This window comes from Carassius carassius, chromosome 26 (genome assembly GCF_963082965.1).
Source record: "Carassius carassius chromosome 26, fCarCar2.1, whole genome shotgun sequence".
NCBI lineage: Eukaryota > Metazoa > Chordata > Actinopteri > Cypriniformes > Cyprinidae > Carassius > Carassius carassius.
In genome coordinates, this window is record NC_081780.1 from 2,013,195 (window position 1) to 2,115,880 (window position 102,686).

Below are 102,686 nucleotides of genomic sequence, written 5' to 3' on the forward strand. Positions count from 1 at the left end.
CACGGCGTATGTATTGTGTATATATATCAAATCACCTGGTAAAACAACGATTGGGCTAAAAGGCCATTGGCGTTTTGAAGAAGTTACAGCTTTAAAAACAACAAAAAAAGATTCCCTTTATCCACAAATCAAGATCCAAAAGATTAGAAAGCTGCAATAAAGTCTGTAAAAACCTATGACTCATTGTACAGTTATCTGAAAACAGTCTGATCCTGAGAAACGCAAAATCTCAGCTCGTGGAATGCCGAGGGAAAAAGGTGAGGGAAGGGAATGACAAGCATTCGGCTCGACGCCTTCGGAAATGAGACAGTGGAGCAAGCGTTTGCTGTAGTGATGAAAGGAAAAAAGAAAGAGCAATGGCAAAACAGACACGCAAACACACAAAGTGTATCTTTTCCCAAACGCATGCAGTCTCTGGAGTGTTTGCTTTCGTCAGCTGCCAACGATGGGATACGCCAACCGGCGAGAGTCATGGTGGATTGGTTTCTCGTTTCCCCGACTTGGACACTGAGCTCCTCTGAAATGCTTGTTGAGCCTCCAAAACTTCAGGTCACTGGGACCCCTGTCGTAGTTTTGGGGGTTAAGGTGCAGCTGGAGAAGGACTTACAAAACCGACCAACGTAAGTCTAGAAAATATAGGAAACCCCCTGCAGAACTCCTTGTCCTGGTCAATTTTAGCATCAAACCTCAAAAGTTCACCGCCTGCTCATTGTTAGTCAAACCCTTCCTCCCGAACCACCCCGTCCCACCCTGTTTCCTTTAGGCACATGTTCCCCAAGCATCTACAGTGTTGTGTCTAAGTGATGTGCTGGCAACCATTTCTTAGAAGTCTCCCTTGCTGACAAAACATTTTAAGACGACGTCATTCATTCCGGATCCTCTTTCTCGTCTTCCTCTCGTTTTCCAATAAAATCTGCGTCGTCTTCTACAGTCTCGTCCGCTTCCTCTAAAGTCTCGCCATCTGTTTCCTCTGTTTCATGTGTCTCGTCAGGTACAGGACTCTCCTCCTCCTCCTCCTGGTCGTCTGCAGGCTCCTCTTTGCTCCCTGGCTCCTCCTCCTCCTCATCGATGGCTAGGATTGGCTCAGGGGTGCTAGTGAGACATGTGGACTCCTCCCCTTCTGTCTGGCTTTGGGACTCTTCAGCGATGACCTTCTTCCACATTTCGTGGTTCTCCAGCAGGTGCTGGGTGATCTGGCAGAACACTTTCCGTCGTTTCTTGGGTGCTGGTTTCTCTACAGTAAACACATTAAGCAAAGAGAGTGTTAACGGCTTCTTCACATTAGCAGCAATAATGAGGACTTTTTTGTTTTGTAGTGAAATGCTGCATATAAAAACAAAAACATCAGACATGCAGTGCACCTTCAATTCTTAAATACACATCGATCCACATATATAATATTTAATATTCATAAAATAAATATTTGACCACTTTAAGTGATGAATTTAAATTTGGTTTTTGTAGAGAAATGTTGCATATTAAAGTAAACAAGTAATGTTTTTATTTCTTAAATACACATTTAAAGACATGCACATAATATTTGATATATATAAAATCATTTTAAACAAATCATTGAATTAAATGAATCCAAAGACATATTTTATCTTATATCTTCACTGCTTAAATACACACTGATCCACATAAAAAGTAATTGATATCTATAAAATAAATCAAATTAATGCAAAAACACAATTTTATATATTTATTTTAAATATAGAAGTCAACGTTTGATCGAAAAAATTAATCAAACCTGTCCTAAGACAAGAACGCATTTTGGTTTTAGGTTTTAGGAAACGATGATGAAAGGTTTTGATCCACTTCAAATGTTAACTGTATATTATTTAGTATTGCAAATATAGTTTGTTTTAGCAGTGATTACTTTTTTGAAGAGATATGTTGCATATAAAAGTAAAAAACAGACATGGCAATGTGTTTCTACTGATTAAATATCTCTGATCCACATAGATAACATTTAATATTCAAAAAGTAATTACAAATTAAAGTAATTAGATTAAATGCAAAGTAAGCAATCATATACATTTATTTTTTTTGTATCGCAAATATAGTTTGTCTTATTCGACTAGCAGCTTTAAGTGATGTCATCAGTTTTAGTTTTTGCAGAGAATTACTGCACAAGAAAGTGAAAAAAAAATAATTGAAAAAGAAAATCAGACATACAACGTCTTCTCAAATACATACTGATCCACATAAATAATATTTAATATTCAAAAAAAGAAAAAGTCTGCGATCAATTTACGTCAAATAAGTGTGTCCTACTAAATCAAAAGGGATATTTTAACTCCCCATATGTCAGTTTGTGTTCATTTTCAGCTTCAATTCAGTTCAGTCTAAAACTGAACTGTCCACGCTCCTACATCAATGCAATTTGGACCAGATTTTGTACTTGATATAATGTTTGAGGAGAAAAACGTGAACTGACGGGAAAGTTCGGAGCTGGTGGAGGTGTCTTCCTCCGGTGTGTCTTCCTCCTCCTCTTCATCCGTCTCTTCCTCAGCATCCTCGTCCTCTTTGGGCAGAGGGTCGACCCAGTGGCCGGGCATGAGGGCGGCTGAATCGTATGAGCTGCAGAGAGGCCCCACGATGTGAGTGATGAAGGACTCCTGCAGTTTGGCCAGCTGCGGTGCTGAGCGGTCCATGAAGGGGCTGATGGGAAGGCCCAAACTGGACTCTTCATCTCCCTGAAACACCAGAATGAAATTTGGTTCAAAATAAGTCAAAATAATAAGCCTGGCTTATTTGGTAACCAGGGGTTGGAGCTAAACTCTTCAGGGCTGTGGTCCTCCAGGAATTGAGTTTGACACCTCTGTTTTAATTGCTCAAGCTCTTTAAAGCAGGATGGATTCTGATTGGTTGTAAATGTTTTTATCATTCAGCAGATGGAAGAAATCATTCTGGAAGTGATTCCAACGATATTGTTTCTCTTTGTCATTATGGTTATGGTGTGGACTTACCTATTCTTTAAGAATCAGAATGATTATTTACTTTTATGATTGACTTTTAGGCTGCAAACTCTGCAACAGAACATTCATTTTTATGATTCAATCAATTCGGATTGGACCATTTCTAATAGATAAATCATGGTCTGCCCACATTATAGAAGTAAAACGGTTTACAAATCTTGTTTCATATTGACTTAGTGATTGCCAGGGAAAATGCCTCACATTTTTAACTCACATTTTTGACTGTTTCAGAATTCAGAATTGCGAGGTATAAACTCAGAATTGTGAGATTTAAATGCAGAATTGCAGGACATAAACAGAAGTGCGAGATATAAACTCAGAATTACGTGAAACAAAGTCTGAATTATGAGATAAAAAGTAAAAATTTCAGATTTCACAGATTTCCAAAAAAAGTCAGATTTTGATTTGGCACTAATAAAAGACTGTCATTATAATTTACGTGTAATAAGTGTGTCCTGATCTACAGATTGTGATGGAAATCAAAATGGAAAATGTTAACCTCACACGGAAATGTGAAATTGTGATACTTTTTTTTTTTTTGCAATTCTGATTTTTTACATAATTGCCAGTTTATATCTCTTTGTTTATGCTTTACTATTACAACAAAGTCTGAATTGTGAGATAAAAGTTGCAATCACTGTAGCTTTTTAATATTTTTGGTCCCCTGGCGGAAACAACCTTCCATTGGACTATAAATAAAATCATCTGGAACCAAATTAAATTAACTGAAACTAAAATGGTCCTTTATCTGCACTTTTTGCAGCATTTTGGAAGAAGAGCATCATGGGAACTGATGTCACCAGACAGCATTCCTTATATTAGCAAGCAGATGAAATCAGTATCACATCATTTCACATCTTCATGCATTTAGCAGCCGCTTTTATCCAAAGTGACTTACATTAGCCTATACACTATTTTAATCAGTATGAAAAAATTCTTTAGAATTCATCCTGAGAATTCTAAAGAGATTCATAAATGCTCCAGATACTGACTGATACCTGATTTGAAGCATTTGAATCACATTTTTAAAGAAAACTATTTATGCGGCAGCTATTTTATACTCATCTATCACATTAAACAAATGACGATATAACCAGGCAGGGAACAGTATGCTCAGTATATTCAAGCGCAGCTGAAGAGTCACACACTTGATTGGATTTTTCCAGTTCAGGAGAGAAACATACTTCACAGACATGAAACTAGGTCATGGTCGCATGGACGGGGGGATGCATCCAGCCACGCGAGGTCTGGCCTTTTCATTATTTATTTCAGAAAATAATGAATCAGAGATCGGAAGAAGCTCATATAGTAGGTGTGAAAACATATACTCCGCAGTACCTGGAAATAAACAATGAGAGCGGCATAACAACGGGTAGGTCTCATGTTGCCGTGGCAACCGCGCGGTGATGTCATCAGAGGGCAGTGATGTATGTGCGCTGTGTTCTGTCAGGTGCTGCTCAGAAGTGCAGGAGAGATGAATCATTCAAGAAACGAAACAGGCAGGGGAGAAAACAGGCTCCTTTGAAGCATATAATTCCTGGTCCCTTTTGAAATGCTCTGAATATGGCCAGGGGTGGTCATATGACGCTTCTGTAGCTCTGTGACGGGGTCCTGACACAACTGGGTCATCCTCACTCTGTGTTCCTCACAATAATAGACGCAGTGTTTTATTACTCATCGCCGGCATCCAAACAAGCCCTCAGCTCTTTGAGAAACGCTAACTCTAAATCATGACGCGCACGATGTACCGCAGCGGTCAGTCTACTGGTCTGGCCAATATTATGCTAATAATCAATGCACTTTAATTAGGGTAAGTATAAACCTTTGTAAAACAAACATGCACACAACATTTAGCCTTTGAAAATAGTAAAAGTGGTATTTGATCATTGACGAGAGCAAGTGTCTTTCTTTATATTTTTGTCTTGTTTTCCATTATATATATATATTTCTGAAACCACTGAAAGATGCTTTTTGTTTTGTTTTAAACAAACTAAATTACAAATTGTGAGATATGTAAAGTGATATATATATAGTATATACATAATCATCTCTCTCTCTCTCTCTCTCTCTCTCTATATATATATAAAATGCATGATTATTTTATATTTACTTATTTAATAACTTTTCTGAAGTTTATGTTTATGCTTTAAATATGAAAACATATCCACCAATAGGGTCAGAAAACTGATTCCCTGAATATGAATTAAGTTTATTTGTAAGACCCTACTGATTTATTTTATATATATATATAGACTTATATATATAAGTCTCACTACATTTTTACAGAGAACAAGACTTAAAATGTCATATGTCATCTTGCTCCTCAAGTAATTGTATCTTATAATAAAAATGTTGAGATATTTGTACTGGAAAACAAGACTAAAATATTCGATTTCTTGTAGTGCAGTGTTTACTCTTCTAATTTGACATATTTCTGGTTGATAAAGGATTTTAAATGGACAAAATGCAGCGCAGGATTCAGTTTTATCCAACAGTAAAAGATGAGTGGCGTAAAAGAGAAAAGACAAAGGTTGATGACGTTAGCTAAACGAAAGAATAATGTTTTGATGAATGACTCCAAACATTTTATTCTTTAGAACAAAGTGTATAGAATCAAGAGGTGTCATGACAACTTTAATTGGCCAAACATCAGCATTTACTGTCACTGAATGGCTAGTTTTGCCAGCAAATGCTCTCCATCATTTCCAGCAGACCGGACCGCTGTTAAACTTTGCTTACTTTCTGCCCTACATTCATCATTACGGCTGTGAAGGTGTTCCTTGAGGAGGATGTGGACGGTTGCCAGGCAACAGCGTATCCCTGCCATCCTCTCCATCCCCTTGATGGGAATGACAGCGAGATGTCGCTTAGCCTCTGTGAGGTTACACTTACTATGAGCGCGAGGTGTGGTCCCCAGGCACTTAGTCATTGTGAGAGCTTCCTGTTTGTCTCTCCTGTGACCGAACAGCTCAAAAACGACTTCAGACGTAAACATGCATGCAGGAGCAACACTGACCTGTTCATAAAACTCATTGACGATGCCTTCGGTCCACTGCAAATGAAGCTCCTTGCTTTTCAGCGGACCGTTTATGTCCGCTAACTTAATACACATCTGACAGACCAGCAGACGATCATTCTCGTTCGTCCAATCAATGCCCGAGCATCCATCATCTCCCACCTGCAAACACAAAATACATACAGAAATAAACTTCACAGCATTTGTTGCTCTATATATGCGTATCTGATATCAGAGGTGCTCACCTTGGCGTTGAATTCAGCCAGAAAGTCGAAGTGTTTCTTGAGGTCGGTGGCCAGGATGGCCTCGATGACCAGGAAGCGAAAGCGTTTGAAGTCCATGTGGTCCAGACTGGCCAGAAAGTTGTACTCGGGCCGTGACATGAACAGATTCCAGGCGGACGCTGCGTGATGGTTCTCCAGCACCGAGCGGTCATTATAAAGAACAGCCTTCGGAGACAAAAACCGAAGCTTGAAAACAACAGTTGTGTATAGTAATATCATAATAAATATCACACTTCCTCCAGTACATATATATATTATATTCATACATGCATTCATATATACATGAATTATTTTATTTTGCATCATTAACACACCATTTTCCTATTTAATACTGTAAAGCTGCTTTGACACAATCTGTATTGTTAAAAGTGCTATGTAAATAATGGTGACTTGATTTGATTACTCCAGTCTTCAGTGTCACATGATCTTCAGAAATCAGTCTAATATGCTGATTGGCTGTTAAAGAAACATTTCCGATTATTATCAATTTTAAAAACACTTTATTATATTTAAACAGAAACAATGAAATATAACTATTTAAATGTTTGTGTGTGTGTGTTTAAATATAAATTAATGCTTTTATTCAGCAAGGACACATTAAATTAACCAAAAGTGAAAGTAAAATCATTTATTATGTTACAGAGGATTCTATTTCAAATAAATGCTGTCTTTGAGAATGTTCTATTCATTAAAGTTCTTACTTAAAATTAAAAAACAAATTCCACAAAATATTAAGCAGCAAAAACTATTACTAATAACTGATGACCAATAACAACTGAAACTGATTTCTGAAGATCATGTGGCACTGAAGACTGAAGTAATGATGCTGGAAATACAGCGCTGCATCACAGAAATAAATTACATTTTATCATTTTTTATTTTTAATTGAAAATAGTTATTTTAAATTGTAATAATACTTCACAGTTTGACTGTTTCTAAATGTATTTTTGATCAAATAAATGCAGCATGTGTACATACATACAGCATACATATAAATATTGAATTATATATCCTGTCAAACTTCTGTAAAAGCTTCTATGCTTCACAGTATTTTTAAGTAGAAGTCAAACATCAGTCTCCTTCGTTCTTGATTTGATTAAATCACATACATTATTCTTAATTATTAGATGGTACTTTAGTAATTTATTCTTCCTCTGAATTAGTATAAGTACCTCTATGATTCCTAAGAAAGCATGAGGTGTGCTTAATATTACAATAGGAGGGAATCAGTGGTTGGAGGGGAAACAGCAGGACGGCTGTGATGATGGTGTGGAGTGTCACCTGAGGAGCGCTGGTGGCCACCAGGAACGCGTTGGTCCTGCCGGGATGGTCGTAGTCATGCATGGCGGCTGCTACGTAGAGCGCCATCAGCTCCAGAGCGGGGATGAGGCCGGACAGGGAGCCGTAACCCTCGTCCTCTGCAGGATACGTCCTGGACATCAGGTAGCTTGTGCGGCCGAGAGCGAGTCCACCGTCAGAGTCTAGACACACACAGAGCCTTCAAACACTGCTGCAGCATTATATCTTGGTTTTTTTTACCTATACTGTAAGAACCGATTTCAAATTGTAAATAAAGGAGTATGTTTCACAATAACATGCTGTTTCAGTTCACATTTAATTGAATGTCACTTGCCAATTCTTTGTAATTGTTTGTAAAATCGACTAGTAATTTCTGAGTGAAAGTTGTTTCTATTCCAATTTTTTAATTTTATTTTATGTAAAACACTCTCTTACAATTAAATACTGAAATAAATTTGCCATTGGATCTACTTTACTAAATAATGAAAAAAGTAACATATTGAATTTAATGACTGAAATGGTATTTCTTTTTAATTGTATTCCAATAATTTTTATTTACTTCAAAAATCCCTTCAATAAAAAAGCACTGTTAAATGCATATGAAAACTGCAGATTAGTTCACACTGTATAACAGGTATTCAGCATAAGTAGTTATATAATTGTTATTCATTTAAAATTGTTTTAGTAATTTGACAAAAACTACAAACAAATTACAATAACAAATATAATAAGCTTTTCATTTCATTGTTGGCAAGGCAGCACTTCTCAACTTATAGTAAAATATCTTAAACTGGAATACACACACACAGACGCACACACACACACGCACGCACACGCACGCACGCACACACACACACACACACACACACACACACACACACACACACACACACACACACACACACACACACACACACACACACACACACACACACACACATATATATAAACCAAAGCCACACAACAAAATATCTAAAACTAACTAAAATTTAAATGAAAAAGACAAATATAAAAATAAAAGCTCAAAATAAAAAGTAAGCTTTTATTTCAGCTAGTTGGCATTGCAATATTAATTTAGTATAACTTGATGTACTAAAACATATATGTATAAATAAATATGACTAGATATATAGATTATAAAAATTAAAAAAGAGACTAAAACACAAAATGACATAAACCTTTTAAGTAAATTTAAATGGCAACAGAAATATGCAAACTGATTTAAATAGAAATAAAAACTATAATAGCATCTCAATGATCCTGAAATAACACTGATGCCTCACAAGAGCATAGTGTTACATATAAACATATAAAAACACACTTATCAAGTCTATATTAAGAGTAGTAACCAAACGAAATATGTACTTGGGAATTACAGGCATGAAAGGATTTCTGTTGTAAGGTATCCAAACAGTGATGAAGTGTGATTGTTACCCGAGTCACTCAGGGATGTGAGTGAAGGTAAACCAGGCACAGGCTGACTCGTGAGGTACCACACCGCATGCAGGACGTCTGTGGCATGAATCCTGTTGTGATCTGTGGAGAAAGATGAGCTTTCATACTGTCAACTATCACTAGAGGGAGATACAACACTGCAAAAAGAGGCTGAAGTGATTTATTCCTCTGGAGGTGAAGCGGTCTGCGCACAGCATCTGTTATACATCATCAGTTATTTCACTGTTAACATGATATTTCTGCTCACATGGGATGTCCCTGTATCCGTTCTCCAGAGCGTGGAAGTAGTTCATGAACTCCCTCACCGGAATCTTGAACGTCTCGAAGAGTCCCGTATCCACAAACAACCGGTAAGACACCTAACCCACAGAGAGAGAGAAGGGTTAAACCTCTCAACCGTGTCTGAAATGAATCAGAACTCAAATGGACATAGTGGACGATTTTATACACATGCAAATACTTATTCTTATATTCAAACATTCATTGTGTGTGTCATGTTTAACGATCAATATTTTTCTTATGTTACACAACATTTTTAACTATTGAGAATACATACTAGCCAATGAAACTTTTTATTATTTAATCAAATAAAATATATTAAAAATAGAATACGAAATAGAATATATGCACTAATGAACAACTAGTTTACACTTGTGTATTCAATAATATTAACTAAAAATTGAATAAAAATATAATAAAAAATTATAATAAAATGTATAATTTATAAAATTTATAAATTATAATAAAAATATAATTTCAAAACAGAACATGTGCTCTAGCACTTTAATCAAATTTGTTGTTTAAACACTATCATTCAGTTTTGCGGAGCTTAACATTTAGACATAAAAACAATGCACAAAATATAATTGTAATTTTAAGTTTTAATAAATTTAATAAACATGTCCTATCTAATGACACTAATTTCTTTCTATGTAATAAAACATACAAACATTTAATGCATAAAAAAACATTACGTTTATTCAATAATATTTACAAAAAAGTTTATATGACAAATACCTATCATAGTAAAAATAGAAAAAGCACGGACACTGTGTTACTGTTTAATAAAATGTGTTATTTAATCATTATCATCTTGGCCTCAAGTAAAAAAAAAAAAAACTCATTTTTATTATTTAAAACAATCGTAATGGTCAGGTTTAATCATCCTGACCTCACTGGAGTCAGTTTGTCAGGTGTCAGTTTGATTTGTTTGACTGTGGTCAGGATCTGTGTGTGTGTGTGTGTGTACTCTTGATCTCCACTAGATGTCAGTGTGTCACCTGGCTGAGGATGCAGCCGCATCTGCCGTTGGTTTTCTCCACCAGACTGAAGATGGGGAAGTTCCAGTTGTTGATCTGACTCATGAGGGGCTCCAGGCCCTCCATCACCAGCGGCTCCGGGGCCCAGATGGGCTTATCCTGCAGAGGAAATGATTTCAGATCACAGACGGTGCCACCTTACAACAAACAAACCCACTAGACATGACTGGAATAACTACACAATCAAGTGGCACATGTGAAACTACTACAGAGAGCAGGTAAAACAGCATAGAACACAAGAAGAGTCTGTCATCAAACCACAGTGAAAACTAATCAAATGCTCAGTGATTGGTTCTGATGACTATTTGATGACTGTCTAGTTAAACTGAAATAAACAACTCTGCACTTAACAAAGCTGTTGCTGTATTTCAGTGCATTTTATTTTCTGCAGATTGCATGCATGCTGCATATTTTATGCAAAACTTTATACTGTATATTGTGTTGCTGCTTGTAGGCCCTCTAACACTGACCAGAAAAAAATTAAGAAAAATCATTTTTATTATTTAATTTTTTTAATTATTTAATCATAATGGTCAAATTTCAGCCATTTAATTTCCAGGCTTCAACAGTTAGACATACAAATGCATAAAAAGTAAAAAAAAAACAACAACAGCAACATAATAATACAAAACATAACAATATCTAATAATATCTAATAGTGTGGCTGATATAATAACATTAGCAAATAAAAAGTACACAAAGTTGCTAAATTTAAATAATAATCTTGTTACACTTGTTTATTCAATAAAATGTACAAATAAATGTTATAATATAATATAAAAATATATAAAATATAATTAAAATTAAATATATAACAAATATAATAAAAAAGAAAAAAGAAAATGTGATCTCTGTACTTTTATTGTTTATTAAAATACATTATTTAATCATTAACATTTTATAATCCTGGCCTCAAAATTACATACAAACTATGCATAAAAAGTATTTAAGTGTAAAAAGATAAATAAAATAAATAAAAATTCACTATCTACTGATACTCATTTTTATAATTTAATAAAATGTATTATTTGATCATTATCATTTTATCTTGCCATTTAGAAATGAATGGAAAAAAGAATCTGTTGACAGCAATTTCTAGCAGAGAGGCAAATATACTAAAGTGTATTAAAAAAATAAATACAAAAATAAATAAATAAATGAATGAAAGAGAGTTGCACAAGTTTAGAAGAAAATATTTTATATTATTTTAGTGTTTAGTTTTGATTACAATTTGATGACAGTTTATTTAACTGGATCAAATATACCTAAGAATTGCACATTAACTCTTATTTATTTACTATGCTATTGCAGTATTTTTGTGCATTATGCATATTATATGCATACTGCATATTTTATGAAACTCTTCATACTGTGTATTTTACTGCTTCTAGCCATGTAACACTGAACAGAAAAAAAATCTACCTGCCAGAACTAAATTGCAGTGATAAAAAATCAATTTGTGGAGTTAACTGTACCTCCGGTGGGATGAGAGAGGTCATCCTGTGACCCTCTCTGTCCTCCTCGTTCTGTGCAAAGTTGTTGCTGTCACTGTGGTTGGTCTCATAGTCTGACGACATTATCAGCGGCTCGTCTGTAAGGTTATTAAAAAAACCTGATCACGCCTCATATTTCACGTTGGAGCAGACCGACAGCTCTGAAAGACTCATAAAGACATCAATTACATATGAATTCGGATTCAATCCAGGATCCAGCTGTAAAATCTCAGATCACAACAGCAAAATGGATGGTAAGTGAAATGCATCTAAATGCAAATTCAGCGGCGGTACCTGACTGTTGTGTTCGGTATCCTGCGTCTATGGATCCGTCCCCGTGTCTCAGTTTACTGTACGGTCTTCCACAGCTACAACACACACAATAATCATACACAATCATACACAGGAAAAAAACATTACAAAAAATCTCAGCACGTCATCAAGTCCAAAAGGATAAAATCATGTCACTTTCTTTCTTTCTTGTTTTGTTTATTTTATTTCATTTTTTGCATTTATTTACTTTTGTATTGCAGAAACTGATTTATAAAAATTAATAAATGTATAAAACAGTAAATTAAAATATATACAGTACAATATATCCATTTGAATATATTTATTTAATTATATTGCATAATCCATTTTTTAGACGTTTTTTATGTTATTTTGCTTTTGTGTTGCATTTTAATAACAACAACACCAATTAATAATATAATATAATATAATATAATATAATATAATATAATATAATATAATATAATATAATATAATATAATATAATATAATATAATATAATATAATATAACAATATTTAATGTTTTATTCAAGTTTTTTTTAATTGAATTGAATTGAATTAATTACCAATGATTAAAATTAACTCACACTCTAATATAATATAATATAATATAATGTAATATAACAATATTTAATGTTTTATTCAAGTTTTTTTTAATTGAATTGAATTGAATCAATTACCAATGATTAAAATTAACTCACACTCTAATATAATATAATATAATATAATATAATATAATATAATATAATATAATATAATATAATATAATATAATATAATATAATATAATGTTTTATTAAAGCTTTTTTTAATTGAATTGAATTGAATCAATTCCCAATGATTAAAATCAACTCATATTCTACTCTATTCCTCACAGAATATCCTGCTTCACTCAGAAATAAACTACATTATGATAGAAAAATGTGTTTGCAAATGCCATTTCATGTTAATTTCAGCAACACTCCTTAAAGAACAAGAAAAAGCCACTATCCATCATCGCAGGCTCTGGAATCCGTTCATTACACATCATGTTTTTATGCTTCATGTTTCATACATACTGTATGCATTACATGATTGCCTATTTCAATATTTTGCATTGAAATTGAGAGGCGTCCTCTCTGGGTGACTAACCCCTGATGATATGTGCTGTGTGTGTGTGTGTGTGTCGCTGTTGTTTAGTTGAGCTCTCTGAATTAGCGAGCCAGACAGAACCCAATCAAGCTGTTCCTCTGTGCCCAGCATTCATTACGGGCCAAGGGGAAGGTGACCTTGTCCCATCGCCAGGACATTAGTGATCACTATGAGCAAAACTGATCTGACCGTGTACGTCCATCTGTTAATATTTAGACACAATGTTGGGTATTTTTCACAGTTAATGATCAGTGGTTGTTCAGTAACCACATAATGGCCTGAAGCTGCAGTCCGCTCTTGTACTACATGCAACAGTGACCAGAGTGATAAATTAGGCACAAAATTAATATTAACTCGCTGTCCGCTCTTAAAATGACTCATTAGTAGTCCGGCATGGAATCCAAACAAGCTAAATTCCTCAAAAAGACTTGTTAAGTGAAAAAAATGCACACATTTGGTGGTACATTAAGGATGACTTGTGCAACAGCGGTCGATTATATTGTTTGGGTAACTCTTTAATCAAAGGCTGGGCTTTACGACTGCTGTGGTGTGTTCTCTGCTGTAAAACAACAGGACATGACACTTGCACATATTTAAAGGGAAATGAAGTAAATATATAATAACTAGACGAGTATAATAGCAGTTCTGAATTAAATTAAAGCAGGAATTGTTATTAAAAACATATGATATCAAGTATGCGAAGATATTAGAAAGATATTAATATGCAAATGATTAAGATGTAAATATGAAATTATAGTTCTGTGGATGCTACTACACCTGCATGTTTGTGTATTAAATAACATTTTAAAACAAACTCATTTGAAATAAGCCGCAGCAGGAGTTTAAAAACGAAATATTAAAACATTGAAATGTTTATATGAAAATGTATATTTCAAGTATGACAGTTAAAACTATTTATCTGCAAATATGACATTATAGATGTGAGTTCTGTGGGCGCTACAACGGAAAGTTTCATCGTCAAATATTTTGGATAATATAATAAAATTTAATTTAAAAAAATAGATATGAAAATGAATATCTAAAATATGTGAATTACATTAAGAAAATTAGAGATTTGAGTTTTGTGAGTGTTACACCTGCATATTTATCAAATATTTTGGATAGTATAAAATTTAAAGTTTTTTATTTTTATTTTAAGAAACAAATGCAGGAGTTTTTTTGATAGATATATCTAATAGATATTACTATTTCAATTATGATAATTAAAATATTTATATGCAAATATAATTTTTTTTTTTGGTTGCTACACCATATTTGTTTATGAAATATTTTTTGTAATTTAATAAAAATAGAATAAAAAAAAACATTGCAGCAAGATTTTTTTTATTTTTATAAATAGGTATGAAAATTAATATTTCATGTATTAGAATTAAATTATTTATATGCAAAGGTTAAATTACAGTTTTGTAGGTGCTACATCTACATCTTTGTTTATTAAATATTTTGAGTAATGTAATAAACAAAATATCTTTGGAAAATCACAAGATAAAAAAAATAAACAGAGATATGAAAATTTATGTTTCAAGTATGAGCATTTAATAATTTATATGAAAATATGAAATTATAATTTTGTGGGTGCTGCACCTGCAGGTCTACTAAATATCTTACATTATACAACAAAACTTCATTTATAATACACTGCCAAAAGAGTTTCTAACAAAAACTGAAATTTATATTTCTAGCATGAGAATTAACTTCTTACTACTATAAAAATATGAAATTACAAATTTAAGTTCTGTGGACGCTACACATGCATGTTTAATAAAAAATATATATATAAGAAAATTGATATTTATAAAGTATGAGAATTTAATTAATGTGCAAATATGAAATCATAGAGTTCTGTGGATGCTACACCTGCATGTTTGCTTATTAAATATTTTGGAAGATATAATAAAAAGAAAAACATAATAAATTATAGCAAGAATGGATATGAAATAACCATTTAAATCATAAGAATCAGATGATTAATATGCAAGCATAAAATTACAGAATAAACATTTTGTGTACATGATATTCTTGTATATATTTAAGAAAAATATGTTGTGTTTATATATTAAATATATTTTTATATATAAATTCTAAAATATATACTGTATGTGTGTGTGTCTCTCTCTTTCTTTATATATATATATATATATATATATATATATAATGTACATTATTATGAACGTATATTATGTACACAAAAACCTTTATTTTGAATGTGATTAATCACAATCAATTGTCGCCCTGCACTATTAAATATTTTGGGATAATTTAAAAGTGCTTTCAGATGCCAATACAGCTGCAGGACCCTCAAGCTCTGCTTTAAACTGAACGAATTTCCCTCAAAAATCATTGCACAAATGTGTGAAGCCGAGCAGAATGGTGCGGTTTACCTGCTACAAAGTGAAGGCGGCACCCATTGTGAGGTGCTGGAGCTGGGGGCGCTCTGACTGTGGGTTAAGGCTTTGTGTGGGCTCCGTGGCAGAGGAAGCTCAGGGTCCGGCAGCTCCACCGAAGGGCTTTTGTTGGTGGGGCTGGTGAGCGGAGTGCCCTGGACTGGAGGAGAGTGGCAGGGTGAAGCCAGAGGTGAGATGTTGGAAGAAGGGCAACCTGCTGAAGAGCAGAGGAATCACACTGGCACTGCCAGAGCACATTTATCTCCTTTCCCTCCACACACACACACACACACACACACACTCACAGCGCTGTACCTCTTCGGCTCTTGCTATAGATGTGGTTGGTGGTGGAGGAGGCAGCGTATGAAGCGGACACAGATCTGCTCTTTGAAAGGGAGTTGTTCCATGAATCACTGTTCACCAAACTGCAGGAGAGGAGCAAACACATGATTGAGATATTAATGTTGATTTATTTTTTTTTTTGCCAAAGAGATGTTAGTTTTGTTGTTTAGCCTTCAGTATTTTAGCATATTTATATTGTTATATCTGTGCGTTTCCATGCTGAGTTAATATATATAAAGGTATTTATAGTGTATTGGAATTAGATGTATCGTTAATATTTTGCACTAGATTTCATTTTGTATTTAAATTTTTCTTTTTAGTAATTTGGCTCGGCTCTGTGTTCATCTTCAGTTCTCTCTTCACAGCAGTTCAGTCAGTGTACTGTTTGAGTGCATGAATTACTCCGGGATATTGGTTTGTTTGAACTCAGAGGGAGTGTCAGCCACATTAAAAAAGTTAACAGCTTAAGTCATTTGTGGATTAATGCGTATTAGAGATGCGAACCATTTAAATCGATTCAGTTCGATTTGGTGAACTGAGTGATTCGTTCGTGAACCGGATATCCAGACTGCTTTTATTTGAACTCTCTCTCAACAGACACGGAAGAGAAGACAATGCTGAATAAAGTCGTCGTTTTTGCTATTTTTGGACCAAAATGTATTTTCGATGCTTCATAAAATTCTAACTGACCCTCTGATGTCACATGGACTACTTTGATGATGTTTTTCTTACCTTTCTGGACATGGACAGTATACCGTACACACAGCTTCAATGGAGGGACTGAGAGCTCTCGGACTAAATCTAAAATATCTTAAACTGTGTTCTGAAGATAAACGGAGGTCTCACGGGTTTGGAACAACATGAGGGTAAGTTATTAATTACATAATTTTGCTATCTGGGTGAACTAACCCTTTAATTTTGATGATTAGAGCTTCCAGCTCATGAAAGTCAAAAATCCAGTGTCTCAAAATATTAGAATATTTCCTAAGATCACTCTAAAAAAGAATTAGCAAAACAGAAAAGGTCAAGTTATTTAAAGTAAGTTAATTTATGCTCTCAATACTTGGCCAGGGCTCCTTTAGCACAAACTCCAGCGTCAGTGAGGAGTGGCATGGAAGCGATCAGTCTGTGGCTCTGCTGAGGCTGTTTCTCCTCTTTCTCTTGAAAATATCCCATAGGTTCCACATGGGGTTCATGTAAGTTATGTTGGCTGGCCAATCAAGCACAGTCATATCATGGTCAGCAAATCACTTGGAAATTTTTTGGTTTTGGCACTGTGAGCAGGTGCTAAAGTCCTGCTGGAAAATGAAATCAGCATCTCCATAAAGCATGTCAGCAGATGGAAGCATAAAGCACTCTAAAATCTCCTGGAAGATGGCTGCATTGACTTTGGACTTGATAAAACACAATGGACTAACACCAGCAGACGTCACGGCACCCAAATCATCTCTGACTTCAGAAACTTCACACTAGACTTCAAGCAGCTGGGATTCTGTGCCTCTCCAGTCTTCCTCCAGACTCCAGACCTTGATTTCCAAATTAAATGCAACATTGACTTTTATCTGAAAGGAGGACTTTCGAGCACCGAGCAACAGTCCAGTTCTTTTCCTCCTTAGCTCAGGTCAGATGCTTCTGATGTTGTTCCTGTTTCAGAAGTGGCTTGGTAGCTCTTTACCTGAAGACGTCTGAGTATGTGACTCTTGATGCACTGACTCCAGCTTCAGTCCACTCCTTGTGAAGCTCTCCAAGTGTTTGAATCAGCTCAGAACAAGAGATACCTGGAATTTATAGTGTAGGGACGGTCATTTAATGAAACTGAAATCTAAATATTCCAATATTTTGAGATACTTGATTTTTTACTTTCCTGAGCTGTAAGCTCTAATCATCAAAATGAAAAAAAATATATATATATAAAATTATATATATATACATTTAATGTTTTACTTTATATATAATGAATCTAGAATATATGAAAGTTTAACTTTTTGAAATAAGTAAAAAAAAATGTTTTCACAATTTTCAGATATCCATTTAGATGCACCTGAATGTGTGTGTGTATTCTTTTTCAAACTTTTACATTTTTCTTTTCATTTTAATGCATTATTTTATTTGTTATAATTTTGTGGTGTGTTTGTCTTTTTTATTTATAGTTATTGTAGTACTTCAAGAGAAGAATGCATATACAGTATAAACATATACAGTATATATATATATATATATATATATATATATATATATATTTAGTTATTTTTAGTAATTTTGTTTTGTTTGTTTTTCTTATTTTACTATTATTCTTATTTTTAATTTCTATATAGTTTTAACCAAGTTTTAGTGTTACGTTTTACTTTTAGTACTTCAACTTGTATTTTCAGTTTTATTTCAGTTTAAGTAATATTTTTTATTATTATAAATTTTTATTATTATTTATTTTCAGTTAGCAATAACAGCCCTGCTCCAGTGTTTATGTATCCCACTAGTATTGTGTCCTCGATGAAGACACTTCACTTTAACCAAACACGGCATAAGCTCTTTCCTCTCAAGAGGCGAACTTGTAAATGAGAAAGTACACAATGCACTTTTTCTGGGGTTAAAACAGTCCAAGTGGCTTTTTCTGGAGAGGGATTTAAACTTGAACTTTCCTGCCAACTTTAAAAAAGAAAGGGAGTGAACAGGCCTCCTGCTGTGGGAACACTTTTCAGATATTCATAAAGCCACTTTAAAACCAGCCTCAACATGGTCATGCAGGCACTAGTGTGACCCTCCATTTTTCACCAGGGCTTTTATTTCGACAAGGCTCAAATCTGAACACAAGCCGTGCTCTCGAGTCCCCAGGAAGCCTCTTTAAACTCTCTGTCTACACAGTGCAGATGGCTATCTGGATATCAGTATCAATGAGCTGAACATTAGCTGGTCTGTATAACTCGAGCTGAAATAAGAGATATAAAGGTGGAGAAATGCCCAAAGATGGACATTATAAAATTTGAATCATACATTGGGACGGAGTGAGTAGACGGCGTGGAGGAGCTCTGGAAAGTTCAAGCGCTTGACAGTGATCCACAACAGCTGTGTGAAACACCAACGTACGAGACAATGATGACAAACAAAACTAAATGAGGGCAAAAGGATAAAAGTGCTGTCAGATAAATCCTGAGAACCTCTCCGTGGACTCATATTTTCAGAAAGTATGTACTGTTGCTTCAAAACACTTCATGCGTCACATACGGCAAGCCGGAAAGTATTTGGACAAACGTGCAAATGTCATTGAATGATATGACCAAATATCAAATCAATTTAGACTGCACAAGCGTGCAACAAAACATTTCATGAAAAAGGCTGTTTGTTAAGCTTAACATAATACAATAATACATAAAATGCTTCCCAATGAAGCAAACAGGGAGACTTTTGTGTTAGGACACCTGTCTTCATAAACATATAAAAAACTAAAACACCAAAAACACTGAACAAAAATGAAGGAAGATGGTGAAAAGATTCTGGGCTGGTCATTAAAAGTATGAAGAAACACTTAAAGCTGGATGATATCACCATATCAAACCTCTTCAGTGAATGGGTGCCGTCAGAATCAGAGTCTAAACAGCTGATAAAAACATCACAATAATCCACACCACTCCAGTACAGCAATTAACATCTTGAAAAGCAAAAAGCTGTGTGTTTGTAAAAAACAAATCCATCGTTAAGACGTTTTTAACTTCAAACTGTTACTTCTGGCCAAAATATGCATCCATAATCCATAATACCACTTCCTCCATAATACTGTTAGATGTCCATGGATTATGGACTCATATTTTAGTCAGAAGCAACAGTTTGAAGTCAAAAACATCTTAATGATGGATTTGTTTCTTACAAACACACAGCTTTTGGCTTCATAAGACATTAACTGATGGACTGGAGTAATGTGGATTACTTGTGGATTATTGTGATGTCTTTATCAGCTGTTTGGACTCTCATTCTGACGGCACCCATTCACTGCAGAGCATCCACTGGTGAACAAGTGATGGAATGCTACATTTCTCCAAATCTGATGAAGAAACAAACTTATCTTCATCTTAACATGATGGCCAGAGGGTGAGTGCATTTCAGCAAATTTGCATTTTTTGGGCGAACTATTCCTTTAAGTCATGTTCATGTAAGATATTTTGATGACTACAGGTAAACACAGCTTGTTCTGGATAAGAACAGGGTGTTTATTACCTGCTGGAAGGGCCATCTTGAGGTGCTTTGATGCTGGCACTGCGGTCCCGTCTGACCGGCCCGGGTTCGAGGGTGGGCAGACCCGTGGCTGAGGTGGTGGTGGTCCACGTGGAAGAAATGCGTCTCAAAAGCCCCGGAGGCAAACTCCGCCTCAAACGCTGTTATTTCAAGAGAACACACATCAAGTTTAGACCAAAACTATGCTGACAGTGGAGCAAAACACTTCCAGTCACAAATTCTCCGTTAAGGTCAGTTTTGAAGCTTGTCACCAATTACAATCAATGAACACTGACCCAGACAGAATAAAAACACATGTGTATGACAAGGCAGAGAGCCACATTAACACTTTTTGGCAGTGCGGCTACTAAACGAAGCACTTGTTTAGATTAAACTGGATCACATTTTACGTAAATGATGTAAATCTTAGCGAGTGTGCGTATTTTGAGAGCGAGTCTGTGCGTTAAGCCAAACAACTGAGGGACGGCAGATGACAGCGGTCCGTCAGGGAATACTGAACCTTTCTCCCATCTGGGAAAATGGGAAGAGAACAGATGGAAGACTCCAGAGAAATGCATCACTGCATTTGCTCTTGACATCACAAACTTTAAACCAATCAAAAACAAGCTGACTGATGTGGCACACCTGTGCAGTATGAAATAGACTACATAAATGCACTTAAAGGGACAGAAGCCTCAAAAAGAAATAAATTATATATATATATATATATATATATATATATATATATATATATATATATATATATATATATATATATATATATATATATATATATATATTATTGGTGTCATTTACTGGTGTCATTTACTCAGACAAAGGAAATGCACAGAGGTTTGAAACTTACATAAAAATTTATAAAACCTACAGGCATATATTAAAAAATAAACACTATAACAGAAACTTTGAATAAAATTTAAAATAAAATATAAATATTTTAAAATAACATAAATAAATAGAATCAAAATTTAGAAATAAAACATTCAAAATATGAATTTAAATATATATATATATATATATATATATATATATATATATATATATATATATATATATATAAAATAAAAAAATATATAAATACAACTAAAATATAAAGATAAAAACAAGTAAACTATTTATAAATCCATAAAAAAGTATCTCAATCATACTAAAAAAGCTAAGAGTTAAGTAAATGAGGACAATTTGAATTTTATTATCCCTTTCAATGCAATGTAAAATAAACTGAAATTCAATATACAGTATGAAAATTCAAATAAGTACTTAGTTTAACTAAAGATGCACTAAATAACTAAACTTTACATAAAAATAATACAACTATTAAAACATATTCCACTTTAAAAGAAAAAACACATATTGACAAAAATAAATATTAAATATTACAAATTGTCAAAGAAAATGAAAATCTACATTATTTAAACTGTAAAGATGATATCAGTAATAGTAGTAGTAATAATAATAATAGTATCCCAATTATGCTAAAATAGCAGTGAATGATAAATATTTTAATTAATATTTATATTATATTAATTTTGTATATTAATATAATATAAATATAATTTTTTTATATTTATATTATATTAATTAAGAATTATATTAATTTTGAGTGGATTATCCCTTTGAATTCAAAGTAACGGAATGCAGATTAGAGTAGAACAGAAACTAAAGCAACTGTCAGTCAGTTTTCTCTTGCAGGTCAACTAGCGTCATGGAGAAACAATACTTTGGAAAGAATTTTGCTGAGAAAGTTTCATTATGTTTGTCATCTGAATAACACATCTGGTTTAATGGCACATTTAATACATTTCAAAGAAACTTCTAAATGGTAAAGCATTTATGCATCAAAGTTAAGTATATTTTTGACTATATAAAATTGCACAATGGTGCACAAAAAGTTTGAGAACTGCATTACCATGAGTCAGGGCAGGGAAGAAACTCCTGACAGGAGCATGAATATTTCAGATGCAGAGCAGGGCTCTGGCTCATGTAGAGAAGCAGAGGGCACATCCGCGCGCCCCCGACCCTAATCTCCCAACCGCATGGGTGCATGCCCTGGGCATTCTGGGAGACCAGTGCCATCCCATTACAGGGGTCAGAAGTCACAAATCACAAATTCTCTGCAATGCAACAATCTAAAGCCACAAACAAGAAAACATCTGCGTCTGATATTAATTCAGCCGGAGCAGCTGTCAGCTGGAGTTGGGAGGAACATGTTTGAGTGGATGTAGCAGGCCTCATGTCTGGGAAGGTGCTCAGGACGTGCGTCTCCTCTTCCGCCGTGGCATCTCTCTCACGCAGACAGACTGTCAGGGCTGCAGACGTTCAGTGCTCAGGCATCTGTGAGCCGAGTCTTGTCCGATCAGGGTTCTGCGATGTCTGATTGAACCAGCTTCTGCAGCCGGTGTGACAGCTAGGAGCTTTGTTCCCTATCACAGACTCAACTAACCTATATGAGGGAATCTAACAATTAAAAAATAAAAATTAAGCTATTTTAGGATTATTAAGGTGCATTATGCTATCATTTTCTAAGCCCCAAATTCTCTACTACAGTATATACTGTAGCAAACTGATCACAATTTAAAAACTGTATGGTCTCAAGTGGTGTTAAAAAAATAAAAATAATTTAAAATGATATTTAAATGATAAAGCAATTATACATATTGGTAGTATTTTTGTGCTATTTTAAGTATTTTTTATTATTATTTAGTGTTAGGATTATTATTATATTTAAAAACATTAATTACATTTGCTGCATTAATGTGCTTAATTGTCCATCAACATTCAAATAAATAGTTGTCAAGAACGATCAAGAACATTTCTATGTATTATATTATATTCAGTTAAATAACTACGCTATTTTAGGATCAAAAAATTAAGGACATTTACCCCTCTGAATTTTTTAGCATATTGCAAAACTTATCACAATTTAAAAACTGTGTTGTCTTGACTAGAATGCAAAAAAAAAAAAAAAAAAAAAAAAAAAAAAATATATATATATATATATATTTATTTATTTATATATATATTCAGCAATAAAGCAATTTAATATCTTGGCAGTATTTTTGTGATGTATTTATACTGATTTAAATGTTGATTTATTTACTATTATTATTATTATTATTATTATTAAAATGTATAATAAAATGAATAACGTATAAATATTAGTATTAATATAAATAAATAAATGCTCCAAAAAAGGCCTTGTTTTCTTTATGCAAAACATAATTCCTTAATTTTTACCTTTAAATTTGGAATGTTACGTGACCCTTGATAGGTTTCACATGATTCACCCAAATATCTGCATCAACACTGTTTACATGCATGTCACAAACATACGTAGTTTAAATTGATGATCTAATACCAGTAGCTGGGGTTTGAGGGGCCCTGGCGCAGGTTAAAATTGTTTAATTTGTATGTTCGTTCTATTTGTTTATATGCTATATACACAATATTGAAGTTTTTCAAGTTTGAAGGTGTCCAGGTACAGAAACTGAAAAATCTAATGTAAAATAGCACTGCATAGTCTTCACTGTAAAAACTGAATATACAATTGAACTAAAATCTATTCAGACACCTTCAACATTTCTCACATTATCACAGGTTATTTAGAAAATGGTAATACAATATGACAAGTTCAGTCTGTGGTGTAAAAAGCTTGCATTAGCAATTAAAGAGTGTCTGAATAATTTTGGTCCCATTTTTTTTTTTACTGGTAGTCAACTGTATGAATAATTCTTGGGTTTAATGTCACAGTTCACTTTATTTTGCTATACTAACTTGCATAAATGAACTATAGTGTCCTGCACCCACTAGTGAAAAAAATATACAACATTATATCTGGTGTCTGATTCAATTTTAGTTTGCCTGTGGATTAATTCTTGTTAAAACTACAAAGTAATTCAGTCAAGAGCAGTGTGTGATTTTCTTTCATTTTACTGGAATAAAATTATAGCAAGCTAGTAAATTAGGCGCGGTTACTTTAAGAGACAATGCATCCATTATTATGATACACATCCAAATACTTTCTCCACTGTTTACTTTCACTTTAGACATAGCCAAACGTTTTTTCGAGGATACTCTCCAAGACTGGTATTTTGACATCATTTTGTATGCATTTGTTGGTTCAAATTCGGTGTTGAAGCCCTTTGTGATGCACAGAGAACACAGAGCTGAAGTGGGCTCTTCACACCTTTTTCTGTTCGCATGTTTAAACTGCGGTTTGAATTTGTTCGTGCATCTTGTGTTTGAATACTTTAAACTCTTTTGAATGTTTAAATTGGCAAGGCTTAAAAACACGTGCAAATGATAAGCTTTTGTGACAATGCGCAGCAATGAACTGTCAACTGTCCTGAGCATCTTATTAGGCTGGATTCAGCCACTCGGTGGTCCTCAGCCGTGGGCCCTTATAATCATCACCACCTTTCACCCCACTAGCGACAGCCCTGCCACAGAACCTCACAACCTTTCATTAAAACGGTATGTGCAAATTTTCCAGCAACCACTTAAGCATTTTTGCACAAAATCTCAACGATAATCATTTGTCATTTTGCAGAAAATTCCAGTGATTACAGGTACAAACCCTCAAAAGATGTGAAATTGCTCCTTAAATATATTTAGCAAATAAGTTGAATACTTTATTAAAAGAAAAAAATATATATAGTGACAGTTACAGTTACACTTTTTTTGTATGCTTTACTCTTATGTACTGTAAGTAAATATGTTTATCTTATTAATTTCTTATTTGTTTTTTATTGATCTATTTACTTATTTTTTATACATATTTTACAATATGCTATGCGCTTGTTTATTTAGCTTTAATTAGATTTATACTTTATTTTTCTTCTTATCAAAACATTTATAAAATGCATAAACATTTATAAAATGTATCAATATTTTAAAATATTAAAAATATATTATGAAGACAATAAAAATATTTTTTATTCAATTTAATATTTAAAAATATTTTAAAGTATTTTAACATTTATATGACATACAATTTCTTTAAAAAGCCTGAAAAACATCAAGGTACACAATTATTTTTAATGACAATGCCCTAGTAAAAACTAACAAAATCTACAGGGAATAGTCCAGGGCCTGAGAGTGCAGTGAACCGGTCAGTTCAACAACTTTCTTTTCCTATTAGCTCTCAAATAGATTAGCATTTTAAACGTCTGCGACAGAGGTATGCGCTCGCTTCGAAATCCTATAGTAGGAAAATACTGGAGGAATCGGCCTTTAAATCTTAATAGTACTTTCTAAGGCAGGGAGCTCATGCATGTATAATGCGTTAAAGGTTTCTGACCTACGGTAACCGTGTTGCATGTTTACCGGCTCTAGAAATGAATGTCCGATCAGCAGCGCTGCAGAAATCTGACACCTTAGGAAAAGTGTTTTTCTTTTGCTCCTAAAATATACAGGAAAAGTGATTTGGGATTTATGTGAAAAAGCCCCGGTTCCTGAGCCGCAGCCAAACTGGACACCCAGACATGCCACAACTATTTGAACTTCTACGAAAATCGTGTCACCATCAGTTGTATTTCGTGCCGTTTTTTTCCGATATTGACACAGCTGTAGCTCTGACAGATAAAATGCTGCTTAAAGAACCAGACTCGCTCGTGTTTTTCTTCACACTGCCAAAATATCTCATTATATACAGTACGCTGTGGAAAAAATAATAAGGCCGGCGCTCTGAATTCTGTTCAGTATCAGAGCGTAGTGCGGTGTGACCTACATATGGACCAGGTGTAATGAACGGGCTCTAATAAACATCTCTTAGTGTTGTTTGCTGAGCACTGCAGCATGGGAAAAGCTCTGGAGAGACGGATAGTGAGTTTGCCTCACCTACTCTTTAAGTGCCGGCATGCATTTTTAACTGCAGTGCTGGTGAAACATTAAAAGGCTTCTGTGAGAATGTGCGTCATTGTCCGCAACATTAGAGACCTGCCATGCTGGCGTGAATGAGGAAGGAACGTGTGTGTGTGATGAAAAATACAGAGCATTGGCTGTGGCAGTAAACCATTAAAAAGAATGGAGTCTTTTTCTTTTGTCTCAAAGTCTTCGCTGGTTCCACAAAGATAATGCGAGCCATTCATGAACTGCTGCAGCAATGCTAAGAAATAATAACACCATAACCAGTGAAAAACCATTTATTTTCACAAACGAAAGCCTAATTGACCCGTCGCTAAGCTTCGCTCCCTGCAGGACAAGCTTTACAGAACGTCCCATAGGTATGAACGGCATGACTTTCAATGACATGGACTCATAAATAGACTGGATATTATTCATACATGGGCTGGAGTTGATACATGGTGGCATGTTCAAGCACTTTATATATGATTTATCTTTACAGAAATGATTACTGTTCTACTGTATAAAATGTTTTATTGTACTTTTGAATCATTTATCAATGGTATTCTACATAAAACGATCCAAACACAGACTTCCATGCAACTCCATTATATAAGTGCGAAAGCCTGTCTGATAATATACTGCAAAAATTATGTTCAAAGTTGTGAATAAAGATTATTGGAGTATGTTTTGCAAGAAAACAGTATTTCGGTTTTTCTACTTCAGAATTTCATGATTTATTCGAAGTGGTATTTACTACTTGTTATTAGTATTTGTAATAATACTAGTATTATTACAAATACGACTAGTATTATATTATGTAAAAATGCATGTTATAGATCTTTTATTGAGAACACAACATCTGTGTAAATGTTTAATAAAAAATAAAAAAAACATTTTTGACCTTATATCCTTTTATTCTAAATGTCATAACCAGAACTTTTGGCGAAAACGAATCATTACACACATACGTAGGCTTTTCAAATAGTTAAGTCCACTTTAACTCCACCCATGCAAGCTCAAGGTAATGTCACACCCACATCTCAACATCCTATCAACAACAGATGCATAGAACCAATTCCCGCCCAAATTTGCTGCTTTAAAAATTTTTGGAAATGCAGGGCCATGACTGCTGCTAAGGTCAGCTGTAATTAGAAGGCGGAGCTTGGAAAAGGACCAGCTACCAATCAAAGCAAAAAGCAAGTCTCTTCTACATTTTTCTTTGTCAATCAAAACTGGTATATCATATTTTTAAGGTGGAGCTTAGCAAAGGCCCAATTACCAATCAAATCCTGGAACCTGAGTAGATGTAGCCTTACTCTTCTCTGGCACTTCCTCTGACACCTCAACATCCAATCAACATCCAACCAGGGCTGCGTTTCCTAAAAGCATTGTAAGCCTAAGTTTATTCATAGTTAAATTTGTTTCAATGGGTCTACGATGTACTTTAGCTTATGATGCTTTTGGGAAACGAAGCACAGAACCAAGTCAAGCCCACATTCTTCTACGTTGTTAATTCATTAAACTCATATGTATATCATAATATGGGAGACAGAATCTGTCACTTCTTAAAAAAAATAAAAAATGACTGGAAAATGGTGAAAAAAATGAGTGAGACCACAAAAGCTGCAAAGATCAGATTTGTATTTTAAGGCGTGGCTTAGCAACATCAAGTTAACAACTGATGCATGGAACTAAGTTTCACCTTCAACTTTTTTTTTTACATTAAACTTATGTATATCACAATATGGATCTGTTGCTTCTTAAAATGTCTCTATGAACACAATGAATGGAAATGGGAAAAGTGAGCGGCGCTGCAACAAGCTGCAATGTTCAGTCATACAGTATTTTTAAGGCGGGGCATAGCAAACGGTCAAATACCAATCAAATCCCTGTACTCCTTTCTCTGGTGCCTTCTCTCAAGTCCCAAGTCCCGCCCACATTTATTTGACATCATTATTTTATTAAACTCATATGTACATCATGAACTGTCCCTACTTAAAAAGTGGCCAAAATGAAAAGAAATGGGTGAGGACACAACAGCTGAATAGATCAGATAAGTCAGTCATATTTTAAGGTGGGCCTTAGCAACGTCCAAATTAAAAACCGATGCATAGAACTAAGTCCCTCCTTTATCTTTTTTTCTTTTAATTTAAACTCGGATGTACGTCACAATATGGATCCGTGGTGATACTTAAAAAAAAAATCTCTATGAAAGAAATGAATGGAAAAGGAAAAAGTGGGCGTGGCTGCAACAGCTACAAAAGTCAGACATATTTTAAGGCGGGGCTTAGTGTGGCGCCAATTACCAATCAAATCCTGCTACCTGAGAGGGTGTGGCCTTACCTTCGGGATGGCCAGCCTCTCTCCTTTCTCCGGCACCTCCTCCGAGTCGGAGCAGGCGTGTCCGTCGCTGAAGGCCAGCAGGGGGCTCAGGCGCGGCCGGTGGTGCAGCGGCTGGAAGGTGAACTGGGTGCTGAGCAGGTTACTGACGGCCCGCAGGGTGCTGCAGGTGTTCGGCGGGAGGGAGGGGTCAGCCAGCAGATCTGAGATCAGTCCGTGGGCCTCGCCCATCACCGCGATGTCCACCGTCACGCTGGTGCCCGAAGACTGGATGAGAGAGACAGGAAGTGGGCGTAAGGCAGAGGCAGAGTTAAACGCACAGGTAGCGGGAGAGGAAGAGACAAAGGGGGGAGAGAGAAAAAGCAACGTTAGCTCATCTGCAACTCAGTGGTGACGCGATGCAGGGCTGACGTAATGGCACACTGACGCAGAGAGTGACGCCGCATTGCTACACACGGGGGAACGAGAGACACAGAGAACAAGAGAGACAGAGAGCGAGAGCGAGAGCGAGAGCGAGAGAGAGATTTCGAGGGCAAGAGAGAAGGAGGTCATGAGAAGTACAGAAAGAGGACACATTTATCACACTCAGTCTTTCCTCGCTAGCCCTCAAAAACGGCCATGGGATACAGTATTCACACACATGCAGACATCAAAAGCAGATGACGGACTGACACATACAGAGAATAACTAATGGAGGAAGGAGAGACTGACTTGCATTAGGCCAGATGGCTGTTCGTATTGGGCCGTGCAGATGTTCATTGTTCGAGAAAGAGAGAAAGAGAGACAGAGAGACAGAGAGAGAGAGATCTTCAACATTCAGAGAGATCTTCTCGACAGGCAGCATCTGCTGGGGCGTATGTTCAGATGCCAACAGAATGTGCTTCATTTTCATAGATCGCAAAAAGCCCTCAACTGCAAAGTGTCTCATTTTTGCATTCCAAAAGTCATCAAATGGAATTGCAAAAATAATTTATTTTCAAGAGTTTGGGGTTCATTTCTCTTGGCCAAAGTAGCAAGACACAAAAGACAAAGCCTCTGCATTTAAGCCAATTAGTCAGGACTACCGAGTGAACAGTGTTGGGGAGTAAATAGTTACATGTAACGGCGTTACGTAATTTAATTACAAAATTATTGTAACTGTAATTAGTTACAGTTACTACGAAAAAATGAGTAATTAAATTACAGTTACTTATGAAATTTTTAACGATTACAAAGGGGATTACATTTGAATATTTACACACATCCACATACAGATTTAACTGATTTCTTTCCCAAATTGCACTGACTTTTCTGAGACATACCACCCTAATAATTTCCGGGATGCGGAAATACAGTCTGGTTCGTAGAATCCAGTCATAAAAACGAAATGCCTAACGCGGACGGAATATGCCACATTTTGGATGACTAAATCAAAAGTAGGTCAGTACACTTGAATCAAAACATGACATGGACTAGTGTCTGTGAATATGGAGCCCCAAAAATGCAATATATATGACTTGCACATTCTGCGTGTCTGTGGAAATCAGGCGCGGACTGGACACCGGGAGAACCGGGACAATTCCCGGTGGCCTGGCAGCCGATTTTGCCCCACTATTTAATATCATTATTGTATAATTGCCTGCCGAATGTACTAAAGCGATCATTTGCGAATTGGCCATTTGATAATTAAATCTCTAATAAGTCATGAATTGTTAGTCATGACTCGCGCGCTCTCCGCGCCTCCGCCAAACGGTTTGGATCAGACTCCGAGTAATCAATGCGAGAGAGAGAGAGGGAGGGAAAGAGAGAGAGAGAGAGAGAAAGAGAGAGAAAAAAGTGGACTGTGGAAGCGCACAGCTGGAGCAGAGAAGCAGAACTCCTGTTCATGGTTTCAGGTCAGTTTCATCTGTAAAGATGCTTTTTTGTCTTTGTTTTTTTATTTAATTAATCAAGCAGCAGCACGTTGCTCACCAGTCATCACTCAAAATACTATATAAAGGACATCATTATTATCTGTTGTAATGTTACAGTAGGAATTTAGCTGAAAAAAAATTCAGATTTTTTTTTATAGGTTTAGGGGGAGCTATGACAGACAACACCACAACCAAATGGTTACTATTGTTTAACTGTGGTAACCAAAAATGTAAAATTATTTTACAAATGTATTTATTTAAAAATAAATACAAATCCATTTTCAAAAAAAAAACAAAAACAAAACAAGGTTATTTTACTTTTATATAGGCTAATAAAAGCATGGTAATTTTTTGTTAGGGAAAAACATGACTCGTGTACAGTATTAGGATTTTTCTATAAAGATATTGTAGTATTGTAGAGTATTGTATTGTAAAGTATAGTTTTGTTCAATTTTGAGTATTAAAGTCATGAGAGAGATGGATAACAGGGCAAAATAAAGAGACTGAAGAGAAAAATGGAAGTGAAGGTGCAGTTCAGAAGAGAACTTTTAATTATTTTGCATGTCCCCAAATTAAAGATTTAAACCTTTTTTATGTCAGGTCCATACAAAAAAATTGTTTTGTCCATGAATTTGTTTGTATGAGTTTGAATTTTCCAGTCTGAATTTTTTTCCCAGTCTGCCCCTGCTGTAAATTAATGGCAAAGACATGGTTTCATTTACTACACATAGGACTACTGAAGCTCGCAGTGTTTTCAATCTCTGCTGCCTCAATATAAGAGTACACGAGCACATAAACATAATTTCTAGAACTGCTCTGTGTGTCACTTCATGTGCATTTTACTTATTTTGAGAAAACTATCATCATATACAGAGACAGCAGTTTAAAAAAAAACACCAATCTTTCAGGAGTTTATTACACAGAATACGTCACATGCTTATTAGATAAATGTATTTAAGTTGATGTATATGCTTTCATTTATTATTCTTTCATTTTCACAAATTTAGAAAAGTAATCAAAAAGTACTCAAAAGTAATTAGTTACATTACTTTAATAAAGTAATTGAAAAAGTAACACTACTATTACATTTTAAACAGGGTAACTTGTAATCTGTAACCTATTACATTTCCAAAGTAACCTTCACAACACTGCGAGTGAATGACGTGCAATTTGATTTGCTATGTACATATACACAAACAATGCTGGAACATAAGCTGCAAAAATGGCTCATTCAGAAATAATCATGACACAATAAATCAACACATGACCACCTACATTTAAATATTAATGCATATTAAAAAAATATGTAAATTAATAAATCATTAAATAAGTAAAATAAATAATAAAAAAAATAATAATATATAAAAATCGAAATATTTATATTAAATATTGTATGTATTATATATATATATATATATATATATATATATATATATATATATATATGATTAATTAATAGTTCAAAGTATAATAATAAAACCAATAAATAAATAAATAAATAAATAAATAAAACAATGATTAAAAAAATCAGTGATTTGCAAGCAAACATCACAAGATATACACCAGTATTGGCTATTCATTTTTGTTCAAAGTTTTAACAATAAATTTGTGACATTGTTTTTATAATAAATTAAAATAGTAAAAAAAATAAAAATAAAAAACAGCCTGATTGGAGATAATCCGCTCTGTCCTCATCAGCATCTTCTGTGAAACCTTATAAACCTTGTACAAGACGTGCATGAACCAAACAGGAAACAGAGATGCAGGATACTGATGGTAGACACGTGTTTGTTTACATTTTTCCTGTTAGGCTGACAGATGAGTGCTTGCTATCACAACCAGGGTTGGGTTTCTACTCACTCTCTCTTTGTGTAATAAACACACACACATGTATTAAGTGCTCAGTCTGATATTACTGTATTGGATTTTCTCTGTCACAGACCCATGCAAAGGAACTACCCTTGCTGAATAATGCAAAATCCCTCACTTGGATTACATAAAATAATAATAGATTGAGCTGCATTAAAACAGATCATGGAGGCTAGATCATGAGACTAATAATTCAAGCCTCGGCGCACGCTAAAAAAAAAGAAAATTATTGATGTCACCATAGAAAATGAATACAAATAAGTACTTTTGCATTTCCAGTCTGAATGATTTGGATGATAAAATTTATGTGATCATTTTAGACAGCAAAATTACACTGATTGTGGTCTATCAATACCAAACTGGTGTGTTTAGCATACAGTAATCAAATCTAAAGTCCTGAAACATCTAGTTATGTTTATCATTCTGTGAAACACATAACAGCATCAGAAAATTATAGCAGTTGCAGTCAAGTATGCTTAAACACAAAATGACTACATTCAAAATGCGACTTAAGCAGTACTCAGATTAATTTAAAGCTCATGTAAACAAAATATTATGAGTATGCTATTATGATTACGCAGCAATCATAATCAAAGTAAAATATTGTGCATTGCAGTTTCTGTGTACACTTTAATGTCCACTCTGATGAAAATGCATGCCTCTGTTATAGACAAATTGATGCTTTATGCAAATGCATGCATTTCTAGTTAGCTCAGGGATTCTTTTCTTTTCACTTAACATCTAGTGAAGACAAAAGCTGTGTTTGTAAGAAACAAATGCATCAAGACATTTTTTAACTAAAAGTAATTCCATAGTCCATAATATTGCTTTCTCCAGCGAAAACGTCATCTCATCTGAATCAGGAGAGAAATCTGCATGGATCCAGCACTGTTTCCAATCCAAAACAGTCCAAGATAGTTATAAACAAATATGTGGCAGGATTTTGATGTGAGAGACAACAGGAGACTTTTTTTCCCTGGAAGAGATTTATTATGGATTATGGACTCTGTGTTTTTTAGCTGAAAGCAGTGGTGTGAAGATAAAACATCGTAATGATGGATTTATTTCTTACAAACACGCAACTTTTGGCTTCATAATATGTTAATTGCTGGACTGGAGTGGTGTGGATTACTTGTGGATTATTGTGATGTTTTTATCAGCTGTTTGGACTCTCATTTTGACGGCACCCATTCACTGCAGATGATCCATTGGTGAGCAAGTGATGGAATGACACATTTCTCCAAATCTGATGAAGAAACAAACTCAACTACATCTTGTGTGACCTAAGGGTGAGTACATTTTCAGCAAATTTTCATTTATGGGTGAACTATTCCTTTAGAATGAAAGAAAGCATCACAGAGATTGGCGTGTGGCATTAAGGTGAGTTCATATCCCAGCGGTGTTGCTAAAGCTTCCCCTGACTAAATAAGCCTTCAGTGAGGTGCGGTAATTAGCCGCTGCGCTCAGGGAAAAATAAGAGCACGGCTGGAATGACAAACTCAAACACAAAGGGAGTTAAAAAGAAGCTTTCCAGGACTCCTCTGACGTCCTTCATCTGCCGTGACTCACTAAAGCGAGAACATGTGGAGGTTTAGTTAGTTTTACTGTCGGAAACAGGCTGGCTCAGCGTGAACAGCCGCACAGGTCAGAAGTTATAGGCTTGGTGGAGTATTAATGATAGCCGTATGTGGATGAGGAGGAGAGCGCCTCCCGCAACGGCAGGTCACGACCTCACGACCCACAGCAGGGGGCCTGCTAGTGACCCTTGTGGGAAAATAGCAGTGCTTTCTCAGATTCATTTGTTGTTTGTGTAGGTGAGTCTCACAAAAGCATCTTCAGGTCACATTTTACACCAAGATCAAAAGATCTTCGTTATGGGGATTTTATTTTATTTTATATATTACAATCATATATGATATCAAATTAAATACAGAGTTTTTTCTTATTACTAATAATATATCCCATATATATATATGTGTGTGTGTGTGTCCATATATTTATGCATTTAATCAAAATAATTATTATTATATGATAACAACATAAATACACAAACTTACACTAATTACAGCATTATTGTCACATATGCTTAACTATTTTAAATAATCAAGATAATGTGAATGTCTGGTATATATGTATCTATACATTGAATATATATATATATATATATATATATATATATATATATATATATATATATATATATATATATATATATATATATATATATATATATATATATATATATATATATATAAATAACAGTAAACAGTACTTATAGTCATTTTTATAAGATCAACTGTACTTGAATTGTCATAACAGTGTGACTAAAAAAGTTTATGTATATTTTACATGTGGGGTGAATTGTGACCTGTGCATATTCCTGACAGATTTTGATAAATGTCTGGAGACAGAAAGGTATCTTTCCAACTGTGGAGAGACTGAGAATCACTTCCTCTGCTCTCTGTGTTACTCAGGTCTTCCACTAGGGTCACACACGGACTGCCGGGAAGTCAAAAAGGGTGATTAAATATAGACGGCACGGAGAGCGAGGTTAAGTGGACTGAGGCAACATCGCTCCTTGCGTGGGAGTCTTCAGCTCCTTCCTTTCATTACATTTTTCTCTCTCTCTCTCTCTCTCTCCTCCCTTCTCAATCCGTTATCAAAACAGTGTCTACTGCAACCAAGATCAAGAGACGTGAGTCACCAGCGAGCTTGTCAAACAAGAGGATATTCTGTGCAAACAATGGGCCGTGAAATCAGACTCGGGCTCTCTTAAACTTTAGCACGTGTGTATTTGTGTGTTTTACCGATGACTAAAACAAGAGAGGTGTTTATGGGAAAGTTGCTCAAGCAGTTTGGCTTGGAGAGCGGCTGACAGATCCCAGAGAGCCCAGCCTTAAATAAAACACATTATCTCGCTCTTCAGCGCAACCTTTACGACATCCTGTGATAGCCAGATCTGCCCATTACCTGACTGAAATGGACTCTCTCCACGGCTAATGTTCTCGGATTAGTGTGATTGTGTTTGTGCGTGTGTGTGTGTGTGCACATAGGTGATATCAACAACACATCCAGGGAACAAAACGGGGGTTGCTGCTGGAAACCATATCGATCCGAGCAGGTTGATCAGGGCCTTTGTGAACAGCAGTACAGGACAGCCGGGAGGGAAAAAGTCCTCTGATAGCATCTCATTGATCGCAGGGCTTACACTAGACACAGAGAGATGCTGAGTCATGTTATTCTCCGTGCATATGCATTCAAAACACGCCGTCCAACGGGATGCAAAAGCGAGGGCTTTGATGCACGTGTTTCTACACTCGACTCTTCGGAAGAACACACACATGCGCTGGCGTCACGCAGATGCTCAAAAGGAAATCAAATATTCAGCATAAAAAGCCTGTTTTTAGGACAACTGAGCATTTTTGCATTGTGACATCAACTTAATGAACATTAAACGCATTTTCCCCTAAAAAATTTACATATATATATATATATATATACACATACACACATATAAATTTAATCATGAATAGAGACATGAAGTTACAGATAATTTATATATTATGTCGTCATAGTAGCCTTTTTGTACTCTTAATTAATTAAATTTTTAAATTAATTGTAATATTAAAAATATTTCATAGTGGGAATTTTTGGGTTGTAATATGCTTAAATGTCATGCAAATAATGGCAAAACAAACAAATATATACACACTACTGCTTAATTTGTGATTGGGAAGATTTTTAAATGTTTTTGAAAAAAGTATTTTCTGCTTGGCAAGTTTGCATTTATTTGATTAAAAATGTTAAATATTATCACAATTTAAAATAGCGGTTTTCTATAGTAATATATTTTAAAATGTAATTTATTCCTGTGTTGAAATGCTGTATTTTCTGCATCATTAAATCATTACAGTCTTCACTTAGTGTCACATCAGCACTGATTTAAAAGAAAAAAACATAGACACCTTTTGTAACATAATAGATCTCTTTACTGTCACTTTTGGAGATTTTAATGCATCTGTGATGAATAAAACTACTAATTTCTTTCAGCAACAACAAGAAAAAATCTTACATTAAACTTTTGAACAATACTGTACATAAATAGACATACACATATACACAAAAGCGCACACAAAAACAAGTCTTGTGTGATTTGAATGCTCAACCAACCCAGTATTGATATTACTATAATCTTGGCTGGTGGAATGTATTCATGTTTTTGCATGAGAACGAGTTTTAAAGCATGCAAAACGACTCAAAACAAGCGTGACAAACCGTCATAGCACTTCAGCACTGCTCTGATTGTGTTTCGCCATTGCTTTGCGCCCCTTGACTGCAGTTTTAACAGCCAATGTGTCACAACGGTATCATAAAAATTACAGCAGGACTAAATTGTGAATGAACTGAGCTGCCTGAGGTCCTCACAACACAAGAATGTTAATGGCTGTTTGGAAAGAGCAGCGTTTTAAAGGCTACTTACTTCACTTCATAATACTGAAGTGGCGGAAGGAGTCAGAAATTAGTTTGTCAGGTCGCTTTGACACTTGAGCAAGAGCCAAGGGAATTTCAACCTCTATCTAGACTACATACCATGTCAATATTGTGAGCGGTGGTTTTTATAGGTGGGTTACTTGAGATTTTGTGGCATCCCACAAATTCAGTGGTGATGCTGGATGCAGACGTCTTTATTCCAGACCCAAACTAATGATCTGAATCCTCCGAATCTAAATATTATACTTCATCTCATTTCATTTTTGCTCAGTGCAAAAGTGAACATCATTTTTTGTCATCGTAAAGCACACGGCTGGGAAGTTAATCGAGGCAAGGATAAATCCGTAAGTGGACTAGTGATTTACAGCACCTCTGAGAGTCCCTGACGTACCACAAATCTCCTTTTCCACAAAAACACACAGCGTGATTCACGGGAAATACTGTATGACTGAGAAATCCTTCCACTTGTTGTCTTGGAAAACGTGGATCGCTTTCCTTAATGAATTGTGTGTGACATCTGAACAGCATTATTATTATCGTTAACTAAAACTAATACCATTAATAAATTAATAAAATGAACTGAAATAAACTAAAATATTATTTTTTTTACAATTTATTTCAGCTAGTTGCAAAGTAAGAAATGTCAATTTCATTTTAATAAAAAAACTAAATAAACTACAAAGAGTAAAACTTGACAAAAAATGACAAAAATGCAACAAAAACACTTAAACTTTGAAATTAAAATGAGAAATAAAAATGTAAAGAAATTAAGTAAAATTTAAAAAGCTTATATTTATTTCAGCTAGTTGACAATCTTGTTTTTTTATTTATTTATTTTAAAAGTTGAAGTACTAAATTTACCAAATAAAAAAATAACAAAATACTAAAACTAAAAACAGAAAATATAAAAATATTGACTACAAACTATAATACTAGATAAATGATACTAAAACAACACTGTATCTGACTCTAGCTTATTTTCATAATACAATGCACAAGATTATATACTCAGTTTTCACTTTATATTCAACTATCAACACAGTGGATTATCAGTTAAAACTTATAATCGGTTAAAACTTAAAAATCTGTTAAAATTATTATTAAATTATTTATCAAATACAATAAAAAAAAATGTAAAAAAATTAAAATCTATTAAGATTTTGGTTGTGCAAAGAAGCACGGAATGCAATTTATATTAAATGTGTACTTACATCAAAAATAAGTACAATATACTTATTGTGTTGATATTGTATTGCAAAACACTTGTTGAGGTGGGATCCGGTTAAGTTTGGTGGTATGGGTAGGTTCATGGTGGGTTAAGGTGCGAGGGATGGGTCAACAGTGTAATTATACTAAATGTAATTACAGAAATTAATTACAGATGTAATTTCATGCAGGTATTTAAAAAAAATATTTAAAAAATGTCAAAACATGCATGTATACAATAGGTGCATTGTACCAAATTATTAATTTAATTGACACAGAAGTTTAATATAAAGTGGGACAGAAACACATGCACAATGATTCATTTCAAGCATCCACACAAACCCCAACAGGCTTTTAAGCTCCAGCAAAAACATTTCAGTAAAGTGCATCCAATCTAGTCTTGTGCACAGATGAATATCAGCAACGATGAAAAGAATACTGCATATGTCCCACCTGCTGGCCGTGACACGGGCAGAGCAGCCCCGCGGTGGCACGTCTCTTCCTCATGATGCCAGTGTCACTCACAGATCAGTCCGTCTGGCTGCTGGAGCGTCTTCTGTAGACGGTGTGTGTGTGTGAGTGTGTGTGTGTGTGTGCACGCTTGCACCGCTGCTGTCAGATACTGTAGGTGCTCCTCACACCACAGGAAGCATTTATATTGAAAATAGCCTGTTGCTAAGTGTCAGCCGGGCATAGAGCATTACCTCAGTGCCCACACAATAAACAGTTGTTTGGGCTAAACTGGTCACCAAAAATACCTTCCACTCTTTCACAGTTTTTTTCGGTGACACAGAGACACTTGATAGTTTCTCTGAAGAGACGTTCAAGCTGACGGTGAATTTGCAGTGCCAAAGTAACCGTCATTTAGTTTCAAAGAGAGTTAGAGATTTCCAGCAGTGACTACTGATGATGAACGGGATTTGATAAAACTTTGTGATTATGCAAATGAGCAGCGACTGCTACCAATGGAAGGCAAAGTCACTAAAAAGCCATGAAACCTTTCAGAAACCTGCACTGATCATATTTTACCCCAATATAAAACAATAACCATGCAAAAAAAAAAATATATATATATATATTATTATTATTATAGTATTTATACATTGTATTTATACCATTTTAGATTTTAAATTACAATTTTGTGTTTTAAATTGATATAATATACAGGAAAATATTATTTGAAAATATTATAAAATATAGTTTATATACTATTTTTAGTAGTGCTGTCAAAAGATTAATTGTGATTACATAAAAAAAATTGTTTACATAATATATGTGTGTGTACTGTGTATATTTATTATGCTTATACATATAAACACATACATGCATGTATATATTTAAGAGGTTTTTTGTTTATATTATAAATATATTTATATACAATATAAATTATATGAATAAAAATATATACATGTAAATATTTAAAATATATATACTGTATGTGTGTATTTATAAATACATAATAAATATACACAGTACACACATGTATCATGTAAACAAAAATGTGATTAATCTTGAATAAGGTTCACTAATTCCAAGCTAAATATAATATCTTATTTCTTTTCATCCCAAATTATTAATAATTAAATTTGATACATATTCCTTTTTTTCTATTTCCGAATATTACACAAAATAAAATTAATAAAATATAACTATAATGCACAAAATAATAAAATGTATTATTGAAAGTTTTATCAATTTTTTACTCTCTTTAATTAATGCTTTAATTAACTCTCTTATAATTAAGCAAACCATCACAGTAATTATTTACTATACAGTGATAGGGATTTAATAAGAAAATAGTAAACTTTGCTAATTCTCTATTTTTAATTGAATTGACATTTAATACAGATAAGAATTTTCAGGTTAAAATGCACCATATATTATAATATATAATATATATTTTATTTGAGGCAAAATATATAATAAGTTCTTTTGTTAGAAAAGTTCATGTAAAAGAGCAGTGACGTGGCGGCTGCTAAAGAGAGTGACGGTAATCGAATACAAACACCAACATAACAGCCTCATGGGAGACGCAGTGCACCCTGGGAAGGGTGCGGCAAAGAGACGAGTCTCCTGAGGTGCACACACTCGCTCTCCATCAGGTCAAGGGTCACAGGTTCAGCTGACAGCCGTGTTTGCACTACTGCACACCGTTATCAGCCTCGGGATCCTGGAGATGGCTGCTTTCCACAGATCAATGAGAGGAAAGCAGGCAGAAATCATGCACACGATTGGCTGCACTTTGGAAGCTGGTGGGTGAACGAGAACTTTGAAGTGCTAATCAGTCTTTCATGCAGCAAATAGGATCCAGAGACAAGAGAAAACCAAGTCCCCTAATTGACTAATGATAAAACAACTGGTTAATTAGAAAAGAGAACAAGCTTTGTTAGACACACACTCAAACACACAAATAATGTCTGTGCATGATGTGTGTCTGAATAGGGCTGTGAAGCAGAAAGAGCAGCATCGATCCTCAGCAGGAGGATATCCTTCTGATAAGAAGGCTTAGACACTGAACACACACACACACACACACACACTTCCCACTATTCATTTGCCTGAAATGCAGACACTTCTAGTTATGCAAGCTTGTTCACTGCACAACAGAACGTGCACATATTGCATTGACAGAATTGCCATGAGACGCTATAGCTGATATGAACAAACTCTCTGCTTCGACAGTCAGTTTTCATTTTAAGGTGTATATATATATATATATATATATATATATATATATATATATATATATATATATATATATAAATCAGATTGTATTGTCATTTTCAGTAGTTATATGTGAATAATATAATCTAAATTTGTCTTATTATATTTTATTATTTTATTTGTATTAGTAGATATCTTTATACAGTTTTATAGTTTTCTCACTTTAACTTGAATCTTGTTGAGTATTTCAGTTAAAGGTAGTAAAAGTCAAATCCATGCTTTTAGGAGCCTTCTGTACATAAACACAAGAACAACTATTTTATTAAAAATGAATTAATTCCAATTTATATGCGTTCACAAACATTTCTGGAATACAAAATCATACATAAAGTTCAAATACAGTGTTTTTTTTGATTGACCACAATTATTTTTGTATCATCAAGAAACTATTATAGTTGTTATTGATATTTAGAATGAGTTTGAATTTTTATATTTTCCACTTTGATTCTAATTTTAGTTAAAGTTTAAGTAATTGTATTGTGTTTTTGTCAAACAGGACTGAACACTGCGTTTGCATAAGCAGTGGCATAAATAAACACAAATACACACACACAAGATGCTCACTAAAAACGGCGATTCCACACACATAGCGTTCTTTCCTCCTGTGCATTGTTTGCACTATCAGCTCACGGCCTCATGCTTCTCTCAAGGCCCAGTGCATTATGGGAGGCGTCCTCACTGGCCCAGCACGCTCTGACAGCTCTATTGTGAGGCTCTCTGACTGACAGCTGATTTCTAAGGTCATGTTCAGCCGTGTATTACACTTTAACGTATGTCTCTGTCAGTGCCACAATAATATAAACTGATCTCCAGCAGTCTAGTTTCACCTCAGCGGCTTTACACACAAATCCCCCTCGTGCAAACGGCTGTTAGTGCTACGGATGCAAGCGCCGTCTTTCTGCCGTGCCACGATGCCACGGCGCAGAGCGACCCGACGGAAAGAAAAGGACTCGAGAGCTTCCTCTCTGTCGCAGGCAAAGGCAGAAATAGGTGGAGGTTAGACTGCTGGGAATGAATGAAGAACCGAGGGACAAACGCACAGGCACCGAGAACAGAAACACGTCATTATAGACGTCACCGCTACTCCCTGCTCTCACACACACACACTTTCACACACACACTTTCACACACACACTTTCACACACACACACACACACACACTATGAGAAGATCCTGAATAAAAAGTAGTAAACACATACAAAATGATCATTCCTTCTGTCATTCTGCATCAAGTCATGCCTTCATAATCTACTGAGTAATTAATTATCCATTATGTATATTATAAAATTGATAACATTTTATAATAAGATCCCATTAGTTGGCATTACTTGTTGCATTAACTAAGATTACCTAACAATAACAATACATTAGTTAGTTCATTCGTTTTATATTCAGGTCTATTAAAGATGATTTTTAAAGATCATTATTTGGTGTATTTGGTGTAACAGAACATTTAATTTTCAATTTTCAAAATAAAACACATTATTTTTCAAATACTCTACACTACTGTAGGTCCTCTATTCCCCGTCTCTCACAAATGCATCATTTTCTACAAAGTCCCTCCTTCTGACAAGCGCAGTCTGCTCTGATTGGCCAACTGACCCAGTGCATTGTGATTGGCCGATCACCGCAAGCACTTGTTGGAAATGTAAAGCCCCTTTCAATAATAGCGAGCAGATTGTCATAGCAAAGTCAGAAGTACATCCTCTCCTAGGTTTAGGAAACGGCCGTCCATAAAATGCATTGCTGTTCTGTTGTAAGTAATCTTAAAGATTCCTAAATGCATCTACTTTCAGAAGACCAAATAAAGTGCTTTTGCTCTTGTCTAGATCCACACACATCTCCCTGACACGACTGCTTCAACACTAACTGTGTTACTGAATCCACGCCTTTTTTCTTTGCGTGAACATTTGGGCAGCATTACGCAAATATTTCCACACAGTGATGTAGACATGTGGGGGCGTGTCTAAACGAGGTGTTTTAGGGGGCGTGGCAGAGTCTTAACTTTGATAAAGGATATCTCTTTGGATTTGAGACTTTAAGTCTTTGCTACTTTACAGATCTTCTTCATGCACCAAGAGCTTGTAACACTCCAAAGAGAAAGGAAGAATTGAAATCGCATTATATGACCTCTTTAAATAATGCTAACAGAATCAACTTTTCATTTTAATAATACTTTAAGGTTGAAAATAACATTGCCCCCCCCCCCCTCCCCTCCCCCCAAATCCAATACCCTTTTTCTTCTTGGAAGTTCTTTTTCTTTTATATTATTATTGTTATTTTTAAATTATTATTAGCGAATAGTAACATTAGTACATAAAACAGCCACTAAAGTAGGTAATGTTAGCAACAACTTTAAAATAGCCAGACCTTTTATCCTGGCAGCTGTTGACCAACATCATTACATTTATGCATTTAGCAGACGCTTTTATCCAAAGCGACTTACAGTGCATTCAGGCTATCATCATCTTCCAGGAAGTGACATCATTTTGATGGAAAAACACTTTTTAGCATGAAAGAATGTTTCTGATGCACGTCCTTAAGTTTCACAAGCACATTCATATTTTGAAGTTCAAAGGAGCAGCAGAGCAGGTCAAGGGTGATGATGTCACTAGGATGTTTGAAAGAGCTCATATCCTGGTTACAAGCACGGGGTCACACACAGGTCACCAACTCACAGACTTATTTACACTGTAGTCATAATGATTAATCAGAGATTTAGCAACAAAACCAACAACGCACAGGCCCCACTTCACCCCAAAATCAAAACAACGATTAGATATTGTATTTAGCATTAAGAAGGATTCCGGACGATTAGGACTTGCTTTAGTGTGGCATTATTTTCTTGACAATTAAGCACAAATTAACCACAAATTTTCATTAATGCAATGCTGAAAATCTCCTTGCATCTTAATGTTTTTTTTATAGTAAATGATTTTTGAAGTTGAATAAAAACAAAGAATACTGAAGCATATAAAAAATACTAAAATACAAAAGTTCAAGATTAATTCAATGCATTACTAACCTTTTCCTTGTAATTATTTGTGAAATATACTAGCAATATCTGAGAGAAAATTATTTCACTACAGATTTTTTTTGTGCATTATTTTAAACAATTCTCGTTATTCTGTTTTTTAACTATAATATACAATTATAATAATAATAATTATTATTATTATTATTAAACTTCAATAAGCATAACTAAAAAGCAGCTTGAAAAATATAAAAAATATTTTTTACCTGATAGTAAGAGGCTTTCTGTGAACTTTGGAAGCAATATGCGTAGTTGTTTGTAAAATAATGTCACGAGGCACCTTGATGACTCTAAAATAAGCTATTTATTTTAAATTGTTATAATTTTTTTACTTTAAGTAAAACTAAATTGTATATAGTTTTCTTCTGCAAATTGTGGGAGAATCATGCTTAATTGTTTAAAAAATAATGTCATAAGGCAAATAAAACTTGACTTAATGACTAAAATTGCCCTCATTTTCATTAAATAAAAATACACTTTCTTTTTTCTTCTTTTGAGAATTTTGGGAGAAAACATGCTTAATTGTTTAGAAAATAATGTAACAGTGCAAACAAATCCTTAATGTCTCTAAAACGGGCTTTAATTTCTTAAAGTAAAATCATTAAAAAACTATATTTTGCTAATTTTAGGAGGATCATGCATACAGTTTTGTTGTGGTTGTTGTATACATCGTGTCAACACAAGTAAACGTAATGACTATAAAATAGCCTTCATTTTCCTTAAATAAAACATTTTTGGGAGAAATAGAATAAATTGTCTTGAAAATAATGTGACAATGCAAAGACCTTAAAAAATCTAAACCAGGCTTCATTTTTTTTTTTTCAAGGATGAACAATGATCCAGAAAGCTTCTTTCAGTTTCCCTCTCAGACATCCATCAGCTCTTTCTCAATCATCCAGACACTGACCTGAGATCCTCGGGCTCCTCTTTTGTGGTCCCATTCTTGCTGTGGGAGCATCTGTGGACAGACAGACGGGATGTTAGAGTCACACACACACAGCGGTGCAGCGCATATTCCATTCACCATTCACTATTCAGCATCTAGTGAGGCTACACACTCTACCTCGCTCACTAAAAACACAGCACACAGAGAGACAGAGAGAGAGGAAGTATCAGGGCTCCAGGGATTCCTCTCTCTCTCTCTCTTTCTCTCTCTCCCTCCTCCCTCTCGCACACTTTCCATTTTGTTCAGTGACACACGCACATAATTCAATTTCACAGTCAGGCTGCCTTTACTTGCCGCTCTTTCCCGCTTAACAGCTTCTCAAAGGCTGTAAACTTTACACACTCTAATTAACAGACAGTAGGAGGTTCCCGCAGGGTGGAAAACAGGCCTCGTTGGCTCGAGAGTCGCACGTAAAAATGTGTCACCCTGTCGGAGAAACACCCGAGGACGAGATTCCCTTTAAACCCCGCCGAAATAGCCCCAGGACACGAGCCTGGGAAACTGGGCTTTTAAAAATAAAATGCAGAATATTTTCCTTTGGTTTGAAGGGAGAGGAAGCCAAACAAATGGCATTCTGTCTGGGTTTATTGTATACAGCGGGACAGGCTGTAAATCAGGGCCACCCTCAGATCACCGCTGGGAAACAGGACTACAGGAGTATTTACAGCCGGGGAACGCCTTCATAACTTTCAATATATTCTATCAGGTTGAGGACAAAAACAACAGTTCACTTCTGATACATGTGTAATCTGCACTACATAAAAAAACAATAATAGATGTAGCTGTGATTGCTAGAAATTTACAGTAAAAGTACGGTACACACGTTTTAGGTTTCACGCATTGAACTATTCATCTAACAAAATGTACAAAATCTAAAGAACATTTATTTTATATAACTATAAACATATATAATATATTATTTTTGTATTCAATATTGATATATTATTAAATAATTGTATATATTTTATATTTATTATATTTATATGTAGCTATGGTTACTTTAATAACATAATATAATAATATATATATTTAGATAAAATAAATGTAATATATATATTACATTTACATTTATAGCACAAAATAAACTATATAATAGCTCCAATAATGTACAACAAGAACAATATTTATTATTATTTATATTTAATGTTATTATGATAAATAATATCATAATGATATTAAATATACTATTATAAAAATATATTCAACTTTATTTAGTGGATTTAACTTTACAGTAAATTAACAGTAAAAATATATTTATTTTATTTTAGATCTATTTATTGATATTTTTAATTAAATATGGAACAAAGCAAAATAGAATAAAATCAAAACATATTTCAGAGAACCATAATGGTAATATAATTATATTACATTAAATAATATCCATAATGATATTATAATATATTATCACAAACATATTGAGCTATACTGAACTATTGACATACTAAAATCTGTTTCGTATCTTTATATAACACAACCGCTCAAAAAATATATAAAAGTAAGTCACGTCATCATTCAAAAGTAGCTTTTTCACAAGCTGAGGAAAACACTAATATATTTAAGGTGCACATTATACACACAAATACAAAACACCAACACATAACACTAAAATAATCTTATAAACATGAATTTAACAACATAAGTTGTGCCAAAAACACTCAGTGCACTGTATATAAGTAATTAGAAAAAAACTAAGAAACTATAAGACCATTAGTTTTTCATTGTACAAAGGAAGAGAACTGTAAAACTGTTCACTGTAGTCTTTTACTATTAAAAAATATCATTTTTAAATGTGCAATTACATTTTTCAGCAAAGGAAATGGAATATGTAACGTCTCTCTTTGCACATTTAAAGTGAACACGCTGGTACATGAATATGGCTGGTATCAAGATAACAGCACTGCACTTTTCTGCTAGTTTTCTTTTTGTCTGTCACACAGCAGCGTTATGTTTTGACAGACTGGAAAGGGTCCTGTCCTTAACTCAGAGTCAATCAGAGGAATCTCGGCCGGGTTACATAATGTTACGTAAAGGCTCTCTGGCCTTGTCCTCAGCTGCAGCTTTAGGAAACCAATGACTGTCTTTCATGACTTTGCCATCATGCATTCATTCATTAGTTCGATTGCTCGCTAGTCAAAAAGGCTTTTCTGACACTTAAGAGGCCTAAAACACAGCACTGTTTCTAGAGATGATTCACAAACCATTTGTTCCTTTAGATTGGTTTGGCAATAAAACTACAAGGTTACACGTTAAAGCATTATATTAACTTTTATTTATTAACGCAGACTTATTATACATTAAGAATTTAGAGTGAAAATATGTAACAGAAAATGTATATCAAATGCGAAAATAAATCCTTTAAGTTATTTAACAAACCATTTGAATGAACTGATTCTCTGAAATGAATCAGATTTCACAGTTTGATTTGTAGCTTAAAGGAATAGTTCATCTGGTCATCCAAGATGTAGATGAGTTTGTTTCTTTATCAGATTTGGAGAAATATAGCATTCCATCACTTGCTCACCAATGGATGCTCTGCAGTGAATGGGTGCCGTCAGAATGAGAGTCCAAACGGATGATAAAAACATCACAATAATCCACAAGTAATCCACACCAATCCAGTCCATCAGTTAACAACTTATGAAGCCAAAAGCTATGTGTTTGTAAGAAATAAATCCATCATTAAGATGTTTTTAACTTTAAACTGTTGCTTCTGGCTAAAATATGAGTCCTCTATCCATAATATTGCTTTCTTCAGTGGAAAAGTCTGAATCAGGAGAGAAATCTGTCCAGATCAAGCACGGTTTCCAAGACAAAACAGTCCAAACCAGCTCTAAACAAATATGTGACTGAGACAACAGGAGATGGACTTTCTGTTCACTGGAAGAAGTGTTATAATAGATTATGGACTCGTATTTTAGCCAAAAGCAAAGGGTTGAACTTAAAAACACACAGCTTTAATCTTTACAAGACTTTAACTGATGGACTGGAGTGGTGTGGATTACTTGTGGATTATTGTGATGTTTTAATCAGCTGTTTGGACTCTCATTCTGGCGGCACCCATTCACTGCAGAGCACCCATTGGTGAGCAAGTGATGGAATGCTACATTTCTCCGAATCTGATGAAGAAACAAACTCATCTACATCTTGGGTGAGTCTTAGAGTAAATTTTCAGCAAATTAACATTTTTGGATTAACTATTCCTTTAATACCTGTTTTAATAAAAGTTATTTAACAACAACTACAAAAACAAACATTAGATCCACACCTATTGTTTCTCCTCAGTTATGACCAATATTATATAAAAAAAAAAACAAGACAAACATCACTGAAGTTGAACAGGCGAGTCATTTCAGTTGAGGTCCAGCTGCAGGACAGGTGTATCTGCGGTCCGAACAAAACACCTTCAGCAGGCAATAGCTTCCTCGGGGACAAAACACATTTTCAGACGACTTCCCGAGAGAAACACTTCTTTGAAAAGTCAACACGGCACAGGCAAAGCCTTAAGGTTTTCCAAAACCTGCCAGCCTTCTGTTCTGGGGTTTATTTCACTGAAACGCCTGTGTGTCATTTAGCTGCTATATTAATAACAGAGCCTGACGTAGATCCACCCTCATCTACTGCTGTTAAAATCATTAAACTATTCATAAAGCAAAGGAGAATGGACAGAGGAGAGATTTTCCAAGGTATTTCAAAGGCTTTCCTGCTTGCCGCAGCCAGCACCGTCACTCACTCAAATCAGCCTTTATTTACAGATAACTGAACTATTACTCTGCTTGCCCTTCATTTTAATTATTTGCAAACACAAAACAGCACCTAAAATTGGATTTAACTGCATCTTCACAAATATTTATCTTCCCCCGATACAAAAGCAACGCTCGCTAGAGAGGATTTCTCAAGAGACCGACACTAACGGACCGTGTTAATGAGATTTCTCTTTATTCAGACGTCATTGTAGCGAGGACAGACAATAATCTGTCATTAATAACCCGAGCTCTCCATTTTCTAAGCGAAAGGGGTGAATGGAGGAGAACTAGTCGTGACAGAGTGGCACAGCTCTCAGAGGACTAAGTGACAGATGAAGCAATCCTCATAATAAGGTGCATGATGCAGCAGCGCTTTAATATTGCATGAACGAGCTGCAGCCAGCAGTCCCACCAGCAGCAAAGACGCGCTCTTTTCTCGCTCGCTTTCCCTCCATCTCTCCAGTTGTGTTCGGAACTACATACTACCCTTCCAGTGCTATTTCTGCAGTATTGATGCTGTGCACTGCGTGTTAATGTTCTCCGTGAATGGAGTGAGTACGTGCTATGGAGTATGCACTGTATGGGACTTTATCTTTTTTTGCATAATAAAAAAATTGATTTTTTTTTTTAATTGGATTAAAAACCATTAAATAACTAAAAATCTAAACTATAATGATGACAATAATAATAATTATTATTCCTATTAATAAAAACAATACTATTTATAAATTTCTACTATCATAAATGTTACTGTTATTATTATGGATCTCTTTATATTGCCATTTTTATTCTTTAAAAATATATGCATAAATACAGATAACCCCCCCCCCCCCCCCCCCAAAAAAAAAAAAAAAAAAAAAAAATATATATATATATATATATATATATATATATAATATACAGCAATATATATCAGTATTAGTATTAAATATAATTTATAGGACTTTAAAATACCTTTTTATTGACTTTTTTTAATCATTTTTTTATAAAGTAAGTAAGTTATTATCATTATCATTGCATTTTTTAAGAAATTGGATTTTTTTTAAAAGTCACATAATTTATTCTATACATTAAGGGACACTAAAGTATCTTTTTATTGCCATTTTTCTTCTACAATGGATAAATGTAGGAGGAATAATCTTACTGCAATATCAAATAATTTGTAATTATCGTTATTATTATTATTATTCTAAATGTATACATTTTAAAAGTATATTTTATTGGCAGTTTTTCAATTTTTCAATCTCCATAAATAGATCTAAGATAACCCAAAACAAAATAATTTACGCTGAACATCCTGAAGTGTCAAATGCATATGACACCGTTTTACATACTCGTATTATAAAACAGCAGGCATTACACTAGTACTCCATTCAGGATGTTTTTTGGAAATCTGTCAGGGACACATGACCTCCCTCAGCCGCAGCAGCCGAAAGCAGGACTTGAGACGCATCCCTCAGCCATTACGCCGCTAATGCTCTTTTAATAATGTAGTGACAGTGGGAGAGCTGGAAATCACACAGGACCGATGCAGCCCAGTGCCAGATTACCGCACGCTTATTTCACAATGATTCATTCATATCCAGCGTCCCACGCGCTCACGCGCTCACGGGTTACTCAATCTCACACACACACACACACACACACACACACAAACACACACACGCATTTATTTTTGTGTAAAGTGGGTTCATCCCATAGGCGCAATGGTTTTTATACTGTACAAACTGTATATTCTATGGCCCTACACCAACCCTACATCTAACCCGAACCCTCACATGAAACGTGCATTTTTACTTTCTCAAAAAAACTCATTCTGTATGATTTATAAGCGTTTTGAAAAACGGGGACATGGGTTATGTCCTCATAAGTCACCCTCTCCTTGTAATACCTGTGTCATACCCATGTCATTATACAGAGTTGTGTCCTGATATGTCACAAAAACAAGAGCACACACACACACACACACACACACACGTGTTGTCTATCTCTTCATTTAAATAAGCCGTTTCTCAAGCCCTGTGTTGAATTTTTGATGAGAAAGAAAATAAGAGGCTGAAAAGCTGCAAATAGGCTCCTTATTTGTGCATCCGCGCGCTATTAAATGTCTGCGCCTCAGAGTGTAAAATGAAAAGTCTCGCCTTTGCAATGAAAAATGAATAATAGCCTCCAACCATTCCAGACTCTCAGCACTCGCTCCTCTTGTCAGCTCAAGCTGGATTCAGCACAAATGACGCTCACGCTTAAATAAGGCTGGGTTTTTAGTGAACTAGGCTTCTATTTTGTCACTTTGTGTCTCTCTCGTTTTATTAATTTTATTTTTGGCGTCCTACAGGAGGCGCAGTGAATGCAATCCTAATGGTGCCGCAGACAGCAGCGATCCTATGAGAGGAGTTACTGTGAGGAAAACCCTGCTGAGCTGCCAAAACACTTCAGAAAGGACAACACAGAGAGGAAAGCCATACATTTGGACCACTCTCATACAGATGCATCTGAATGTATTCCAACTCAAAATAATTAAACATTTGCATGCAGAATTTTTGAAAAGACCTCAGTTTAGTTTATGATAGTGTTATGATACTACTAATATGCATATCACAAACCGTTTACTGCCATAATCGGACATATTTTAGGGGTTAAAGCAGGATATTCAACAAAAAAATTGGCAAAGAATGTGCATTAGATAGACAGATTTTATGAGAATTGTTTATCATTCATTTCGCATCATTCCTAGCATTTTATCAAGGAAATGAATATCTACATATAGATATGGAAGCCCGTTTCCGCCACTAAATAAAAATAAAAAAGGTAACTATGACTTTTTTTCTCACTTTTTTTTCCTTTGAAATTGCATTTCAACAAAAACAATATATAGGTATATGTTGCATTTAGTTAATGTTAGCTTTAATACTGATAATATGCATGTGACACATTTGTAAAAATGAACATGAAACCCATTTTACTTCTAGAATCTGACATTTAGAGAATAAAGCAGGATATTCCACAAGAAATGTGCATTTAGAAAGTATTTCAGACCATTTTTTTATTTGATGTTGACTTTCGTGAGATCATGTTCCATGAAGATATATTTCCTACCGTAAATATATCAAAACTTAATTTTTGATTAATAATATGCATTGCTAAGAATTCATTTGGACAATTCAAAGGCGATTTTCTCAGTATTTAGATTTTTTTTTTTTTGCACCCTCAGATTACAGATATTAAATAGTTGAAATATTGTCTGATCCTAATAATCCATACATCAATGGAAAGCTTATTTATTCATCTTTCAGATGATGTATAAATCTCAGTTTTGAAAAATTGACACTTAAGACTGGTTTTGTGCTCCAGGGTCATATATATGCATTTAGCAGATGCTTTTATCCAAAGTGTCTTATATTGCTCTGAAGGTATACACTTTATCAGTTCAAATGATATGAAATGATAAATTTTCAAGCAATCTTTAGGATCTTAGCATGACATTGAGCAACACAGTGATAAATAACACATCTTCTCACAACAATCTCTTTCTGCTCTGTTAAAAAAAACAGGCTAAATATTTGTTTAAAGACAACAGCAAGTAACCAAAGCCCATAAGAGTGATTTGGATGCGATGATGACTTTTCAGTGTCTGTCCTAGGTCACTGGGCCTGACTGGTGGAGGACATCCCTGTGCGCCTGTGAAAACATATCTCTGTCAGCGACGGTCCGTTCTGTCTGCTGCTCCAGGGTTTCTGTCCGCACAAATATCCCGACCTTTAGACAAAAACAAGAGAGCTGGACAGGAAATGCTTGGCCTCCCCTGAGACCTCGACCTCTGACCCGACTCAGATCCAGTCCCAGAGGTTCGGCGTTGGGGTGTTGGGTAAAAGAACCAAAAGACCCCAGAGAAGGGGTTTTAGGATTCCAGGAAAAGAAAGACAAAAGCATTGGCCAGAAAAACCTTCATACTGACAGAATCTATCTATCTATCTATCTATCTATCTATCTATCTATCTATCTATCTATCTATCTATCTATCTATCTATCTATGTACAGTATATATCTCTTTGGCAATGTCTTCGTTGCAGCACAAAAATCTATTATTTTTAATATTGCATACTAAATATTGTTCATGTTGAACCTCTCACATCATTAACTCCACATGCTAATAATAGTGAGTTTGCCTTGCTAAAACACGTAACGCCAATAAATCACCTACTGTATTTGCTCTTTGACTCAGCTCAGCCACAACTCCAGCCAAACTTCTCAGTCACACTTGCGTCACTCCACAGGAAGGCCAGATTTACAGTTAGTATCAATATACATCAGGAATAAACCAACTGCCTAGCAAAAATGAAAGCCCTCTGCAGAGCTCAGTTCAGTGCTGAGCGTGGACTCGCACAGTTAACCTGCATTGTAAAAGTCGACACATTTCAAGCCGTTTGCAGTTTGCATGCAGCTTTGCACAAAAGCCCCTGGCTGCGGTGAACAACTTTTAATGACGCCAGGAGTCTGACTGCTGAAACGTATCCTTCAGTGCCACAAGAGCCACTGTTTAAACCCGCTGAACAACTCCACACTGTAACCCTCTGTGTTCCAGTCAAAGCGGCCAGAGGAACAAATTGCTCCCCGGGACTCCATTTTCTGTTTTTTAGCTGCGTGGAGCCACAACAGCGGTAACACCATATCATTACATGTTACACAGCATGAGCAATGGAACGGCCTGAGCTAACCGGACCAAATGCACCGAGCCATAAAACCTCGGAAAAGACACACGCTGCAGTGCCGTTTGGCAGCACGGGGCCATTTGCAGAACAAAGAGCCATTCGGTTCAAACTACGCTGTGAGGTAGTACGACACGAAGCGTGATTAAGTTTACTCGCCGCTCCTAATATATTCTCCGGCTGTGAGAGCTGTCAAGTAAAGGCTATTAGAGGCCACTTGCAGTGACCAGATGAAGGATTTTCTCTCACTGAGGTGTAATTGACTGTATTAGGGATGATGGGGTTGCGAGCAGTAGTTCGGATCTGCTTAAGGCAGGATGTCAAGCTTATATGGCCCATGTTTTGGAAATGTCCGGTTTGTAATGGATAAAATGCATTGGCAATTTTAGACAGGGATGCTTGAAATGAGCTTGATGGATCTTTTGCATGCTCAGTTGTGACTGACGGCCACTCGGAGATGTGTTCGCACGGCATCAACTCCCTGTGACGGATCAGTGTGTGTGTGTTACAGAGAAAAGACAGATGAAATATGTGTGTCGACATCATTATTAGCACTGGTTAGCGAGGCAATAGAGGAGAACAGGGACTGTAAATTGCTATTCTTCGTTTCTTTCATGTGTCACTGCTTTGTTAAACGTCAAACGCTGAGCAGAATGTGAAATCTCACTATGACAGATAAAACATCTGTCGAAGAAACTTAATTCAATTTGCAATGATAAAGTGATTTACTGCATTGCATAAAAATTCAACATAAGTGATGCATTCTGGGAAGTGTAAAGTGTTAGTGTTAAGTGTTATTCCACCCTGACACACAAAAGTCCACCAAAAAAATTATTAAATAAATCATCATATTACTATTACAAGAATAAAGATAAATATTTAATAGATGTTGATTTACCTTTGAGAAATATTATGAAATATATAAACTACATACAAAGTTGAAAGAATAATACAAATCTAATCTTTTAAGAAAAAAAAGAAAGAAATCAAGCTTTTTTTAGTTTGTAAATCTCTCAGTGTGAATCCATTCATAATTCAACTTCCTTACGTTTAATTTTAAGAATATGCAATTGAATAAATATTTGTGTTTGGAATTTCACGATTGCATTTTTTGATTTATGCGAAAACTAAATTTACAGTGGCATTCAATAAAGAAAGAAAAGAAACACCATCCTGAAAGCAATAAACCTAAACAAATAAAATAAAATAAAGTGTCCATTAAAACTGAAGTCTTCTGGAGAGCGGACATGCTGTTGAAATTACTGTTAAACTTGTGCAGGTAAGGACAAACAAACAGCAAAAGCAGTCCCATATATTGACACACGTTCAGGTCGATTTGCTCACACACACACACACACACACACACACACGGTCATAAAGATTCCTGCTCAAGATGGTTTCGGCTCCAACAAACTCAAGCTGGACCACCCAGCACTGTATATGCTCACCGCTGTGAGTTACAGCACATAAATATGGCATCCAACGTCAGTGACAAAAAGTGACTTCAAGAGGTGACATTCGGCGCCTTGATTCTCACCGTCTCCAACTGCTTCATCTAAACAACCTCTGCTCTCTGTTAAAATGTCAACATCACATGCAACCTTCACGTTTTGCCTGTGGGCACAGGTTAAACCAGGGCAGCGTGAAGCAAGTGACGAATCTGTTCTTTGTTCGTACGACAGGCCCTGAGAACATTGTGTTCACTCAAAGTGCTTCTGGCCAATTAAAAGCTTCCTCTCTCAGTGCTGCCTGCTGCTCGCCAGGTCGCTTTTGGGTAGTGAGTGAGAGTAACGCAGGCCTGAGATCTCGTGCTGTGCGCATGTTGCTTCTGGCAGGGCCTTGTATGGAATAAAAGCACTGGAAAGGAGACTGCCAGTCACACAATGGCCTGGGAAGAAGAGCCAGTAAACGAGAGCGCCACACGGGCACGGTGCTGAAGGTCTTGCCCTAATTAACTCAACTAGAGATGCACAATGAGGCTCATCGAAGCATCTGTCGAGTCCCCTGTGCGCCTTCGCCAGATGAATTGCATTTACACAGCGGTGTTTAGACTGTCAACAGGCTTCGTCTGCTTCACAACAAATAATCCCTCAAGTCGAATTACTTTTTTTGTATAGGGCTAACTTAGTACTTAACCACAGAGCAGGTTTAAGTGCTAGGTGATGGGGCAGCACAGTGGCTCGGTGGTTAGCACTGTTGTCTCAAAGCAAGAAGGTCCCCGGGTTGGAGCCCCAGCAAGAACAGGAGGCATTTCTGTGGGGAGTTTGCATGATCTCCCTGTGTCTGCGTGGGTTTAGGCTGGGTGCTCCAGTTTCCTCCCACAGACCAAAGATATGCAGGTTAGGTTAATTGAACACTCTAAAATTGTCCCCGGACATGTGTGTAAAGAAAAGACTTGTGTATGGATTAACTGGTTCTCGCAATGAATGTAGCCATAGATGCTGGATGTTCTATTAAAAGATTAGTTCACCCGATAATGAAAATTCCATCTTCTACTCACCCTCGAAGCATCCTAGGTGTATGCGACTTTCATTTTTCAGAATAATCCAATCGAAGTTGTCCAAAAAATTGTCCTTGCTCTTCCAAGCCTTTCAATGGGGGTAAGCGGGTGTTTGTTGTCAACTGTTCAGAAGACGTGAAATAAAGTGCACGCATTTGTAATAAAACGTCCCTCACACGGCTCCGGGGGGTGAATAAAGTCCCCCTTTAGCGAATCCATGCATTTTTATAAGATAAATATCCAGATTTCAAACGTAATAAACACTTTTTTTTCTAACATCTGCTGACTGTTGGAAACCAGAAGACATGCGGGCAGAAGATGGAGGATGTATGCATCGTGCGTGCCCCTGGGAAATGTAGGAGCAAAGGAAACAAAGTTTCCTTACTTTAGCAAAGGAAAACCCGTCTCCTCTTGTCTTATTTCAAAATCCTCCGACATTTTCCTTGCAAATCCTAATTTTGTTAGCAGAGCTGACAAACTACGACATTAATTAAATTAAATTAAATTAGCCCATAAATTACTCACCCTCAAGGAATGCTAGGTGTATATGACATTGTTCTTTCAGATGAATCCAGTCAGAGTAATATTAAAAATCATCTTTGATCTTTCAAGTTGTTTAATGGCACTCAGTGGGTGTTACCATGCATCAGTCCAAAATAAGTGAAATAAAAAGCACCCATCCATAATAATAAGGGTCTCTGGGGAGTGAACAAAAAAATCAATGCATTTTTATAAGAAAAATATCCATATTCAAAAAGTAATGATTACTTTAATGCAGCTTGCACTAACAGTTGTACATGTCGTATGAGGTCAGCATTGCGCCTGCGCTGGTGAGTCTCATGAAAGCCAATGTTTGTTAACAGAAGCAAAGGAAGCAAAGTTTCCTTACTTTAGCAAAGGAAAACCTGTCTCTTCTTGGCTTATATCAAAATCCTCCGGCATTCTTCTTTACAAATCCTCATTTTATACTTATAATTAGTGACCGTTGTTTTGTTTTGATCTCTCAAGCATGCGCATAGCCGACCTCATACGTCATCCACCCAGAGCTGCTTCCGTGTACAACAGTGAGCGCAAGACAGATTAAATTGATTATTACGTTTTAAATATGTTTATTTTTCTTACAAAGAAATACACTTTTTATTAAGGATGGGTGCTTTTTATTTCACCCACTGAGTGCCATTAAACAGCTTGAAAGATCAAAGACAATTTTAATATAACTCCGACTGGATTCATCTGAAAGAAGCAAGTCATATACACCTAGCATGCCTTGAGGTTGAGTAATTTATGGGCTAATTTTCCTTTTTGGGAGAACTAACCCTTTAAGACAGACATCTTAAGTTAAAATCCTGATGCTTAGGTGCATGGTGAGAGAGAGTAATTAAGGGATTTAGCCAACTTTATCAACCTAAAGAAGTTTCCTGTGCTTTTCTCAGAGAGGGTGCGCGTTTCTCCTTCAATGCATTATCTGGTGTTGTGTGCATGTGTACCAATTCAATTGACTGGAGGGTAAATATTTGGCTTGGCAGGGTCAGCGGGGGCCTGGCCTGAATAAGTGGCACTGAGGGAATTATCCGTGTTCCTGCAGGGAGAGACAGGCACTGGCAGCTTCTCGCAAAGTCAAGCTGAGCTCACTGCCAGTGGTCTGCACGTGGAGCCGGCACACTGTTTTTCCCTTCATGCATCTCTCAAATAAAAAGTGGACATACGGCAAGTCACTGCAGCTCTAAATGTCAAGAGTGATATAGTGGCACTTACGTCAAAATAAGATAAGATTACAGTGGGCTCTGCTGGGGCATCGAAGGCAGAACCCTCAAGTGCACCAGGAAAATGCATTAGTGCATGAAAAACAGAGCAAAAGAACGCATTTTGAACACACTGAATGAATTAACGTTGCCCTGCACCAACTGAAAGAAATTACCAGAACTATATATATATGGCTGCAATTTAAAAAATCTAATGTATTGTTTTAAACTATGCTATGGTTAATTTCTAAAGTAGGTTTAGGGACATGACTCGGCTTTATATGTTTTTGAGTAATCAACTTGAAAATGTTTGTTTATGCTACAAATTATTAACTATCAACTTAAAGTGTCAAAAGTGTTGTTGGTAAAACATTATTTCATTAGAAGTTGTCATAACGCAAAAAGATTGATGCTAACTGTTGTTTAAATATGTTGTTGTTGTTTTGGAGTGGCATTGATAGTTCCATTGCACAAAAGGTTCTTTATAGTAAAACATTTTCTTAACACTAAGGAAAATGGTTCTTCTGAGAACTTTTCACTGAAAGTTCTTTGGGGAAACTAAAATGGTTCTTCTATGGCTTTGATGCGAAAAAACCTACAGAAAGCTGAAAGTGATGTATGCACATGCTCACCGTCGCAAAGCACTATAAATCCATCTTTACTGTTTGCTAATCCCTCTCATATTTGATTTCCCTCCCTTGGAAACGTGCTTAACTTTTCCTGGTGCGTTCCTGCCTCTCATCTCAGCGCAAATCCCCACACCTGCCTGGTCTCCGAGGAATCCCCCGCATCCCGGACGAGCCCCCTATACTAAGCGGGTTAGACTCCACTGCCCATGCGAGCGGCGACTCACTCATCAATGCCGTAAATCCCATCAGAGATGCTCATCAATGCTTATTAGGCCCAAATGGGCCGGGCAGGAGGTCTGTCAATCTGCACAGCACTTGTTCCCCAATTGGTTATTGATTCAATTTGCCTCTTGCGTCACGGCGGCCCACGCAGAACAGTGGCGATTCAAAAGGACAGGTGAAGAGGATCATACGAAAGAACATTAGAACATTAGTTCATTACTAAAGAAAAAACAAACAGCCAGCTGGAGAGAATATAGACATCTCCTAGCCCATTATTCATGAGGCTAAATGTAAAACTGTTTGAATGTATGCACAAGGGTTGGACAAATTTCAGAATTGAAGAATTTAGATTGTACCAAACACTGAATTGTAATAAAAAATTGCATTCTAGGAAATGTTATTCCACCCAATAAATAAAATATAATTCATAACAATATATTACTTTTTTACAAAAAAAAATAAATGATGATTTAATTAATTATATATTACATTATAATTAGATTTAAACATATAATTTAATATTATTTACAATTTAAATGTAGAATTATTCAATTTATATCATTAATTGCATTATTTACTTACTTGTAGATGAATAATTCCAAACACATCTACATTTTCATTTGAATGGCAATTATGCATCTGGTTTGCAACTTCAACCTCACATAATTCCATGCCATTTCTAAAAGATCTCTATACTGTGGGCCAACACTAGTATCATTATGTATTTTTTTGGTTTTCAACATTCGCTATCCCACAGAAAGAGGCGCTCGCTATTAAGCAGTCAAGACAGACTGAGAAGCGCATGTTCAGCGCTAGTTAGTGTAAAAGCAAGTTGAAACATACCCTCTAAAATGAAAACAGAAAACTGGGCCACATTTGCACTGTAAAGTCTGAAGCCGCCCGAAGCACACAAATCTGGGCCCCTGGTCAAGACTGATTTTTACTACATATGGGAAATTTGCACTTTTTATTACAAATTGCACATTAGTCTAATAAGAACCAGACAAGACACAGAATACACCTCCCCGACATGCCAACCCAGAGCCAAGCACATCTGATAGGGCCTTTCTGCTTGGAAAAGTTGTTGCGGGGCAGCCAAGTCTGCGTTTTTCACAGCATTTACCTCGCTTTACCTCGATTTAAGCATTTACAGTATCAGTGAATCACAATCAGAAGCATTTTTAGAAGATTACACAAGCCTCGATCTGAAACAATTGCACCGCTGTCGTTACAGATCTCTCTCGTGGGACTTAGAGACTCACCAAAATAGACCTGAAATGATACACAAAATAAAGTCTGATGCGTTGGATCTGTGATCAAGGTGGAAATTTGATGTGTCATCTGTCCTTTGAGGCCTTTCTCAGCCTGCCAATAAGGTGATGTGCTGTTTTTTCCACTCGTTTTAGCACGGGTGACATCAGTACGGGGCAGCAGGGGGCTCTGGACGGCCTGTGATTGGGTTAGTCGAGACTAATGGCCGAGTCTGTAGAGGGACTGCATTAACCTCACACACAGCCACACTACTGATTACATTCATAATACTAATGAGAACGTGTCTGGTGTCCCAAATCAGTGTAATAGAGCTTAACAGAAACCTGAGAGCGAGAGAAGCACACATTCACACAAACCTGCTGTTCTCCATCGTTTTGTTTCTCAGTAAAATATCTAAACTTAAATCGAGATATATTTACTTGAGAAGCAAAATGCCTTGTCTTGTTTAATAACAAATATCTGCAAAAACGCAAAAAAGCATTTTGCCAATAATAAAATATAAGTACAATAAAAACTATGAAAAAATACTATAAAAGTGATATATATATATTAAATATCAAAACATTTATATAAAATAACAACTACAAAAAACTATAAAAATGATTAAAAAAATTTTATTTTTATTTTTATTTTTATTTTTTTATATATGCACTACTACTACAAAAATGTTAAGCAGGTTTTATGACCTTATATTAATTGATACTGCATGCATTATTTGTAATTTTCTTCTCAAGTAAATGCATCTTGACTTAACAATGTTTAGATATTTGTCCTGTAAACAAGCCAGCGGTTTTCTCTGAAGCCTGGATAAGAGTCTTCCAGGAGCACCTTACTGAAGCTGTGGTTTAATGAGTCAGAGAAAGCATGCATGATCGAGCAGACACCATCATCCACAGGCCAACATCCATCTGCAGGAGCCTGTGATGCTGAATACGGGAAATATCCTCATATACAGTACGTCAGTGATGTTTTCACAACGGCCGCTGCTCATGGACCAACACTTTGCAAAAACACTCGTATACGGCTAACCACACAGTATATAAAATTAATAGCTATGCTACAATTTATCATAGAAGTATGCTGTTTAGCATCCTTATATTTGCATGTTGTCACAGGGTGTGAACAAATAATAAGTCAACAGCACTGCATTGTGGGACAGAGTTTGCAATGAAGTCTGCTTTGCAGACATGCTTTCCTAAACAGCAGTTTGATTAATAATATTAGTAATAATTACAACAACAACAACATTTAATAATAATAATAATAATAAACATATAACAACAACAACAATAATAACAGTAAGCAATTATATAATAAAAAATATATAATTCTTATATAATAATAATGCATTTAATCTAAATTATATTTTAATATATGTATTTACTATTACTACTACTAACAATAATTATTAATAGTAATAATAATAATAATAAGCAGTTTTATTACCAATAATAATAATAATGCATATATAAAATACTAAACCGTTTGTATTAAATAATAACAGTTAAAAAAAAGTATGACAATGAAAAACACTATAAATATGATTTGTATAAATAAATATGATGATAAATTTGAATATCTGTATTATTAATTTTTCTTTAAATGAGCGGAGACACTGCATGCAGTATTTGTCATGTTAAACCACAGGGATGACTCTGAACAAGACTGCATACTACTGTTTTTCAAACATATGCAGTATGCCATATGAATGTGCATATTATGTACTGTAGTATGCCATAACCTTAAACTGATATATCCTTAGAGCAGATCCAGATCCTAATCCCAGAGAAGCAGCGGATGGGGGAAATGAAATAAAGGAGTGCTCGAGTCAGCATCGTTCAGAGCGAACCGGGACTGTGAAAGTACAGGAGCGCATCTTTGTGTGCGGAGAGATAACCGGGATAACATTTTAGATTAAAAGTTTTTAATAATGCACATACTGTGGGAACAATTTCACCCGTATGATTACAAAACAGCTGATGCCCAACATTTACTTTCCTAGCAAATTCATCAGGGGACACACAAAAGGCAAGAGTTAGAAAAGAGTTCATATCAGAAGAATTAAGCTCATAATTATCTAGCGTTCAGCGGGAGATGATCATTAAACACAAATGATATTTACCCTGATTAGCAACTCCATTTTTTGATTCTTCTAAAATAAATGAATAAAATAAGATAATAAAATACATAGCACATCAAAAGGTTGTTAGACTGTGATGTCATAAATACTACTAAAAACTTATTGTGAAAGTCACGTTTAAACTTGATTGGATCCAAAGCTAAATTTATAATATATGGTTAATAATATATTTATTATATATAATGAAAAATATATTATATAGAATAACAAACCATATATATATATATATAGTTCGTTGTAAGTGCATTTACATCAATAAAATATTCCTACATGAATCTAAATAATAATAATATTAATACAAACAATAAGTTATAAGTATAATTAATATTACTAGTATCAATATTAAGAAAAAAATATTTTACTATATTATTTTGTATAATATTATTATATTTTTACCTCAATAAAAGTAATGCATACTGTAAATATTAAGCTTGTCACATTCTAATTGTATATGCATCACGTAAACAATAATGCTAAACAAAACATTATAAACTGTAATAAAACCATTTTATAAAAATATACATTAACTATTATTATTTATATATGAATATATTAAGCTACCTTTATTACCCAAATAATAATAATAATAATAAAACTAATTTAGTCCCATTCTGATCATACAGTATATGCATCATGTAAACATGATAAAGTGAAACAAAACACCATAAACTACAATAAAAAGGCTTTGTAATAAAGTTAAAAAAGCTACTACACTCCATTCTCAGACTTAACGTATTTGCTATTTCTTCCTAAACCTCAAACTAAATTCTGTTCATTTTTTCCCCTCATAATTGTCCTTTTCCCGGAGCACAATTCCAGGTTAGCAGGAATCCCTCTCGTGTCAGAGTCCGTTCTCCATCCTGATAACAAACAAACGAGCGTGCCAGTGCTCACTTTTCCTTCTCACACCAAGGATCTCAAACAAATGCAAGCGTTAAGTGTCTAACGAAGACACGTCACTTTCCTGGCTCATATCTGCCATGAGACGAGAGATAATTGGGGAAACTGGGACAGGGTGGAATTTTCAATCACTTTCTCATGCTTTTAGATCTCCAGATCTCCAGAAGCAGACTGTTTCTGAGTTATCAGCGCGGTGTGACTCAGTAATTTAGTTTTAAATCCCAGCCAAAAATAAAAAATGTCATCCTTCAAAAACTGTCAACCCTGATGTTGTTCTGCAGCTGCAGACTCTTTACATTAAAAATTACACCATTAATTTCAATGTGAAGGCTTATAATAGACCCTACTCTTAAAAGTGCTCTTTTATTTCCTTCTTGGACAACTGCTCTGGGATCAACGTCAGAGCGCGTGCAGAAGACACAGAAACTGAATTTCACTGAAAAATATTGAGTACTTAAGATGCATGTGACGTGTCTAAGTGATGCAAACTACAACCTTGATGAGAGATATGAATGATTCATAATTCTTCATGGGAAAAAATGAAAAAATCATCTATAATCCACATGATTTCAAATAAATGCTGTCGTTTGAACTTTCTATTAATCAAAGAATCCTGAAAATAAAATGTATCACAGATGTATCATACAAACATGGAAAACAGGAAAATGGTGTGTCAATGATGCAAAAATAAATAATTCAAAAAGTAATGATGCTGAAAATTCAGCTTCGCATTAAAAGAAAAAATATAATTTTAAATATAAGTATTTTTTTTTTAATTTTTGAATTCAATATTAGTTCACAAATAGCAAATTGTCTCATTACTTTCTTGATGGACACAAGCCAAAAGATCAAACTGCTCATAAAAACAGAAAAAAGAAGGAAAAACAGCTTCATACATGAGACAAAACACTAAAATCTGTAGAACTAATATTAATTGAGTGAGCTGAAGCAGACAGTAAGTGTGCATTATGCAAATGTGTAACATGGTGACGTAGCTAAATCACAGAAATAATGGCAGGCCTACAAACGAGTGTTTTCTGTTGTGGAGATGAACTCCATTTGACATCCATTTGCTTTGAAACTGCAGATGGTTTACATGCACAAACACACTAAAGGAAAGGCACAATAGATGCCCTTTAAGTTGAGCTCCAGATGATTTCGCACGGAGTATCTCATCGACTCATGACGCAAAAGCAGAGACGCAGTTATGATGAGAGCCAGCTGTGGCTCCTTCAGTTTCCAACGACTAGATATGTTGGCATTCATAAGGTACTCTGTATGATCACTTCAGTGTGAATATAAGGTTAACGCCAATGTTTTCTTTTGGTCAGTGCAGCCAGTTCCCGACCACAGCTTTGGGTTGCCCCAACAATCGGCATGACCGAGTTACACTTACATTAGGTTATGTTTTTAGCGTGTATTTAGAGTCAGGCGGAGCAGAACCGTTTGGCCTGTCCATATCGATGGCAGCGAACAAATGAGCTAAACCCAATGGATGCTAGAAAGCAGGAGGCTTTCCAAGACTCGAGGCGGACAGAACCGCAGACCGCGGGTGGGACGGGCCTGATGGAGGTTAATGGAGGTTGTGTGTTGTTTTGGGCCGGAGCTGCTATGAGCAGCGTGTCTCCCGGTCCAGTACAGTACACAAACCTGATTGCAGCTTCTGTGCGGCTCTCATGGGAAAAACAAGCCCACGTAACTGCAGCATGATCCACGTGAGGCTTGTTCTGAGCAACTGGCGTTCTTGTAGCCATCACTCTGACAATGTACACACATCTGTATTCCCCATGTGCTTTCAGGAGAGGAAACAAAGGGTGGATTATGTCCACGAGGGGTCACATTTCTAGCCACAGTTTGAACATGAGTATTCGACTTGAGACAATCATATAAATCCAAACGAATCAGAGAACAACAGTGACTGAAAACATTAAAAAACTGCACAGGTAAGTAAATAAACTAAAGTGTTTGTACAGTAATGATAGAGATCTCTCGTGATTCATTCACAACAAAACATTTCCATGCGAACGCCATGAGTCAGGGCTTATCATTCACACACGCTGAGACGAGGGGATTTGAAAGACGAAATCCTATTTTAACCTACTTCCCGCAAATCACGTTTCAGAACAACAGAATGAAGGAATACAAATATAAAATATGCCAAGAGTGCAGCATGCACTCTGTCTGTGAATGGTACAGGCTGCTTTTAAAGTCAAAATAAAATCAGATTTGGCCCCATTTACTTCTTAAAAGTCTGTATTGTGTTCAATACAGTTCAATAATAAAAATAAATTCCTGCATACTAAAGAAGCAAAACCACAACCTCACAGAAAACGTTTTGATAATGTTTCTATCATTTTACAGTATATCTGTGGTTTTCTCTCATTTAGTGTTTGTGTATTCATCAGAATAGATTTAGAGAAATGTAGCATTTCATCACTTGCTCACCAGTGGATGTTCTGCAGTGAATGGGTGCCGTCAGAATGAGAGTCCAGACAGCTGATAAAAACATCACAATGATCCACACCACTCCAGTCCAGAAATTAACGTATTTAGAAGTGAAAATCTACATGTTTGTAAAAAAAAAAAAAAACAAATCCATCAAATAGGTGTTTTAACTTTAACTAGTCGCTTCTGACCAAAATATGAGTCTATAATCCATAATAACGCTTTCTTCATTGAAAAAGTCCTTCTCCTGTTATCTCTCACATCAAAATCCAGCCACATATTTGTTTAGAGCCGTTTTGTCTTGTGAACAAAGCTTGATCTGTGTATCTTTCTCTCCTTATTCAGACAAGACTGCTTTTTCAGAAAGTGTTATGATGGATTAGGGAATCGTATTTTGTTTGAAAATGTTTTGATGATGCATTTGTTTCTTATAAACATGCATCTTCTGTCTTCACGAGATGTTTTATTGCTAGTTTAAATTTGCCGTGGATTACAGCTGGTGCAACCGGCTGGGGTGTTTCTGTAATTCTTAATTACTATAGCCTACGAGGTTTTTTTTGTTTCGTTTTTTCAATGCATGTTATTCTAATTCATAGTCTTTTTTCGTGTGGAAATGAGTCACAAAATGGGATGCAAATGGAGGTTTGTGTCAAAAAGATGCACAAAAAAAAATGAAGCAGGAAAAATCAGTGTCAGCAAGAACAACAAACAAGCCACAAAAAAGTTAATTTTTTGTGGGGAATTGTTTCTAAGTTAAATACGCACCCAGTGCCTTTCTTACCACAACAACCTAATCCAATAAGAGACTTTGTGGTGGACGAGAGAGAGAAAGAGAGAGAGAGAGAGTGCTTAGTGCTGAATGGACAGTCCTGAGAGTGAATGTGGATATCATGCCCAGCGGCCCATTCTGACATTAACACAGGCCCTTATGTACCCTGAGAGCCCGGCTAATGATACGATCCCAGCGCTGCCAAACAGAACCACTGGGGCTCTCAGAGGTGTGTGTGTGTGTGTGTGTGTGTTTACATCGCTTTAATGGCTCCAACCAGCGTCATACACTCACTGCACCCTCTCATCTGTGACACAGATGAACACTTCCAGAGAAATCCATTTTCCAATGTACTGTATGTGTTTATACACAGTCACTATTAGAGAGAAGGGGTAAAACAAACAGAAAAATAAAGTACAAAGAAAGTAATAAAGCTACTTTTGCTGCCGAATGGACTACTGTATCACATACTGAATGCTGGATTATGTTTTTTTTTCTGTTTATTTTTTATTATTCTTTTAGGGTAGGCAATAGTGTGAAACATTTAACTACGAAATATCACCATACTCACCCAGCTGATTGATTGCATTAAGAATTGCAAAAATTTCTCATACTACAAGTTTATGAAATTATGCATTATCTCATTAAATTTTTTTGTTGTTGTTGTTGAAATATTAGGAGTTAAGAAGTTTTTAAAAAGAGATTTTGGATCTCTTTTATCAATGCTAACAGCCAAAAAAAAATATATATATATATATATTGGTTATATATTAACAAACCTCTCTTTTAACAAATAATTAGAATATAGATAAAGCTCATATTTGAACAATATTTTTAATTTAAAAAGTTTTTTTTTTTTTTGGTATTGTGTTTAGTACTTTTTAAAACAAGTATAAGAAAAACTATGGCATATGAAGTGTTCCCACATTTAAACAATTCATTTCCATGACTTTTCCACGACCTTCCAGATGTTTGTGGTTACCGGAAAACAGATCATTCTGATTCAGACCAATTTACTGTACTTACTACTTGGAAACAGCCTCGAATTTAAGCTTTATAACTTGAGATGATGTTTTATACATAGTATACATTTTTGTGTTCTACACACACACACACACACACACACACACACACACACACAAAGCCAATGACATATTGTAAAGAACAGTGTAACTAAATAATGGTATATTCACTTCAGAAATTTCCACTTTACAAAAGTCTGTGTATGCTTTATTCAGCGAATTAACCAGGAGATAAATATAAAATAAAAAATACATTACATCACAAAATTGTGGTTGACATTGCTTTCAGATCATAGTCAAATGGAAACAAAAGGTCAAGATAAGCACATTGCATTGTGAGAATTAAATTAATGTAGGTCATAAAATGCTATGCACACAGAAAATTTGTATACACAACACTTTATAGTGTAGAAATAGTAAGAATTACATACTATTCTGCACTATCCTCTGTTTACTGGCACACACACACTAGAGGTGAGTAAATTAGCCCATGCGATCAGGAACAACGGTTGCATAAAGTCTCATGACAGCCATTAGAGTGAACCAGAGAGAGAGAACACCTGGACACATCTGTTCATCAACAGCACAACCCTGAGAGAAGCTTTCCAGCTCAACCGCAAACCAGCATGAACAGGATCTGCTCTGTTTATTTGATGAAGTCGTCTGCTGCATAGCCTGCCTGGTTTGTTTGAAATATCAGATGCGCTGCTTTGCAGCTTGGGGTCGAGAGACAGCCGAGTTTAGCTCTATGAGGACGACACGAGATGCATAAAGGAATGGTGTAATTTGAGGAATCATTCATGTCTGGAGCGCAAACGGTGCAGGACGAGTTACATGACAAAGTTTAATACAAACCAAAAGTATGAGCACTATTAAGAGTGATGCTTGACTTAGTAGATAAATTATGGAAGAAGCTTTGATAATCTTTGGGTCAATAATACTAGAATAGCTAGTAACTATAGTCTTCGTGCAGAAACTATGGTTTATTAGATTATAAAAACACATTGTAGGTGATAGACTACCATTCAAAAGTTTGGGGTTGATAGGAATACAAAATAATGCTCGGTGAGGCTGCATTTATTTGATAAAATTGTGAAATGTTATTATAATTTAAAATAACTTTTATATTTGAATAAATTAAAATGTAATTTATTCCTGTGATGAAATGCTGAATTTTCTGCATCATTACTCCAGTCTTCAGTGTCACATGATCCTTCAGAAATCATTCTGATATGCTGATTTGCTGCTCAAGAAACAATTCTAAATATAATTGAGAAATAATATAATTGGGAAATATTATGAGTTAAACATGGCATGGATCATCAGACCAAATGCAACAATGAGTAATAAAGGCAATTTTAGGATGATTGTGATTGAAATGGCTGAAAATCATAAATTTAACCTCTAGTAATATGATTAAATGGCTTATAACTTTTGCTCAACAGGTGGTGCTGTAATCAAATCATCTTGGTGTGTTCTGTGTGAAGTGACAATGGCAGACACAAAGTTTGTTGTCATTATGTCAAAGCTTCGCAAAGATATTTTGGCACAATGTTTAAAATTTGTAAAGGTCTGTTCGAAAACAGCTTTGGCATGAGCCAAAGAATCAGAATTTTAGAAAAAAGAATTTTAATTTTGTGGCTTACGGTTCAAAAGTTATTAGCATAAAAGTTTAGACAAGTGGTGGCGCTAGAGGGTTTGAGTTAGAGACTCCAAATTTGCTATGGTAACTTTTCACACTGTCTTCTATCAGTGTGCCAAATTTTACAACTTTCCCGCAAATGGTTCTTTAGGCTGTCAAATACATAGTAAAAAATCACGCTAATGGATACAATAGGTTTCTATGCACCTTCGGTGCGTGGCCTCTAATTATTATCAATGTTGAAAACAGTTGTGATGCTTAATATTTTTTTGTGGAAACATCTTTGATAAATATATTAATTTTAAAAGAACAGCATTTGTTTAAAATAGAAATCTTTTGTAACATTATAAATGTTTTCACTGTCACTTTTGATCAAATAATGGATCCTTGCATATATATGACCTCCAATCTTTTGAATGGTAGTGTGTGTATAAACAACATTAGCAATCTGATAAGAAGAAAGATGAAATAAAGCTTCCATCTGAAGATAAAAAGAGGGTCGCTGTGATCTTAAACAATCGCTTTAACTAGCAATGCATCATTTGATTTTACATTTCTTTGGATCCAAATGAATCATATATTCATTAATACAATAAACTGATCACATCAAACTCTGAAAATACAATAAAAGATCTGAAATGTCATTAAAGATGATGAAAACCAATGCAGCAGCCATCGTTATATAAAAACACATGATTAAAACTGGGGCTTGGGTCAGAACAGGTTTTTGGGTAGTTTGATGTAGGACAGATTAGGACAATGTCTCTGTTGGTACAAATGACTTCAGCATTTAGTCAATGAGTTTCACAGAACCGACCCTCATCCAATAGGTCAACCTCTCTCCCCGCCGAAGCATCCCGTTATGTAATGGCGAGACATAAGAGCAGGACGGCAGCTGAGGTCCTTTGCTCTGCTGCCACAGTCGAGGTGCCAGCTGTCATATGAGTGCCAGGCAGGCATCACGAATGGGACGCCATTTACTCACTCACTCTCCTCATCTAGTCTGTCTTTACTGTTACATAACGCTGAACTGAGGATGTTACGTACGGTAGAATGAGGGGAATCATGGTGACTAGTGATCAAATCTAACAATGATTAAAGGTCTAATTACTAATTAGTGTTGATTGCTACACTACTTATGAAAAGTTGAAAAGTCGTTAAGAAGTTTTAATATTAAATATATACATATATATATATATTCTGCCCACCAAGGCTGCATTTAGTTAATAAAAAGCTATAGTAAAAAAAACTGTAATATGAAATATTGTAACTACTTAAAATAACTTTTTTTTATGTGAATATATTTTAAAATGTAATTTATTCCTGGGATGCAAAGCTGCATTTTAAACAGTGTTTCAGGGTTCTTTGTTGTAAAGGAAGTGCAAAAGAACAGCATTCACTCTCTGCCAGTAAGTGGCTCTTATGGAAAAGCATAAATACAATGGTTAAAAAAAAAATATATATTTTTTTTTTAAATCACTCTTTGGCAGTAGGTGGCGCTTATGGAAAAGCATAAATACAACAACGTTACTTACATTATTAGGCTTCATATGGATGTTAGCTGAAAAGTAAAAGCCACTGAAACTTTTCTGAAGACATTCAATTCCCTTCAGGTGTACATTCATATAACCTCAACAGCCCAACATCTAATTTCATGGTTCTCGAATTAAGTGCAAAGTGCATCAATATACCAATCTAAGATCAAACATCCATACCCATGGTTGTCAAAGTACCGGAAAACACAAGACTAGAGCCCCTTTGGCCTTCAGGATCAGGATAACCTCTCCAGATATGATGTGAATGATTAAAGTGAACATTCCCGTCTCTGCAGGTGTCACATGCATTAGGATCACTGATGCTGGCTGAGGGAAATCAAGGAAGTTCTTTCTGCTTGGGATCACTTCCATCGGGTCAAACGCCTGCTGTACACTACTCACACAGCTTCAGATCACACATTACTTGAGGATTCACACACACACCATTAAGACACCAACATATGTGTCACTTCAGATTACACACAAACGCTTCAACAGATTCCAACTCAAACTCATTGGAAAAACATTTCAAAATTAATTTACTGTACATTTGCAACACTTCTGAAGTATAATGTCCAGTGAGTGATGATGAAAGAATGTTCAGTTTCATCCAAAACAGATGAACTTGAATCAGGCAATGTTTTATTACGTTGGTGGTTGTATGTATCACAGGACTTTGGAAAAGTATGTCTAGTGAGTGGTGCTAAAAGCGCTCTTTCCAAGTAGTTAGTAAAAGAAAAAAAAACGCATTTGATGCCATTTTATCTTGCTTCTATGAGTTTTTGAGCTCTTTTATCATGACTCGTGTTTCATGGACTCAAATCTGAGCACTCAGTATCACACGTGCAACGCTGCGCCAGGCGTTCAACCTAGCGCGTTTACCATGTCAGAGAAGCCATTCATATAGAGCAAATAATGTTATGTAAATTGCATTTGTTTACAATTCATACACTTGCGGCAAAACTATTTTGAGGTCATGACAATGTACTGTGCATGGAACAGTGTGTAAAGTATTTATTAATCAATAATCTAAACCAAAATCAAAACGTGTGTCAATAGGAATGATGTCGTTACTGTCTTACTGCCACTACTAGTGTTGAATTTTGAAACTGCAGGTAAATAGGTATATGTATCAGAAGGTTTTTTTTTTTTTGCAAAAATGTAGACTGATGCACATTTCTTATGAGCCAATGTTGACCCATTTACATTCTGTACTTTGCACAATCTAATTACAAAAAAGTACTTAAAAATAATATGGTATTACCACATTTTTAGGACCATGGTAGTTTGTTTTTGCCTGGAGTACCATGAAAATACCATCTGACAGTCAGTGAATGAACTAGTCTACATTTAAGTGATACAATAAGTGAATATTCTCACTGGTTTTACTGTGCATTCTGTGAATTTCTAAGGAACTAAAAATTTTGGACAGATTTTGGCTAGAAACCTCCAATACTCAATGCTTAAGAGATGTCGGGAGTGTTTCTTTCAGGTCCTGTACATATGGATCACATCTGTGAAGGAAGCACAGAAGCCCAACATGCCCTCTTTCTCTCTTCACTCTCTCTTTTTCTTCATTTTCTCCCTCCCAGTGACAAGAACAGGAAGAGATGTGGCATAAAAACCCCTATAATGTTTTTAATCCCCTCCAATGAAATTGTTAAAGCTGCATGACGGCGAACTAAGCAAACACATAAATGGCTTTATCCATGTGAGCCTGCGAAACAATTCTGCATATTACACCGGCGCGTATCTGCACATGCACACACAGCTACTAAGTGTGCTTAATGTTTTAAAGCATGGCACTTACTGAAAATGAAAACAATGTTGCTGGTGGTTTTTTTCGTGCCGTCGTTCTTCTTCTTCTTCGATCTAATGGCAGACGGGAGACATGAGCACATACCGCCACCTTCAGTAATTTGGTTTTATTTTCTCTTTTCTTCGACTCGAATTACGCTTTTGAAATGTTGTTACGTAGGAGTCGAGTAATAACGAATCATTCATTTGTTCTGCAATACATTATATACACACACGGAGTTAAAAATGTGCTCTTTTCTGATCCCAATGTCAATAATTTCACAATTTCATATACAGTACATACTATTTCTTAGGCTATTTAGCTAATACTGATAGTCTACTTAACCACAATTTAAAAAAGATTTTTTTTTTTTTTACTGTGGTGTACTGTTGTGGACACCTGATGATTATTTGCTACTGTTATTTTCCTCACAAACAAAATTTGCACAGCTGTTGGGCTAGTATTAACAAAAAATAAATAATAATAAAAAATAATATATAATAAAAATAATAATAAAATAAAATAAAGGTCTTTCCAGCATTAAGGTAATAACATCACAGTTTTTTATCATCTTGTCTCAGTTATAAGTTTATAACTATATTAAAACTTGTTTTGAAAAATGTCTTTGTCATTTGAATATTGATTTTAAAATCAATATGCTATCATATTGCTATATTGCTACCATATGCTATCGCCCAGCACTAAAAGCAAGTAAAGAAGGCTCCCTTTAAAATAACTTATGTTGTCAGTTAATGAAGCTCTTTTTTACATCGTGTGTATTTCGTTGATTATAATGAGAGAACTTGAGTTTAATCGTGAGGACGTTTTATTAATCCGTCCATTCTTTAGAGTTTCAAAGATTTAATCGTGCAGGTTTAATTTTATTCGTTTCTTGTTTTAGGCTAATTAGGCATAAATAATGGGAACGAAATTATACAGTGCTTCATGTTTAAACATGCAACAATTTCTTAATCAGTTCACAGACAAATGTTTTTTCCCCAATAAGTTAAAGGACAGGTAATGAATAACAAAAAATGCATGTTGTTTTATTAAAGAAAAAAATATATTTATATTGAAAATATAAATTTAAATATAGGCAAAATATATGAAAATATTGACATTTTGCATATTAATCCATGGAGCCTACCCCCCTAAAATAGGCTACCACTTTTAATGCTCCGATGCAAAGTAAACCACAATTTATTTTGAATAATATAACGCATAATTAATATAATATAAATAACACTGCACACCTTTTAAATGTGTCAAATCTAAAATATGGTTTAATACCATGTAGATTAGAGAAAATATAATCACAGGTTCAGGCACAGGCTTGACATTTATCCTGCTTGAATTCGTTCTGAGAAATGCACATAACTTCATAAGTACCAAACTTTCGTCTGTGGATATTAAATATTAAATATTTTAACTACAGTGTTTTTCTTTCATTTTCCCTTACTGAAGCCATCAAATCTAACACATCAGTGAGGCAAAACTGACGTCTATTAGCGAAAATGTGCTTAGATGCGCTTGTTTGATAACTTGTGGTTAAAGCGCCACTCAGCGGTCAAAGGCGGCAAATGCACTTCATACCGCCGCCGCGGCGGGACATGCGGCGGTAAAAAGGGCCTTTTGAATGTCTACTTAGTGTAGTTACGCACTTAACCCAGCTAACGAGCACTCGAAAAAAACTTCCAGCTGTAACTGTCACAATTGCGCAGGCTATTATCTGATAGGGAAAACACAAACGCAGACAGAACCATCAAGATTGGCGTTGGCAACTAAGGTGCGAACTGCAGCAACTTGTCAACTAAGCAAGTTTGTTTCTTGGCTGCGGTTAAAATCTTCCAGCTGCCGCTTCATTGTTTCGTCTAAAAGGCCGGTGGTAAAAACGAAACGCCTGCTGTTATCAAAGCCTCACAAAACACTTTTGCGTCAGGAGTACCTTCAAGATACGTAAGGGGTTTGAGTGCACGTTTGCCTTGATAAGAGTGATGTGTGGCCAAGTATGGTGTCCCATACTCGGTATTTGTGCTCTGCATTTAACTCATCCAAGTGCACACACAGTAGTGAACACACACACACCCTGAACATACACCACAGACATAAACATATACATACAGCAGTGGGCAGATGATGCCGTGGTGCCCAGAGAGTAGTTAGGGGTTTGGTGGCATGAGATAAAGATATTAGTCACTATTAATGAGGTAATTTCACACGGTTTTTAAGATGCTTTCCCAGAGACTCACAAACACGAACAGAATTGTTATCATGTTTCATGCTATCAGATGCTACTAAATATTAATACGCTAAGCATTAAGCAATTTATAGAGAGGAGATGGAAAATGTACAAAAATAATAAAATAAAATAAAAAACTTGGTAAAAACTACACTGTAAAATTATTTTGCAAATCAAAACATTATTATAGTATGTTTTACCAAAAAATACTACTTTATTCTTTCTACTTCAAAACTACATTTTAATTAAACTTTAACGTGTTAATTTCTTGTTTCTTTGTAAACTATTTTTTACTAAAAGGACTATATTCATAAAACATAAGAATGAATCTATGCAAACAGTCAAAATTAAATTACAAGAATAATTTTCACAGAAATTGGTTTAAAATTAAGGATTTTAACCGATCAAAACTAAAGTAACTATAATTAAAAACTAAAAAATATTTACATTATATATTATTTATAATATAATATTTATAAATTTATTTATAATATATTATTATTATTTATCAAATGATCAACAAATCTTAAAATTATATATTTTTACATATATTTTTTCCCAAGGAAATTATTAACTATACAGTCAATTATTTACAATATAAAATAATGTAATACAATTATACATATACAACTTATTAAAAAACATCTTAATATAAAATATACAATATAAATATAAAAAAATAAAATAAAATAATTGTTGAATTAACTGCACTAAATGATTCCAATTACTATCAATCCAGAAGTTTGGGGAAAATTTTAGTTATCAGTATTGTTCACACTACTTTGTTTGTTGACTTGTGTGTATCTTTTTGAGCAAATGTTCTATAAACTGTCCAGAGCAACTTTGCTTCCCACTAATTCAAATATACTTCGAAAAAGGCAAACCATTCCTCAAATACGTAAACCATAGCGCAAGAACGAGCGAGAGAGACGGTCTGACAAACAGACAGATGTACAGACACTGTTTTTGTTGATGACTGGCTCAGCTCTGAAACTTCCCCCATCACTACACCATCTGCCATCCATATTTTGGAAACTAAAACACGCCACCGAGTGAGTTAACAAGACAGGCCTTGTCTGGGGCCAGCCGCTCATCTGGGCAGCAGTGGGGGAGCTCCTGGAGAGAGGTGCGCTGGGGCCCGGCCAGCTCAGGTTAAAATAACACGCTTCCTCTCAGCAGCTCAAATACATGTGACAAACACACACCCACTGAGAACACTAGTGAGTGCGCACTACGGCTGGGAGACAGAGAATATCTTTTTTCAGCCTTTGGATGATTCAGTTTATATTTGCCAAATATTTTTTATTATTCTGAAAATGTTGCCAAATAGATGAAAAAATCTTTTATTAGTCAACTGGATTAGTAAATTAAAAGTAATTAATTTATATTCATCAGTAAAATATAATATAATTAATTAGTATTCTTGATTTATAATGTTTCATTAATGAAAAAACACAAGATATTGAATTATAACTTTATAATATTTTAAAATAATTTAATAATTTTAATTTATATTCATCAGTAAAATAATAAATAGAAAACAAAAATATAATTAAATATATTTAATTAGTATTCTGGATTTAAAATGTTTCATTAAAGAAGAAAACAAAATATTGAATTATCACTATAAAATATTTTTAAATATTTTATAAATTTAATTTATTAACATCAGTAAAATAATACATAGTAAATAAAAACAAATATAATATATTTAATTAGTAATCTAGATTTATAATGTTTCATTAATGAAAAAAAAATAAATATTGAATTATAACTTTAAAATATTGTAAAATAATTTAATAATTTTAATTTATATTCATCAGTAAAATAATACATAGAAAACAAAAATATAATTAAATATAATATATTTAATTAGTATTCTGGATTTATAATGTTTCATTAAAGAAGAAAAAATATTGAATTATCACTATAAAATATTTTTAAATATTTTATAAATTTAATTTATAAACATCAGTAAAATAATATATAGTAAATAAAAACAAATATAATATATTTAATTAGTAATCTGGATTTATAATGTTTCATTAATGAAAAAAAAACTAAATATTGAATTATAACTTTAAAATATTTTAAAATATTTTATCATTTTAATTTATATTCATCAGTAAAATAATACATAGAAAACAAAAATATAATTAAATATAATATATTTAATTAGTATTCTGGATTTATAATGTTTCACTAATGAAGAAACACAAAATATTGAATTATAACTATAAAATATTTAAAAATATTTTCTACATTTAATTTATAAACATCAGTAAAATAATGCATAGTAAATCAAATCAAATCTAATATATTTAATTAGTAATCTGGATTTATAATGTTTCATTAATGAAGAAACACAAAATATTGAATTATAAATATAAAATATTTCATTAATTTATAAACATTAGTAAAATAATATATAGTAAATAATAGCAATATATTTAGATGTAAAATTTTGAATTAGTAAATTGGATTAGTGAGGTTTACTTAAAAAAAGATTGGTTAATGATAAAATAAAATAATATTTAATCAATTAAATTAATACACATAGTATTACTAAAATAATACATAGTAAAAAAAAATAGCAATAAATTCACTGAAGCAGGGTTTGATTTAAAGTATATTTCACAGAAATAAATTAAACTTTAATGCCATTTTTGTATATTTGTACATCACAGCATTGTTTAATTTTATAATCACCATCAACATCATTAGAAATATACTGTGAATGTGCGTCGCCCAGCCCTAGTAAAGTTCTTGGGATCTCATATACTGTAATAAACGACTTAGTCAAAAACACTGCATTTCCAGAAGCCTTTGTACAGCTTGTATCCTCATGACACACTTTAACCGCAGCTCGAGGTTTCTGGCATGTGTCCGGCCCGCAGTTCATTTGGATTGACATATGTAGAACAGTTAATGTCATTTGTTGTTGTTGTTTTTTTCAGCTGCGCACCTGGTTCAGATCGAAGCGGGGAGAAACAGCGCAGCTTGTTTGGAAAAAGTCTAACTACTTGCATTTTTAAAATGGATGAGGTTTTTGGCAGCAGCCCTCCAAGGAAAGACGGCTGAAGCTACACATTCCAGGCCTGGCACGGTCCGAGGCCTCTTACAAGCAAAATACAGCACGTCGACGTCAAAGATCCCTCTGTCTGCTGCAGCCGACGGCGCAGACGAGACTAATTAGAGCGAGAGGGAGCGAAGTAGCGTAGACGCGGGCCTGCAGGAAGGAAAACAACCCTCTGGTGTAGATTAAAAATGTCGGACGGCACACGGTCCACTTCAGACAGGAAACCATTACCTTCAGGCCACATCGTCTGCTTTAAGTGAGCTCAAGCGCTTGGCTTTTTTCACATCTCGCTGCTTTAAGTGGTTTATCATCAACCCCAGCCGCCAGAAAAGTCCCACCTACTAACCTCGTATCACCAGCGGGCTGCATGGGAAAAGGACCCCCTTAAAAACAAACAAAAACCCCCCATGGCACAGAAACGTACTCCTGGTCTCTATGGATCTCCATTTGCGTCATTCCTCAAATAGCTCCTTGCACCCCTTTCTTCTCCTTTAGAAATCTAATACGTTATCCTTTCCTCCATCACAAAAGAAACAGAAACATCTTAAATTCTCAGGCCACTAAAAATGCCACTGTTTTTCTACTTTTGGGGAGGAACAGCAACAGGGGAGGACCCTGCATTTAATCATCCGGAGAAAATACAGCAGCAAAAGCTTAGTCTTTTAAGTGTATGTGAAACCTTTTTTACTGTCTTAATGCTCTTGGGTCATTTTTGACAGAAATGTTTTGGTTTATCAAATGTTGAGGTTATGGCACTTGGAAATTATTTTAAAAAGTTAAATGGTCCTTAAAAGAAAAAACAGTCACATGCAAAAATGACTGCATTGGAAACGAATGGGAAGCTAATTTTCATTTGGCACCCAAAGTCATTTTTTTGCGGTATCAACCTCAAATTTGGCACACATCTTATTTAGACTTTTTTGCACTTCTAGAGTAAAGTTCTTTCTATATTTCATATAAAATTTGGAAATAGTATTTTAGTGCATTCTTCATAATACATTAACTTCTATAACTTATATAGCAATAATCTGTCAACTGTTATCTTTAAAAATGTCAAAACTTAAGTTTGTGCTCCAAACCATTGAAGAATTTATGACGGTTAAAGTTGATGTCATGTCTATGCTCAAAAAGTGTTTAAATGGATTACAACTATTGCATAGATATAATTTAATTCCACATAATACCCCAGATTTTTACAAATTAAATTAAAAAACATTATCAAACTAAAATGTAGTACATTCATTTCATTTTAATTAAATGTGTGGCCATTTTTAAGGAATTTAATAAAAATAAAAGTGAATTTATGATTAAAAAAGGTCAAATATCTGCCAATGTCCTTAAGAAAAATCCACTTAATTTGAAGAGAAAATTTGACTGATTTTTTTTCAATTTCTCAAAATAACAAGACTCCATATCTTTATTTTGCATCTCAGGTAAATGTATCTTGATTTAATGATGTTAAGATATTTGCAGTGCATGCAAGACTGAATGCCATGAATTTGAGAATTCCAGATTCTGCTCCAATTCTAAAGACTTAATTTTTGGAATAAAGACTCTGTAAGACCCACAAAAAACCCTGATTAAACTGGGACAGGAGAAAGAATATTAACCCAGAAAAATGACTTGCTTCCCCTTTAAGAGCAGATTTAAATACTCTTGGCTCCGGCTCACGGCGAACAGCTTTTCCAGGCAGCCCTGTGCTAATCGCAATTCAGTGACCCGCTAAAGGCTACTAAAGGCTTCACGCAGTGAAGTGTCTGAGTTAAAATGGCTCTTCGTGCCATTAAATGGGGGATTTCCATGAACACGTCCTCTGGAGACCTGTGCTTAAACTCAGGCATATGCAGTGAGTTTACCACCCAGAAACACTCTTTTAACAACCTTCAATCATCTAGAGAAATAGTTCAACAGTTCTTGAGAACTGAAGGTCCAAACTGCATGTTCTGTATCAGATTGAGGAGCTCAGGCCACACAGATTTATTAAAGTCCCAACTCCACATAAGGTTATTCAAGTCTATAGAAAGACGAGTGAGCGAAGACGTTTCAGCCTGGTTCTCAGTACATTTGAAGACCGTTACGGAAGTCCCTTCACACAGCGATGTTCATAACCGGAATGATTTTCTGTCCGTCATTGAAAGCGCCCAGGGCATGTGCTCTACTGAGTGGTCAAAGACACTCTGAGCTCACTTCCTGTTTATGAACCAACCACCCAAATTAAAAGATTTGTTAATGCGAGTTTGATGCTCGGCTCAACTAAGACTTCCCAAAGTATTTTTGTGGCATCAGTAAAATTTAATAATTATAAAGTAACAATTACATTTGGCTTTGCTGTAGCTCAAAGAGTGGAGTGTGCTGACAACATACAATAGTCAATTGCTTGGACATTTTTTCAGCTTTCATCTTGTGCACTTTGTTAAACAACAGTCTAAATATTACCAGTCTACAGTAGGCTTTCAAAATTATTGAAAAAAGGTTTGCAACGCCAACATTCTCAGAAATATATATATATTAAAAAGTACATCTTTCCCCTTTTTTAAGTACGTAAAGTGTACATATTAGAATCCAAACGGTACAATATTAGTAACTTTTGAAAATGTTCAGCCCAAGTGACAGCTTTTGTAAAAAAAAAAAAAAATAATAATAATAATAATAATAATAATAAATATATATATTATCTGCGAGTGAAAATCGGGGGTTTTGGTTTTCAAGAAATTTCTGTAAAAGCTACAGCAACATGAATAACTGCAACTGTATGTTTTGGAAGATGCTGTTTTTATCCAAAGTGACTTGCATTGCATTCGATCACTTCATGCACTTCTTCTGGAATCAAACTCATGACCTTGATGTGAACTGCTTTGAATTACATCACGTACAGTAGTGGCCAAACGTGATGTCCAGCCAAGCAAAACTGATATATTTGCCCTTTATTCAAACATCCTGATGTTATTTTTTTAAACATATTACGTAGTTGTGCTTGGAGAGTGTAAAACTTTAGCATATGCTTCACATTTCATTTCTTTCATTTGTGATATTGCATGAAAATGGCTATTAATCAAATGATTATTAAAAGCTGTATATTAGACAGATTATTGGAAGAAAACACCATTTCAGTCTTTGTACTTCAAAATTTCATGTTTAATTCAATGCTACTTGCCACTTCTTTGTGAAATTCACAAGCAATTTCAATTGTCTCAAACTATTTTCTTTTATGTACAAGGAAGAACCAATGAAATATTAATAACAGATTATAATGCAGTCTGTGTATAATAGTTTGCCTTTTCTGACAAACAGTTTCTTAAGTTCAGTGTTTTTCTCTTCCCAGTATAACACATTCCTCATATCCTCATGGTTTAATTAAACTTGTAGGGTCATTAAAAGCAAATATTGTGCAAATGTGGCCTTTACGGTAGCTTGGTAATAAGAAGACTCATGCTTTACTGTGCTATTGAAGTTTGCTTACCATCAAAACATCACAAACTAGCATTTAAAATGTGATTTACTGACAGATGAGACGCTATGAAAAACACATTACCCACCTTCAGTTTTCTGGGAGACTTCTGATTCAAGTCCATTAAAGGTTAAAAGTATTTGATCCACAAACCAGTGTGTTTATTATCTTAATATATTATCCTAATCATATGATAACAAATACATGTTTGCAATATTAAGCTGCATAATGGACTGTTTTTGTACAGTTAAAACAACTGGATATTAGAAGTCTTGCAAATTCAAGTTACAAACACACCACTTTTGCATTAAAAATAGGAGCGTTCAATGTTGTCAGGAGCATGCAAACATTCAAATTAATGTCAGCAATACATGATCACATCCATGTTTTCACAACAGTTGCAATCTGAACACGAGTTCACGGCCCTGTCGCAGAAAACCGCTTTCACACCAACCAAACTCTGACGTCAAACAGACACCAAAGGCTCATCTTCGTGCACGCGGTGCACACTATTCTGTGTGGCCCATTAAGAGACACAGGTTATCGTCAGAGCAGACAGCCAGGACGGCATGAACAGCGCAGGGGTCCCACGCTGGCATGTTTACACAGCCAGACCACACAGATAAAACAACTGCACAGAAACCACTACAGGAACTGATATCACTCCAGACATCACACATGTGCACCAGGTGTGTGTGTGTGTGTGTTGTGTTGCAGAACATAGAAAACACACTCAGGAGTCTGTGTTCTTTTCCATTTCACAAGTGTTGCACGGACAATGCATGGATTCGTCACAAATTTAGTTCCTTTTAAGGTTCCCGTTGGCAAAAGGTCCCTAATGCATTAATTATACGGTCACTAGGGGGCGCAAATTAAATACTTGAAGACCAAAGCAGCAAAAACACTAACTTCTCTGTGAAAACACTAAATGTCCAGTCAGAATAACAAAGGAAGAATTTAATTCATGCAAAATGCATCCATTGTTACAATGCAAACCATGTCACTTCATTTACATTCACTACAGGATTTAATGCAAAACTTCAAATGCAAGTTCATGTTATTTTCACATAAATTAGCTTAAATCAAGCCTGCAAACAGGACAAAAAGATTAACAAACGTCACTACAACAATTATTGACAATTAATCAGTGGCATGCTTAACAAAAGGCAACTATTTGGACGTATTTCTTTTCAATAACTAGATAATTTCAACTAAATATTCTAAATATCTCTTTTTAAAATGTTATTCAAATAAAAAAAAAGCTTTGAAGACCAAATGTATACAAAAATAAGATGACTGGTTCTTTTAAAAAGCTACATAGCTTAAGAAATGTACAGCTTTACTGTAATTGCCAGTAAATACCATGACATTCCATTGACAAGTCAATTCGTGCAACAGTCTTCAGCAGCCTACCTGTGTAGCAAAAATACCTCTAATGTGCACAAACACACGCTTAAAAACATTAATTTCAGATTCATGTAAACTACATGCATCTTCACTGTAGTGTATAAACATCTGGGAGATTTTCGTCTACGTGCCCAAATATAACACAACGCATGTCAGCGCAGCTGTAAAATCAAAAACACGCCTGATAGAGCACAAGAGGTCGAAGTTCACTGCTTTAACCATGAGTTTGATATTATGTCATACTGCACATCATGAAATCTAAGAATGCATGCTTGAGTGAAAGCGTTCCAAGTCTCCATGTAAGAGACAGGACAAACCAAAACCTCTGGCAAAAATACAAAGGACGGGTAGACAGATTTATGACCATTACGCCATAATAATAATAATAATAATAATAATAATAAGTGGTAACACTTCAGATTGGATTATAATTATATACAACAGCTCATTAGCGTTACTCCTATAATTTCTGCAAACAAACACTAACGTAAAGCGTGACCTATTTTTTTAGTAATAATAATAACAAGGTCACGTTTTAATCCGCAAGTTACAGTAGACTATCACACTCGGATTTCGTCGTTCAATAAAGAGCCCCTACCTGGTCTCTCTGCAAGCAGGGCAGCGACGTCCTCCTGTGAGGTTTGCTCCTGGGCTGGCCGTGCTGTGCCATGTCTGACGAGACTACGGAGCTGGACCTCCTGCGCCTCTTATATACCGGAATATCTCCCCTCGATCCCTCCCGGTGTGATGCACCCTGCTCCGGCGGCAGCAGCCTGTCCGCATACCTCGCCAGCAGGACCCCCAGCACCCCGAGCAGGTACGCCAGGTAGGGTCTCCAGCTGGCGCGCACCTTCTGCAGAGACAGCAGCGATACGGTCCTGATGATGCTGATGAAGAGGAGCACGGAGATGCCCTGACCCAGACGCACCACCATGAGCGCCCCGCTGGCCAGGCAGGCGAGCAGCACCAGCGCGGTGGCGGTGAACGAGTACAGCTGCTGCGCATCCAAAAGCGACTGCGCCGCCGCTTCGCCCAGATGGCACACGGTGAGCAGGAACACAGCGGTGCGGATGAGCACCCCGCAGCGGAGCAGATACACGCCCACCCAGAAGAAGGCACACACGAGCGTGAAGACGGGGGAGAGCAGCTGCCACACGAGTTCTGCGAGCGTCACTAAGTGACACGCGCGCTCCGCGTCCCAGTCCGCGGCGAGCAGCGCGAGCAGCACGGACAGCGAGGCGACGCACGCGGCCGATGAGAGGCTCCTACGGCTCCACACGAGAGCCAAGCGCGAGTGCCAGCAGTCCTGCTCCGCGGGAGTGACACAAGTGCGCACATAGCTGTTGCGCACGGATTCCAGTGCCATCGGTCACGGGAGAGCACGCGTACGCGTACGCGCTCGCGCACACACGCATTAATGCGCAGAGCCGCCGTTCCTTTTCACGTTGAGTCAGAGACTCTCAGACTGCATGCGAGACTTCAATGCATTCTCCTCAGAGTCGAAGAGTAAAGCTTGCGCGGCGGAGGAAAGCGAACCCGTTTTCTTGGAAATGCGTAAAATCCCTCATCGCCTTAAAGATCCAGTCGAGCGGAGCGAGGAATTCCTGATGTTTCTAGGCCACCATCATCATCAGTGATCTCTCTCCCTCTCTTTGTTTCTCTCTCGGATTATTCCCCCTCTCGGATCATTTTCACGCGTGGAAACTCTCGTTGCACAAAGATTTCCGTGACTTTTGGATCGTATTGGCCAGTGTGCCGTCGCCCGCGAGGCGGTCCTTAAACATAGAGCGCGCGAAGCTGCGTATCGACAGCCAGACGGTAATCCCGATATTTCAGCATCAGTCCGTTGGTTTATTGAGTTCAGCTGCTCGCGTCCATGTGCTTTCTTCCCTCTTTCATTTTTAGAATTCACCTTCACCGACGTCATCGTCAGGACCTCTCCGTTTATGAGGTCCGTTTAACTGGCGGGAAATAGATTTTTTCACCTTTGGAATTTTGGAAAAATAAACTAAAAATCTGATGGTTTTATTAAACCTATTAAATACCTATCATTTGTGTGTGTGTGTGTGCTGTGCAAAAGACGGAATGGCACTACGTGTAGCCTACCTGATGCGACCCCTAAACCTTGTTTGAATACAACTTTTCTTATTTTCCTACAATTTTCTAGTAGCCTACATTAAACTGAAAATCACAATTCCCTGGGTTGTCACACAAAATTAATATGAATGTCGCTCTTTGGGTTTTCACACTTTCTTGTCATAGACTTTAACAATAATACTTCAGTAGAATTACGGATTTGTATAAAAATGTCATTTATTAGCCTCAGATATGAAGTACGTTATTGATTTGTGTGTGTGTGTTTATCTGATGTTGTCTCACTTTTTAGATTTTCTTCTTTGTTTGTTTGGTTCTTGCACACAGATTTTTCCTTTACAGTAAAATTTTATCGATTTTGCAATATCAAACAGAACTGATAGCAAAGTCTCTGTCGCTGGTTTTCTGCTGGTTTAATTAAGACTTTAAGTTTTTTTTAATAAAAAAAACTTTAGTTATTAGCCTCAGATATCAAGAATTATTTGAGATTTTTAAGTGTTTATTTGATTCAAGCTTTTTAATTTACAGTAAAATTTTACAGTTTGTTAACATTGACATTAAACATTTCCTTGGCAATGCCTGATTGAGATCAAACGAAATCATATGACCATCATTTGGTTTTTCTTATAACTATTAGTTTTTGCTTAGCAATTTTCCTATAATATATAATTAGCTTTTAAACATTCACTGGTGAATGTCGAGATCAAACAAAAATCTTATGAATGATGGCATTCCCAATCTGGCTGCCATTCACACAGGCACTCGTTAATGTGGGCAGAATTCCCAGGAGGAAGAAAACCGGTTTCCAGCACAGGAACTACGGATCATCTCTCCATTGGCTGGGCAGAATCTGGCAGCCGAGGCATTTCAAGAGTCTGATGGATGTCCATGCACATCCCACGGTGACGCTCCAAGTTTCCCGGCTACAGGGAATGTGGGAGCGCTTGTTTAGAAAGCTGCAGAGGCAACAGTCTCTTCCGGTCTCGGTTCCCAGGTCAGTCGAGGGCCAACTAATATTAAGTCCTTGCGTCATGTCCTCCGAACAGCAAAATAAAGATAAGGATAAAAGTTGCAGGGAAACATTCTAAGTAGGAACCCAGCAGACCTGCTTCTGAGGATAAGGAAACGCCCCTGTCAAAATAAATGACTAAATCCTGTATTATGATGTTAGGCCATAATAGGTTAATGCAATAAGTGGGAAATATGTTGAAGGAAAAGCTCATTTGGCATTATGGAATATTATAAATGGTATAAAGGAGCTTAAGTGGTCTTAAAACGAAGAAAGCCAAGCCTAAAGCAGTGTTATTTTACTATTTAAGTTTTTATTAATATTTTTAATCAGATTTTATTTCTATACTTCCCATTTTAATATAAAGTTTTCCTTTTTTTTCATTTTAGTAGATGTATGTGTATCAGGCATGTGTGTGTATAAATATTTATTACCAATAATTTAATACAATTTATTCTTAAGTTTTTATTAAGTTCTTATTAACTCTTATTATTTGGGTTTTTGTTATTTTAGTTCATCAAGTTATGCTAAATATTTAATTCCAGTTAGCATGTATTTTATTTCAAGCAACAAAATGTCTCAAAAAAACATATTTTATGTTATTTTATTTTTAGTATAATGACCCTGTGACACATTTGTGTTTCATTAGTATTCCACAAAATATTCTTAGTTGCAAATAAGTGGCCAAAATCCACTTGATGCTGAAGCTCCGGTTTGTCACTAAAGGGCACTAGTTGTAAGCGATAAGATGCAATGAGCAAATGTTTTAAATGTTGTCCTCTCTAAAGGTCTAAATGTTTTCTGCTCACCTTCGTAATGAATCCAGATCGATCTCTGAAATGCATTAACCATTTTGAGCCTGTTTACTGTACGAATGTGTCACGACGCTCTCGAACATTCAGCTCTATCGGAAAGACACACTCAAGCCAAAGTTATACATGAGAAAAGAATAATTGTACTCGGACATGGAGGTGTTTACACTTAAATCTATTTGCAAGTCTCAAAACATTTGAAAACTGCCTGTCTGAAACATCTCGCTGGCCTGTGATAAACAATCAGACACTGGGTTCAGGAAAGGCTGAAATAGAAGCATGAAACTGTGTGAGGGAAACGAACGTGTGAGTCCAGAATGCATCACAGGTGGAGCGATTGAGGATTAAGTCTGGGAGAAGATTCAATTTTCCTCCTAGTACATCAGCTCTAGCAAAAACCCCGGCTTGGCACAAGACGCAGAGTATAAAAGCATAATTTCACCTCCACCCCTGCTCGCTCCTTGCTGCTCTCTAGACACACTCCTGTGGTTAGGATCTGAATGGAGAATGTTCTGTATGCAGAGAGCCGTCCTCCGGGAATGCTGGGATGGAATTGTGGGATACGGTCACCGCATGGGCCGGGTTTTCAGCAATCGGCCTGAACATTTCAAAAGTCATTTGAAGCATGCATTGTGTTGGTCGAGCACGCTGTTATTTCTAAGAGTCATGCTTGTTAAATGTTCAGTTGAAAAAGGAAGTACATCGAACGCTTGGACTTCATGGCCCATCCAATCAACTAAAACAAGCAATTCGTAGGCCTAGCCTTTCATAATGTCACATGAACATAGTGCTTTATACAATACAGTCTGTTTTAAAGCAGCTTCGCAGTAATAAACAGTGCTTATGTTGCAAAATGCATGGTTATGAAATCAATTTCAGCAGAAGACAATGGTGCCATTATGCAGCTCAGATCAGTTCAGTGTTGTTTCAAGATGTTGCAAAACGACTGCAAAGCCTGAAAAAGTCAAAAGACAACTTTCTCTACCCCTGAAATGACTTTCATTTTTCGTTGACATCACCAAGACATCATTAAGCCCTCCCCCAATCACCTTGCTCTTTTCACAGTGCAATCAAATGGATAACTCAAGCCCCGCCTACCATTTTTTTTCTTGTTAAATATTCAGTTTTACTAAAAAAATGCATCCCATTAGAAGGAAATGGGAAATAAAGTGCAACGGTTATCTAAAACTAAAACAATTAAATCATTTTGTTAATTGAAATAAATGAAAATAACAAGAAAAACTTATTTCAATTAGTGGCCAAGGCACAATTTTTAATTTAGTTCAAGTTAAAACACTAAAATTACTAATATTATAAATATGAACTAAAACTAATACATAACAAGATTACTAAAAGCGTCACTAAAATTCAAATGAAAACAAAGTATCAAAATGAAAGATAATTTAAAATATAAATAAAAGTAATAGTACATAGACAATGCTAAGATAACCCTGACTGTGAACAGTTCAAAACACGAGTGACAGAGAGATGTCCATGAGCTCAAAACTGTCTGAGAAATTAAATAATTTTTACTTTTGGGTGGACAGAACTCTGGACACAGTCTATATTCATTTCTGCTAGTAGTTTAGTGCATAACCGCTCACAGACTAAGATTACTTTGCAATTATTTGTACCCTAAAGAGATCCGAATGAACTGGGATTGGTTAAGTTTTATGTAATCCAAATGCAAAATGGACCAAAGGTCTGTCAGCATGAGCCTGCGGTGAAACAAACCTCACAGATATTTCCGGAACCTCATTAGCATCACATCTTTCAGCTAAACTGTATCTGTTTAGTTCAGCTGTTGCATAGAGACCAGAGTTTGACATGTTTTGGTACAGAGGAGCCAATCTGACCCAAAAACGTGCTCTGAGACTTTCCGCTGGGCCAGAAATCTTTTTCTTGGAAGAACAGCCGGTTCTAGAAGGGTAGCAGAGAACCGCTGAAGCGTAAAAGCAAAAAACCTCCTGTAAATACAAGTGCATGCTTTTTAATTCCCCCCAATTACAGTAATTTATAATCACAACAATCTTTAATGGCAGGTCAGTACACACAGTTCAATTTGGCCTTCATTACTGACCTCTGGGAGAAAGAACAATGAAGTAAAGCTGAAAGGTACTCAGAATTCTGAGTTCAATTCTTACTTTTTTCTTGCAATTCTGAGAAAAATGTCAGAATTTTGTGAAATAAACTAAGAATTAACTGAGTTTATATCTCTTGTTTCTGACTTGTTTTCAGAATTGAAAGAAAAAAACTCGTTGTGAGTTACAGTATAATGTCAGTTGCGGGATATGAATTTGCACTAATGAGGAAAAGTCAAAACTGTGTTATATAAACTCTTTCTAACTTAAAGAAACAATTGTAACTTTTTTTCTCACAATTCAGAATTTAGAATTTCTCAGAATAGCGAGAAAAAATAAGAACTCTATAAAATCAGAAAAGATTCTATAAACTCAGAATTCTGCCTATCTTTTTGAATCTCTAGAGTTTAAGAATCTCATTCATGAATTCTTCTCAAAATTGCAATAAACTAACTTTTTAACAATTCTAACTTTTTCCGAGAAAAAATAATTGTGACACAATATAAAGTTGCAATTTTTTTCCACAATTAAGTCAGAATTGTGTAATATAAACGTGGAATTCTGAGAGAAAAAGTCTCCAAACTTTGTTCTCGCAATTCAGTTTATATCATGCAATTCTGACTTCTTTTCTCTGAACTGAGACATAAACTTCCTATAGTGAGTTATAAAGTACAATCTGATGAGAAAAAGTCAGCTCGCAGTTCTAACATTTTCTTACAATTGTGAATTTATATCGCACAATTCTGACTTTCTTACACGCAATTGTAAGTTTGTATCACACTATATAGCAAACGTCCGAATTGTGAGATGTAACATTGCAATTGTGAGAATGTCAGAATTGTGAGATTAAAAGTTGCAATTACCTTGTTTAGGTTTCATTTAATGGCAGATACGATCCCACTCGAACATCACAAGTGTAACTAAGGACAAATATGAGCATGAAGCTCTTTATCATCATACTCCAATTATTTATTTATGAGGCTCAAAGAGAATCAGAGCTATTGGCAAACTCTCAGGCTCAATATATGTGTACACACTCGACTCGAGTGCTGGATGAATATGTGCTCATTTTGGGCGCTGAAGCAGGTGAGCGCTTGTTTTTAGAGCGTATGCTAATAGCCGTGTGGATGATGGTTGGGCTTTAATGTCGAGGAGGCCACTCGCGACAGGAATGCGTAGCTGCGCTGTTTTTGGAAGCAGGCGAGCAAAACCTGTTCAATTAAAACTGCATTCTGAACCGTTCCTTAATCAACCCTTCAACTCATAAACACACTCCCTCTCCACACACACACACGCTGAATCGCTTTAGCGTCAGGAGCTTTAAATGTGCTTCAAACAGCACATCCTGTGCATCTCTATGAAATCTGGCAGAATTCATTCCTTAAACCTGTCCTGTGTGTGACCTCAAATAAAAGAAAAAGTAAAACACACACGTGGGTTAATTAACACGGCTACAGTCTGTCATATTCAAATAATAATCACTATGAATGCTTCACACTTTAGAAACTGCTTTAGAAAAAATTTCAAATCCTGAAATACTGACTGCTTTAAAAATCTGACATATCAATCTAGCCCAGTTTAACAAAGGAAGGATAAAAACACAGTCTATCTAAACAACTAAAGCTGTGAACAGTTTGATTCCTCTGCCATCACATCATCCTCACCCTATAACATAATCGACCCACCTTTATTAAAACACTTCCCTGTTTCCAGCCTCTGCCTCATGCTCGTTAACTTCCTTGACTTTCCCCAATAATGCCAAATGAAACTATTTGTCATGTGTTTGACACAGGGGGCTTGCTTGCGACATAATTTGGTGCATGTTTGTCCAAATCCTGCCAGGAAAAACAGTGAGAGTCCACCTCAGCAGAAGGAACGGGGACAGGAGCACAAATGTGTGCTTTCACAAAGTCGAGCCCTGGGGGAAGTGAGGGGCCCGGGGCCCGAGAGATGACTGTGGACTCTCAGGTTTTTTTCCCCACCTCACAGACATGTTTTCGTAAACACCAGGAATGCATCAAATAAAGGCACCGTCCAAGAACCTTCCTATTTTTTTTATGAGCGTCAATCCATCATCCACCAATCAGAGGCGTTGCACAGTGAGGCCCCGCCTCCTCCTCCTCAGTGTGTCATGGGAACACAGTCTGCAGCGTTAGCTACTGTATCCACCACTGCAGCATGAGGGAATTGTGGGAAACATCTACATTGTCCAAAAATGTAACGGAGAATGTGAAATCATGAGCTGGATTCCAAGCATTGTTAATCTTTCCATCATTCTCTCTCTGTGATGAAGCTCGGCTGAATAACTGCACGGCCTCAAACTCAATCCATGACGCATCTAGAGAGATTTATATGATCGGAGTGTTTGACTGGAATGATGCTGTACGTCGCCAACTCCTAAAACTGAGTCAACGTTTTGTCATCAAAGCAGAAAGTGTGCATCATGAAAGACATAAGATGCATTTCTCCTGAAAATCTCAATAGAACATATATAAGAAAATTAGACTTGGTTTAGGACAATTAAAGGGGTGGGTCACTTTTTTTTTGTACGCTTGATTGTGTTTATGGGGTGCAGTCTAACATGTGCTAATGCTTCGTTTAAAAAACAACAACTTATTTTTCACATTTATCCTGATTAAAGCTTTGATACAGTATGGTAACTGCATTTGCGTCCATGTTTAACGCATCTCATAGCAAGATTCTTTTCTTTTTTAAAGCACATTTTCCTCTCATTATAATGCAGTAGAATATTTATTGTTTTGTAATTTATATGGTGAATCTCATTGAATTGTTACTATAATACAATAAACACTATAATGCAATATACAATATTTTCTCATTACTATAAAAAAGATTTTACTGTGTAAAAGCTATTTTATATTCATTTTTAGTTACATTTAAATTAAATATTTTAAAATGTAAATCTTTAAAAAAAAAAATTTTTTTAAATTGACAATTCTCATTTAATTATCATTACTATAATACAATACACAGTACATGTTATAGTACAATATACACTAAATTAATATTTTACTGTATAAAATCTATTTTTACTTAATCAGTTATATTTAAATTAAATATTTTATCAACTATTTAAAAAATGCTTTATTTACATTTGGTGATTGTCATTAAATTAATACTACAATACAGTATTACTGTTACTATAAAAATTTTTACTGTATGAAAGCTTATTATAGTCAGTTTTTATTTACATTTAAATTAATGTTTTTTTAATTTAAATCAGATTTTTTAAAATGTACATATGGTGATTCTCATTAAATTATTACTATAATACTATATATAAAACACAATAAATTATGTAATATAATGATAATTATAATACATTATATTCTAAAATACATGCCATGATATTAACAATATATTATATAGTATAAATTAATTTAAATCAGAATAAACTGAAGGCAGTACAACCAATCCAATCATTATGAATAAAATATGGTATTTAATGTATTGTGGTTTGGTAATGACAATTGCTTTATTTTCATGACAATAAAAATACAAAAGTACATTCTTAAAATAATAATAATAGAAGATTAATTAATTAATCATGAGTTAATATATAATATAGCATCGGCGAAGATCTCCCTAAACAGGCGGCCGTCTTTGACGATCATACAGAGTTATGAAAGCACATGTTGTATCATAGGTGCAGCATTCGGAAACACGAGACAAGCCTTGAGAGAAATGCATTTGAATAGTTGTGAGGTTGTGCGACGGCATAATACTGAAATATGACTTTTGGGTTTTCATAGGGACACGATGAGCTGACTCACTGTAATTAGGTTATGGAGTTTCTCACTCGTGTCCCACCGGCTGATGGATGGAAACGCTATGCCGAGAGCACATTTTAATACCCCAGATTTTCAAACCCACTTACTGTTCTCAGTCTTTCTTTAGAAGACAATACTCGTAACGCAATTACTGCAGGATAAAATTTGCCTGGCTCCTAAAATAACTCCCACAAAAAGACCCCGCTTCCAAGTAACTGTCTCGCCTGTCCACGCTCGTGCAGGTATAATTTCTCAGTTAATGCATACTAACGAAGAAACCGACCTAAACAAGCGTCCTAAACAAATTATGTGGATGTTTTAGACAAATCCATGGAGATGTAGGATTCTTCACGTGGACGATTATGAGTAAAGCATAACACAATATGCAGAAAACATCGAGGTGCTGCCTGGAGAAAGAGTGAGGTTAACCCTGTAAAGCCTGACATCAAAAAATAACAGTCAGAGAAATGGGTCGTTTAGACAGAAGTTTGTGTGTGTTTTTGTTGATCATATTTGATATATCAGGCTCATACAGGAGGAGAAACACCAGAGTTTCATTATGAGGCCCAAACTGAGCAGAAATATGCAATTTTGTGCAACTGCTGATATTCATATGGACAAAGAGTGAGATGAAATTCTGATTCCTTGTAGTGTAAACGGTCTCGCAATTCCGAGTTTCTATCTTGAAATTCCAAGCTCATATCTAGTTATCATGAGTTTATATCTTGAAATTCATATCATGCAATTTCAAGCTTATCTCTTGAAATTCTGAGTTTATATTTTGCAGTTCTGAGTTTACATCTAGAAATTTTGAGTTTATATCTTAGAATTCTAAGTTTATGTCTTGCAATCATGATCGTGAAATTCTGAGTTCATAACTTGAAATTCTAAGTTTATAATGTGAAATTCTGCACTTGTATCTTGCAATTTTGTGGTTATATCATGCAGTTTATATCTGGCAATCCTGACTTTTTTTCTTAGAATTCTGAGAATACATTTCTCAGAATACATCTCATAAATGTTTTTTTTTGTGACTGTTTATCTCACATTTCTGTCTATTCTGTCAGAATTATGAGATTAAAATTTTAAATTGAAAGCAAAAAAGTCCAATTATCTTCCAAGTAAAATCAGCTGATTAAGCACAAAGGTTGCAGGATAAATTACACACCAACACTTTTGAAATCCCTGCTCCCAAATAAACAATACTAAAAAAGTGCTGATGCATCTAAAGAGTTAAGCAGTGTAAAAGACTGCACATCACTGGAGATGAAGAAGCTCAGACACTGCTCTCCTCAGCTGTTTTAACATAGTCCAGAGAGAGAGAGAGAGAGAGAGAGAGAGAGAGAGTAAGAGGTGGACTGGCTTCTAAAGTCCAGACTTCTCTTTTATCACACGCCTGGCTGCACAACTGTGCTCCTCCTAATTGTTTCCAGAAGACCCAGGGCTTGTTTGTGTCTTGCTGGAGTGGAAAATGCCCCGTTTCCTGTTCTTTTCTCTTGTTTTAATAAGGAAGTGGATTTGGCCACCTGTTCTAAGCCAGAATCCTCAGAGGAGCGCTGGAGAATAAAAGGTGAAAATCTCAGCCGATTTTCCTTCGACTACTCGCACTCTCTCTGTCACTGTGACAGCATGTGTGTGCATTTATATTCACACCGTCTTTAAAGGCTCAATGTGTTCTACATTAGAGCAAATCCAAAGTTTTACACAGTTCTGGATGTCAAGAACTCGAACTCGGCAGGTTCCATCACATCAATATTATAAAACCTTACTTGGATGTTTGCATCACATCCTGTGGATAGTGGTTGAATTCCAGGAAATTCATAGTTCATCTAAAACTTGTTTGTATTCACATACTCCCATTCTATTGCTAGATTACACTTCCTCATGACCAAGAAAAGTGCATAAATCAACAATCCCTTCAGAGAACAGTACCGAAATACTTCTGAGAGTCATACAGTTTTATTATGAATCCTAAATTATCTTAAATTATGTCCTCTTGGCTCCTGATAATCTTTCCGAGCGGTTAACTCTGACAAAGCGTCCATGAATTCGCTGTGCTAGAGCCCCGAACACAATAAAAACACTGGTGATATGAGCATCTCTATTACTGTTGCTCAAATGTACGGTGTGACTGTATTACACATGAAAATGCCACTAGCAATAAAAAGTTGTAACATTGTGGAAGTACAATGTAACATTTTGAAATGATATCATTAAGATCATTAACTGTCACAGTCAAAATACTAATTCAAAACTATGCTAAAATCGAAACCGAAAGCTGAAATATTAACATTTTCCTACAACTGCATTTTAGTGCCACAAAAACAGACAAACAAACAAATATATAAAAAAAAAGATTACGAGAATAAAGTGGTAGCAATATATGATTAAAGTCAAAATATTACTTAAGCATATAACTTAATCTTGTATTATTCCAACTTTAATCTCATAATATTTTTTATTTATTTATATGTTTGTTTGGCCCTAAAATGGCGTTTTGCATTTTCCAACACAAATTAAAATCAAATAACATTGGCTACAAGATACTTTGTGATACCTGTGAAACCTTTACAACCCATCTGTATTACACTTGAAAATGTCACTTTGTAATAACTACAAATTGAATACTATTAAGCAGTAAGTGCATTCATTTTGAAAAGACACATAAAAAAAAAAAAAAAAAATTTAATTAAAACATCAAAACTATGCCTAGAGTAGGGCAATTTTGATTTTGGCCATTTGGGATACAAACAACTGTATCTCTGCACGATTTTATAGACAAGCGGCACTCATTTTCCATAGAAAGCATAAAAATCCAGCGAATCCTCTGTGAGGCTTTCAGTAAAGCGATCTGAGTGTCAGTGCTGGACAAAGCTGGCGTAATAGCTCGCGCTGAAGCTCTGGAACCGCTAAATGACTTCCTAAGATCTCGCTCATTTCCTGTCGCAAATCTTTCTTGCAGCGCTTGGCCCACTTGGTCCTTTTTTCTTTTCGTGGCGTCCCTTGAGCGCCAGCCAAGCTCTCTCGCTCACTCGAACCCAGACGTCCCAATCTCTTCCCCCAATCTAATCTGCAGCACCAGGAAATCCAAGTGAAATGTGTTATTCCTCTTTCTCCACCCAAACAGCCCCACAATCCTTCCTCCAGAAGTGCAGGTGCTTGCGTCAGAGCCCTGATAAGTGCACGGCTACTAACCCTTCAGGAATCCATTGATAAAGGGCTTTTTGAAATAAGCATAGAAAAAAAACAGCTTATTGCCAGGTGTGATGGATTGTGGGAAAGAGAAACGGTCGCGTTTGCTACTCTTGAGATGCTTGTGCTGATGTTACTGGAGCTTATACACAGAACCGGGCCATAAGAGAGCAAGCACTGTGTATCTGGGCATGAACCCCATCCAGACTGTTTTGATTGAGCTAAAGCTCAAACTCTGCATGTGTTTGCCTCGTTTCTACACAACCGACCCAACAGATGCTTGCGACCAGTCTGCAGACAACCAATAAAACTAGTCCTAGTGTTAACCTCACCTATTCACTGATTATTAAAACCGGAACAACCTTGTGAAAGTTTAAATCAGTCCACCATGTTAAATAAGTACAGTTAATATTTTAGCAATGGCCTCTGTGATCTTAAAGTGACAGTACACCCAAAATTAAAATCTACTCACTCTACAGTCTGTATGAGTTTCTTTCTTCTGTTGAACACAAAAGAAGATATTCTGAAGAATGGTGGTAACCAAACAGTAATCAAATGTAAAATAACACCACATGGTCTTTGCTGTATACATCAAATTAATAAGTCATGAAACCTAAAATCTAAAATGTATTAAATAAATGAAACTTAAAATATGCAAATAAAAACTATTTATAAATTAAATAGAAATATAATAACAAACTTGAAAAACGTAATAAAATAAGTTTACATTAAAATAAAAAATACTATTATAAATGACTAAAGCAGTTCAATGCAAACAAAAAATTATATAAAGCTGAATAGAAATATTTGTATAAAAAAACTAAAAATATTAAATCATTAACATTAAATCGTGACAAGCCCATAAAATTACTGCCTTAAAAATTATATATATATATATAAAAACTTCTAAGCTAATTGAAAATATAAATACATACTACAATATCATAAATAAACTTAGATATGAGCAATATCACACGAGTAGCAGCTCAATATGGCTGTATATCAGCACAGCTGTGATTTATTAACAAACTGCATATTTGAAGTCTAAGCAAGTATATTCTCATCTAAAAACTTTTCAAACTATATTGATGACTCTCCCTGTGAGAAATCCCACAAGCAGAGTGAAACAAACGGTTGGAGTTTCACACTCTTTTCAGCCAATCAGATTTGAGGACCAGAATGTATGTATATTTAAATGGATAAAATGCAAAACTGACCCCTTTAGACTAGATTAACTAGACTAAACTATAGTTTCCCAATCACGCTGATCTCATGAAAGGTCACAGGAGGTCAAGCAGGTTTTCTTGCTTACCTCACGTGTAAGAAAGTCGACCGTGGACGCCAGACTGTGGATTCAGCAGGACGCTCGTCTTTGAACGCAGTGGTATAGTTGAGCTAATGTCCTCCTGATCGCTGCCTCTAGTGCTAGTCATCAACCGCGGGTGAAAATTTGCCTATTTGGTCCAATAAGCGTGTGCTCAGGGCAGATGATGTCATTGCTCGTGTAACCTGTGCTCCATTACAGGTAAATAACATAACAGAGATGCTATTACAGATGCACCATTTAAAAAAACATCAGGCACTGCATATGAAACACAATCCTCCCTCCGGGGCTAGAAAAGCGACTGCTATCGTTTAGCGATAACTACATTCGGTTTTATAGATGCTATTGTGGATCTGAGACTCTGATTAGCGTCCATGCTAATCTCCCTTGTGTCTCAATGGATTAGCCGCATGTGGTCAGGACTGTTGATTTATTTCTGTTCCTTTTCTGATTAAATATCTGCTCGCTCGCTCAGATTAGTATTTGTTTTTTTTTTGTATTTATTTGTACTTAAATCTAGCTGTGGGCTCAGATAGTTCACTGCAGTGCAAACAAATAAAACTTACTGACAACACACAATGAGGTCAGATGGGCTTTTCGCAAAATGAAATGACTATAAAGCTTCATGGAAAAGCCCTTTAGGACGGATAAACCCCACCTCTGTCAATTTATTAAAGACTCAAATGAAGCATGTGTGTGTTTTTCTCTGAAAGTCAGAAAAAGGGCAAGGTATAACTTGCCTTCACTGTAAAAGGTCAATGATAAACCATAATTATTAAATCTAGTTTACAAGGTTATTTTGTATTAATTTTGTAATCATATTGTTTTTTAATATTCATACTATTTATAACAAAGACTATGAGAATAACCATCTAATCAAATTAATGATTACATATTAAAATGTAAAAGTATAGAATAAACTTTATTAAATTCTTCTTATGTTTTTAATATATTTTAAATAATTTAAAAGATATTTTTAAATATATTTATTTTATTTTTTAATCTCTTCGGGTTTTAGTCAAATATGATAAAATGTAAATTACTAAATAAAATTAATCAGCTAAATATAACCCCCCCATATATATATATGTTAAAAACAATAAAAAATTATATATTTATATTATAAATATTAATATGGAATTATTTTATTATTTTATTATTTTTTACATTTTATAAATATAAAAAAATGTAAATTATTAAATGTAAATGTTAATTTTATATATATATATACTTTTTCCCATTTAAACTTTTCCTCACATATGACTATATATTTTATTAATATTTAAGTCTTATTTTTTATAGCGTTTAAATGTATTTTGAATAGAGCACTAGAAATGAGAGTAACACTGACCCTGTCATCATCCTAAATGAGATCATTTCTCTGCCAGAACATTTTCTGTCCTCATGAAAAACAGAGCATCGTTTGATGTCGAGACCTTTGCTCTGGAATCGCTCTAAACACACACAGCTCTGATCTTGCTTTCATCTTGGATCTGTGTCATTTTGCTAACATACGAGTTTCCCTTATTATTACCCTGCAGAGTCCATATAACTCTACTCTTCTGCTGTTTGCAACTCGCCAAGCCATATTAGCATAGCATCTTCCCCTGATGATCAAGAGAGAAAAATGCAGCCATCACTCTGGACGACATTTATGATCATCAAAGGAACAGGTCTGGACTGGACCTGCTAGCTGTACGAGCAAAACAAGCACATTAACTAAAGAAGTTTTCATTATTTATGTGCTACCTGTGCTAACAACTAATGCAGCATTTACTTCCAAATCTTTTCAAGTTCCACGAGTGAGTCATTTTCTGCAGTTTATCGGAAACAAGCTGCTTTTCATGGATTCGTTTACCTGACAGGCAATGAGTGTGTTTAATACGCCTGTGATTTAGGGTTGGATACTTCTCTGCAAAGTTTAAAACACCACGTTGCCCTCTGCTTAGAATTTGATCTTAGATAGAATATACAGTATGTGAACTCTCCACCACCTAAGCAGTTTTCAGAAGCGTTTATGAAGCATCAGTAGAAGCTGTAGGGAAGTGTCCTATCTTTACCTCAGAGTTGCTCAACTTTACAAGCCTTTACAAGACCGTAAACGCATCTGCAAAGCTCAAGCGTCACATCTCACCTTCATCCAGCTCTTTATTAACCGTTTTAATGGGAAATCAGCAACAAAATATGTTCATAAACTTTATACCACCAAGAAACAACCTTCCAGGTAAAGCTTTGGTATTTTATATTTCTTAACCCACAAGATGACTTCTGCTTTTCCTCTCACAATTGGTAACATACAGCAGCTTTTCTCCATCTCGCAATTCTTTATTTTACAAGAATTCTGAGTTTAAATCTCAAAGTTCTGCCATTTCTCTTGGAATTCTGAGTTTAAATCTCACAGTTCTGCAATTTCTCTTGGAATTCTGAGTTTAAATCTCACAATTCTGCCATTTCTCTTGGAATTCTGAGTTTAAATCTCACAATTCTGTCATTTCTCTTGGAATTCTGAGTTTAAATCTCACAGTTCTGCCATTTCTCTTGGAATTCTGAGTTTAATTCTCACAATTCTGTCATTTCTCTTGGAATTCTGAGTTTAATTCTCACAATTAGAGAATTTTTTTTTTTTAGCAAAAGTTAGTCTTCACTCTCCGAAATTGAGTTACTATATCATCTTGCAATTCTGACTTTTTTTCTTTTGTTCAGAATTTAGAATTTATGCCTTACAACTTGGTTCCACCTTCCATAGGTTACAAAATACTAACTTTAAATTAACTTAAATAGTTAATACTAACTATTTAAACTTGTAACACTGCAAATCCAGGCTAGAGGTTTGATAACCTGAAAACTAGCAAACCAAGTTCACAATCCGATTCTTTCAGCTATTAGAGAAGCTAATGTGAGAACTCATTGTGGGTTAATGTGTAAAAAAATACCTTCAGGCTGTGTAAGGGGCTGGAATGCAATAGAGAAACACTAAAGGGGGAAGTTGTGGGTGAGCTTATCAATCAAACAATATACAGTTCATATAAACGACAGCAATAAACGCTCGGGCCAGGCTGTGAGCGCGCTGCCGTTCCCACGAGCCAACCGTCTCATGTAGTCCTACAACACAGCCTCATAAAAATCATCAGCACTGGGACCGCTCTGAAATCAACAACCCTAAACCCACATCATCAATGGTCTCCAGCCCATCATAATTTACAGCTTAGTGACTACATGCCTTCATGGGCCCGCAATGACCATGAGACAATTAGCAGAGAATATTTGCCTGCCATCACCGCAAGGAGATCTCTTCAACTTAAACACTTCTGACAACCAAATGATAGGCTGATGATTTAGAGGCTAATTAATGAAATAATACATTGTAGGCTCTTGCCGCGCTTTAATGTGTTCAGTATGGCGCTGGCTGATAAATGGGCCCTCACCTGATTGATTGGGCCAATTAGTGCGAGTCCATTCTTAAATCACTCTGGGAAAAATAACCGCTGCTGCGCTCCAAATCCAAACGGTGACCGAATACATAAAATGAGGCCATAACTGGATCAAAAGCAATGGAAATGAACACAATAATACGGGAAAATGATACAATCTCACTGGGCAAGTTACACCAATCAGAGTTTGCTGAACTGTTCATTGGGATTTCACTGTTGGCTGATCACTGAGAGCTTATTTTTCTAGATTATTCATGTTATTCTTTTCCTAAATAAGTAATGTTTTAATTTCTTAGAAAAACCTTAAAGCATTAACAATGTTTTTTTTTTTTTAAATTTGAATATAATATAAAAGTCATTATTGGAATTGTTAACTTAAACGATTAAAAATCTGTGACAGCTCTTTAATTAATAAAGCTAAATATAAGAATATAATAATAGATAAAACAACAACAACAAAAAATATAGCCTCGGCAGACATCTGAAATTGAAATACATTAAACAAAACTAAAAACGAATGATTTGAAGAAAGCACATGAAATTACTGGAACTAAAATTAAATTGAAAAATGAAAATAAAAATAAATTAATAAACAACAGTATATAAATCAGACTAAAATAACACTGAATATAATATAATATAATAAATCAGTGTCAGAATTACTAAAAGTATTAAAAATCATTACTTTACAAAGCTGAATAAAATAAAAAAGCACTTACAAAAGTACTAAGACCTAAACTAAAATTAAATTGAAAATATTAAAAAAGCAATTAATAAATAAAATAACAGTGTATAAATCAGACTAAATACAATATATGATATTATATAATATTTTGCTATTATTAAAATATAATATTTTTACATTACGTTAATGGCAAAACATTTACAATGAAGACAGTTATTGAGTTTACCAACAGCATACTTTCTGGATAAAATAGCAAATGATGTGAGATGAAAGTGTTATAAAAAAAAAAAAAAAAAAAACTGGACTCTAGTATGGACAAAGATCCCTGTACTAGGATTGGTCTATTGGGGTCACAAGCCATATTTGATCATATGCATCTGGTGTTTGGATTTGACCCTCGATGTCTGTCTGCAGAGACGCTCTCTCATCTGACAGCTTTAGACAGAGACGTTCAGCAGTCCAGACAAAAAGCTGCGTATGCAGATCCCATCAGCCACAAGCCATCATATCACTGACCGATGTTTACAATAGGGTCATAAAATATCAAAAACAGGAACATCCTTGAAGCCTGTAACTTTCAGAAACCCTAAATCTTCATGCCAGCCAGATGCATGCGGTCGTATGAGGTCAGCGCTTCCCCAGGGCCAGACGCACACAACACTAAACGCCTGCGTTTGATGCTCATGCGGACTGAAAGCCAGCATGTTCCCCGCGACCCGACGACGGAGCGGATCTTACTGTTAGTGACAGGCCTGTCCCCAATTCTGCTCTCCAGCTGCAGCCCGTCATCCAAACTACTTCCTGTCCCAACACCGGATTCTGATGCTTCAGACTTCAAATAGCAAATTTAGGATGCGGAAATAGCAAATGTCCAGGTCATGTTTCAACAAAGATTTCACTCCAAAGACAAAATAAACAAAATTTCTATTTTGCATGAAGAAAGATGCAGATAGTAAGTGCATTTTTTCACCCCAATCTAGCTTTATTATAATTTTAGAGAAGAAATTGCCATAGCTTTTTTTTTTCTAATAATCAGTGTTGTTATTGTTAACCGACAAGCTATTAAAATAATTTTTACAAAGTGAAAGGAGGCTGAATTTAGAAATGAATAAGGTTAGAAATATTAAAAGGGAAAGAAATAAAAAAAAAGGGTAAGAAAAATATTGCCATATCAACTAACTAAAATAAGTTTACTGAAATGAAAACAGAAATAAAAATAAAGCTAAACGGAAATACAAAAAACCAAATCAAATTCATAAAATGTACACTAAATTATAATTGAAATAAGCAAATTCAAAATATTAATAAATATTACTCTAGTATGTAAATACTAAAATAACACATTTATATTCATATCCAAATAATATAAATATATAAAGAACGTGGTCAGTTTGAATAAAAATTCTGTAACAAAAAATGCTAAATAGAAATAAAAAAAATTAAAATGACAACACAAGATTAATAAAAGACAAGCATAAAATAAAAGCAAATTCAAAATATCAATAAATAATCTATTATATAAATACCAAAATAGCACCAGTAATAATTCAGTAATGATTCTCATAATTGTAAAAGCTTAATATATATATATATATATATATATATATATATATATATATATATATATATATATATATAACAAATATAATAACACACACATATATAAATATATATATATATATGTGAACATGGTCAATTTTAATTAAAAAAAAATCTGTAACAAAAAACATAAATTAATAAAGTAATAAATAAATATAACAAAATATAAACAATAAATAAAAATTTAATTTAATTGAAATAGAAATAAAAAAATTATAACACATAACAAAATTAATTTACAAATGTTTAAACAAAAAAACAAGAGCATAAAAATAAATGCAAATTCAAAACATGAATCAATATTATTATAGTATATAAATGATACTAAATGAACAATGGTAATAGTTAACATTTTTAGTGATTATTCTCACTGTCATACTGTCACGCTGTCTGGTCTCTGTTTCCCTGGGTGTCCACTAGTGGTCTCACTTCCCCATAGGCACCTCACCGCAGGCACTACATTTCCCAAAAAGCCTTGTCCCTTCATCACAGTAATTGCTCTCCTGTTAATTGCACTCGGGTGTCTTCATTTGATAGTCATTACCCTGCCTATATAATCTGTTTCCATTCCTATGTGGTCTGTTTCCATTTGTTTTCATGGAGTCCTTACTTTCCGTCACCTGGTTTCCTCGCGTTCCTAGTTTTCGAGTTCCTGTTCCTGATCCTGTTTGTTTGTTTGTTTCTGTTTTGGACTGATGTTTGGTTACGACCCTGGCTTGTTTTGACTCTGATTTTGGATTGTCCAATAAATCTCACACTGCACTTGGATCTCTCGTCTCTGTGTTCCCGAACGTGACAGAAGGACTCCATCAAGTCAAGATCCAGCGGTGTGGGATTTTTC

General features: G+C 35.2%; 1 protein-coding gene across 5 annotated transcripts; it reads right to left on the minus strand.

The window, feature by feature from the left end:
* Positions 1 to 450: 450 nt before the first annotated feature.
* On the minus strand, positions 451 to 96,424 carry LOC132105489 (cGMP-inhibited 3',5'-cyclic phosphodiesterase 3A-like). 5 transcript variants are annotated; one of them, XM_059510635.1, is made up of 17 exons: positions 82,426 to 83,367; positions 44,551 to 44,601; positions 29,139 to 29,156; positions 28,431 to 28,694; positions 20,226 to 20,383; positions 15,990 to 16,099; positions 15,672 to 15,834; positions 12,142 to 12,215; positions 11,830 to 11,945; positions 10,316 to 10,453; positions 9,283 to 9,394; positions 9,015 to 9,116; positions 7,563 to 7,762; positions 6,243 to 6,446; positions 5,998 to 6,159; positions 2,441 to 2,699; positions 451 to 1,234 (listed from the first exon to the last, which is right to left on the minus strand). In XM_059510635.1, exons 1-17 carry the CDS (start codon positions 83,191 to 83,193, stop codon positions 867 to 869), a joined length of 3,267 nt encoding a protein of 1,088 aa, XP_059366618.1. In that variant the 5' UTR covers positions 83,194 to 83,367; the 3' UTR covers positions 451 to 866. The 5 variants fall into 5 exon arrangements, with proteins under 5 accessions (XP_059366618.1, XP_059366615.1, XP_059366614.1 ...); XM_059510632.1 differs by having other exon boundaries at positions 15,672 to 15,888; XM_059510631.1 differs by having other exon boundaries at positions 15,672 to 15,891.
* Positions 96,425 to 102,686: the final 6,262 nt, after the last annotated feature.

Excerpts from the sequence above, each read along its gene's own strand:
- LOC132105489 (XM_059510631.1), bottom strand. The coding sequence starts at position 83,193 with ATGGCACTGGAATCCGTGCGCAACAGCTATGTGCGCACTTGTGTCACT. Across the intron at positions 16,100-20,225 it reads CAAGATGGCCCTTCCAGCAG|TTTGGTGAACAGTGATTCAT; the intron begins GTAATAAACACC and ends CCTCTCCTGCAG. Across the intron at positions 9,117-9,282 it reads CGGATACAGGGACATCCCAT|ATCACAACAGGATTCATGCC; the intron begins GTGAGCAGAAAT and ends CTTTCTCCACAG.